At 39.6% G+C, this 144,179-nt stretch overlaps 6 protein-coding genes and 1 pseudogene across 6 annotated transcripts; all 7 read left to right on the forward strand.

The window, feature by feature from the left end:
• Nucleotides 1–2,586: 2,586 nt before the first annotated feature.
• Nucleotides 2,587–6,258, forward strand: LOC117298945. Its single transcript, XM_033782332.1, has 3 exons — nucleotides 2,587–2,751; nucleotides 4,397–4,596; nucleotides 5,067–6,258. The coding sequence occupies exons 1-3, from the start codon at nucleotides 2,695–2,697 to the stop codon at nucleotides 5,332–5,334; spliced, it is 525 nt and encodes a 174-aa protein (XP_033638223.1). The 5' UTR covers nucleotides 2,587–2,694; the 3' UTR covers nucleotides 5,335–6,258.
• Nucleotides 6,259–7,358: 1,100 nt separating this feature from the next.
• Nucleotides 7,359–10,042, forward strand: LOC117298272 (myb/SANT-like DNA-binding domain-containing protein 3). Its single transcript, XM_033781421.1, has 2 exons — nucleotides 7,359–8,131; nucleotides 8,983–10,042. The coding sequence occupies exons 1-2, from the start codon at nucleotides 7,537–7,539 to the stop codon at nucleotides 9,264–9,266; spliced, it is 879 nt and encodes a 292-aa protein (XP_033637312.1). The 5' UTR covers nucleotides 7,359–7,536; the 3' UTR covers nucleotides 9,267–10,042.
• Nucleotides 10,043–10,787: 745 nt separating this feature from the next.
• Nucleotides 10,788–16,363, forward strand: LOC117298923. The gene is made up of 4 exons (XM_033782305.1): nucleotides 10,788–11,130; nucleotides 13,057–13,167; nucleotides 14,326–14,646; nucleotides 15,337–16,363. Exons 2-4 carry the CDS (start codon nucleotides 13,069–13,071, stop codon nucleotides 15,943–15,945), a joined length of 1,029 nt encoding a protein of 342 aa, XP_033638196.1. The 5' UTR covers nucleotides 10,788–11,130; nucleotides 13,057–13,068; the 3' UTR covers nucleotides 15,946–16,363.
• Nucleotides 16,364–19,072: 2,709 nt separating this feature from the next.
• On the forward strand, nucleotides 19,073–23,526 carry LOC117298908. The gene is made up of 3 exons (XM_033782286.1): nucleotides 19,073–19,650; nucleotides 20,899–21,222; nucleotides 21,974–23,526. Exons 1-3 carry the CDS (start codon nucleotides 19,552–19,554, stop codon nucleotides 22,580–22,582), a joined length of 1,032 nt encoding a protein of 343 aa, XP_033638177.1. The 5' UTR covers nucleotides 19,073–19,551; the 3' UTR covers nucleotides 22,583–23,526.
• Nucleotides 23,527–25,891: 2,365 nt separating this feature from the next.
• LOC117298689 lies at nucleotides 25,892–45,006 on the forward strand. The gene is made up of 6 exons (XM_033782007.1): nucleotides 25,892–26,123; nucleotides 26,494–26,609; nucleotides 40,036–40,953; nucleotides 41,812–41,958; nucleotides 42,834–44,548; nucleotides 44,958–45,006. Exons 2-6 carry the CDS (start codon nucleotides 26,523–26,525, stop codon nucleotides 45,004–45,006), a joined length of 2,916 nt encoding a protein of 971 aa, XP_033637898.1. The 5' UTR covers nucleotides 25,892–26,123; nucleotides 26,494–26,522.
• Nucleotides 44,489–63,708, forward strand: LOC117298354. The gene is made up of 5 exons (XM_033781563.1): nucleotides 44,489–44,548; nucleotides 45,387–52,958; nucleotides 54,030–58,206; nucleotides 59,521–59,614; nucleotides 61,685–63,708. Exons 2-4 carry the CDS (start codon nucleotides 45,505–45,507, stop codon nucleotides 59,602–59,604), a joined length of 11,715 nt encoding a protein of 3,904 aa, XP_033637454.1. The 5' UTR covers nucleotides 44,489–44,548; nucleotides 45,387–45,504; the 3' UTR covers nucleotides 59,605–59,614; nucleotides 61,685–63,708.
• Nucleotides 63,709–95,083: 31,375 nt separating this feature from the next.
• Nucleotides 95,084–121,963, forward strand: LOC117298690 (annotated as a pseudogene).
• Nucleotides 121,964–144,179: the final 22,216 nt, after the last annotated feature.

Here is a 144,179-nt window from a genome sequence, read left to right on the forward strand (position 1 = left end):
AAATGTACGCTCCATTGGTGTACCCTCGCTCTTTGATCATCATCTTAGTACAGTTGTCATTGTTTTTAGGGCTAGGGTAAACTTATAAACATTGGTCCGTGGTGAAACCCCTCAGGACAATTAAAAAGCGTTTGGGCAGAAATGATTTTGTTCAGCCATTTTCAATTATAATTTTTTGTGTGCGACTGAAATTTATTTTGTTTCCCCAGTCAGTGAAAATGAGGAGGGGCGGGGGGGGGGGGGGGGTGGGGAGCCCGCTGTGCCCATCCCTAAATCTGCGTCCTTATCAAACCTGAGATTTTGTGCCGACATGAGGAAACATTAAAAGTGTTTGTTTTACATTTGGTGTTATTGTTTGACAACTTGAGGATTGCGTTTGAGAAAAACTGATGACAAAGCTAGTTGGCAACAACAACACGTTCGAGGTGGTTCTTTGTGGGATAAGGCAAGCCAACAGCAGCTGACCTGCCAAAAGTTTATAAGAAAAGTGACAGATGGAGATTCGTTTTTCTCACAACAATGAGAGACCCCTGCTATGGATTATGGACCCAGTCTTAAAGGCAGCGGACACTATTGGTAAAATTACTCAAAATAATTATCATCATAAAACCTTTCTTTATTACGAGTAATGGGGAGAGGTTGATAGTACAAACCATTGTGAGAAACAGCTCCCTCTGAAGTGACGTAGTTTTCGAGAAAGAAGTAATTTTCCACGAATTTGATTTCGAGACCTCAAGTTAAGAATTTGAGGTCTCGAAATCAAGCATCAGATCAGAAAACACATAACTTCGTATGACAAGGGTGTTTTTCTTTCATTATTATCTCGCAACTTCGACGACCGATAGAGCTCAAATTTTCACAGGTTTGTTATTTTATGCATATGTTGAGATAGGCCCTACACCAACTGTGAAGACTAGTCTTTGACAATTACCAATAGTGTCCACTGCCTTTAAAAGGGGATTTACACCAAGGCCAATAGGAGTTATCATAAAATAGGGTGATTGGCCCTCCTACCCTGGCGAAGAGCAAAGTGGAACCAGTTGGAACCAATGGAAACCGGATAGTGTATCCGGGTTTGCGTGCGTGTTTGTACTTTGAACGTCTGCTTAAAATTAAAGACGCCTCGCCCTGCAGTAGCTGAGATAATTTCGTTTTGAAAAGTGAGGGTGTGGTTAATAATAGATGACTTTAGTAGGCTTAGGAGGAATAAAGTTTTGTTTGTATGTATTTACAAACAAACCCAACAAGGATGTTTTTTTTGGGGGGTTATTTTAATGTTTTTTGTTTGTTATGCAAGTTCGCCCCAAACAAGGCTAAAAGCCATTCTATAGGTATGGGGCTACAAGAAGAAACTGATTTAAAATAAAAATAACCAAGGAGAGCTGGAGAATTGATATTTTAAAACAGTCCAGATTGTAGGATTGGGGAAACATCCACGAGGCAAGGAGTTCCAAAGAGATGCAGAAGGCTACGTGGAATAAAGGTTCTGGAATAACTCTTTGTTCCACACATCTCAAAAAACTAGTTTGGCAGTGGCTGCATCATCTTCATTTATAGGCTGTGTTCATCCAATGTAGCCCTCCTCCTCATGTAAATGTCATTCGTTTCTTGTTCTTGCAATTCTTGTCCATGTTGTCTCTGCATGTATACTATGATATCATCTCTCCATCTTCTTTTTCTCTCACCCCTGTTCCTTTCCATTGTCCTTGGTTGCCAGTCCATTATTCCTGATGTGTTGTCCATCCATCTCATTGACATTTCTTTTGGGCGCGGTGTGTGCCCTTCCCCATTTAGCTTGTTTTATTGCCCTCATGATGTCGGTTACTCCAGTTTTCAAAAAATGGTTGCACGTGCGTATCCGTGTGAACATTCAAATCGGGACCTGTGACAATGGTCCCGGTTGGCGGTGTAAGGTGATACCAAGTTCGAAAGTGTGTACGAAACTAATGGGAGCTATTGCCAACAAGTTTAAGCTACAAACAAAGGGGCAAAGGAGGTCCCTGATTGCAGGTATATTTACACACAAAGCTAATACATTAATGTCCGTATCAGTGGATACAATAGTGTTCAGAATTAACAGACAAAGAATGAGACAATAACAAGCAAAACCGTGACGGGGGTGGGTGGGGGGGGGGGGGTGTATCCCTCCTCCGAGAATTCCACTCGTCACCAGTAGAACGATTACGATTACTTTATGTTGCATGGGATTGAATATAGGGATGATCACTGTTGGGGTGGGGAAGGGGGGGGTGAGGGTAGTCGATTATTCAGTTTCCTTTTTTAAAATTTGAAAGATTTTTCAAAGAATAGACGTATCTACCTTTAGTAAAACCCAGATCAGGAAGGCAGACAGTTTACTGTGATTTTGGTGTGGCACGAACCCGGATATCATGATATCAAGGGTTAAGAAAACGACCCCCATGCGTTACAAACAGTATAGTGGTATATAACTTTATACTTATTTATTATAACTATTGGGTTTTTTTGTGGGAAAAAAAACTTCAGCACGCACTAAATTCAAAACAAATATTAAGCAAAACTAAAAAAAAATAATTCTTGAAAGCGTATATAAAGGAGCCCAGGGCCTCACTCAGCCACTGTTTTGACTGTGAGCTATCGCGCTTGAAACCGTTCTCAGTCATTGTCGTCAGAGAGATTTCCCTGATTTCATCGGTTGTTCGATCATCTTCTGCCATGGCTCTGCGCATACTTGCAATCTTGACGGTACTGACACTGGTGTTGACCAGCTGGGTGAGTATTTTTTAAGATAATTATTTTAGACCCAATGATTATGAAGCCCCACTTAAGCCTTCTGACTGGGGGGGGGGGAGGGTGCAGAGAATACACTGATTTGCGGCCGTGAAAAGATAGCAAGTTGCGGCCGTAAGAAGATAGCAAGTTGCGGCCGTAAGAAGATAGCAAGTTGCGGCCGTAAGAAGATAGTAAGTCGCGGCCGTAAAAAGAAGGTTATAGTTGCGGCCTTAAAAAAGTAGTAAGTTGTGGCCGTAAATAGATAAGTTGCGGCCAAGATACCAAGTTCGTTTTTTGGCATGAATGTTGACCTATGAACTTTAAGTTTATGTATGGAAAGCGGTTTTCATCTTTGTGTAGAACTTTGGTTTTGTTAAGAAACAGCAAAAAGGCCAGATCAGTGTTGCTTTTGCAGCAATGAATAGAAAACAATACTGTCGTTTTCACTTCGACGCGCCTGTACAGATCTATTGACAAATATCCCCGGTTTGTTGAATCAAGGTGCCCAGCGGAAAAATGGCTCAATTACCCTGTTTCCAGGTACACAGAGTATGTTGTCTCGGTACCAGAACGCTGCAAGCAATAAAATAAATGGCTCCAGAAAAAAGTGCCATTACTGTATATTTGCTGAATCACTTCTAGTTGTTTTCCCAAACATCGTTTACAGGCAGGGCTTACTCTCTCTTGCTGTATTCCAACATGATTAACTAAGGTGTTATGCTAATAATTATGTTGAGTAATTACCAATGCCTCTTAAAGTGTCTGTATACGTTTGGTTAACGGCTCTATAAATTAATGGTAATATAGGCCCTATTGCAGAAACTTTTCCGAAACTTTGAAGTACTGCGGTTATGGACAAAGATATCACTCGTTATCCCCTAAAATGTAAATGAGAATCGTTTCTGACAGTAACGCTTCTCAGATTTTATATCCCATTTAAAGATTATCTGCTTGGACCAAACGTTATCAATTAACTTAACTTAACTTTAACTTAAATGCATTTATAAAGCGCTTTAAATAACAAAAAAAGACGTTTTTTATGGCCATAATCACCTAATCCTAGGAACGTCTACCTAAACAATAGCAATGGCAAAAAACAAAAACAAATAAACTTTCGCGTCCATTTTGTTTGACATAGGTTTATACCTAGTTTGCACATATTGCCTTCATTGGTACTGTTGCATAACCGTGACGTCATATCTTGAGTCACACAAGAAATATATAGGGTACATTATAATTTATTGTTATTGATTATTTAGTGTACATTAGGGTAATTTATTTGCATCTAGGAAATGGGCATGATTTCTAATGGGAGACTGTTGATCGCTAGGTGGCAGCAGACTTACCAGGTGAAGTCACAGACAGACATAAAGAACCTAGGGCGAATTCGAAATCCATTGTTTTCGATAATGTGCACATGATAAAAACTACGTAAACATTCGAAATTTACCTGGCAAGTCTTCTGCCACCTAGCGTTCCAGTGTCTCCCATTACTATAATGCAGTGCGTCCGCTTGTAAATGCAGACACGAGCTAATGTGGTTTCATGCTTATACAAAACTACGGACAAAAAACAAAACAAAGAACGTTTTGTTTTCATTACTGAATCATTCCAATGCAATGCTTAATGGTATACTTTGACACAGGTTGGCACGGCAGAGGCGGTGTCAGGCACTACTATCGCCAACAAAGCAAAGGCCTACGCCAATGCAGGCAGGACTGATTGGACATTTGCTGCGGCTCACCCCGACGCTGGTGGGTTCTTCAGTGATGGGAGAAACACGAACAAATGCAACCTCTTTGTGGCAGATGTGCTTGAGGCGGTTGGGGCAACGGTCCCGCATAGGTAAGACCATTTCTTACAACAAAACCATAATAATCTTATAGGAATCTTTAAGTAATCAAAGAAGTTACGAAAAATCTATAAGCGTTTTATATAAATCCTGTAAGATTCTAAAGGTATTTTCCCTATACATAGGACTTTCCTGTAAGGGATGGAGGAATAAGTACAGGGATGAACATCTATGACCTAGCGCAGCCAACTGTAAAGACGTTTAACTTACCCTAAAAAATAATAATAGTGTAAAATACCCATTTACTTGTTCCCCTGTTAATGTAGAGGGCAGCAGACTTACCAGGTAAATCTCCGTTGTTCTTGGAAATGTTTGAGCATGCTCAGAACGGCATGAACAATGGAAGTTATCCTAGTAAGTCTGATGACCCCTAAGCGTTCAATAGTCTCCCATTTGGACACGGCTAACAAATTAATACTACCAGCCCGACTCATTTCTTGATTCCAACTCCTTATCTATTTAGAAACTGGGGTTTTTCTGGCCCTATCGGTGCAGGGGAGTGGGGCAGCTCATCTTCCTCTTACTTGACAAGCGCATCGTGCTGGGAGTATAGATCGAGTTCATGTACAGGCTGCGTCATCGGAGATGGAAGACACGTTGGGATTGTGACCGGATGGAGAGAAACAACCAGTGCCACAGATACCCAACTTGTGTCCAACGACTGGGGTTTTCGCGCATCTGGATCTGGAAGCAGTTCTTCTATAACTGCCTTTTGGAAATACGTTTGTTAAGCTCTCAGACCCACGAGGCGTTTTGCGGGGACCTAGTCATTATAACCTCCACTGCTATTCGCGAAAAAAAGTAAAACACGAAAAAGAAGAGGAGGAAAACAAAAAAGCTTTCATATAATTATAAATCTTCATGTGTGTCGTAGAATAATCGAAGCTAAAAGTGGGCGTAGTTTGTTGCAGAATATGTGGGGGGGGGGGGGGGGGCATTAACAGATGTTCAAAAAATGAGATCTTCGAAAATTATGTCATTTAGCATCATTACTAATTATATACTGAATATTGCGAGAACATCACATCCGGATATCCATTTACTCATTTCCTTCAGTCCGTCTGAATTGTGTAGTTCTTAATCTGACGCTCGCACAGAAGCAATGCAAAGGGATCCCGGGTCAAATTTGACTCGGATGCTGGGTTACCGGGGTGGGATGGGGTGGGGGGGGGGTCTGAAACATTTCTTGAGTCAGAATGACCATGAAACTATAATTAAGAAATGTAGATATCTTCTGTAGACAAAGTTTTTGGCCATGACTTCCTACTCGCTATAATTTACATTATACTGGTTGGGAACATAGGATTTCTTTAGTTTGTAATTAGTCTCCTTCAAATGATTTTACCTGCTAAATATAGAAATGTGAAGTTCACATGCTCTTTTCATTTAGCTCCTAAAGTTGTTACAACACTTATTAGAGTGTGGACATCACCTCACCGTAACTCACCGTCTTAGTTCAAGACGTCACTATCTCATACTCGTAACGGAACATGATAACCCGACAGAGGGCGCGACTTTCTTCTAGAATTCTTAACACGCCTTATGGTCAAGTTTTAATATGCCAATTGTATAATTGTAACGATGGTTGTTTTCTGTTAAAGATTTTTAAACAAGACAATAAATGTGTGTGCTGCTTTTGCAAGGTTGCTGATAAACAGTTTGTCGTTTTCACTTTTGTATTGAGTTATATCCCATCAAATGTCCGCCATTGTTATACTAGTATTTGTCTGCCATTTTTGACATGGCACATTAATTTGAATAGGGCACACCCAAGAATTAGGATCATGTAATTTACACATAATTTATTTGGATAGTCTCGAAGACCTCTAGAATAACAAATAAATCAATCAATATCCTCCCAAATGCTGCCTGGTCAAAATATCAGCCATCTTGAAAAATTTAGGACTGAACATGCAGTCCCACACCTTTAAATGCACCTTTAAAACTCCTTGGCTTTGGACCTATAAACTGTACAGCAAAATGAAGATCATTTTGCGAAATGGCCATACCTTATTATGCCCACCATCTTGTAATGAGCGGACACTATTTGGCAGCGAACACTTTTTGACATGGCGACACCGGTGAGTGCTCGTAACAACAAGAGAACCACATTCAGGCTTCAGCTTGAATTGATTTATTCTTCGACAGTAGACTTTGAAAAAAATGTTTAAAGACAGTGGACACTATTGGTAAGTGTCAAAGAGTATTCTTCACAGTTGGTGTGTCTCAACATAATATGCATAAAATAACAAACCTGTGAAAATTTGAGCTAAATCGGTCGTCGAAGTTGCGAGATAATAATGAAAGAAAAAACACCCTTGTCACATGAAGTTGTGTGCTTTTTGCCTTTGCTTTCTGATGCTTGATTTTGAGACCTCAAATTCTTAACTTGAGGTCTTTAAATCAAATGCATGAAAAATTACTTCTTTCTCGAAAACTACATCACTTCAGAGGGAGCTTTTTCTCACACTATTTTATACAACCAACCTCTCCCCATTACTCATAATTACGAAAGGTGTTATGATGATAATTATGAGTAATTACCAATAGTGTCCACTGCCTTTAAGCAATGTTTAGGGTTTAAGCATGCTTCAAAGAAAACTCAAATCAAAGATTGCTCACACACAAACGCTGGAGAATGGATAAAAATGCCACTATGCTTCTATACAGCAAGGACCAGAGTACAAGGCTGTGCTCGCACAAAGGTCACTAACCAGCGACTCACAATCACGATAAGGCCAGCTCACAAAAGGTCAAGCTCTATACAGCTCGGCGCCATTGTTAATCCGATCTCATCAGAGTTCGACATACCACACTGTCTCTATATGCTGGAGTGCATGCATGCATACATGTAATAGCATACACGCAGTGATAAAGGCAAGCGCTCTTTCCGGGTACTAGTAATAGTACCATACACATTGCTCTAGCTCTATATGCAATCATACACAACACACACAGCAAGGAACACAGCTCAAACATTCATGATGTCTACCAAGCGGCTGCATTTTTCAATTTTGGAACGCAATTTTTTACTTCGACTCCTCGAAGAAAACATAGACATCGTTGAGTCCAAGTGCAACGATGGAATTACGATGAGACGCAAGGACGAAACGTGGGCAAGGATTGTCTCAAGATTCAATGCCGAACCCAGCGTTGTGAAAAGGACACCGAGACAGCTGCGCAAATGCTGGACCAACATGAAAATGCGCGCAAAGAAGTCAGACGGTTCGTCAAGTCTACCGGGGTTGGTTGCGCGCCATACTCCACAGAAACATGAGACGAGGGAGGGACCTGTTTCTGTGCGCTTGCAACCGGACTCAGATCAGATGGGTGTGAAATATGATTCGGTCTTTAGCGGTAGTGGTGAAAGTGGTGCAGACAGTGCCAATGGTACAGATGTTAAGATGATCCCTGTGGAATGCTGGTCAGACAACGAAGTTGATGGCTCATACTCGGGGCTTGGAGGTGGGAGCGAAGATGAAGATGGAGATGAGGGAAGTTACCACCAGCAAGATGTAGAAGAACGAGGTTAGTGTTTGGAAACATTTGGGGTGGTTCGTTTATGATTTATGATAAAGTAACGCATAGTAGATAAACTGTACTCTGTTTCAGGCCTCGAAATGGCACGCAAAATACTAGCCGTTGTGCCCTGTGCTTGAAATTGCGCGGTGCCGGCCCTGTGCAAGGTTCATAATATACATTTAAATATTCCTCATAAAGTTTCCCCTACCACGCAGAGTGAAATTGCTGTACCCCTTCAAGAGCGAAGTTCAGGGCCTGCTGTTTTCTCTGGTTAATATAATAGAGCCTTGGCGTGTGAGAGGAGGTCCCCACCCGTATTGTGTAAGTCAATAGGTGACAACGACCGAAGAAAGGCACGATGAGACAATGTATGGTTATTATAAATATTATAATAAGGTGAATTATTGATATAATTGTACATAGATGCTGGATACAGCTCGTAGGTATTTGAGCGGCGAGTCTCTTGCACGCGGCATTGTTTATCTGTAAAATATAAATCTCAATTCAGCCTGAAACAGACCATGGAGTAAGAATTTCTTCCTCCATGAACAAACCAAAATCATTGAGGGAAACTCGAAGGAGTAGTCAAACCCCAGAGAGAAAGTTGGGGATATCTTCATGTGCACCATTATTCTGCATAATGGTCGAGGCATTGTGCAGAGAAAAGAGAACATTTTGCTTTCTTTGCAAAGTCAACCAGGCAGTATTTGCGATTGAGTTGTGGTTGCACCTTTCACTTCTTTCACAAAAATGGAGTTATAAGTCGAAAAGAACATGGTAAGCGGGAAATTTTGTATTGACTTTAAAGTTGTTAAAGCTGTTCTTGATTTACTCTTGTCTCCCCCCCTCCACCCCAGCAAGGGCAGATTTCCATACAAGTGAAACAGACTTTAGACATGAAACAGCCGCTGATTCCAACAACAGCCAATGGACAGGCATGGATTACACGCGCAATGAGCACGAGGCCAAGATGTCGCTGTTGACAATCCAGATGGAGACGGCTCATGAGCAGCGGGAGCTAGCCCGGGAGATGCGGGAACAGACGAGACAGAGACACCGTCTTGAGATGCAGGTACTGGAAGAGAAGAGGCGATACAGGAGGATGAAGATGAACAGGATGTCTTCTCAAGGAAAAAGCTAGCAAGGGGGACGGACCCAAATTCATAAAGCTGCAGAAAATACTGCTTGACAAAAAAATCAATTTCTTTGCTCAGCAAAACATGAGATGAGTAAGTTGACAACCTCATGCAGATAGGCGACAATAATAAACTGACATCGTAACACTGAGGCATGTGCTCGATTTCATGAAATTGAGAAACAAAAGATTACCAAATATCACCACGATGTTGCTCTATGGTCAAACTATAAAGAACACACGCTGTATGAACATCAAACTCTCGGTCAATGAGAAACTCTCTCTTCTATTGTAAAGTATTTTTGTTTTGTTTATCCTCCATATCAAACCATAGTCGGGGATCAAATGATTCACTTCATAATGATTGTAATGTATGACCGACAACATATAAAATGAGCGACATGTCGGATATGTAGATGGCGTAAATGAGTGTAAAGAACTACCTATTTCAAATTGCTTTTTCAACCAAAAGGACCTATATGAAAATGCACAAAATTGTCACTGGCCTGGCGTTTCGACCCTAGCAGAGTCATTGTCGAAAGGCGCCCGTGCATGCCGACGGCTAGAACAGGAACACGTTGATGCCATATCTTTCTCAGCTGCAAGGATGATTAGCCTCCAAAAGTTATTGTTTAATTATTAAAGTTCGCGATTTAAGTTCAGATCACACGAGACTTATAGTTGTTATACTCGGATCAGCCTTTTTTTGCAGTTTTGTTTAGAGTCATATACACGGTTTTGAAGAAATGTATTAAAGTCTTGTTTTTGTTTTTATAAACTTATCTTGTTTTACTGATTAGTGCGGAGTTATTTCCTAACCCAGCCCCTCCCCCGCCCCCAAATAGAAAAAAAATCACAACAACCGAAACCAAAACCTCAAAAGCCTTTGTTGTCGGTGTTTTTTGTGTGTAAAGATGGCGACTTCATTAGGTGAAACGTTCACAAATTAGTGTTGATTATGACTGTTCACTGTTCATTATTACTGATGAAGCCAAATCTCTGATGGTGTGTTGGAGAAACTTTCATGGGATGCAGTTCGATCTTTGGCAGATTGTCAATCATTCAAATTTTGTCAAACGCCCGGGCAGGCCTGTATGCTTCGTTTTTGAAAGGGCAAGGGCACCAAGGCATTTACTCTTTGGCAAAGGGCACCCTATGAGGAAATTGTAAATTTCTACTGGAGCATTTCAAGGGCCCCAAGGCAATGGCAAGGGGCAACGGAGGCAAAACGGACATTCCATACAAACGGGTTCACTAGGCTACAACTTTTAACTTGCAAACCGCATGGATGCACATGTAGGCCTGTGCTTTCATGCTTACCACATTATTTTTTGTGGTGTATCTGATGAAAATCATGAAGAGATTGGCCGAAGGGAATCAATGAGACGGATTCAGACCTAGTCGAGCTTTGGGGTATAATTTTTTTTAATAACGATCATGCGCACAGAGGGCGCTACAGCGTCCAACTGCATGTAGCGAAAACCCACTCTACCCACTGCTACATAATAGCATGTACATGTACACTGTATGACGGGTTCACTGTAAATACCCCATATCCATGTTCACACACACAACCATGTAGGCCTACATGTTATTGCGTACACACTGAAATACCCCAGAAAAGTAATAGAATTGACGGCGACTATTGCAAGCTATGGCGTACAATGTAAAGCAATCATGTATTTTAGCAGTGTTGGGCTGCCCAAATTGATGAGCGCGGTCTTGAACCAACGGTAAAGAAATGCACAATTGTTGGTTATTTTTTCGTGTACGTTGACCAACGTGTACTGGTTAGCTGTAAAGGGCTGTCAACTGTGGAAGGCATACATCGACAGGTACAATTGCGGCCACGGGAGTAGACATTGGACAAGTGAGTGCAGTATTCTTTTCAGTAGTGAATTTACGTTTTGTGGGGAATTCGAAAAGAAAAACAGAAAAAAGGTGCTGTGATGTCACTGAGGTTCCTTTCTGCATGCTTCCTTCCTCCATAATAATATACTCTATGCCATGTTGCCGGTATCAAACCAAACTTCCTGAGCAAAGTGTAAACATTCGATCGAAGCATGATGATCCACCAGATAGTTGCCATAGACTAAAGGCCTCAAACAAGTAATTACTAATATTACACACCTTGGCAGTCGAAATCGTATACATCATGATCTTGTATAGTGTACGGTTGTGTGTACAAAAATGGCATTCAATTTCGTGTACCGGCACTAATAAATGGCACACATTCTCGAATAGTAAATCCCCCACTGGGACATCTTTTGTTCTTTTTTTATCCCTTTTTGTCCTTGTCATTATGACATATTCCAACAGACTTTGTATACTTTTCTGTGGAACACCCCACTTTTTAGAATTTCCAACATGGAGTCCTTTTAGTTTCCAATTTGATATTGTCATTTTTGTCTCCTCTAATAGAAAATTAGCACAAGCACAACAAACAACCTTGCTGTTATAAGAGATGTTAAATTTGCATCGGGGATGCTTGGGTCATAATGTTCTATTGAGTGTCCCTTTATACCAAGCAACATTCCGCAAATTCAAGTGACTGACTGGTATCCTGCTAATTTCTGCCTAGAAAGACATTTTTAAAGCAATATTTTTTGCTTCAGCAGCTCTATTTCGCCACAGGGAAAATTTTCATAGATAGATATATAGATAGATACGTGTATTCAATGTTGGAATAATACAGAGTATTATTCCAAAATTGTTGGAATATGGTCATAATTCAATATGGTCAAAATTGTTGTAAAATAAAAAAGAGATTAAAAGGTGAAACTTAAAACAAAGGGCAACATCTAGGTCCGGGGAGAAGCAAGCACAGCTTTTGTACCCAAGCCTTTGAACAGACGAACCAAAACAAAACCCAGACAGACATTACAAAAATACAGGACAAAACTAACAGGTGTAAGACAGAAAACAAAGCTGTTACTTTTTCTACATACAAAAATTCCATCAGTATCTTAGTATTCATTAATAGAAAACGAGTGTTAAGCTTTTAAGCAGCTCTATGAAAAGCTTAAAGGCAGTGGACACTATTGGTAATTACTCAAAATAGTTATTGGCATAAAACCTTACTTGGTGACGAGTAATGGGGAGAGGTTGATAGTATAAAACATTGTGAGAAAAGGCTCCCTCTGAAGTGCCATAGTTTTTGAGAAAGAAGTAATTTTCCACGAATTTGATTTCGAGACCTCAGATTTAGAACTTGAGGTCTCGAAATCAACCATCTAAATGCACACAACTTCGTGTGACAAGGGTGTTTTTCTTTTGTTATTATCTCGCAAGTTCGATGACCGATTGAGCTCAAATTTTCACAGGTTTGTTATTTTATGCATATGTTGAGATACACCAAGTGAGAAGACTGGTCTTTGACATTTACCAATAGTGTCCACTGTCTTTAAAAGCACAACAAAATAGCAGACTACGTTGGGGAGCCGATGGATATTCTCTGTATCCTCATCAGTTTATAGCAGCGAATCGCTAAAGCATAATTTTCTGCCGAAGCAGCTCCATATTGGGCCCTGATGATACTAAAAGTTCTTGAAACATTACATAATTGGTAAGAAAAACTCGCCCAGGATCACAGATTTGCATAAAACTTAGAGATGATGACAGTTGAAAACACCCCTTGAAATGTTTTTGTCTGTAATGTTTTGGTAATGGATGAGAGAAAAAAAAAAAAAAAAAAAATCCCGTTTGTAGTTTATCGCTTAATGATCGGTTTTTCCCTATTTTCTCGTGACCCAGATCGACCTCAGAAACTTCTAATTCTGGAATTGTTCCTATATAGGTCACAAAAACAATGAAGTGCTGGAAGTGTGGCGTCCAGAAACTTTCGAAAGAGTTCCCGCCATGGACCATAATGGAGACGTGCCAACATGCGGCATTGCATTGCCTCAGGGTAAGACATATATTATCATTCAGACTTTAAGTGAATGCTCAAACTAGGCACTGAACAATTACACAATTTTTTTTACTTGGTAACAAGCAATGGAGAGCTGTTGATAGTATAAAACATTGTGAGAAACGGCTCCCTCAGCTCTGAAGTAATGTAGTTTTCATAAAAGAAGTAATTTTCAACGAATATGATTTCGAGACCTCAGAATTAGATTGAGATCCCGAAATCAATCATCTAAAAGCACACAACTTCGTGTGACAAGGGTGTTTTTTTCTTCCATTATTATCTCGCAACTTCGACGACTAGTTGAGTTGAAATTTTAATTCTTTTTTTTTTGTGCATATGTTGAAATACACAAAGTGAGAGGACTGGACTTAGACGATTACCAATAGTGTCCAGTGTCTTGAAAGTTAACGAAATGTTGATAACAAACTAGCCCCAGCCCCCGATCATAAAGGTCTAACAGTTTCGTCTTTCAAATTCCTATCGATACACGAACAACTATCAAAACAATGTCCATATCCAAGAAACTTTGTAGCCCACTTTGCGCCGTCCATTTTTACCCGTCCATTTTCGGAGGGGACGCAATGGTTATAACTTCGCAACTTGATATTGCTGGCAAAATTGCTGGCAACTCAAATCCAAATCCAAATCAACTGAATCGCTGGCAATCTCCAATAATATACACTTTTCTTTTGCAGTAGGATACGTTGTACACTTAAAAAAGAATTAATTAACCAAACAGTAACAGTCAGAATTTGGTAATGTGATATCTCCATAGAGATGGTCCAATTTTGACGGTGCCTTAAAGTCATGACACTTGGTATTTACTCAAAATAACTATTAGCATAAAACCTTACTTGGTAACAAGCAATGGAGAGCCGTTGATAGTATAAAACATTGCCAGAGAAACGGCAATAGAGTATGGAGGCATCATCTGGAAGCCGAGGCTTATGTAGGGATGCCTGGGGACAGACAATATACTGCCAAGAGAATTACCATACACATACAAAGGGAACAACCTTTCTCACTATGGTCACTATTAAAAGTGCTTCAAATGTCACTTGTCTTTTCTGCAATTATTTTTTACTAATACGGCTACCCACCACACAAAATAATATACTAGAATTTATTATACGTTGTTATTTTCTTCTTCTCCAGTGCGTGACGGCTCATGTCGAGCAACACGGCAATTGCTCCCAATGTGAAAGTCCAGTTGGTCTCGATTCAATTCGTCTTAAACACTGCCACAGTATGCTGGACGCTATGTTTCCTGAGTACAAGATCACTTACGAGCCCACTTTGGAAGCGGACACGGCTGGTGAGAAAGGCTACATCAGTCTGGCAATGCTGAATGGTGACAGCACGAGTGTTGAGCTGAACGCGGCCATGACGGTCTTCAAGTTGAGAGGGATCGTCAAGAAAGAACTTGGAGTGCCATTTGAGAATCAACAACTGATTTACAATGGAACGGAAATGAAGGTGTGTTGAACTGTTTCGTATTTTAAAGAAGGCACTGGACACTAATTACTCAAAATAATTTTAAGCATAAAATCTTACTAAGTAACGAGCAATGGAGAGCTGTTGATAGTTAAAAACATTGTGAGAAACGACTCCCTCTGAAGTAACGAAGTTTTTGAGAAGGAAGTAATTTCTCAGTAAAATATTTGAATTGATTTCGAGACCTCACGCGTGAGGTCTCGAAATCAACCATCTGAAAGCACACAACTTCTTGTGACAAGGATGTTTTTTTCTTTCATTATTATCCATTGTTCAACAATTGGGTACAACTCAAGTTCACAAGTTGCGGTAACTGAGCAAAGTCTTGATGAAACAAAATTATTCATCCCTTCTCTACGGTGAATGCTTGCTATATATTTGCCCACAGGCATGAGTAACCTTGAAAAGGAAGATGGATTACTTAGAAATGGCTTCTAGGCGCTGGTCATGGGGCGAAGTTCAATCAGGGGTCAACCATAGAGCAGGGAAAAACACATGGTGCAACCATAGGATAGTAGAAGTAGTAGAGCAAGAACCAATTTATTCTGTAGAAGTAACCGTAGAGCAAGGGCATAGATCTGTCCTTTGCAGGTTACGAAGTAACACACCAACGACCAGTTTTGTATCATTACTTTACGCATATTATTTCCCCCCATTCCATCTTTAACACAGGAATATACAGAAGATCAAGCCACAACAAACCTCGGCTACTACAAAGTCCCCCCTTCAGCAACCATCTACGTCAGACGTCTTCTGTACGCAGTTCAAAACAGCAACTTAAAGAAGGTAGTCTTCGATCTCAACTGGGGCTATCCAGCAGGGGGAAAAGACTTTCTGGACGCAACTGCGATCATCTTCAGCGGTACCGAGTTGGTAGACTATCTGGATTACAGAAAACTATCCCATGACTCAATGAGTCATTCCGGTGACGTCATGGACAACCACAGGAAAAAGGGGCACCATTTAATCACCGTCAATCTTCAGGAAGTTCCCGATGAGTTCACACACATCTTCTTCACATTGAGCTCGTATGAGTCACCCACCATCTCAAAGTTCCCAAACCCGAGTTTGAAGTTCTATGAGAAGGACCGGCCAGATGAGATGCTGTGTGAAGACACGGTGGAGAAAACCAATTTCTCGCAGGCGATCGTCATGTGCTGGATTTCCAGGGATAAGGGGAAGTGGTGTGTGTATAGTGCCGGGAAGGCGTCGGCAGGCAATTCGGAGGACTATGAGCCCCTTTATAAGACAATCTCGGACATTATTGCTAATGGACTGTAAATAGTAGGTGTGTGCATCTGAAACAACAACAATTACAAAATATGCAGTAACTGATCAATTTATCTTTCTCTTTGATGGTATTGGTTTATTATCGTATTTTTTGAATAGGTGTAGGGTTCGCCAAAGGACAACGGGTTGATCAAAAACGACTGCACTTGTGTACCATCTCGTGTTATCTTTTGGGGGTATTAGTTGTTTGAGTGGTGAATACGCACAAAATTTGATTATAAAAAAGGTTAACGAATTCATGGACTCTAAAATTTAGTTTTGCTGCGGTCGTACTTCGAAAAGCAAACCAAGCCTGCTGAGATGATGAACAATTTTATAATATGGAACTAGTTGAAGTAAATTTGTATTTATTTTATAAAATTTTACTTGATGTTTTTGGTTTATTTGTACTCTCTTAATGTAAAAGAGTGAAAAGGCACTCTTTGAAGAGCCATAATGAAGGACAACTCTTTTTCGAGTGGTCTTCCACTCTTTTAGATTGACGTTTGCATCTTTTTGAGTGACTTTTCACTCTGTCCTGGAGTGAAACCCCTCTAAAAGAGTGAAATAACCACCACTCTTTTTTAAGAGCCATATGAGGGACAGCTCGAAATGTAAAGAGTGGTGTTTTTCACTCTTTTACATTTAGAGAGTAGCCTGTTGACACGATTTCAATAGATTTTAACAGACGATTATTTAAAGCAAAGCTTGATAACTTCTTAAAGGCACTGGACACTATTGGTAATTACTCAAAATACATAGCTTAACATTTTCTTGGTAACGAGCACAGAGAGCTGATGTGGATAATGAAAACAGTGTGAGAAACGTCTCCCTCTGAAGTAACGTATTTTTTGGGAATGTAATTTCTCACTAAAACATTTGAATTTTATGAGAAAGACTTGACAGGCATGATGCCTTTCTCACACAAATTTGTACACCAATGATGTTTTTTCTTTCATGTTTTCTTGCAACTTCGATGACCAATTGAGCCCAAATGTTCACAGACTTGTTGTTTTACGCATTAATTGGGATACACTACGTGTGGGATATACTACATAAGGAACACTGGTCTTCGGTTATTACCAAACCTGGCCAGGGCTTAGCTGGCAAACCTGTAGAAGATTGAGACCAATCGGCCATCTGGGTCACGAAAGATGTAGTGTCAAGCCGATTACACGTTTTTGCACGACATCGATTTCTCATCAAAAATGACATTAACATACAGAAATATTTCAAGGGATGTTTTTTATCTATCGTCATCGTTAGACCGTGTAAGTTTTATGTAAATCTGTGATCTCATTTTTTTTCTAACAAGTTCGGTGACCGGTAGCAGTCTTGACAAAACAAGTGACAGTGATTAGTTACCGGGATACTTGAAACACTTACAGGGGGTCGATTTCACAAAGAGTTAGGACTAGTCCTAGGAGATATACAAATTGCATGGATAGTCCTAAGTTTGGACGAGTAACTGGTCCTAACTCGAGATCTAGAGACTAGACTAGTCCTAACTCTTTGTGAAATCCACAGGTCCTTAAGTTTTATTTTACAAAGAACAAAAATATGTCCTTTTGATTTGATAGTGTAAATGTTCAACGTTCTGGCTGGGAACCATAGTCCGTTGAATAGAGGGAGCCGTTTCTCACAATGTTTTATACTTACCATAGCACCAGCTTTCCATTGCTCGAGCGTTACTAAGTAAGTTTTTGAGCTAACAATTACTTTGAGTCATTCACAATAGTGTCCAATGGTTTATTTTAACACAAATCTGGGGCCAATTTCATAGAGCTGCTTAAGCAAAAAAAATGCTTAAGCACGAAAATAGCTTGCTTATTTTACACATGTTACTGGCAAAAATGTCATGCCATATACATTGCTTGTGATAGGTATTTAGTGGTTGTTTACTTAGCATAACAATTGAGTGGAGTCTTGGCCGGTAATCTGATTTTACTAAGCAAGGATTTTTTTGCTTAAGCAAAATTTTGCGCTTAAGCAGCTCTATGAAATTGGGCCCTGAGATTAATTCGAGTTAGTTCTTGCGATTATTATGATGTTGAACAAAAAATGGATTATTGTCAACTTTATATTCATTTTTGTGAAATGTGACTCGTGAAATGCACATATAACTTTATGCTGGGAATAATTAACCCCTTGATAGTTTCCAGTTGTTGTATGTAGAAATAGACTGAAATAAATTGAGTCAGGAATGCTATTGTGTATGATTGTTGTCCACTCGATTTAATACGATTTCGTGTATAACTTTACAGGGCAAAACAGTATACCAAAATGAGTGTAAAGCAATCGGAACGTATTGAAGAATGCATGTTCAGCTTTGCAATGATATATACCATCTGGATTGAAAAAAAGTTTCCTTACTTTTTGTGAGCAGTTTAATTGAAAGGGACTTTCCCATTGTAGGCAATCATGACCTCAAACCCCTGTAGAAAATGGCTGAACAACACTTTAAAGGTGATCAATACAAACTGTAACAATGGATAATGCAAATAATGCTGTTACGTAGTGCTGCACCTGGCTCGTAGTAAAAGCATAGGGCATGATAAAGGAAAGTCCAAAAAGAGATGTAGGATTTTCTGTGGTTGGGGATAATCTTGAATTAGAAATAATGATAAGTGACAAAAACTTGCTATATTCGAACAATCAGGCCCTAGTAGTATGTGGTGTGGTCAACAAGGGATATTCCGGTTACCACTAATGGGACCTTGAGGTCCTATAGCGTCAGGAATGTGTTTGGAGAATTTACAACTCAAAGAAAATGGGAGTGACATGTTAATTTACCATAGACCCTTTGTTGACATGTACACACGTACAAGACCTAACCTACAGTACAATGTATTGAGGGTCTAAATATATTTTTACAATCTTCAATATAATTTCAATAAAATTCATAAGCCTAACTGTATCTGAAATTATGTGAAAACGGATACCATGGCTATATCAATCTGTCAAAGAAAAAAACAAGTCAGTGGTTTTGCAGTAAAACTAAAATACCAGACAGGTTGACGACTGCGACAGCTAGACAGCTAGACAGCAAGTCAAAGGTCACAGCGACTGAATAGGCGTATAGCTGGCGTTTCCATGTAATGAAATGTACATGTACATACATTCACTCAAGGGGAAATACCCACCGTGAGCAACACCATCAGTGCATACAGTGAGAAATAGCAGGTAGTTTGCATATTACCATTATTGAACCATTATTTGCATATGAATAAACATTGACGTACAAGTCTGTGTCCACGGAGAATGTCTAATGTCATATTAAGTTCAAATCTGATATGAGCAAGATTTGGGATTTCCCAGTCAAGTATTTCCAGTCCTGGGAAAAACCACGGTTGCGAAATCACCATTGCAGTGTATGGACGGCCGCTTGTATCAAATCAGAGTGTCAACATGGCTGCCGACTAGGCATATTGGATATAATGTACACACAAATACCTGTATGTACATAATGCACGAGGTTTGTAAGTCTGTAACCATTTATATTATAGCGTTGCTCCACGGACATTTTCTAAGTGAGAATAACGGGATCGTGAGCTCAAGAACGTCTTGGACGAGGAAGAGTCGGGTTTTATCATCGAGGGATTCGTCGTTGATTTCACAATGAAGTGTCGTAATTGTGGCGTTCAGAAACTGTCAAATGAGTTCCCGCCATGGACCATTATGGAAGAATGCAAACATGCCCCTCTCCATTGTCTTAGGGTAAGTGTGTATTAGGTGTCACCTTGTTAATGTGATCATGAACATTTCAGCGCATTTTCTGAAGGACATTGACCATAGTTTATACCTCCATGGTTTAAGTTTAATTAATCAGTGTACAATTTTCTGTTCTCACGGTGGGTCACGCAGAAAGTGCATTAAGTTACGAAGTTTTCATCAAATAGTAACCTAGCTTTTCTGTATACAGGATGATATTTTATTGAGTTGTTGTAAAACATCAACATAACTTGGGTGGGGCTGAAATGTTCAGTCTACACTTCCTCCATGATCATTCTAATCAAAATAAATGAGATGACTCGATAAGAAGTGTCAAATGATTGATAAGATTTTAGAGTACTCATCACAATTTACGTGAGGGGCCAGGGGGCACTGGGTTTTCATGCTATGATGCAATATACCCGGTTTAGTAATATCAACGATGTAAACTACATTGTAATTAGAGATTGTCATGAAGGCTATAATGCTTTTGTTTTTTGTATATTTTTTATACTGCCTTTCTGGCATGCGAGATACTACATTGCTCATGTGGGAATTATATACTTTATTATAATTGCCATAAATAATATATTTAAAGTTCAATCATTTTAACAGCTGAACATGTTGAGATATGCTCCCCTCTTCATATCAAAGTTGATAAACAAAAACAGACAGTACACTTTCAATCAATGCAATGTTGTGGTTTTTATTATGTGTTCTTCAATTGAGATGTAGTACCACGGGATTAAGACTCTGTGACTTTTTTTTTTTAAACATGCGAGGTCACATGCATGGTCTATTCTGTCCACATGGACGGGGTGGGGGCATTCAGTGGTTTTAACCAGAGAATACCCCAACCCTGTTTAAAACACGGGGCAATAAACTGAGATCGTTGACCCGTGTTCCAAAAAGGATGTGGGCCAGAGGAATGTTAACAGGTTGTTTTTTTTGTAAATGTCAATAGTATCCTCATCTCGTTTTCTTTGTTTTATCTTACTGAGCTTTTGAAGGGACACGTGAAAAAGAAGGGACGTACGTGAAAAAGAAGCCATATTTTCATGTAGATTCAAGGTTGTTAACTGATATAATTATCTGTTTCTCTAAACTTATCTCTACATCAAAGGGGTAATTTCTCACAGTGTTTCATACTACAAACAGCAAATTGCCAAATAGGTTTTTGTGAAATTAGGCCTTTAACTTATTTAGTAATTACCAACAATATTTTATTTTTGGCCTAATTATTGTTCTTTCCAGTGCGTGGTTTCCCATGTGGAAGAACATGGCGAGTGTTCCCAGTGTGATGGCGAAGTGGGTCCAGATTCCATCCGTCTCAAGCGATGCCACAGCCAGCTTGAAGCCATGTTTCCAGAGTGCAAGCTGAACTACGTCCCCAAGGCGGAAGGAGCACCTACGCCCAGTGGGAAGGGCTTCATCAGCCTGGCCATGCTGAATGGTGACAGTGCAAGTGTACAGCTGAACTCGGCCATGACGGTGTCAACATTGAAAGCATACGTGAAAAGTAAACTTCAAGTTCCACTGGAGAATCAACAGCTCATTTATAATGGGACTGAAATTAAGGTAGGTACAATTTGTACATGGAAGAGCAAAACTGTGTGGTCATATGCAAATTAATGCACTGTTGTTATAGGCCTGTGTTGAACTAAAGAGAAGAAACGTCAAATTTGAGTAGAAAGTTGATTGGCACCTGGCCCATCTTTTTACAAGTGACTATAAAAGTATTATTTATCCGCAGATAAGATTATCTTCCATTAAGTTATATAATGTGTGAAATATTGGTGTCAAATAATTGTGAACAATTTTGTCATTATTAACTATTCGGCGATTTCTTTTCATGAGTTAACCAGGTGGTTCGAAACACATTAATGTTGTGATTGTGATATGATTTAAGTTGAATGTGCACATGTTTGTTTGGGTAAGTGTTCTGTTAAAGGCAGTGAACACTATTGGTGATTACTCAAATTAATTATCGGCATAAAACCTCATTTGGTAACGAGTTATGGGGAGAGGTTGATCGTATAAAACATTGTAAAACTCCCTCTGAAGTGACGTAGTTGGGTCTCGAAATCTAAGCATCTGAAAGCACACAACTTTGTGTGATAAGGTTATTTTTTTCTTTCATTATTATCTACCAACTTTGACGACCAACTGAGCTCAAATTTCCACAGGTTTCTTATTTTATGCATATGTTGAGACACACCAAGTGAGAAGACTGGTCTTTGACAACCACCAATAGTGTCCACTGTCTTTACCATATACATGTATTTTTAAAGTTTAGTAATTTGAATTTTGTATCTGTTTACATGGACAGGAGGTTACTGATACGAAAGCTACAGCAACACTGGGATATTATCAAGTTCAGCCGAATTCTACCATCCACGTGAGAAGACTCCTCTACTCGGCACCTAAAGACCTTGATAAAGTGGTTTTTGACCTTAACTGGGGTTATCCATATCATGGGCGTGATTATTTAGATGCAAGTGTTCTAATTTTTGAAGGGATCAAATATGTTGGCGTTCTTGACTATAACCACACCAGTTTCCCACCAGCCATGCAACATTCTGGAGATCTAATGGATGATTTCAACTGCACAGGTCACCATTTGATCAATGTAGATCTCCATAAAATTCCCGCAAATATCACCCATTTCTTCTTCACTCTGAGTGCTTGGAACTCCCCCACTGTGTCCAGTTACCCAAACCCCAGCCTACGGTTTTACAAACAGTCTGAGCCGGGCAAGATGCTGTGCGAGGACACTATAACCAAACTGAATTACTCTCAGGCCATCGTAATGGCGTGGATGACCAGACAAGGCGGCCACTGGTGTGTCTTTAGCGCTGGGAAGCCTTCAGCCGGTAACGCGAAAAACTATAGTTGCCTGGTGTCGACAATACAAGGCATTATTTCTAATGGACTGTAAACCGTGTAAAATAAATAAACAATGGATAGTCATACATTCCCACCCCAAACATATTGTCTGTTAACCTGATAAACCATGGGGCAATTAATCGTTCTCCTCTTGATCCCCTCTTTCTGTTGGTCAAACTATAGACCAGACCTCCTTCTGTTATATAGACTCCCTGATTTCAAACTGTAGATATAAAACAAAACAAAGGTGTATATAAAGATTATAAATTGTACTGTATGCAGAGATCATTGCCATTTTATTGGTGGAACACTTGTTGTTTGAACATGCGTCGGCCGCGATGCTCCAAATTTTATCTTGAGTCCTATATTGATAATTAAAGGACGATTGGTAGAGCCATAACCAAAAACATCTCTCTTCTGCTTGTTTGTCCAAACGAGGCACGGGTCGTATCACGGTAGACAAGGTTGGTGTGTATTTGGAGTCGTCCATTTTGTTTCGAATGGTTTTTGTTGTTTAATCTTCAAATCTTCAGACTTGTGATTTGGAAGAGATTCCCTTTCTATGTTGTACTTATTTGTTGTACTTAAAATAAAAATGGGAAGATCTTATATGTATGATTTATGTAAAACAAATATTGAAAGTATATAAAAGAATTTGTAATTCATAACAATTGAAAGTATTTCGTTCGTGCGTTGTCACAGAATATTTAAACCCCTTTGCGAAGTCTGTTCACTGTATGGGCTCGCCCCTTTGGAATCGATTAATTTAATAGTCTATTTTACCTCGCGATTGCATTAGGCAGAAGTGCATTCATGCATGCAATAATTAATTTGTTAAATAGTAATACCATAAAGTAAATTCAAAGTATGTTTCATTATTTACAAGGTTGGGGCATTCATTGCTTATCATTGCTACCAATCTAAGAGTGCACTGAGCCGTTTGAAATGGTTATTTGCCAATATCGTCGAGAATAAACCAGTTGCTCATTCTTTCAAGTTCATGCATTCTTGCCTCTTTGATTCATATCTAACCTCTGAGGCATGCGATACAAATTAGCATTATCACTACACATAAAGTGAAATTTAATGCTCGAAAATGTTTTGGTTAAATCGCGTCGGTTTTGTTTCCTACTTTCGGTAAACAGAGGCATGGGTTATAGATTGCTTGATGGACTCGTATACTATTTATTAGGGGGTAGAGATTGAAGACCATGCGTGGAGTAAATTTGTCGGATACTCTTAAAGGCAGTGGACACTTTTGGTAATTGTTAAAGACTAGCCTTCACAGTTGGTGTATCTCAACATATGCATAAAATAACAAACCTGTGAAAATTTGAGCTCAATCGGTCATCGAATTTGAGATATAATAATTAAAGAAAAAACACCCTTGTCACACGAAGTTGTGTGCGTTTAGATAAACTTCTAGTTCTAAACTTGAGGTCTCGAAATTAAATTCGTGGAAAATTACTTCTTTCTCGAAAAATATGACACGTCAGAGGGAGCCGTTTCTCACAATGTTTTATACCATCAACCCACCCCATTACTCGTCACCAAGAAAGGTTTTATGCTAATTAATAATTATGTTGAGTAATACCAATAGTGTCCACTGCCTTTAAATCAGATCAAAGTAAGGAAGATATCAAAATACCTAAAAAAAAACCGATGTATAATATATGTAAGAATAAAAATTATTAATGGTTGTTAGATATTTCTTTTGGTTGTTACATTTAAATATTTTGAAGTAATAAACATAGCATATTATGCACGGATCATAGTTACTTGCGTTGCGTGTCACCCTTTATTTTGTCATGTGAACTGCGCTCAAAAATGTATTATTGGAGTCCAATATGGATAAGTCGATCATCCCTCACAACGATTCTGCCTTTGATTGCTTTAGAGTGCGTCACATTAGGCCTATGTCTTGTTTTCACATGAAGGGCCCCCTCGCGAACGCAACGCGATAGACGCTCAGCAAACATTGTACTTTACCCGAAAGCAAACAATGTACTATTGATTGTTTTTACTATACTCGTGCTATGGTTCAAACTACGACTCCCTCCGTGATCCGGAGCGCCCTGGCTCCGCAATTGTGAAAATACAACGCACTCCACAAAAAACCTCGGGCGTCGTAGTTTTAAAGGAACATTACAGAAAAATTATGTAATACACCATTAACTGACAAATCTGTAGAAGTTTGGGATCGATCGGCCATCTGGGTCACGAAAATATAGAAAAATAGATCATAATATTAGCAGTCAATGATGCAACTGTTTAAAGCCATTGGACCCTTTCGGTAAACAGTGTTGTCCAAGGCCCACGCTTTGTGTACCACAACTTCTATATCAAATAACAAACCTGTGAAAATTTAGGCTCAATCGGTCATCGGAGTCGGAAAACCCCACCCTTGTTTCCGCGCGTTTCGTAGACTTGTGGACAAGTCGTTAAATCGGCCCACGCGCTGAGATAGTGCTCTCGCGAGATCACTGCTCTCGCGCGAACTGATGGCTCCCCGATTTCGACTCCTCGTTAATGAGGAGTCGAAATCGGGGAGCCATCAGTTCGCGCGAGAGCAGTGATCTCGCGAGAGCACTGTCTCAGCGCGTGGGGCCGATTTAACGACTTGTCCACAAGTCTACGCGTTTCGCCGTGTCATGACATGTGTTTAAAATAAATCCGTAATTCTCGTTAACGAGAATTTATATTGTTTTGCTGTTTTCTCAAAAAGTAAAGCATTTCATGGAATAATACTTAAAGTCTTTCACCATTGCCTTCTGTAAACCCTGTAAGTTATTTGTAAATCTGTGAACTTTTATTTTTTTTCTGAACCGAAAGGGTCCAATGGCTCACCGACCGATAAACTCAAAATGGGAAAGATGACATTTCTGAAGAAAAAAAAAACATTTTAAGGGATTTTTTCTACATCGTCATCATTAGACCGTGTAGTTTTATGTAAATCGGTGATCTTTACTCTTTTTGGCCTTACACATAATCTGTAATGTTCCTTTTAGGTGGGCAAAGTAACAATATTTTGAAAGCACGAGGAAGGAAATCAAAGTAGTTCACCCCCTATTTATATACACACCCACCCAAATCGCGTTTTTTTTGCCGCCCCAAATCTTCCAACGAGGTTTACCCGGAAAAACTGAACAGACTTTGCAGCAAACGTACATGTACATTTTTGATTGGTTCATTTCGCCCAGATACTGTTTATTAACTCGGTGGGTGGGGCCTGATGTGTGCCGCAACCCACGTGGCTCGACTCATGCAGCCAGCCGGGTGTATGCGTGGGATGGGGCGGGTAGAACGTCATAACGCTGAGGAGTTATCGCGCGCCCTGCACTGCAGTACATACAAGCTTCTGGTTGTGAGTAGTTTGTGCATGTTGTGAGCTAGCCTTCGATTGCTCGCCGTGGATCAGAGCAGAGCACAGGGCGAATTGAAGCCAACGTGGCCGGGCTACACTACCCAAATCATCGATTACTACCCAGCAGTGTGTCAGTGCTTCATGGTTTCAAGAACACTCTGGGATTCGGTCTTCAAATCCTGCCCAACACACTCTTGATCTAGCGAGTTGCCTCTTCAACATTCCAAAGGTAAATCATAGAGGTAGAAATATAGCTTCGTAAAGTTGTTGCAACTTCTTGCACCAGTAGTGCACTAGTGTTGTATTTCCGACAACCTAATTTCATAACGAACAAGGAAGCTCAAATAAATATCATTATCAGAGGACGTTTTGCTATGTTTTCAAAAGGTCGTAAAGTATTTACAATCAATGGCGTACGACGAGCTCGTTGACTGATTGTAATTCTAGTATCAATTCTATATCTCCATTTGACCATTCGACGTACCGTGGAGCTCCATGGACGTAGCGTAGTATTTCTCCATGATTTGATTTTAGTGTTGTTATTTACCGTCTTCGTCTTCAATTAACGTCATTTTTGTGTGTGTCAATTGCATGAACAGGACCGGTCGACCCTGTGTAATCGTTGATCATGGCATCGAACCGGGGCCAAAGCCAGGCCCAGGGCCCTGGCTCGGGCTCGACACACCCGGTGTCTCAAACCGCTTCAGAGAGAGGGGTAAGCTTACAACTTCGTTCTTTTATTAGTTATGACTATAGTTGTCTAAATATAAATGTCAACTACGGTAACTGGTTTCTTCACCATGGGTCGAATATTGACAGCTGTGGAATATTTGAACACTGACAGTGACTGTAGAACCTAGATTTTCCACTTATTCCGTTGGGATCAGAAAAGAGACACATTCAAACGGTTGATAGTAAGTGTAATAGAGATTGATACTTAATTTAGCCTAGTCTAGAATTTTAATTAAGTTGTAAAATAATCAAAACATGAAAGCGAAGTCGATCATTATTTATTAAGTTTGTTTTTCTCAATTTTTGTTGTAATTTGCCGTGTGCGCGTCCCATACTAGTCGATTGCTCATCGGGAAATTCCCCTAGCACGAAACTCCCAGCTTGTTACGTGATTCAAGTCTGAGGTCATAGTTATTTTGGTCTGCATTGACAAGAGGGCGCTGTTCCATGCATTATAACTCTGATCCTAAACCAAGATCACTGTTACTGGCTGAACCAAGTCTAAAAACACAGTCTAGAAACAAAGTCAAGTACTTGCGTTGCATCCGGAAGCTGTCATGGTTGATCCTTTGTGTTGACTATAATTTAAGTTTAAGAATATGTGCAGTGTTGGAGCAAGTAGGGGATTGCCTAATTTTTTTTAGAAGATAGTTGTTTTTTGATAGTTCAATTTTCATATATTATTAGGAACCTTGATTGATAAAAATACAATTCATAACTTGTAAATCATAATTATTTTTATATAAATAATGAGATGTTCAATATATAATTCATCGGTCGGTTTACAAACAATATTTAGAATGCACAAAACATGAGGCCTACTTTACTGCTAGTGTTCGAACTTATAAAAATAATCTTGGCAATACTTTCTATGGTTGACATCTAAATGCTAAAGATATGGCTGATGACAAAAGGAAATTGTGTCCTGAAATAAAAAAGAAATTACAGTTTTCAAAGCTCACCCCCCTAAAAACTATGATAATGGAATAGCGGCCCGAAAAAAAAATCTGTTTCCAAGAAAAGTTGTTTTTGCTGAAACATTTGTGGACAAAGTGGATTATTTTTTTTAGTATTTGTTTGTGAGGTATGCTGACATAATTGTTATAATAAGGAAATTTATCTATAAGGGGGAAATATCTGACAGACGTCCACATTTTACCAGCTACTGTGTACATAATGTGAGTTTGAAAGATACTGAAGAGGTCTTTGATGAATTTTTAAACACTTTTTGTCCACAAACAAATTTCCACACAAAATTAATTATTTTTGTTTCTCGATTATTTTTTCGAATGCGAAATCCAAGTTGTCCCATTGAATTGGAATCCCCCTTTTCCTCATTCAAAGTCCCTCATGACCATGTTAAGTTGCACTGTTTTCAAATTGCGCGAATTATTCCGTATCTATCGGCATATTGCGCACACTACTCCTTTCTATCGGCAAATTGCGCAAACTATTCATGCTCAATTAGATAAGCTAATTACACAAACCACAAACCATTCTAGGCCATGGGCCGAAAGGCAAAAAGTCCTCTAGAAATAGAAGAATGCTGCAGCCCCAGGGGTGAAGGGGAGATTTATGCATCAAAATGTAGGGAATGGTGCCCTCTCCAAGAAAAAACAATGTTCTCACAAAAATATTGGTTCGCAAGCGAGAAATCCAAGATGGCAGCTAAAATTCAAGATGGCGGCTATTTGTTTGTAGAAATGTATAAGAAACACTTTAAAATGAACAGCTATTATACAAAATGTTGTCCTGTTGCAAAACAATTTTTATCTGGAAGGATTTCACAAGAACATGGAAAGTGCCCGTTTACAAAATGGCTGCCATTTTTTAGTGAAATAGCACATTTTTTGCACATTTTGTTGAGTCAAATATAAAGTCGTTAGTTTTCCCCAACTGGCATACATGAACTGGTTTTATATACTTTGAAAAACCAGAAAACCAGAAACTGGGGGGGGGGGGGGGGGTAATGTACCCCCATTTAGCCCTGGCTAGCCAGGCCCACAAAATATCTCCAAAATTTCAAACATCACAATAATTACAAATGTACAAGTTTCCTGCAATATTATGAGGGGAAAAATATTTTGTGAATTGCATAATTTGTACAGTATGTACAGGTAAAATGTAGATCATGGAAGTGGCTCCAGGGTCTGTTTCCCCCCCCCCCCTCCCTGACAGAGACTTTTTAGAAGGAACCGCTGGCATCAATATGGAATATTGGATTAAAGTGACGTTTCACACTTTAATAATTAAGCTATTAAAGTCAAGGTCACATAGAACTCATGGCTGACAAGAAAGCAAACCTGAACTAGCGCCCTGACTAGCCCAGCACAATTATAAAGGGCAAGTCTATTCTCTATGCCACCTACTGTGTTTGGAAAAGAAGAGTGAAATCATACTTGAATAGGGAAGACAGTGTAGCCACAAAGACAGTTCTGTTTGTAATTTTCCCAAGACATGGGTGCATCAAACAACTTTGTTAGTGTATGTAAAGGCCTAATTAAGACAAACAGAAAAGGTAAAACCGTTACATACTCACAATGTTTCAGATATCAGTACAAGTTAAGGCACAATCATTGTAAAATAAAGAGCACTTTTATGGGACAGGCTATTGGAGAGAGGGAAGGGTGTGGGATAAGTGGTGGGGGGGGGGGAGAAAGGTGTGGTGAGGAACAGCATACGTCTTCCATGAAGTTTCCCATATGTATGGTATGCCTAGAAACATTCCAAGTAAGATGTTGTAGTTTTTCATAATGTGTGGAATGTCATATATCTGTAATAATAATTATGATTACGTAAAATTTAATGTCGGCATGTTATATGTTTGATGAGTGCAAGGTATAGTTTTTACACAACGCTTCGTTTATATGATTGGGTTAATGTCTCACCCCTTTCGCTTGAGTCTTGTTTTCTCTTTGTGTTTATTCAGCCAAGTATTGCTGTTCTTCCAACAATTTGATTAAGATTTGCAAGTTTTCTTTATCTAACTCCTTAAGCGAGTCTTTTTCTGTAGGGTCTGGCAATCTAGATCGTATTATTTGTTTGATGTCGTTTGAAGGCCAGCAGTGGTGGGGCTGGGAAGATTTTTTTAAGAAGCATTCCCTTCCAAGAGGTGCCAGTGTTTAGGAGAGCCCGTTTAAGGGTGGAATGCTGGATCTGTGCAAAGTATGGCAGGATGAAGACGAGTGGGGGATTAGACACAGTCTGTTGTTTGAAATTAGGTGAGGCAGCCAACATTGAATTCCGGTGGTCTTCATTTACTTTTGTGAAGCAGGTTAATTCTTCTGTGTTGTATCCACGTTCTGACAGTTCAGTCTTGAAGAAATTAATCTTCTCCTCAAAGTCTTTTGAGTGTGTACTTATACGTTTGTATATTGTCGTTTCACCCTTAATCACGCTGCCAAATACTGATTAAGGGTGTGGTGAATCTCGAGCAAGATATTGGAATGTGTCTGCTTCTTGTGCAGGGACTCGAGTATCCAGTTCCCCTTCTTTTTGAAAACGTTCTCCTTTGTAAAGGACGAGGTCTAAAAAGGTAACTTGTTCAGATATCTCCGAACTGAATTTCAATATTGGATGCAAGTTGTTTAACGTCCTAATGAAATCCTCGGCCCTGTTTCGGTTGCCATTGTAAATGATTAGAACATCATCTCTATATCTCGTGAAGGACACTATTTCGGGGTTGTTCGGGAGAATATTGTTTCTTTTTCGTATTTGAACAGAGTTATATCACATATTTCCGGACTGCATTCGCTACCCATTGCCACGCCTATCGTTTGTTTATAGAATGTGTTATTAAACTCAAAGACCGCTTGAACCATTGATAAGTTCCAAAAGACAAAATGCGTGTTTTTGTTTGTTTTGGTAGAGCGCGTATAGCCTTGGGTTTGCCCGTTCCAAAGCATCACAAACTGAGGTAATAGCCTCTTTCTGTGGGCAGTTTGTGTACGTTGAAACAATATCCAAGGTGATTAGGAGATAGTCTTGGTCTAGACCTATATAGGACTCTTTCTCTGTACACAGGAACAGAGTCCTAACTATTGAGGCCCGTTTCTGGGGCGGAACAATTTCACAGCTTCATAACTTAAATCTTGCCTGCAACAAGCCACTAATTTCAACAGATTCACATTCCATGGCGGCATACATTTTTCTGCGGTGGGTTTTGGTTCTCATATTTTCCTCACAAATCCGTCAAATAATGCAGCTTCCAACATTAACAAATTCCAGTTTCGATCGTTTTCTCACAGTGTTGTCTGTCGTGCGTACATTCGCGTGCAAGACGCATGATGCAAGCTTAGACGCATGAATTCTTGGTCACCGTATCTTGACTGCACAGAGTTAACAACACAATTCAAAATTTGCGCGTCGTGCGTCTTGCGTACACACGGCAGACTGTGAGAGTACAAACAAAAATTGGAATTCCTTAACGTTGGGAGCTGCATTATTTCATGAAAATGACGGATTTGTGAAGAATATATGATGATCAAAACCCACCGCAGAAAAACATATGCTGCCATGGAATGTGAATCTGTTGAAATTGGTGCTTTCTTGCAGGTAAGACTTGAGTAATGAAGCTGTGAAAATTTTCTGCCCCAGAAATGTACCCTGATGTCCAGGACGTCACTGTAGTACAAAACGAAAGTGTAAGGCCGCCAGGGCTAGTCTTGGTCCAATGTCAAAGTGTCAAGTCTTTGGAGAACCTGTGAAGGAAAAATCCATGTATTTTTAAATTTGTTGAGTTGGGGTCCCGCAACCACTGATAATCGGCCTATCGACAAACCGTGTTCCCGGAGGTTTTTCATGGATCTTCAGCAGTAGGTACAGGGTGGGTGTTTAAATCTGGTGGTTGTAGGGGGTCGAGAAACTTGAGTATTTCCTTGGATGTTATCCATTCTTTGAACAGATTAGTTACAGCCTGGTAGATCGCAGCTGTAATTACACATGTCAACCAACTTATTGTGCGGCCGGATAGTTGCCTAGTCCCCTCGTGTATATAGTCTGATTTATTGAGAACGCTAACACCCCTGCCTTTGTCAAATGGTTTTATGACAATTTTTGTTTTGTATGACGTCTGCTTTTAAAGGCAGTGGACACTATTGGTAATTACCCAAATTATTATTAGCATAAAACATTTCTTGGTGACGAGTAATGTGGAGAGGTTGATGGTATAAAACATTGTGAGAAACGGCTCCCTTTGAAGTGACATAGTTTTCAAGAAAGAAGTAATTTTCCAGGAATTTGATTTCGAGACCTCAGATTTAGAACTTGAGGTCTCGAAATCAACCATCTATACGCACACAACTTCGTGTGACAAGGGTGTTTTGTTCTTTCATAATTATTTCGCAAGTTCGATGGCCGATTGAGAGCTCAAATTTTCACAGGTTTGTTATGTTATGCATGTTGAGATATATATATCAACTGTGAAGGCTAGTCTTTGACAATTACTAATAGTGTCCACTGGCTTTAATAGTCGATTTATCGCACATTTTAATTTTTTCTTTTGGACATCTCCTCCAGTGTACCTTCAATGTACGATTCTAGGTATGTGTTAAAGGTAACTTGAAGATTCCGTATTGATGGCATACGGAAGGGGTGTATTAGGCTCTGCCTTTGTTTCCCCGCCATTAAAATGCATAGTCTCATTTTTCTGAAAAGCAGTCTCGAATGGCGTAGGATGGTAGACCGTTTGGGAATGAAGTTCAAACCACGCCGAAATACGATTAGCTCAATATCTGTAAAATGTGTGTCTGACAGATTTTTTGCCAAGTGCTGACTTTTTTTGCCTTTTGCTTAAGAATATCTAACCTGTCCTTTCTCTTATTGGTTTTGGATATGTTTCTGGAGAGGATAGATATAACATCTTCCTTCAACTGAAGCCCATACCCAAAACGTCTCCAGTAAAACGTTGGTAGCACTTTCATTTTCAATAGATTCTAAATGTATGTCAACATACCCGTACAAATGTTTCTTTTCTAGGTCAAATTTCATGGCAGCTTTCTTCTGTAAACCATCTTTACATGTACTTACACATTCAATAACTTTATTTCAAGAAGACTCTTTAAATGTTAACAGGTTCAAATTCATCATTTGTTACATGACAAACACCCATTGCAACCCCTACATTGCATGCATTGTCTGGCATTCGTGTTGTTACAAACAAACAAACAATCTCACCCTTTTTCCCATGGGTAGTGAGTTGATGTGTGCTAAAGTCCAAAAGCACCATTTTCGTGATATTTGGGAACAAGGTTGTAACTCCAATAATTTGCCTAAAAAAGGGGCTTAGAAAATCGCTTTTTTTAAAGAACCAAACCAAACTTTGAACTTGAACAGTGTTAATTATTTATTATGAATACCTTCTCTATGATATTGTGGCGGGACCGGGGGGTGGGGCCAAAAAGTCTGGTCTTGTTCGACGGGGACACCGGCCCCCCGGGTTAATTATCACACCCCAAAATATATTTATGAGCCCTGGTGCTCAGGTGAGCGGCTACCCAAACACAAGGGGGGAACTAATAACGAGCGGCGGCTAAAGCCTGCGGGCGGTTCGTTTGGTGGAGATGTACCCCCACCTAGACTTAGATTAACCTCAAATTATAAACGAGCAGTTAGGAAACCTCAAATAACCTCACGAGGATTCATAGGTTCCAAGGCACAATTAAATGGTTTATTTCAAGTACAATAATCAATAGATAATTCACAGGTTTATAATCACAACACAACCCAATAACCTCGCCTTATAATAATATCAGGCCCTTAGACAACGCAATCAATAAATGCACTAAACCTCATACACAAGTTATACACAATTGGGCCCATGTGACAGGTGAACCTCACACCGCATACAAGTTACACAATCTTCTCAAATACAGACTATGCCTCACACGGCGTAACTTCTAACCCACAAAGGCTAAGCAGGAGCAGGAGGGAAATTCCCCAGGAACCTTCCAGCGATAAACAGTGTGCCTCACCGAACCACATACAAGTCGTGAATTCCCCGGGCTACACTCAACCGTTTTCTCTACCCGAGATGCGGTTATTCGCCCTACACGACCTCAGTATTCGCAGTTCCAACGTAAGGAAACACAACACACGCTCCCGTTCCCAAAATCCCGGTACACAACTTATTAGTTACCTCGCTCTTCGATCTATACGGGCGGCGGTTCAATCCTTGATCCCTCGACAACACAGCAACACGTAACCTCAATCCCTAAATGCTAGACTAGCCCAAGAGCAACACGTGGAGAGATAAACTTCGAGATCAGATAACACAGCAAGCCGCAGAGAGAGAGAGAGCACGCCTCCAGCGCCGCCTGTTTTATAGCCAACGCGCAGACCCCACGCGATGCAGAAAGGCGCAGTAGACTGGCCACAGTCCACCCACTACACTCAACTTACACCCTGTTCCGCCACAATATTGTGACCTGAAACCTTCTTCACCCCTGACCCTGCAGCACAGAGATGCCAAGTCCAGAGGCCAGCTATGCGTGAGATTTTTCCACTCACCACCACTCCCACCCCCCCCCCCCGGAATTTGTTTTTGACGGTTTAAGAAGGAAAATGGTAGCGCCCGGACAAAACCGCATGTGGAGAACCCTGTAAACGTTACACATTTGTTGACCTTTCTTTACATAAGGACCTAAATTAGAATTGTTTTCTAGTCAATCTTTTACAAAGACAAATTCACACGTAGGCCTATGTGCCTTCTAAAAACAAACACCAACTAGACATTAAGTGTTTGTGAACAAACACGAAGCTGTTCCGTGATGTTTTGCTTGGATTATTTGCTTCATTGCCCAAGGAATCTATAACTGAAAAAAAAGTTTCAAAAAAGTATTGTAGCTCTTGATATTAGGTCACACTTCCCGGTTGACCCGCAAGTAAAGGTCAAAATGGGCCCACAGCTACCAAAGACTAATCTGCAATGCCAAGGAGTTTATAACTGAAAAAGTAAAATAAAAATCGGTTGTGCAGATCTTGATATATAGTCTCACTTCCAGTTGACCAAGAAGTAGAGGTCATTATGGGGTCACAGTTTTCCAAAGCTTATATTTATTGCCTAAGAGTCTATAACTGAAGTTTGAACATTGGCTTTGTACTTTTTGAGATATGGGCCCACTTCCGTTTGACCCGGAAGTAAAGGTCAACATTGGGTCAAAGTTGTTTTAAACTAATCTTGAATGCCCAAGGAGTCTATGACTGAAAAGTTTGATAATCGGTTGTGTAGTTCTTGATATGGTTCCACTTCCGGTTGACCCGGAAGTAGAGGTCAACTTGGGTTCACGGTTTTTCAAAGTTAATATTTTATGTTTAAGGAGTTTATAACTGAAAAGAGTTTGAAAATCTGCTGTATAGTTCTTGAGATATGGTCCCACTTCCGGTTGACCAGGAAGTAGGGGTCAATTTGAGGTCACGTTTTTTCAAAGTTAATTCTTTATGCTTGAGGAGTTTATAACTGAAAAGAAATTGAAAATCTGCTGTATAGTTCTTGAGATATTGTCCCACTTCCGGTTGACGCGGAAGTAGCTAGGTCAACTTGAGGTTACAGTTTTTCAAATTAATCTCCAAACCCCAAGGAGTCTTTAACAACAAACAGTTGAAAAGTCGGCCGTGAAGTTCTTGAGATATGATGCTGCAAAGATTTCCTAATTAATATGCAAATGAGGGTCACGTGGTTAATTAATACAAAATTTTAATATTTATGATAGGAATTAGGCTAAACAATTTATAAAGCTTCTATTTGATATTATTTTACGTGTTTAAAAACACATAATTGATTTGTAGGATACTCCTTTATTTTCCTACTCCTGCCGACAGGGGGCGCTCTTATGAGACATTTCAATGGCACAATTTCTGCACCGTAATGTCTGTAACTGACTATGTATTTGTATGTGTGTACGTCGCAGAGACCAAAACTGTCAAAAATGTCAAGCTATAATTTCCCCTATAGAACACGGCCCAGTTTTATGGCTCTGTCTGCTTCAACCAAACTCTGCCCATTTATTATACAACCACCATTCTCCGCTTACTGTGCAGGCGCTGAAATATCTGTGCAATTAGTTCAAAGCAAAGATTACATATGATAAGTTTCCCCGCGCACAAGCAAAAATATCCCTGCTAAGCTGTGAATGATGCTTTATGTAAGCGATAATATCCGCGCTTCTGATGTGTCAATTCTTTGCTTACGCAGTGAAGCAGAGTCAAATTGGACCAGTTTCACAAGATTTCCCCTCATGTACTAACAACACAACTGGTTCACCAAACAGGTAGTCGGGACAAATTTTGTAGTAGATGTGTGGACACGATTATAACGGAGTAGAGAAAAACAGTAGTCGCGACTCAAATAATAATTTGTAGTCGCGACTTTAACACTAAAGCACACTAGTCGCCCCTGCCTACTTTTGTCACAAGTAAAGCACGGTTTTTCCTGCGAATGCAAATCAAATTTTTAAGTCACTGTTTTCGCAGTGAAAGTTTCGCAGGAGTTGAGCACAATTAGTCAACTGTAGCAAATTTTTTGATGCGAATTGTTACGTGAAGAACACATTCCCTGCTAAGCTGTAAAATACGCTTAGCGTAAGCACAGTTCCCTGATTCTGTAAGCGCTGCGATTCTTTCCTTTAAAAGCCATTGGCCCAGGACCAAACTACATAATAGCTTTTTAAACACAAAAAGCAGCTTAACCATGCCTCATGTTCAAGTTGTGAATCCGGGTATTCTGTCAAATTTTTTACTCCTATGGCCGACCGTGTTAGTTCGCACAGTAAAAGGAAAACCACGCAATTTCGAGGCAAACTTGTGTGGATCATAGATTCTACTTTTAAAACTTCTTTCAGACCATATGCATTTTATAAAAAAAAACGATTACAAACGCTTTTTATAGACCAACTCGTTCGATCCAAGGCAACGTGTTGCAATTGCAATTTGACTAAACTTCCAAGCAATCATTCCAACCTTTATTACAATACAACAAACACATTCACACTCAATATTGAATTAATTATCCTTGAAGGGCTTGCATGCGTTTGGTAATTATACCCCCAAAATATTACCATCTTAGTTGTGGTGAGTTCAAGTCCACAGGTCAAATGTTAAGGTCAAAGGCTCAAGTTAGGACACTACCCAGGTAAAAATTCCAGTTGAACCTAGTTAACTGGGGTCAACTGGTTCAACTGGTTTCTGGCCATTTTCCATATTAAACCTACTGGTTTTAACTGTATTTAACTAGTTTATCAACTGGTTTTCAACTAGTTCCAGTTAAACACAGTTTAACTAGGTTCAACTGGAATTTTGACCTGGGTAGTGAGGCATGTTGTCAGTCTCCTCCCTCCATTTGTTCCTACCAAATTGATGGTTAGAGATGCTCAGGACTGTAATCTGAGCTTTTGCGTTTTCCTTTTTTTTTTGGGGGGGGGGGGGGATAAAAAATCAAGCAATATCTAAAAGCCGAGAAATAGACACCCTTTTTTTAGCACTTCTGATCTGTATCAATTCCCTTAATTTTACAAAAGTTTTTTCTGTGACATTATTAAAGATTGCGTTTCTCAAATTCAAGGGTTCAATTATCTATGACAATTGACTGGCAACACCTTGAAAATGGGAGAACACGCTGAGTTCTGGAATGATGTGAAACATATTTTATCCAGGAAAAGCTGGCACATTTGTTTCAATTTTTTTTATTAATTTTACAAACTAGACAAAATCGAACCTGCAATGGGGGAATTACCCACTCCCTTTTGAAACTTTTCTCCTTCCCATCTTATATTTTTCCTCCTTTTTGGCGAGCTGCAGAGCAGTGCGAGCCTATGTAACTGCGAGCCTATGTAATACCAATTTCCGCCGGCATCCGTCCGTCCGTCCGTCCAGCCGTCCAGCCTTTTTAAGTTTTTGAAAAGTTTTTGGTTTAAGTTTTAAGTCTTTGTGTTGAGTTGTTTTTGGTATACAAGCCAAAGTGAGATTGTTATACAATTGCCAGTCATTTTCAGTAATTTTCAGCTATGTTTTCAAATGATGTTGTAAGTTTTTGGAATAATTTAAATGTTAAAGTTTTTGGAATAACAAAAATGTTAAAGGTTTTTTTTCAGGCTCAAAAAATTGACATCTGGATTTAAAAGAAACAAACTCAAATTAAAAAGTTTTGAAATAATTTGTTAAAACAAAAATCAAACTATCTTTCACTGGTTCCAGTTGAATGAGCTGAAACAATGAAAAAACATAAATGATCATAACTCCTGATTGCAATGATGTACTACTGACTCATAAGTCAAACATTGCGTCTTGCATGTAGATTCATAAGAAAAGATTATACTCAGATACGAATAAAACAAGCAGACAAATTTTATTTTGATTGATTGCCACAGCCTCTGAAAACTGTTTTATTTCCAAAACAAAAATTGTGAAGGTTGCCGAAAAACTTATGGCTAGTCAGTCACACACATAAAATTAGCTTAGGGTACACATGACCCCACAATTGTTTGGCCAGTACCTGGCTTCTTCTGCCCACATAACACCCATCAAATTTGCCCAGTACCTGGATTCTTCTTCCCATGAACACGTGACCTCAACCATTACTGGGCACCACGCCCGAAGTAATTAATTGGCAAACAATTGCCACACCACAACAAATCTGGCCAACATGGCTTCTTCCAATGTACACGTGACACAACCATTAATGGGCACCACGCCCCTATTACTTATTTGGCACACAAATGTTATATTTGTTAACTGGTACCTGGCCAAACATTAATCTGCATGCCCACCTGACTCCAATCACGTGGGCACACAGTCAGAATGCACTAAAACAATAATTGAAACTAGTCATACCTTACACTATGAGGTTAACCCATCAATCAATTAACTAAGTTGTAAAATTCCACCTTGAGACATGAGGTCGGACTTAGCCCCTAGGGAACCTCAGAGCGCTAACACAACTTATTGTTACAATACTTTAACGTAATATGACGAATGGGCGTGTAAGTTCCTTGAACAAGGTGTACAAAGTGAAAGAAATAATTTGACAAAGTACATTTACTTGCAACTATAACCCCCAAAACAGAAACACTGTGTGAATCCCGTAAAAAACACCATACCGCAATGACAAGTTAAGATTACTGACAAGACCTTTAGGGTGGGAGTGGAGGGAAATTAATTAAATTGTGTGAGTATAAAACTCACACAGCCTCTTCACTTCGAAAGGCAGTGACAAAGTGACTTTGAAGTGAAAGCTATTCCCGCGTTAATTAGCGTGTCCCCAACAACGCAAGGTAAACAAAAACATTCATTGGCCAATGTTGTCCTATTAAACACCCTATTGGCTAATTGAAAACACACACAATATTTATGCACAGAGGACTGTAATTAAAAACCCAGTCATCCCAACATATTTGCCCGCGAACAAATTACCTAAGTTACTCAGTATTAGTGCACGGCACCTGGCCGTACATCCCTGCACACAAGGGAATTACCTCTTAAGCTTGTACAATTTTAAACGCACTTTGGCAGCACACGCACCTTGTGTAACTACACTTTCGCCCTGTGTATAAAGCATTTTATCCTTGAAAGAAAAAATGTGTAAAACTCAAAGAATTAACCACAGGTTTCAGTTGAATGAGCAAAAACAATGAAAAACATTAAATGGTCATAACTCCTTATTGCAATGATGTACTGACTTGAAACTGAAGTCACACATTGCTTCTTACATGTAGATTCATATGAAAAGATAAAACTCAATAATCACAGGTTTCAGTTGAATGAGCTAAAACAATGAAAAACATTAAATGGTATAACTCCTAATTGCGGTGTTGTACTGACTTGAAACTGAAGTCAAATATTGCTTCTAACAAGTAGATTCATATGAAAAGATAAAACTCAAGACTTAATCACTGGTTTAAGTTTTTTTATCTAAAACAATGAGACATTAAATAGACATGTGATCGTGTCTTTGATTATGCAGCAGTTACTGCAACAATATTACATTACGGAGCCCGCATGTCTGAAATCAGTACTGTACGGAACGCACTTAAACACTGTAACTACAAACAAGCTGAACAAAAAGCAATGGGTGTAATGTCACTTTTAACAATTGTATGCTGACAGTGTTTGTTTTGAACGTTGTATCCTCGAATCAAAATGACAAAGATCTACTTGGATGTTATGTTTTTCATTCGTACACAGTAAGAATTCTTCATTCGTTGGAAGATGGAATGTTCAACCCAACATGACTTCGCCTCATTGAAAAGAACATGTATTCAAATTTTTCAACTCATGAAAATATTTGCAACATTGCACTCGTATTAAAATTCATTATTTTTAGCACATATTGGTGAGGTTTGCAATAGTTTGCACTTTTTGCACTTTATTTAAAGAATAATATGACATTTTGACACTCTTTTTACTTACTGCTTCCACAGGTCAGGTTCTTACTCCATACTGGATTGATTCAACCGCTCCGAGTTGATTTTTGTTTTGACGGGGGTAGTTTTCCTATGGAAAAAGAGGGTTGTAACACCTGGTCATGTAAACATATGCCACCTCCGAAACTGTCATACTACTACAAATTCTGCACAAATTCACTTAACCCCAAAAAGTTTGAGCAGACTCCGCAGTTCCAGATGCTCCCATCTAGGCCACTTCATGTTCACCATGACATTCTGCTACCAAATCTCCCAACTTCCTACCTCCTTGGCCTTGTTTTTCATCTGCAAGACATTTATAACACAAAACAAACAAATGTCCAGACAAAAATAAATGAAATGTTGCATCTTCTTAGTCCATTTGGCAGAAAGGAACTGAAGGAACTAAAGGAGCTGCGAAAGTGCCTCCCATATTATGCAGATAAAATGAAAAACAGTGTTTTGTTGGTCTGGATTATTCAGTCCATTGAAAAGGCAACTTCACACAGTCAGTTGACAGTTTTGTCAGTTCTTGTTGCTTACCTAAACCCAAGATTGGACATTGTGCGTGTAATTGAAGACTCAAAACTCAGGAAACTCATAGGAAGTCTTTACAAAGCTGATAAGTACGACATGGGTGAAGAATCTGAAGATAAACTAAAATCACTTGTACCGGCCATACTGAAACGTATTGGAGAGTTCCACTGGCTCTATATGGTGCTTTACTGTTTTCCATTGTTTGATGAGAGCTACATTCTGCAGCAAAGAAAAAAGCTGTATGGCAAGGCACCTTGTTCACACTGTGTTTCAGCCACACTGCTCCCCCGTCTACAACAAGATAGGTTCAATCTAGCCACCAAGAAAATCATCGTTGAGATCGAAGAACTTCAGGAGAAAGAAAAGTCGAAGGATCAGCGATCTCCAAAACAAGGATTGGTAAAATATTTGTCATTCTATCTGAATTTTACTAAGAGTAATTATATTTTGGTATAAAGTTCAAATTTAAAGGCAGTGGACACTATTGGTAATTGTCAAAGACAAGTTTTCTCACTTTGTGTATCTCAACATATGCAAAAAATAACCAACCTGTGAAAATTTGAGCTCAATTGGTCGTCGAAGTTGAGAGATAATAATGAAAGAAAAAACACCCTTGTCACACGAAGTTGTGTGCATTTAGATGGTTGATTTTGAGACATAAAGTTCTAAACCTGCAGGTCTCGAAATCAAATTCGTGGAAAATTACTTCTTTCTCGAAAACTATGGCACTTCAGAGGGAGCCGTTTCTCACAATGTTTTATACAACCAATCTCTCCCCATTACTCGTTACCAAGTAACGTTTTATGCTAATGATTATTTTGAGTAGTTACCAGTAGTGTCCACTGCCTTTAAGCAAGATAGCGTTTTATGAACATCACCTGTTTTAATGAAGTAGAAAACATTCAGAATACAACAGAATTATCTAATGTAGACCTACAGTACATGTTTGGAAAATTGTTTCCAAAAAGTATCTTTATTGATTTAATTTGTTTCATGTACCAATTTTTTGTTGCAAAAAGAAATGCATCAATATGATAAAAGACAGTGTATTGTACTTTCAACTATCTTTCGACTGTGTTTGGAAAGCAAAATTTAAAACTTGAAGTTAAAAAAGCTATTCATATGTGCTGTGCAATGTAAATAACTAGTTGCTATCGATCAACCTATCAAAATCAAGGATTCAAAATTGCTTGCAGATACAGACACCCCATACTAATTTAAAATTTTACGAGTGCGCAATTGTGATTCTCTTTGCAGCTGAAAAATCAAACCAATGATCCATTGTCATCTGAAAACGACCTTGTGCATGATCCTTCGAGAGCCATGGAGGGGACAGCTGACAGTGCTCAAGATGAAGTTACACATCAAGAGACTCCCTGTACAGAAGAGAGTGCAGAAAATTGGGTAATTTTTTCTTCATTCACCAATTTTTTTCTTCACCTCTTAAGTGGAAGTGTCGTGGCCGAGCGGTTAAGAGCACCGAATTCAAACTCTGGTGTTTCTAATCAGCAGAGTGTGGGTTCGAATCCCCAGCCGTGACACTTGTTTCCTTAAGCAAGACACTTAACCATTGCTTCAACCTTCGCATGGGACGTAAAGCTGTTTGTTCCATGTGATGTGTAACACATGTAAAAGAATCCAGCGCACTTATTGAACAGAGAAGAGGTTCGCCCTGTGTTCCTGGCTGTGGCTGCTCATATGCACCGTAGCACTTTGTAAACCATTACAAGGTGCTACATAATTGGGCCTCAGAATTCATAACTTCAAAATGTAATTTACGTAATATTTATAATTGTTTACCTAGGCATACAAAAATTACAATAATGCTTATTGGTAAAATATCAAAAATTACAGCAAGAGCAAATACAACACAGATGAAGAAAGAGAACCAACTGGAGCCCAAACCGAAAGATTGCCTAAAAAAAAAAAATTCTAGAGGCTATCATCAGTTGGTCATACAGAGAACAAAAATAAACTTGAATCCGAGAAAGGTCTCGTGTATGAACTCGGGTATGTGGAAGCACACAATTGATTGCAAAAGGCCAAATGCAATGGCTAAATGAGCCCAACTTATCTCAGGTTTGTTATTGTATGCATTTATGTTGGGATACACCAAGTGAGGAAACTTGTCTTTGACAACTACCAACTGTGTATCCTGCCTTAAAGAAACACTTGCAAGTGATAAAAAAACTACTGTAAAGTGACACTCTCATAACTTTTCAAGCTTGATTTGTTAACTGTAGGAAATGTCAACCTATTCTCTTTATTTTTGTACACAGGTGTCCCATAGCTTCTGTATCCTTCTTGAGGCTGAAAACGTCAAAGAAATGCAGCTGGTTATCCAAGAAGAAGGTTCTGACGTGAGCGTTCACACACAGACATTTTTAATGACACAGAGCAAGGTCACTGAACCGTTTTTCAATAAAACCTGGTGGAAGGGCAAGATTGATATACACTTGCCAGAAAAGCCAAAATACACATACAAGTATATGAATATTCAAGAGGGTAGGTTTTGGAGATCAATTCCCACCACCGAGCAAGGCAACAGAACGATAGATTCAACTGTGCATGAGGATATATTCAACCACAACTTATCAGTAATACAGGAGATAATTGGACACACACATTATAAACTGGAGCTACGCATGTTAGTAAATAAGGAAAACTTAACACAACATCTTTTCAATGATGGCGCAAAAAAGCTTGACAAGTTGGCAATTGACATTCGAAACAAGAACTTCCTGAAGAATGTTCAGTCACACATTTTAAGCCTTATTGATAGTGTGGGTAACACAGATGCTCAGATTATCTTTCTTGCAAGTCTACTGGGCATTTTTACGTTTCATGCAATGCCAAGCTTGACAAAGGTAGCAACTACCATCCTTAAAGCTTTTCAAAACTGTAAAGATGCCATTCTTCCATCGCTAGAGAAGCAGCACAACAAAGTTGTATCAGGTTGCCTCATGGAAATAGTAAGAAGTTCCATACAAGTTCTCAAAGGAAGTTGGCTGCAGCTTGTCTTTTACACGTACCCTGCCTCGACTGCAACAGAGTTGTGTTCCTTGCGTCACAGATGGCCTCGTGTGCCTCAAACAGCTGAACTAGCAGGTAACGAAGAAGAATTCATGTCTGCCTGCTTCAAACACTTTGGTTGCAAGGAGGATGAAAGGCTTCTCAGTTTGGTGTTTCAGAGCATTGCAGATGTAAAGCTTCTCCTGCAAGTTCTGAAAAAACCGGAGCATGCTCATATCTTCCAGGATGACAATGGATACAGAAGCTGGGTGAAGGATGCACTCCAAAGACGCATGCAGTCGATGAAACCAGAAGATATCCATAGCATCTGGAAAGAGGTTGCTGAAACAGATGTTAGCAGAATGCATTTGCTTGGAAAAGAACTTGTCCTGGATTCACTCTCTCACAGTCGAGAGTGGTCAACCGATGCAAATATGTTTATGAGAAGTTTGCTTTATGGTACAGGCTTCTGGACAACATATCAAGATCATCAACTTTCAGACAGTCTTCTCAAGGTCTTGCACAAAATGCTGGAGCAGAAAGACACACAGGAGGGCATTGACTTAAATTTGGAAGTCGTTTCCATGCAGTGGATAACCAAATGGTTAAGTCTGGAAGACCTTCAGAGACTGACTGGAACCATGTTCGAGAAACAACTTCAAAGTGGATTGCAACCAGCACAAGTAGTGCAATGCATCTACACATTCCTAAGTACTGTGCACTCAATCCAGTGGTTTAGTGAGCTTTCAGATTTTGTTGAGCAGCTAGATGTAGTGACTTTGGGTTTTATTATGGAGAAAAAATATCAAGATCGACTTCTAGAAATAGTGTTCGGCCATCCCAAAAGAGCACAAATGACCCTGCCGGATTCAGGAATGAAGCTCATTGTGAAGCACTTGATCTCGAGTATCCAAAGCACAAGCTACATCTGTGACCTACTGAAACCGTATGCGCCCAAAGGAGTCATCGATCTGCACTCTCGGTAAGTTGGAAAGATTTGTTTGGTCATGACTAGGTGTAGAGACTGGTGCTGAGGAAGGCTTCATGGCTGTAAAAAGGTGCCCCCTGTTTTATATCTTGATCCGCCCCTTGTCATCGTAAACTTTAGTAACTTTGCAAAACAACCATCCAATATCCATAATATATAATAACTGCAATGATATGATTGGTTGGGGGTTCAAGGAAAACAGCGTGGCCAGATTTGGACTTAATTCTGTGACCTTCAGATTAGCTAATCAGGGTGTCGAGAAAAAAATATTGTCAAAATAAAGATACCCCTAACAAAGGGGCTTTGAAGCTCAGTTTGTAGAGTGCATGCACAGCTCTTCTTTTTCTCAGATCAACCAAAATTTATTAACATTTTTCCTAGTTTCCCTTGTGGTTTATTACAGGAATGAACAGGCAGCTTTGCCTGTTGGATCAAAAGTCATTTTCTCATAAAGCAATTACACAACTATTAAATCATTTGTTGAGTCTTGACTACCGTTTCTCAACAACGTCAATAATCGTGCTATGAAAATAGTCGCAATTACTGCAAAATTAGTTGCGACTATCTTTTTGGTGAACCAATTGCATCGCACACGACTATTCATGGCATCATGGTTACTTACAAAACACAATCAGACATCAGTGACTCAATCCTTCAATCCTTTCTGCTTGAATTTTACTATATTGTGCTTGCAGCAAACATTGCCACAATGCATCTTGAGAATTGGCGACTATTTGAGTTCTGACTAGTCGAGTGTTAAATTTCACTCGTCGCCCAGGCCTAACACTTATTTCGTGTTCTGAACACTTCATGAATTTTGTTTACTTGACAGAAATGCTGTTGATGTCCTCTTGTCGTTGGTTGAAACAAAGTATGGAGCCAAAGATGACATTTTCACAATCCTTGCAAGCAGCAGTTTCTGGCAACTCGTCTTCAAGGCAGAAGGGCAGATGGTCTCAGAACTGCACAACAACAAGGTATACAAGGCAGTGGAAACCAAACTGAGCTGTATCGAGCATGAGTTCTTAAACAAGAAAGTCACTGTTAGGTTGATCAACAAGCTTGAACAGTCGGGAGCTCGCGGTACCTTGGCACAACTTTGCAAGGTTGCAAATACGGGTGCCGACTTTGCAGAGAATAAGGATCAGACATTCAAAGAACCTCTGGAAATTCTTCAATTCCATCAACAAGTCCTTCACCAACTGGAAACATTCTTGGTTTTTTGCGGTAAGTTTACAACGATTCTGAGTGGAAAGGACCTGGAGATGATGAGAAAAGAACTTTCCACACGAAGGCAACATATTGATGTACACAGTCAAACATGTTTGATGAGTCTTGTTGATCCCGGATACTGGGGGTTCTTAACACCTCTCCTGGAAACTGCAAAAGACACTTTGAAGATATCAGATTCAACTGTGTTCTTTAACATTTGCAATTCTTGTGTTGAGAACATCCAAACAACACAGCTCGGCAGTGCCCCTCTTACAGCTCAAGATTCTTCCTCAGATAATGACTTGGAAGTAGATGTAGTATCTGATGCAGAGGATGAAGATCAGCTCGAAGACGAACCTGAATCGATGTCTCTGAAACTTGATGAGTTCTCTGAGTTAGTTTCATCAAAATGTCTGCCTGCGTATTATGAACTTCGTTCGGATATTGACGCAGGGTGTAAGACCATGACAGTTTGTAACATGAAAATCTTGTTTGATGGAGTTATCAAGACTGAGGTACTCAACCGAGAGCTTGAAATCATGCAGATTCATAAAAGTAACTCAAAACAATCATTGGACTACCTAAAGAGTTGGATTAACCTGGAAGATTTTGTGGAGTATTCAAAACAATTGCGGTCTCTGTTCAAGACGTTTGAAGTACCTGACCAGAAAGCTGGTGACCTTCTGACTAATGTTGAGCTCTTGCTCAATATCTTTGACTCTGACAATGATGAGAAGACGCTTCGAGAAGTTCATATGGCAGTAAAGTCAATTGAAGATGTGAAAAAGAAGTTTAATGATGAGGATTGGTGCACAATGCATGAGCTAGTTCACTCAAAAGACTTGATTCAGTTCCTGAAGCCAATCATTGACGATGACCTAAGAAATCTCACAGACGCAGTGGAGGAGAGGTCTGATTCTTTAGTCAACGAGTCCACTGTGTCAGATCTTATAGAAGTACAGCGGTACATGGGATCCTTTCTGAGAATTGAAGTCATAGACACACCGAAGAAGCTTATCGATGCCATAGCCAAGAGTAAACAACTAGAAATCAAGAATGTGTCTGAAAAGATCAGAACATGCAATGAACATTTCCATGCCCTGAAGAATCTGTACAACAACATTGCTCAGCGAGGAGAGATGACAAAGAAAATAATCAGAAATGCCCTTGACAAGGGCTCGTACGAATTCGTCTTGAGCAAAGATGGGGAGTTGTGCAAGGTGTCTATGAGCTACACAAGGGATGATGAAACCTCTGCCACATACGAGCAAGATGAGCTGAATGATTTACGAAGTCGAGCGCTTCTCATGGTGAACTCAAGAATGTCTTATCAGCCTGAAAGAAGAGAAGGGAGTAAAGATGATGGTCGTTTGTCAAAAAATCTTCAGGAATTTGTACAGTGCATAGATGAGGTGAATGAAATTGTTAAGCTCTGTTCTCGGCTTGCTAATTCTGGTCATTACCACTTCAGACAATTCCATGATAGTGTCAGAGATCTGGAGAGTCTCCTCTCACTGAAAGGCCGCTTGAAAAGAGAAGATTCCAACTGGAGGGTCATTCTGGAGGATGCAAGGGGCGAGTTCTACTTCTTGAATTTCTTCCATGCGAAACAACTATGGCTGCTAGATCAGTTCTTTAGAGGAGAAGTTGATGCCAGGAGGGAAGTTGTAAATCTCTTCCACTATGTCAACCCTGACATCTGTGTGGACATCAACTTGAGAAAGTGTTATGAATCACTAGATGACACTGAGGATTTGAGGATGCGTGTTTTCCAGATTGGTGCAGCTCTCCAGGAAGTCTTTTCAGGAGAGGTGTCGCAGGTTCGAGACATTGTGTGTCTGAAACCTCATCAAAAGGCAACTGTCGAAACAACTGTCCAACGTGGAACTGTGTTTGTAGCAGAGTTAGACCCAGACAGCACTAACTCTATTCCAGTGCTCATGACACTGCTAAGGAACACAACTGGAAAGTACCCCCAGCCAAATCATGTGCTTTTCTGCCATTCGGAAACCACATGGGAGGAGGTGTACCTTTTATTACAGAGGTGTCGCAAAGCATCTACAATGCCACAAAATGATCTGTATGCACTAATAAATGTTGAACAGCTGACAACAGAGATCCAATTTATGCTGGTAGATGAGGTGAGGAGAATTCAGGAAGAGGAATGTTCTTTCCTGTTGGCCATAATTTGTCGTGGGGGTTGTCATCACCACATTATTGATCAATTTTCTCCGCATTACACTCACAGAATACAAGGAATGACATCCAATGAAATGCAAGACTGTCTTGAGCAGGGTTGGCCAGATGTTGAAGTAATCACTTCTGAGGTTCCTGGGCTTGGAAAATCGGAGTACATATCTTGCAGAGCATCAGATAAGGGGAAAAGTTGTCATTTATTACCGATGGGAGGACCACAGACAAAGATTGATCTCGTCCGTCAGTTGTTGCAGAGGCCTCCATCAGAGTTTCAACTGCTTCACATTGACATAAGAACAACATCCGACCCAAGCTTGATCGATTCCTTCATTTTTGAGCTTTTGGTGGTTGGCATGGTGGTTGCAGGAACCTATTTGTGTGAGTTAAATGTGAGTGACATCTTGATTGAAATTGCAAACACTCAACAGAATAGCCTTAGCGACTCGCTCACAAACTGCTGTAACTTTAAAAGACGTCACATTGAATGGGACAACTATGAGAGTTTCCTGGTGAGTGAGGAGGTTAACAGCCCGGTGCAAGTTGTGTGCAGCTACTTAAAAGCAGTGAATGATGGATCACTTGATGCAAAGCAGATAACCTTTTCCAGTTCATCAAAGGGATCACTGCTCCCAGAGGATAAGTGCAGGCATCTCTTAAGAACCCACTTCTCTCCAACATCCAAGATGGCGTTTACTACTGTTAATATGTTCCTGAATGTATTAGCTACAGAGCTGAAGAAACTGTCAGCCTCTCATTACTTCACTGAAGACGCTCTGCGCGCTATGCTTGGGAAAGATGTACATTGTGTTCGATCGGACCTGTTCAAAGCACTTGATGCTGTCGCTCAAGAATTTTCATCTCGCTCTGTAGAGACCGGTGGTACACAGTCAACGACTGGTAGAGACGCAGCAGAAGCTTTGAATGAACATAATCAAGGTCCATCAGTTACTGCGAAGAAAATGGTGGCACGTGTGAAAGGCATGGTGCAGTGGGCAGACAGTAATCACCTCATGGTAGTCTTCAACCAGCAAGACACTCAAACATTGTCAACTCTCTATCGTCTCTTAAGTCAGGTCCCCAAAAGTGTAAAGAATCTGTTCGAACAGCAACTTGACAAAAAGCTACCCGACTACCAGGAAATGTTACAAGAACAACTTCAAACAGTCCTGGAGAAAATCTGTCGAAACACTAGAGATCCATTTCAAAGGAGCAAACTTGGCCATTTGGACAAAGGGTATGCACTGACTCCAGATAACTTAATGAAGATGGTCTTGATTCATATGAGGATTAAGTCTCGGATCCCAGTTGTCATCATGGGTGAGACTGGATGTGGGAAGACAACTCTGATTACGTATCTTGCACGTGTTTGCGAGGTACCTTTCTATGTACTCAATTTTCATGCAGGAATTGAAGTTGATACCATCATTGACTTCATCCATAGCAAGAAGAAAGAAGCCGAAGAAAATCTTGATGGCCAAATATGGTGCTTCCTTGATGAAATCAATACCTGTGATCACCTAGGACTTCTGAGTGAAGTTATTTGCCACCAAAGTTGTCGTGGGGAACCGTTGCCAATCAACCTTGTTTTTCTGGCAGCATGTAACCCATACTCATTGCGCCAGGGAGACATCCAGACTGCCGGATTAACCGATAAACTTGTCACTGATGAGCAGTCAAAGTTGGTGTACAGAGTAAACCCCCTGCCAGAGGCATTGATGGACTATGTGTGGGACTATGGTGCTCTGGATGCAAAAGATGAAAAAGCGTACACTGAGAGAATGATCAAGGGTAATATCAGTGATGATTTAGTGCCTCTTTTTGTGGAGCTTTTGATAATGTCACAGGAGTTCATAAAAAACACTATGAAGAACAATTACAGTGTAAGCCTGCGAGATGTCAATAGGTGCAAATATCTTGCCCGTTGGATGACTGGTATGCTGAAGGAAAAAAAGCTTGCCAAAGTCAAGCACCACAACAAGTGTGATCAAGAATATGAAATTAGGGCGATAGTTCTCGCCCTGGCACACTGCTACCATTCTCGGTTAACAACAGCTGATGACCGGAAAATGTACAGAGAGGAGATGTCCAAAATCTTCAAAGGGAAGAATTATACTGAATTTTCTGAAGGACACATTGAAGAGGTGATCAAAGGCGAACAACTTGACATTCTCAACCGAATGGAATTGGAGGAGGGAATTGCTAAAAATGAGGCACTGCGAGAGAACGTGTTCGTTGTCCTTATTTCTATTCTTAACAGGATCCCTGTGTTTCTGGTTGGGAAACCGGGATGCAGCAAGTCACTGTCAATGCAGCTCATTCGCAGTAATCTGAGAGGACCCGACTCAAAGGACAAATACTTCAAGAAACTACCTGCTGTCTATGTCGTCTCCTACCAGGGATCAGAATCGTCAACGTCAGAAGGAATCATCAAAGTCTTTGAGAAGGCAAAGCGCTACAAGGAGCACAATCCAGATATCATACCGGTCGTCCTCCTAGATGAGATAGGTCTGGCAGAGAACTCCTCCTTCAACCCGCTCAAGGTTCTTCACAGCTTGTTAGAGCCAAGCACAGGTGATTTTCCTGAGATGGCAGTTGTTGGGATATCAAACTGGGCACTGGATGCTGCAAAGATGAATCGAGCTGTACATCTATCCCGACCAGAACCAAATGAAGATGATCTGTTTGAAACAGCAAAGTCCATTCGAGATGAGAACGCAAAACGGAACGGAAGCAAGACTAACAGCAAACAGAAAGAAGAGAATAACTTGCTGCTGAAGAAACTAGCTGAGGCTTACCACTCTCACCATCAGTCCCAGGCACGTAAGAACTTCCATGGTTTAAGAGATTACTATTCACTTATCAAGAGTATCGCCTTGTCCTCATCACAACAAGACGCAGCCAATTCCTTGGAGATTGGTCTTCTTCGAAACTTTGGAGGAAATCAAAAAGCTATGACAGGTATAATGAACAACTTTATGGATACAATGGATGTTGACCAAAATCCTGATTCAAGACCAACGACCATTAAGCTGATAGAAGACAATCTGGAGGATAGGTTTGCCCGCCACCTGATGCTAATAACAAGTGGAGATTCTGCATTAAGCATCATTGAGGAAGTATTAAGTAAGATGAAGAAAAGGTACATATCCCTTCTTGGAAGTCGGTTTGATGATGACCTCTCTGAGGAATACAATTATCGTATCCTGAGTGAGATCATTCTTTGCATGGAAGAAGGTTACATCCTTGTGTTGCGAGACCTGGATAACGTGTACAGTAGTCTCTATGACATGCTGAATCAGAACTACACCATCGTTGGTAAGAAGCGGCATTGTCGTGTAGCTCTGGGTGCTTACAGTAATCCGATGTGTCAGGTTCATCAAGATTTCAGGTGCATTGTTGTTATAGACCAGCAGAATGTTGACTACTCTGATCCACCATTGTTGAACAGATTTGAGAAGCAAACACTCACATTCATGGATGTTGTGAATGATCAACAAAAGGCTGTCATTGCTTCACTGCGGAAGTGGGTTGAAGACATCTCAACAATTCCCAACATGCAGTTTACTCCAAAGCAAGCATTCTTGGGCTACCACAATGATACCCTCCCCTCAATCGTGTTTTCCCAATGTCGAGATGTAAAGCCCGAAGATATGGAAGTGGATCAAATTGTACATCTGTGTAAAAATGATCTTGTAAAAATTGCTCCACCCGATGCAGTTCTAAGGTCATCAAAGTCAAACCTTGCCGTGGATGAAGTAGTCAGCTTCCAGGACCAGTATCTCAAACTCCCAGTAAATGGTGGTTTAAGGCATTATTTGAGGTTGTTACTTTCCCATGAGGTGAAAGACATGGAACAGGCAGCACTTATTGATGAATCTCTGCATGACAACCCATTGAAGTTGATTGTGTATACCTTCAGCAGCATTCACACTGATCTTCGTTCTTGTCTGGCAGACATGCCAGACATGCCAAGTTTCCAGGTAGAGAAACTGAGCAAGTTCAAGTCAGAACGACAACTGAATGCGGCACTCCAACAATTCAATGACAGCAAGGATGAATTGTTTATCCTTCAATGTAAGACATCTCTAGATGCAAAGCATATGCTTCTTGCTAAATGCCTCATAGACCGGTGGATGGCCAAGTACAAGACGGACGAAATGTATGGAGGAGTCAAACATGCTTGCATAATTGTTCATGTAGAACGAGATCAAGAAGGGATGACATCAAGTTTTCCTTGGCAGTTTAACTTCCTGTGCGGCTGGCAACAAGTCACATTAGATGTACTGGAGGAACCAGATCTTCAGATTGAAGAAATCATTAAGATGTCAATAGAAGACATTTGTGCCAAGACACTTGATATTGGTAATGTCATTAAGGACAAACTACTTTGGTGTTTCTCATGTATCTTATATACTGATCAGTCTAAAGATGTCAAAGAAATTCTCGAGTTGATCAGACGAATCACCGAGTCTCCGCAGCTCATTGACTGTTTCCGCAGAACGGTTTTACAGGACATCCAGAAAGATGGAGTTGTTGATGAATCTGGAATTAACAAGGGAGCATGGCAGGTTTCTGTTGCATGTGAACATGAGTTGCTTGTTGAATGTTCTAGCTTCAACTATGCCCTTGTGGAGCACGTGAAACGCAAAATTGGACAGCCACTCTTCAAGATTGTGTTCTTTTTGGAGAGACACAATGCTTGGAACAGCTTCTTCAGTCAGGCTCAACAAAAAGGCGTTTGGAAAACAATGTTCTGTAATCCCTTGATCTTCGATGTTCGATCACACGCACTTCCTGACCCAAATGGGGTAGAATCTTGCCCAATACATAGAACACTTCCGCTGCTGGAATTTCCTTTCTTCAGCAAGCTGTATGACATCATTGAAGAACATCTGAAATGCTTGACGGCAGATGCAAGGGAAAAAATGATTGCAGAACATCCCTATATTGATGATGCCGAGATGGCTACAAAGTTGACACAAGTCTTACATGACAGGTAGGCCATTTTTCTTTGTGTAAAGCAAAAAGTATTCCTAACAAGGCAACCTCCTTTTCAGGGGTGATCGATTTAGTCGCACCTATTTTTCCTACTATGCCTTTCTCGATCATAACCCCTTGGAACTTGTTCATTAAAATGTGCTAGAAACTAGCACGAACGTCTTTCGTAATAAAGAATGTTTTTGTTTTTGCGAAAAAAAAACGTGTTTGTGCCATAAAAAATGCACACATGATGAACATGTTAGTATTTTAAAACTATCGCGCGCGCTCATTACATCTAATGCAAAACTAATTCTTGAGCCGATCAGCGTTGTTTCTCAGTACATACATCCCTTCCAGGGGTTACTGACAAGAGGTATCAATATGGTGCACTGTCCATGGTAGCGAGGCTGATTGGCACCATATAATTCAGATGGAAGAGCACAGCCGGCTTGTTAAAATGAGGATGCAATTTCAATTCCCACTCTAGTAATTTTGTTTTGTTCAACTCAATTTTGTACTTGAAATTTACCCAATGGAAGTTTGCAGGTAAAATTTGTTTAATTGGCAAGTAGTCGGAGTGGTTTACAGTAAAAACCACCAAAAAACGCTTCTTCAAAACAGTTTTAAACAGTGGATCAAACCTTGTAATTCTTAAAGGAACTTTACAGAATCGGTTTGTGCTAACTAAACAGTTGATGGCAGTGTAGCACTTTATGTAATCCACCATATATACATAAACTGACAAACCTGAAGTTTGAGATCGATCGGCCACCTTGGTCACGAGACAACAGTGGAAAACTAACTACACTTTTAGCACAACATCAACTAAAAGAATTGAATGCTCGCTGAGCGATGAACTCTAAACAGGAATTTATTTTTGTTCATATCTCATCGGATATGATATTTTTAGACAGAAATGTTTCAAGGGATGTTTTCTATTATCATCATTAGACTGTGTAAGTTTTATGTAAATCTGTGATCTCCTACGGGTTTTTCTCACCAATTCTGTAATGTTCCTTTAAGTCCAATCTTCTTTTTGTTTCCAATTTGCCTTGACTGTTTAAAGTAATTTTTCTTTTCTTTTCAGACTACCCGAAGCAATCAAGTATGATTTGGCACAGCATGTTGATGATGAGTTTATGGAAGAGCATCTTGACGTGTATCTGAACGATCTGTGTAATGTTTTCTCAGTTGACTGCGTGAGCCAAATGTCTCAAGAAGCTCGTGTTCATGCTACCAGGTTGCTTCTCAAATTGCAGGATTCTGCATTAGTGGAGGGTCTGTCAACAATCGAACAACTGTCTTATTGGCATATTTCTCTTAGAATGAAGTCTGACCTAGTGGCCGCCGAGCTTCAGCTTCTGCACATGTACCACGTGACAACAGGGAACGATTGTGTGCAGTTACTGGGAGTAATAACAGACTCCGTAGACAGTCAAGATGTGAAACCATGTTCTGATGATGAAAAGAGTATTGCCTCTACTGAGGATTTTTTGGATGCTAGTGAGGTTTTAGTGTCTGAACTTGAGGAAGATTTGGAACATGACCAAGTTTCAGAAGCCTCATCCTTTCTATCAGCTTTTGAAAGTCACTACAGTGACGGTTCAGTCACATCAGATGAAGCTGAAGGACGTCGAGACATCCCACTGAAGTTCACTCTAGTTTCTCACGTTTGCAAATCTCTACTGCCAACCGATGTTCTCTTGGAACGTTGCCAAAGTCAGAATATTTGGGTGAGACGCATCAACAATATTCTGTTGCTAGCAGCTAGCATTGAGGTGAGACCACAGGAGCTCCGTTACCTTCATCTTTGCAAAGACTTTGTCAACTTGCTTGCCGTGCCCAAAAATCTTCCAAATGACAAATTGGCTACACTTGGTGAGCTCATTGCTGACATTGATGACAACACTCTTGACTGTGAAAGGGTCTTGGAGTTTCTATCAGAGATCATACAGGAGGTTTCCAATAAAGAGGCTGAAGAATCCATGCAGCAACTGTTTCTGACGAAGTATTTTGGACGCTGTCTAGAATCCAACATTGACACCCCCTTGCTTAATGATATTTTGAGACTGCTTATCACTGGAAAAGGGGAACTCATTGAAGGCTCACGACTAGTCTTGTGCCCTGTCATTCTTGCTGAAATTGAGGGCAGAGAGCATCAGTCTGTTTATACAAAAGTCATCCATGAAGGTGTGAATCCTAACGACTTATCAGATAATCTGGTTACTTTAGACCAGTTGCTTTCGGAACTCCCGTCTGGAGAAAACCACCTATTTGCAGTTCTCTGTTGTGATTTGATTGAGGAGAATGGTTTTCATGACCTTACAGCTTTGCGATTGATGTCTGGTGGTTCTTCTTCACATGTGGTGACTGCAATGAAAGCATGTCGATTACTTGAAAAAGCAGATAAATGTTCTCTTCAACTTGTCTGTGGTTTGGCGTTCTTGAACAAGCTATTCCGTGTTTTCGCAGAGTACCTGATCGACAATGGTGACACATTTCCTGAGACGGATGAAGACTTTGAACTCCTGAAGCACATTCGTGATGTGGTGGGTTCCTTGAAAACGTGTAACAGAGATGTTAATGCCCAACTATGGATCCTGAGGTACCTATCACAGCAAGACAGCATTAATGATCTGCACAAACTGATGTCAAGTTTAAGCAGGAAAGTAGATTTCCTTAAAGGGATTAGTGTGACTGATATATGCTCCAGCTCTGGCATTGGCTTCAATCCTGTGAGCTACATGGACGTGGGAGGAGAGATTACCAAGGCCTTGGCAGATTTGCAGCTGAATAACAGAAGGGATGGCATGAAAGCTGTGATGGCCAGTCTGAAATCCACTCCAAAACAACGTGTTGCATTCATGGTTGTCCTTGCAGATTATTATTACTTTGCTGGTCAAACAAAAGATCTTTCGGACTCTAAAAAGTCTCAAACTAAATGGATTGTCAAGGAAATTGAGAAAGTAAGTCTTGACAAAACACCATGGTGGCAACTCCTGAAGGTTGTCTTAGGATTGTCTGATTTCAGGGGAAGAATGCTACTATCAAAGCAGTCCAAGGTCAGTGATGTGAGGCTAGCCTCTGTGCTGCTGCATATATCTGCAGTTGCTGTTGGTAATCATTCAGCAGGTCACCAAATGCGGAACTTCTTGCAGTTTCTCTGTCCATCTGAAGAACTAAAGGACTTGCATTTCCCTGGTGCAGCAACATCATCCTGGAAAGCAAATCAACAGGCAAGATCAGCCATTTGCAAATGTAGTCAACTGTTGGTACAGAGCCTGGAGCAGGATTCACATAGGGTGAAATGTCCAACTTGTGGCAGAAAGATCAACTGGCCAGTCTTGCTGGGATCTGATGATGAGGAAGAGTATCAAACCGCTAATGGATATAAGTATCCTCCAGTTGAATCCTGGGAAAACCTGGAACAAACGGGCAACATCTCCATCTTATCTAGATTCATCATCGACTTCTTGGTCCATGGATGTTTGTTCATTGCATCCCAACTATCCCCAGCAGAGTCCAATGGGCTTTATGTATGCACTGCTGCTAAGCTTGAGATGAGATTGACAAAGCTCTGGGATACAATGCCAGTGATTCTGAGGGCTGGTCGTCAAGACACATGTGTGCTTCTTCATTGTATCATTAAGGAAATCAGCCCGATGCTCACAGATACACAGTACACATTTGTTTCAGCTGCAGATCGGGACCAGCAGGAGATTGAGATAGACAAAGTAGTTCAAAAGATACTGTGGAATTCCACACATTTCAGGAAACAGTTTCTGCAAGATTCCTTTGAAGCGTTTGGTACACCAGTTGATAAATCAATGCAGCATCAACTACAGGAGTTGGACAGTATTGATGGAGACACATGCAAGCTGTTATCAAGATCCATGCGTCAAAAACGTCAGCCATCTCTTGAAGATCTCAAGGCATGCTTCTGTGATAGAAGCAAGAATGCAGAGCGCTTTCCTTTCCTTCATCTAGTCTTGTCACAATATAATGCCTTGAAGTACGTTTGTCATCTACCTGCTTTGCTTGATTGGAACAAACTAGTAAGTGCTCAACTTAGTCAGCAGCGCGAAAAACGCAGTTATGCCAATCGACCAGTCAGCTCTTTGATTGAGGTTTTTCCAAGTATGTCTGTTCCCTGGACAGCCTTCAGAGATGCAGCCAAAGAAGTTTGTGATGGATGGACTGAACTTACTGGTGAAACTACGAAGCCTGATTATATCACCAAGGACTCCGAGATCATAAAGTGCCTGATGCCAACAGGGAAAGAGCAGAACACCCTCAAGCAAATGATAAAGACTCTACAAGAAGTACAAAACAAATTCTTGACAAAGGCTCTTGAGATTGCTGTTACGAAAGAGTGTCCTGCAATTAGCTTTCTTATTAAAGAAAACCACATTGCTGCTCTCCAAACAAAGCCTCTCGATCAAGTAGGGAAGAAGGACATCATAACCAATCCCTGGAATGATCAGTGTCTTTGCTATCACGACATCAATACTGAGTACGGTCATGGCACAGAGGTCACATATCAGTTAAACCAGATTGAAATGGACGTAGCTTTAACCACTGTAGTTAATAAAATGGTCCTAACAGATGGCTGCGCATTGGAAGGCTTTATCTTTTCAGATGATCTCTATCACTCTTCGACAGCCATTCTTGAGGAAATGGCAGCAAAAGTCAAACAGGAAACCTTGCCAAAGGATATTGTAAATCTGGTCAATCAAGGTGACAGAAGAAAGCAGGGCACTTTCACAAACGACCTGCTTCAGCAGTTAGAAGTTCTCATGGGTTTAATTAAGAGAACAAGTGGTGAACCAGAGGCTACTTTACAAGACTACATCAGTAAATGGAGTGCCATCTTAACAATTGAGTCACCAGAACTGTTTGCATCCATCAAGTTGAAACACATAGTTTCTCTTTATCAGCAATTGGAGGTGCTGTTAGCAGCCGCTACTGTACAGACTTTAGGTGAAGAGTTTCAAACGAAGCTCCCTGTGAAATCTGAGCATGAGCTGGAGAGATGTTGCAGTGAAAGACCCGGCGATGCCCTCCTCCAGATCAGAGACATCCTGAAGAGGTTTGTTTTCCGCTACCTCAGGGCCCGGCATAGCTTTCAACCAGACTGCAAGAAGAGACTGCGTGACCTGTTGAAGGACATGAGTGGCCATGATCGTGTGATGCCCCTGCTCCACAAGGATCTACAACTGTGTCACATTGTGAAACTTTTGGAGTTCTTCGATAGAAAAATCAAGGTAAATACTAAGCAATTGAGGTTTGGGGACAATAGTTAATATCGATTTACCCTTTTTGGTGTTCAAATACCTTTACCAATATTACAAAAATGAAGTATATATTCCAAGTTCATGGCAGGCTCCAATATTTAAAGGGGTATGTTGCCTTTAAATTGTGCGTTCTGGTGCTAAAAAAGCATTTAGACTATTATGATCTACACAAATATCCCTTGAATTAACATGATGCACCAGTTTTTGTGTCACAAATTTGGTTCTCAAAAATGATGGACTGTGTTATTGATAAAGAAAACTCCACAAACTTATGGTCTGTGCTATCTCGGCTCAATCAATCGCAAAAACCATCTCTGCCCTCACATGTACCCATTCACCTCTAGGTGGAGAGAAGCAATGATAGTAACATGTCTTGCTCAGGGACACAAGTGTCGCAACCAGGATTCGAACCAACACTCTGCTGAACAGAAGCACCAGATCTCGAGTTCGGTGCTCTGTTAGCCACAACACCCTGTGTTAGCTTTCACGAAGTATAAGGAAAACCTGAATTTGTTTTTGTTTTAGTATTCGATTTGGTCATTATACTCTACTTTTAAACGTATTTCCAACCATGAATAGTCTGATAACAAATGTTGTTTAAAGGCAGCGGACACTATCGGTAATTGGTAATTACTCAAAACAATTATTATCATAAAACCTTTCTTGACTAAGAGTACTGGGGAGCTGTTGATTGTTTAAAACATTGTGAGAAACTGCTCCCTCTGAAGTGACATAGTTTTCGAGAAAGAAGTAATTTTCCATGAATTTGATTTCGAGACGTCAGATTTAGAAATTGAGGTCTTAAAATCAACTTTATGTGACCATGGTGTGACAAGTTTTTTTTTTTTTCTTGCATTAATTTCTCGCAACTTTGACAACCGATTGAGCTAAAATTGTACAGGTTTTTTTATTATGCATACGTTGAGATACACCACTAGTCTTTGACAATTACCAATAGTGTCCTGTGTCTTTAAAGCTCAAGGTACTCGATTCAAATTTAATGTGTCCCTTCAATTAGTTCCGAAAATTATTTGAAACTTCATGAAAAGACACTTAAATCTGAGTTGCTCGTGTCATAACGGCAGTCTAAAGATTTCATGTTCGTGTACATAAGCACAGAAATGAATTTTGATAATTTGGGAGACAAAACAGTGATCTACAATGCCTAAAATAATTGTTTTTGCGATGATCACCTACATATACTGTCAATCATAAGAGGTGCGACATTTAAAGCATGATGGCTTCAAAATGTTCACAATTTTTTATTTTTATAACAAATTTCAGCAAAAGGAAAAAGATAAGTCGTCAACCAAGATGAAGCGCAAAACCACGTCAAAGAGAGAATCACATGTGTTTGGTGCCTACTGAAGACACTAGGGTAAGTTTCTTGTGAATCGGAGATGTAAAGTCGTTGGACCTGTGTGTTGTGAAGCACAATGAAAGGCATTGGACACTATGGTAATTACTCTTGATAGTTGTTTGCATAAAAACTTTCCTTGGTATTAAGCAATGGACAGCTGTGTTGATAGTATGAAACATTGTGAGAAATGGCTCCCTCTGAAGTAACATAGTTTTGAGAAAGAAGTAATTTCTCACTTAAAGGCAGTGTACACTATTGGTTATTGTCAAAGACTAGCCTTCATAGATGGTGTATCTCAACATACGCATAAAATAACTAACCTGTGAAAATTTGAGCTCAATCTTCGATCAAAGTTGCAAGATAAGAATGAAAGAAAGAAAACACCCTAGTCACACGAAGTTGTGTGCGTTTAGATGGTTGATTTCGATACCTCAAGTTCTAAATCTGAGGTCTTGAAATCAAATTCGTTGAAAATGACTTCTTTCTCGAAAACTATGGCACTTCAGAGGGAGCCGTTTCTCACAATGTTTTTTACCATCAACCTCTCCCCATTACTCGTCACCGAGAAAGGTTTTATGCTAATAATTATTTTGAGTAACTACCAATAGTGTCCACTGCCTTTAAATATTTGAACTGAATTCGAGACCTCTTCAAGCAATTGAAAACACACAACTTGTGCGACAAGGGTGTTTTTTCTTACATTGCTCTCTAGCATGACCAATTGAGTTAAACTTTTCAAACAGTTTTTTTTTTTAATGCATATGTGACATACACCAAGTGAGAAAACTGCATGGTCTTTGACAATTACCAAAGGTGTCCAGCCAGTGCCTTGTAAAGAGCCCAGTTCAAAGGAAAGGGGCTCGCCCCGGTTTTCCTGGCTTGGCAGTGTATTGCACCATAGCACCTTTTAGACCAGTACAATGTGCTTTGTAAAAGGAGTAGGTCTCATAATTCAATCGCGTTCTACATACCTTGCAGGAAATAGTGTATGTTAAAGCGCCTTGAGCTGCACTGAGTGACGGATATGCGTGCTACACGTTTAATACTCTTTTTACCTTAACGAAGTAAATGATTTTGCCATTAAGTTGTTGCCCTGTTAAAGGAACACGTTGCCTTGGATCGGTCGAGTTGGTCTTTGAAAAGCGTTTGTAACCGTTTTTTTTTTATAAAAAATGCATATGGGTAGAAAGATGTTGTAAAAGTAGAATACAATGATCCACACAAACATGCCTCAAAATTGCACGGTTTTCCTTTTACCTCGTCGACTAACACAGTCGGCCATTTATGGGAGTCAAACTTTTGACTCCTATAAATGGCCGACCATGTTAGTTCGCACAGTAAAAAGAAAACCACGCAATTTCGAGGCAAACTTGTGTGGATCATTGTATTCTACTTTTAAAACATTTTTCCAACCATATGCATTTTATAACAAACGGTTACAAACGATTTTTATAGACCAACTCGTCCAATCCAAGGCAACGTGTTCCTTTAAGTGTCGGTTGCAAACAAACGCCATGTGCATTTAGTGACCCACCAGAAAAGGAAGTATGAAAACTGAATTGATGGGAGGATAACTAAATAATCTGTCCTGCTTAGGACCCATGTTCAACATTGGTTGTTGCCGAAGACCAATACATGCACCTCAAATGAACAAAATGTACATGAACAAAAAATCTGTGAAAAATTAGGGTCAATCGGTCACTTGAGTCACAAGAAAAAGTATTCTACAAATGTTACCAAAAAATATACCTTTGGCTTTTGAAATCGTTCCCTTGTTTTAGTTCTATATAAACGTACCTGTACACAGTAAATCTTAAATTCGATTTTTCAAAAGGCAGTCGCATTTTGAGATAATTCTAAGCAAATGTGTCCATGCAGAAAGACTAAATTCCTGATAAGAACACAATCTGAGAAGCTTTTCAGATTCCAGTTTTGGGGCATAAAGGAATATTTTTTTGTTTTACTCAAAATACTTTATACTATTAAACACTGATGAAGGCTATGAAGCTGGTGGAAGTTTCCCCCTTGTTGTTTGGTCTTAAAGCACTAACACATTGTTTGTCTTTTGCTCTCTTTTATTTCTGCCAGGTAAGGCTGCGAGACAGGAATAGCATGAATGATCTGCAGACAGCGTCCCACTCTCTTCGCCAACAGATGACCAGAGTGATGCAAGTCTACTGTCACAAAAACCATTTCCTCAAACTTCGAGCCTCTGTAAATATAAAGATCACTGATTGCAAATATAAATTCTCGTTTTAAACATTGTAGAGATAACTTGTTAAGTCTGATAAATACCACATTAGTTTTAAGGACCCTTCTTTACGTATATGTACACTGTAAATAGTTGATACACACTATACAAAGCCATCTTAGAAATATCATTTAAAAAAATGATTGATGGGCTCTTTGGTAAAGTGGATATAGTATAAGATGATGTGTTATTCTTTCATGTTGGACACATCAAATGACTCTGATAACATTATTTTTGTGTGAGCTTTGACCACACACTCAACCTATGTTTTGTTTCTGTGTAGTATAGATACTGTGCATTTGGATAAGTGCAGACCACCATTATGGTGTTTTGTTTATATTATGCACTTAGATGTTAAACATGTTTTTTGGATAAGCCCAGTTGCAAAAATGACCATTGATGCATCAATTTTCATTTAAATGTGTATCTGTCGGTGTGTTTACCAATGATCACTTCTGACTGGTATGACATTTTACTGACTTCTCTACTAACGAGACACTTTCAACTGCTGGCGAGTGATATAACTCGGCTGTATATATAAATGAAGTATTCAAGTGTTGACAGTTTTAGAAACACCCATAGTTTCTGTTAGGGGGAGGGGGGGGGGGGGTAGCATTATGTGCTTATTATAATTGTGTCATGAAATACCCAAAAGCTGAATTGGGTATGATTGAAGTTTTTGAGTAATGTAGTATTGATGTATATCAATGTGATGTTTATCTCTGTATATGTGCACATAATAACCACCATGTTTTTGTTTGTTTAATAGTATAGTGTTGCTTATTGGGACAACGAGGACCAATATGATTCTCTGTAGTTTTAGTTCTTGGAGAAACAAAAAGTGATAAAAGATATCATGTATTGAGTAAATCTATAGTTTATGTTGAGACAAACCATGACAGTAAGGGGTACTGTTTTCATATTCTCTGTAAATAATTGTTGGGGGCACACCCCATGAGCTGATAACTTAAAACACTTTGTTTCTCTATAATATACACAGAACGCTTCTTTATGACAAATTGAATATATCTATACAACAAATTGGAGTACCATAAATGATTTAGGACACGCACAAATTTTGAGGACTGAAGTGTCAATTTCAAATATTTGTTTCCCTCTTTTTTGTATGCATGTACTTGCCATGTGAATTTGGACACACAAAGTCGCCAGTTACCAGCAAGTTTTTTCTTTCTCACTATTTTTTAATAAGTGTTCGTGACACTAGATGATAACTGAGCATGATGAGTCATCAGTTAATTCAGAAATTAGTTCCCAAAACAATCGTTACTGCATTAGTTTGTTTGGGCACAGACAAGGTAACACAAATATGTATTGGGAATAACTAAGTGTTGGGATAATAAACATAATAATATCTTATAAATGCCTGAGTATTGACTCATTGTACATAGTATTAGTGTGTTGGGGAAACAACTGTTGTTAACTGCATTACAGTTACACACTTTATATCTTATTGTCTTGGTGAGGGGGCAAAGCCAAGTAATGATGACTGAAATTGCATTGTTTCACCAGGTGTATCAATTGTGTTACACATACACCAAGCTTTCATACCTTTTATTTGATACAAATGTAATTTTTGTTTAATTATATATAATTATTTGCTATAAGTGTGCTTGTACACACCCACGCAAAGATGACTTACATGAGTGTGTTTCCTGTTTGTAAATTTTTGACCTCTGTATCATAACTTGGAAAGATGATACCCTAACCGATAGTGATGTTATTGTTTTTCTTAAAGTATGCTTGGAAACCCAAGATATGATGTTTTTCTTCACTTGATAGTGGCTTGTTGGGACATACTAACACCTGATACTAGATAAAGTTTTTCTGTGTACCATTTAAACAATATACTCTAATTGCATTGGGGCACACCAAGTCATGAAGACTGTATCACCACACAATGACTTGTATAATATACATTGTACTGTGATAATATGTTGGGACACACACAAGCAGTGATGATTGAATGTCACACTTCTTTGGGTATTCTAGTAATTTTTGTAATTCAAAAAGTTATCTGGGAGGATTTTTACATATTATTAGATATATACTCGTAGTAATTGTTTTGGGACACACTAAGTTACTAAGTATCACCACATAATGATTTTGTATTATACTTTGATAATATGTTGGGACACACACAAATAATGATGACCGGACACTGTGAATCTCTCCAAATCACTCAACATAATCAAGAACAGTTTAAAAACTCATTTTCATGGAGAAGCTTTTTTTAAAGTTTATTTTCTTATTTTGTTGGTTTCTACTTTCATTGCTTATAGTTGTTCTTTTGTAGAGTAGTGCCATGAGCGCCGCTTGCGGCGGATACCGGCGCTTTATTAAGTGTACATTATTATAATTATTATTTCACATTTGTTTTTTGTTTCATACAGAAAGTTACTTGGACGGCTGTAATGTAATATACACTATGCTGTGAAGACTATCACTACGGTACTTAATTATCTGTTTATACTGTGATAATGTGTAGGGACACACGCAAGCATTACTGATTGGATGGCACACTTCTTTGTGTATGGGAGGAATGTGACATATAGCATGTATATAATACTCTAATTGCAAGAATTCGTTGGGACACATTCAAGCAGTGATGATTGGATGGCACCCTCATTGTTTGTTTGTAATATCAAAAGTTGCTTTTGAGATTTGTGAACATAATACTCTATAATTGTATTGGTACACTGTTATGAAGACTTTATCGCTACAGAATGTATTTGTATAACACTATGATAGTGTGTTTGAACAAAAACAAGAATTGTTGGTTGGATGACACACCTTTCGGTGTTTTTTTTTTTAATACTAAAGTTACTTGGGGCAATTGCAACTTTAAAGATGTATACTCATTTGTATTGGGTCACACTATGTTACAAAAACTGTTTCACTATCTATCGGGTACTGTGATAGTGTGTTGGGAAACGCAAGCTGTGATGCTTTGGTTAGGAACACACACAAGCAACTCTGAGGGCAGGATATGTTTGTTTATACTTCATAAGTGGGGGGGGGGGGGGGGGGTTGACGGGGGCGTTGGGGTTGTTGTTTGTCCCGTATGCATGATTAATACAACACAAATTACATTTATAATAGATGTTAAATTTGCGCCAGGGAGAAATGTTACTAATTTTTGGTGTTTAACCCTCATCGGTGTATGGGTAAAGACAAAAATTAATATTCAAATTGCAACGATGCATTTACTGAAATTGGATAAGAGTAGATAATGTTGACATGTGTTTAAGTAAAGAGTAGTTTTAATGAACCACGCAACACAGAAACTGTGCATTATTTGTGGTAAACAACGATGCATTTACTGAAATTGGGTACGAGTAGATAATGTTGTCATGTGTTAAAGTATAACTCAAATTACATTTATAATAGATGTTAAATTTGCTCCATGGATAAATAATAATAATTTTTGGTGTTTAACCCACATCGGTGTATGGGTAAAGACAAAAATTAATATTCAAATTGCAACGATGTATTTACTGAAATTGGATAAGAGTAGATAATGTTGACATGTGTTTAAGTAAAGAGTAGTTTTAATGAACCACGCAACACAGAAACTGTGCATTATTTGTGGTAAACCTTAAATGAATATAATGGGCTTATTATGTAAACACTAAGCTATAAATAGTTCATATTGTGTTCATTATTGTATGGCCACCAGTTGATTCACTGTTACTTCACTGTTTTTTTTTTTAGCAATGTTATAACTGCGACTATCAAAATGCTTTTTATAAATCTCATTGGGATTCGGGTACATGTAGTATGAGCAGTCATTGACGAGTTAAGGCGCCTGCAGGATGTTTGACATCAAGTTCTGTATATAAGAAAAAGTGTTCAATCTTAACGTAACAAGCTTAATTAATGAGAAAACAAAACAAAAAGCAAACAACAAAAAATCCTGAAAAATACAAAAAATATTGCTTAGTGAATGCACAACCAAACGTGGGATAAGATATAACTTCACTTGAATTAGATATGGTACAATATTTGTTGTAAAAGTCTACATGTTGTGACAATATAATGGAAGTAAAAACTGATGAAGAAGCAGGAGACGAACCTTGGCGTTCTTTTAATTGGAGTTGATTTAGTTAAATATTGTTTGGGAAAACCAATGTGGGATGAGCCTATTAAATCTGTTCATGTTCATGTGACATTTTCCTGCTTCCTTTATTTAATGTTATTGTGTTTGTATTCAGTTATTATGATTCTCAACCTTGAAGGCCCGGTCCCACTGCAGCGATAACGAGAACGATAACGATAACGACGCAAAGAGAACGCATTCCATTGGTTGAATATGGTTGAATGAGCGTGTGCGTATTCTGCGTGGAGTAATTCAACCAATAGAAAGTCCGTTCTCTTTGTGCCGTGATCGTTATCGTTTTCGTTATCGCTGCAGTGTGACTCGGCCTAAGACTGTTTGGCTTCTGCTGTCAACTTTAAGGCAATGGATACTTATTGGTAATTACTCACAATAATTGTTGGCATAAAAACTTACTTGGTAACGATCATTGAATAGTAGTTTTTGAGAAAGATGTAATTTCTCACTAAAATAATATTTGAATTGAATAACATACCTCAGCCGAGATCTTGAATTCAAGGCATCTGAAAGCACACAACTTGTGCGACGATGGTGTCTTTCTATAATTATCTATCGCAACTGAGTCCAAATTTTCACAGGTTTGTTCTGTATGCACATGTTGAGAAACACCAAGTAAGAAGGCTGATTTGACAGTATTATCAAAGGTGTCCTGTGCCCTTAAAGAAAGCACATCGACTTAAAAGCAGAAACATAGAGATACGCCGTAATTCTACGTGTCTGTACATCAGACGACTGAAATGAATAAGCTTTCCATAACTGTGTTTTGAATTTGTTTTGATTTGTCCGAGGTGATGTTCGTCAGCTCTGCACCCATACCACATCTGACCAATCAAAACATAGCTATGAGTAGCTTACGTCACTGCACGTTTATCCAATGAAATAATTTTATCAAATGAGATCACTGGTTCACAAAAGCAGGTACCTGCGGATAAAGACTGGGGTCACGGGCCAAGTTTATGTGGTACTCTAAGCGAGTCCGCTCGTCCCCAGCGCCTTGCTTTAACCAAAGGCGCTGGGATGGGCAAACGCATCATGCACTGTCATTGGTTTAATAATGCGCAGTCCCATCATGCATCACACCCACACTGCACCATTATTTCTATGCACTGTACGCATGACGTACTTCCTGAACAAGAATCTGTTCAAGCGATTAGCCCATCCCAGTGGTCCTGGATAGACTGGCCGCTGGGGCCGGGCGAACTGAGAGAGTGGGTAACTTTTGAGTTGACGCGACGCTAGAGGGCGTTTTTTGCGCTTGTTCACTTTGACCAAAATAATGGCATTGGTCTATCAGCACCCATGAGATGCCACTGCTGCCAATTGATGTGACTTGTCCCCCAAACAGAGCAGAGCAAAGTTGCTTACACAATTTAAAAGTTGTTAAGTTCAAACATGAGTTATGGGCAAATATAACACTATTGTTGAGTCAGGTTGTCGACCCACTTGAAATTGGCCATTTGCCCATATAATACTGCCGAGTGGAGATACAGTGACTATCATCAGGAATTTATTAAAACACATGAAGTGTGCACCATAACTAGTTGACAAAAAGCTCACTGTTACCAGACCTTTAAACATAGTATTGAGACCCAATACTGGGTCAATATTAGAGAGCTGCTTTAGGCTGGAAGTTTTGCTTGACAATTTTCTGCTTAGTGACAATGTGCATTAACAAAATAATGAGCACGAGCACGTTCTCCGATATTTTACAATATTAACAAGAACCTGTGAAATTCAAGTGCGCAGTGATACCGTAACTCGCCCGTTTACGCCTTAGAGACACTTGACACTATTGGTAGTCAAAGACCAGTCTTCTCACGTATCTCTACATCACACACACACAAAACTTGTGACAATTTGAACTCAATTGGTCGTCGAAGTTTCGAGATGATAATGGAAGAAAAAACACCCTTGTCACACGAAGTTGTGTACTTTCAGATGCTTGATTTCGGGACCTCAAAATCTAATTCTGAGGTCTCGAAATCAAATTCGTTGACAATTACTTCTTTCTCGCAAACAACGTTACTTCAGAGGGAGCCGTTTCTCAATGTTTTATACTGGGTGCGTTCGTTTAGCTTCCCTGGGTCTACTCCGCGGTGCTCACTCGGGTGAGCCCCTGGCAAGAGCTAAACGAGCGACCACTCACCGTCGTTTACCTGGGGCCAGCCCCCAAGTGACCCACTCCACAAGCAGGGCACTAGGGGATGACCTGGGTGAGCCCCTGGAATGACGTCAAAAGCTATTCGAACGCACCTGGGCAGACCGGGGATGACCCAGGGAAGCTAAACGAACGCACCAACTATCTACAGCTACCATTGCTTGTTACCTAGTAAGGTTTTATGCTAACAATCATTTTGAGTAATTACCAATAAAACACATCTGGTTGAAAACTGCTCATTATCATGAGTTCCCCAAGAGTTTTACAGCACAAGATTTTACTATGGTCCTCGCATGGAGAAACTCCCTTCTATGTAAGGTCACAAAATCAGTCTGCTTTTTAGTGGTTCAATGTTTTATAGGCCAATCTTTTTTTTAACCTTTGCATTTCAACAAAAAACAATTGTGTTGATGATCCGATGTGGATTCGCGTGTCTCACAACCGAAGGACATGTTTTCGTGCTGTAAGATTTGGGAACCTGTATCGACCACCATATAATGGAGTTTTGTTTGACAAAAACACCTACATACTTCTGGTACGTTAAAGGCAGTGGACACTATTGGTAATTACTCAGAATAATTGTTAGCGAGTAATTATTGTGACGAGTAATGGGGAGAAATTGATGGTATAAAACATTGTGAGAAACGACTCCCTCTGATGTGCCATAGTTTTCGAAAAAGAAGTAATTTTCCATGAATTTGATTTCGAGACCTTAGATTTAGAACTTGAGGTCTCGAAATCAACCATCTAAACGCACACAACTTCGTGTGACAAGGTTTTTTTCTTTCTTTCATTATTATCACGCAAGTTCGATGACCGATTGAGCTCAAATTTTCACAGGTTCGTTATTTTATGGACATGTTGAGATACAGCAACTGTGAAGGCTAGTCTTTGACAATTACCAATAGTGTCATAAATATGCCAAATTCGGTATTTCACCATACCTACTGACAAAAGATCGCACAAGCTCCGCAAGGAACAGCTGTAGCTCGCCTATTGTTGTATGTGTACGCTTGGGTACCATATCGGCCACCACATAGTTTGTTATATAATACAATTGTATATGAACGGTCAATGTCTGCACTGCGCCTATAGTCTGCACTGATCTATTGGAATGTTCAATGAGTTGCCGCAATGATCTTTGCTGTTCTGACCACACCCTTGAATGCACGTATGCCTTTAGATATTGGCGAACGCCATTACAAGCCTACTACACGCCATGTCTTCATGTTATCAACACATTCGCTATAGACTTTTCCGACTGAAGAGGGACGCTGTGCATTGGATACATGTATAGTTTTTAACAGTTTAAGGGCTCGCATTTCTATTTATCCCTGCATTATGAGAGATAGCCATGTTTGAAATATGCATACAGAAAGCTGGATTGTTCCGAACAAGGCAACATTTGGTTTGTGCCAACAAATCTGACGCTGATTTGGTAGCAGGACGCCAAAAGAACGCAATGGAAACGCAACACAACTGATTGGTGGTGATCCCGAATATGGGGAAGACATACACATATAGTCTCACATATCTGCAGAGCAGCAAAACACCGTCAATACCGAAGAGGAAGAGGTGTTGAACGACATAGATCGCCAGAAATGCCAGAGACGAGATTCCCGGTATCATAGGTATGACCCTACATCATCTTCCCGATCGCAACCTTTAATTACAAGGTGGGTCTACACACGCTATTTTATATCTACTTATCAGTTACGTCATTGCGGCAGGCACGCCTATAGTTTTATTGTACTGTCTACAGAAGTAATAAGGATAATTTTCCGTATAACTCCACCACCTTTTCGCTTATTCATGTTCAATTGAGGTATACTTGGATACTATATTATTTTATGTCTGATGAAAAAGTGTTGACGCCATACGGAAACATCCCCTCTCTCCAATCAAAATTACAAAATAAGTTCTTAACAAAAAACATTCAATTTGACATGCAGTATACATTTCAAAGGGCCAGCCTACATAAATACACGAACAGTTTAAACAAATGATGTTTAAAGGCACACCATAACCACTAAAAACTTTCTTGAAAAAGATCGTTTTGATATGAGATTTGAATGAATTTAGTGAGTGTATAGACCGATTACGCTGCCAATGTGATCACGTATCCTAGCTAGAATGGGTATATAAAAACAAGGTTACACAGTAAAGACATTGAAGACTCGTACCAATGGACCATAATCGGCTGTATTTTCGATAAATAACATTTCTAACTTTAACGAAGCCCTTTTTATAAAGTTGAATGTTGTACTGATTTAAGAGTCCCTGCCTGTAAGAATGTACTAAATTAGGGGGGGGGGGGGTGATTCATGGGTTCGCAGATCTTCTTCCAAAAAATTTGAGTGATACACCATCATACCAAACGAATAAATCAAAAATTTTAGTTTGCTGACGCTTTCGGTTTTGGAGTTACCAGTTATCAAAGTTTCGGCCTAAAAGCCCTCGAGAAACGAATAATACATTCCCTGTAAACACAAAAACGTGCGCCAAGGTCATCCCAAAAAAAGTAAAATTTTTGTTGAAACCTCCAGTTGGGCTTATAACAAAAGTAAAAAAAAAAATGGGATCTCGTTGGCGCGTCATGTTTACGCGCACCTGCTGAACCTTTGACGAACAGTGCCCTCGTGCCATTTTCAACGCCTCATAACCCAACGCGCCTATAGGATCCCATGAATTGAACAAGTTCAAATGAAAGAGCTTGCATCCCTAAAACAAATTTAAGTGCAAAGTGCGTGGGATCTCGTTTGCGCAGAGAGATAATAGAGGTCAAAGTTCAAATTTTACCAATATATTGCGTTTTCGCACCTCCGTAACTTTGCGCGCCAACATAAAAAAAACATGTTAATGACAACCGGGTGTTGGAACAGTTTTCATCTAATGACAAATGTAAAAAGAATCTTGGGATCTCTGCAACTTGCATGTCAAAAGAATTTTTGAAAATTTTCTAAAGTATTGTCATTCCACACATTTTGGCCTAAATATTGGCACAACATTCACTTTTTTCATCACTGTAAGTATCTGTGCCAACAAGATCCCATCAATGTTTTCTTGTATTTGGTTAAGTTGAGTGTTCCTTAACAGAATTCAATTGAAAATAATTGAGATCATGTTGGCCCACCAATCTAACAAAGGTCAAAGATCATATAAAACTACACTACTGCCTATTTTGGGCGATTTTGCGTCGTCTAGAAATCCACGCGCCAATATGATCCCATTAAGTTGTCTGCGTTTTATGATTATATAGATTCTCAGCAACACATAAAAAGCAAAAACCAAATGGGATTTGAGTGGCGCTAACAAATATTACAGATCAAAAGTTCACAATACATGACTATGCTTATGCATTGCTGTGGCAACCGAAAGTGAGAAATATCCCCCAATTTCAAAATGTTGGCAAACCATGAAGGGGATAGGTCTCCTCTTTTGGTCAAGAGATAGACTGGACTTGTTTTTACAAATGGTGTTAGTTTATTGTTGGTTGGTAACTGTTGCCAAGGTCAAAGGTTACAAAGAATATGGGTGTTTTTTATATTTTTTCTGTCAAGAGCCAACTTCAGAGCCTTTTCAAGATTTTATTTAATGAACAAGTTAGGGCTCTTACCTTTATGTTGGGGAAAACCACTTATAATATCTAGGCACATGTGTTTGTTCCAAATTAATTATAGAGCCCTTCTTCATTTGATAAAATGTTGACATGGCTTTGAAGTTGGCTCTCCACAGAAAATATTGGTGTTTTGTAATACATTTTCTGTCAAGAACCAACTTCGAAGCCCTGTCAACATTTTATCAAATATGGAAGGGCTCTATAATTAATTTGGGACAACCATATGTGTATATTGGTAAAATTTGAACTTTGACCTCTATTATCTCTCTGCTGCGCTAACGAGATCCCACGCACTTTGCACTTAAATTTGTTTTAGGGATGCAAGCTCTTTCATTTGAACTTGTTTCATTCATGGGATCTTATAGGCGCGCTGAGTTATGAGGCGTTGAAAATGGCACGAGGGCACTGTTCGTCAAAGGTTCAGGTGCGCGTAACATGATGCGCCAACGAGATCCCAATTTTTTTTTTTTTTTACTTTTGTTATAAACCCAACTGGAGGTTTCAAAAAATGTTTTACTTTTGTTGGGATGACCTTGGCGCACATTTTTGTGTTTACAGGGAATGTACTATTCGTTTCTCGAGGGCTTTTAGACCGAAACTTTGATAACTGGCAACTCCAAAACCGAAAGCGTCAGCATCTAAAATTTTGGAATTATTCGTTTGGTATGATGGTGTATCACTCTAATTTTTTAGAAGAAGATCTGAGAACCCATGAATCACCACTTGGTACACTCTTTCAGGCAGGGACTCTTAAATCACACTTCATACTGTTTGTCAGTATTGTACTACAAAAAGGGTTTCTTTTGAGAGTATGGTTAGACTACGTAACATACTATGGTTTGAGCGAGCTCACGCGCCGTGAATTTTCGCTCTTGCACGGCGTGAACTCGGGCTGTGTCATGTGAGACCAAGGAGCGCAATCGGTCTTTTTACGAATACTATAAGGTGGCAAACTATTCCTTAAAAAGGATGCATCTAAATAAATAATGGCAGTAATTAATCCCTTTAAAGGGACTGAACAATTTTGGTAATTCCTCAAAATAATTGTTAGCATAACAACTTACTTAGTAACGAGCAATGGAGATCTGTTGATAGTGTAATATTTGGTGAGAAACGGCTCCCTCTGAAGAAACGTAGTTTTTTGAGAAGGTAATTTTTTTCACTAAGTAGTTTGAATTGATTGCAACACCTCAGCTGAAGTCTCGAATTCAAGCATTTAAAAGCGGACAACTTTGTGTGACAAGGTTTTTTTTTGTTCCATCATTATCTCGCAAGTTCGACGACCAATGAGTTCAAAATTTCACAGGTTTATTATTTTATGCATGTATTGAGGTACACCAAGTAAGAAGGCTGGCCTTTGACAATTACCAAAGGTGTCTGACTAGTGGCTTTAAAGGAACACGTTGCCTTGGATTGGACGAGTTGATCTGTAAAAAGCGTTTCTACCATAAAAGTAGAATACAATGATCCACAACAAGTTTGCCTCGAAATTGCGAGGTTTGGCTTCTACTGTGCGAACCAACACGGTCGTCCATTTATGGGAGTCAAAATTTTGACTCCCATAAATGGCCGACCGTGTTAGTCGACGAGGCATGTTTGTGTGGATCATTGTGTTCTACTTTTTACACAACTTTTTACCCATGTGCATTTCATAACAAACGGTAACATACGCTTTTCAAAGACCAACTCGACTGATCCAAGGCAACGTGCTCCTTTAAGTAAATGTGAGCAGCATGTAAACATATTTAAAAACATGTATCAAATTTTTAATTCAATCCTAAACTTTTATAAATTAACGATGCATGGGTGACTTATGGCCTATTGGACCATATTTTGTTCTACCAAAAGTAGGTGAAAAGTGGCGAGCCGCAAGTTTTTAATGTAATTTTTTTCGGGAGGGGGTGGGGTCGGTGTACATATACGAATCTGCCAATGTATTAAGGCAGAGGACGCTATTGACAACTACTCAAAATAATTTTAGCACAAAACATGGTAACGAGTAATGGGGAGCATGAAACTGGGATCGAAATAACCCGTTGTAAATTTTGTTTTTCTTTCAGACAGCTCTGTGCACAAAACTCCCAGATATGAAGCTGTTGAGATCGTTTCTGGGCAAACCCGCTTACTTGTCCGTTTCGCTATCAAGGAGTGAGCAAGTTGACCTAAACCTTTGAAAATTTGATGCAGTGACGTGCCATGATGACTAAGGTACAAACTGCATCTCTCTAGCATTTTTTGTTCCAGAGTTATCCCAGAGCATTGCTGAAAGCTTTTATTTCTCTGGGCAAATTTTTTGAATGACAATTGTTATTGTTTCTACTCTTGACTGCGCCGTGTGTTTATACATTGTTTACACTCACAGTGTACGTCAATTTTGAAGGGGTGAATTTTCACTCCGTCGCGTCTGGCCCCGCCTTAAAAGTCGTCAGAGCATTAAGTTTTGTACGAGAGGAAAGCCCTTTTTCTATCACGAAGTGTGCAAGCCGCCCTAAACCTTTAAAAAATGGACGCACAAACATGCCATGAATGACTATTATTGTTGGTTGGAATCCTGACTGCGCCGTGTCTTTGTATACGTTGTATACACGCACAGTGTACGTCAATTTCTAATGGGTGCCTGCTCGCGCCGTCGCATCTGCCCCCGCCTTAAAAATCGTCAGAGCGTTAAGTTTTGTACGAGAGGAAAGCCCTTGAACATGGCAGTCTTGTGGTGGTAAAATTTTGAAGATTGAGCATGATACTGGGATCGAAATTATCCGTTGTACATTTTGTTTTTCTCACCGACAGCTCTGTGCACTAAACTCCCATAGTGGAGGTTGTTGAAATCGTTTCTGAGCAACCCCGCCTACTTGAGCTTGTTTTCTATCAAGAAGTGTGCAAGTCGCCCTGAACCTTAAAAAATGGACGCACGAACATGCCAGGATGAATAAGGTACAAACTGCATCTCTCTAGCATTTTTTGTTCGAGAGTTATTCCAGAGCGTTGCTGAAAGTTTTTAATTGTCCGGGCCTATTTTTTGAATGACTATCATTGTTGGTTGGAATCCTGACTGCGCCGTGTCTTTGTATACGTTGTATACACGCACAGTGTACGTCAATTTCTAATGGGTGCCTGCTCGCGCCGTCGCATCTGCCCCCGCCTTAAAAATCGTCAGAGCGTTAAGTTTTGTACGAGAGGAAAGCCCTTGAACATGGCAGTCTTGTGGTGGTAAAATTTTGAAGATTGAGCATGATACTGGGATCGAAATTATCCGTTGTACATTTTGTTTTTCTCACCGACAGCTCTGTGCACTAAACTCCCATAGTGGAGGTTGTTGAAATCGTTTCTGAGCAACCCCGCCTACTTGAGCTTTTTTTCTATCAAGAAGTGTGCAAGTCGCCCTGAACCTTAAAAAATGGACGCAGGAACATGCCAGGATGAATAAGGTACAAACTGCATCTCTCTAGCATTTTTTGTTCGAGAGTTATTGCAGAGCGTTGCTGAAAGTTTTTAATTGTCCGGGCCTATTTTTTGAATGACTATCATTGTTGGTTGGAATCCTGACTGCGCCGTGTCTTTGTATACGTTGTATACACGCACAGTCTATGTCAATTTCTGATGGGTGCCTGCTCGCGCCGTCGCATCTGGCCCCGCTTTAAAAATAGTCAGAGCATTAAGTTTTGTACGAGAGGAAAGCCCTTGAACATGGCAATCCTGTGGTGGTAAAATTATGAAGATTGAGCATGAAACTGGGATCGAAATTACCCGTTGTACAGTTTGTTTTTCTCTCCGACAGCTCTGTGCACAAAACTCCCATAGTGGAGGTTGTTGAAATTGTTTCTGAGCAACCCCGCCTACTTGAGCTTTTTTCTATCAAGAAGTGTGCAAGTCGCCCTAAACCTTTTAAAAATGGACGCAGGAACATGCCAGGATGACTAAGGTACAAACTGCATCTCCCTAGCATTTTTTGTTCCAGAGTTATTCCAGAGCGTTGCTGACAGTTTTTAATTATCCGGGCCTATTTTTTGAATGACTATTATTGTTGGTTGGAATCCTGACTGCGCCGTGTCTTTGTATACGTTGTATACACGCACAGTGTACGTCAATTTCTAATGGGTGCCTGCTCGCGCCGTCGCATCTGCCCCCACCTTAAAAATCGTCAGAGCGTTAAGTTTTGTACGAGAGGAAAGCCCTTGAACATGGCAGTCTTGTGGGGGTAAAATTTTGAAGATTGAGCATGATACTGGGATCGAAATTACCCGTTGTACATTTTGTTTTTCTATCCGACAGCTCTGTGCACAAAACTCCCATAGTGGAGGTTGTTGAAATCGTTTCTGAGCAACCCCGCCTACTTGAGCTTTTTTCTTTCAAGAAGTGTGCAAGTCGCCCTAAACCTTTAAAAAATGGACGCAGGAAGATGCCAGGATGACTAAGGTACAAACTGCATCTCCCTAGCATTTTTTGTTCCAGAGTTATTCCAGAGCGTTGCTGAAAGTTTTTAATTGTCCGGGCCTATTTGTTGAATGACCCCTTTATTGTTGGTTGGAATCCTGACTGCGCCGTGTCTTTGTATACGTTGTATACACGCACAGTCTATGTCAATTTCTAATGGGTGCCTGCTCGCGCCGTCGCATCTGGCCCCGCCTTAAAAATCGTCAGAGCATTAAGTTTTGTACGAGAGGAAAGCCCTTGAACATGGCAATCCTGTGGTGGTACAATTTTGACGATTGAGCATGATACTGGGATCGAAATTACCCGTTGTACATTTTGTTTTTCTCTCCGACAGCTCTGTGCACAAAACTCCCATAGCTGAGGTTGTTGAAATCGTTTCTGAGCAACCCCGCCTACTTGAGCTTTTTTCTTTCAAGAAGTGTGCAAGTCGCCCTAAACCTTTAAAAAATGGACGCAGGAACATGCCAGGATGACTAAGGTACAAACTGCATCTCCCTAGCATTTTTTGTTCCAGAGTTATTTCAGAGCGTTGCTGAAAGTTTTTAATTGTCCGGGCCTATTTTTTGAATGACCCCTTTACTGTTGGTTGGAATCCTGACTGCGCCGTGTCTTTGTATACGTTGTATACACGCACAGTCTACGTCAATTTCTAATGGGTGCCTGCTCGCGCCGTCGCATCTGGCCCCGCCTTAAAAATCGTCAGAGCATTAGGTTTTGTACGAGAGGAAAGCCCTTGAACATGGCAATCCTGTGGTGGTAAAATTTTGAAGATTGAGCATGATACTGGGATCGAAATTACCCGTTGTACATTTTGTTTTTCTCTCCGACAGCTCTGTGCACAAAACTCCCATAGCTGAGGTTGTTGAAATCGTTTCTGAGCAACCCCGCCTACTTGAGCTTTTTTCTATCAAGAAGTGTGCAAGTCGACCTAAACCTTTTAAAAATGGACGCAGGAACATGCCAGGATGACTAAGGTACAAACTGCATCTCCCTAGCATTTTTTGTTCCAGAGTTATTCCAGAGCGTTGCTGACAGTTTTTAATTATCCGGGCCTATTTTTTGAATGACTATTATTGTTGGTTGGAATACTGACTGCGCCGTGTCTTTGTATACGTTGTATACACGCACAGTGTACGTCAATTTCTAATGGGTGCCTGCTCGCGCCGTCGCATCTGCCCCCGCCTTAAAAATCGTCAGAGCGTTAAGTTTTGTACGAGAGGAAAGCCCTTGAACATGGCAGTCTTGTGGGGGTAAAATTTTGAAGATTGAGCATGATACTGGGATCGAAATTACCCGTTGTACATTTTGTTTTTCTATCCGACAGCTCTGTGCACAAAACTCCCATAGTGGAGGTTGTTGAAATCGTTTCTGAGCAACCCCGCCTACTTGAGCTTTTTTCTTTCAAGAAGTGTGCAAGTCGCCCTAAACCTTTAAAAAATGGACGCAGGAAGATGCCAGGATGACTAAGGTACAAACTGCATCTCCCTAGCATTTTTTGTTCCAGAGTTATTCCAGAGCGTTGCTGAAAGTTTTTAATTGTCCGGGCCTATTTGTTGAATGACCCCTTTATTGTTGGTTGGAATCCTGACTGCGCCGTGTCTTTGTATACGTTGTATACACGCACAGTCTATGTCAATTTCTAATGGGTGCCTGCTCGCGCCGTCGCATCTGGCCCCGCCTTAAAAATCGTCAGAGCATTAAGTTTTGTACGAGAGGAAAGCCCTTGAACATGGCAATCCTGTGGTGGTACAATTTTGAAGATTGAGCATGATACTGGGATCGAAATTACCCGTTGTACATTTTGTTTTTCTCTCCGACAGCTCTGTGCACAAAACTCCCATAGCTGAGGTTGTTGAAATCGTTTCTGAGCAACCCCGCCTACTTGAGCTTTTTTCTATCAAGAAGTGTGCAAGTCGCCCTAAACCTTTAAAAAATGGACGCAGGAACATGCCAGGATGACTAAGGTACAAACTGCATCTCCCTAGCATTTTTTGTTCCAGAGTTATTCCAGAGCGTTGCTGAAAGTTTTTAATTGTCCGGGCCTATTTTTTGAATGACCCCTTTACTGTTGGTTGGAATCCTGACTGCGCCGTGTCTTTGTATACGTTGTATACACGCACAGTCTACGTCAATTTCTAATGGGTGCCTGCTCGCGCCGTCGCATCTGGCCCCGCCTTAAAAATCGTCAGAGCATTAGGTTTTGTACGAGAGGAAAGCCCTTGAACATGGCAATCCTGTGGTGGTAAAATTTTGAAGATTGAGCATGATACTGGGATCGAAATTACCCGTTGTACATTTTGTTTTTCTCTCCGACAGCTCTGTGCACAAAACTCCCATAGCTGAGGTTGTTGAAATCGTTTCTGAGCAACCCCGCCTACTTGAGCTTTTTTCTATCAAGAAGTGTGCAAGTCGACGTAAACCTTTTAAAAATGGACGCAGGAACATGCCAGGATGACTAAGGTACAAACTGCATCTCCCTAGCATTTTTTGTTCCAGAGTTATTCCATTGCGTTGCTGAAAGTTTTTAATTGTCCGGGCCTATTTTTTGAATGACCCCTTTATTGTTGGTTGGAATCCTGACTGCACCGTGTCTTTGTATACGTTGTATACACGCACAGTCTACGTCAATTTCTAATGGGTGCCTGCTCGCGCCGTCGCATCTGGCCCCGCCTTAAAAATCGTCAGAGCATTAAGTTTTGTACGACAGGAATTCCCTTGAACATGGCAATCCTGTGGTGGTAAAATTTTGAAGATTGAGCATGATACTGGGATCGAAATTACCCGTTGTACATTTTGTTTTTCTCTCCGACAGCTCTGTGCACAAAACTCCCATAGCTGAGGTTGTTGAAATCGTTTCTGAGCAACCCCGCCTACTTGAGCTTTTTTCTTTCAAGAAGTGTGCACGTCGCCCTAAACCTTTAAAAAATGGACGCAGGAACATGCCAGGATGACTAAGGTACAAACTGCATCTCCCTAGCATTTTTTGTTCCAGAGTTATTCCAGAGCGTTGCTGAAAGTTTTTAATTGTCCGGGCCTATTTGTTGAATGACCCCTTTATTGTTGGTTGTAATCCTGACTGCACCGTGTCTTTGTATACGTTGTATACACGCACAGTCTACGTCAATTTCTAATGGGTGCCTGCTCGCGCCTTCGCATCTGGCCCCGCCTTAAAAATCGTCAGAGCATTAAGTTTTGTACGACAGGAAAGCCCTTGAACATGGCAATCCTGTGGTGGTAAAATTTTGAAGATTCAGCATGATACTGGGATCGAAATTACCCGGTGTACATTTTGTTTTTCTCTCCGACAGCTCTGTGCACAAAACTCCAATAGTGGAGGTTGTTGAAATCGTTTCTGAGCAACCCCGCCTACTTGAGTTTTTTCTATCAAGAAGTGTGCAAGTCGCCCTAAACCTTTAAAAAATGGACGCAGCAACATGCCAGGATGACTAAGGTACAAACTGCATCTCCCTAGCATTTTTTGTTCCAGAGTTATTCCAGAGCGTTGCTGAAAGTTTTTAATTGTCCGGGCCTATTTTTTGAATGACCCCTTTATTGGCAATCCTGTGGTGGTAAAATTTTGAAGATTGAGCATGATACTGGGATCGAAATTACCCGTTGTACATTTTGTTTTTCTCTCCGACAGCTCTGTGCACAAAACTCCCTTTAGTGAGCAAAAATGTGCTCAAAGCTAGGTGTTCAATTTTGAAAGTTCCTCGGCGGCCATTCGTAGGTCATATATGAATGTTAAACTCAGTATAAGAATTTGACATTAAGTAGCAACAAAACATGTTGTGCAATGTTTTTGCTGATCAACACCCCGAATGGAACGGGGATCCAGCCTCCGATCGCCCGGTAGTAGCACCTTCCGATAAGCCGCAAGAGCCCGGGGTTGACGCTCCGGATAACGGTATCTCAAACGACGCGTTCTTGGTGGATGAAGGGGAGATCGTCCCAACTGCTGATGCCGAGAATGGCGAGCCGGACATGGAAGGGAAATCTTGGGTGGCAAAGAAGAAAATCAACGTATAAAACATTGTTTGCGATTATTCTTGCCATAATAGCACTTCTTTTTATTAGTCTTCCTTTTAAGATTTGTTTCTCCAGTTACAAGTTTGTTGGGAGAAGGCGTTACATTTTTATAAAATGTTTGGGTCCATTTTAATAATAACACATTCCTATGTATGACTTTATTATAGTCTGTCCATAGGTCTAAACCTAAGCAGAAAATGATAACTTTGGCTCTGGTTTCGGTTCCAACTTAAATCTTGTCAGGGCTTATGAAGCCACTATGCAGACAACGCTGGTTTTAAGAAGCATATACTGTAAGTCAAAAGCCGTTTTTCGAAAAGACCCGCCGACTGTCAAAAGTAGATTGAGCCCTCTCCTAACAATTCAATGATTGTAGGCAATAGTATACAGGGTACCCGTCTTTGGTGATCTCATTGTTGGAAAGCATGACATGCCCCATATAGGGGCAGAGGGTACCCCCCCAGCCAATCCCCATTGTTCTCGATTTTACATAAGTACCCATCCCCCTCCCCCAATTCTCTAAAGAATTTCTGATTTTCCAAGCACACATTGAAGGCACGATAAATGGGCACCAATGCTGGACGTCGCCGTTGACTATAATTATGTACAATTTGTATTAATGTAATATGTGTTGTTTTAGTCCTCCACATTTGTAAACTGTTTTTTATAATTTTAAAGAAGTGAAGAGACACGGGCTGGCTGTCAGTTTTGAGAGTTACCGATTGCGTCACGTGACCTATAGTGGGTATTGGATGTAAACAAACACGGCGCACTGCAAATTCAGAACTAATTGGGGAGGGAAGTGTGTGCGTCTAAGTGAAAACCACGTCTAGAATTGTAGCGCGTCTTGCGAGAGAGATAGACCGAATTTGATTTTCTAAACTCAGTTTTATTCCCGTCTTCATTAAAACAAATTCTTTAAGTGAATCACAACAAATGTTGGAACACCCAGTTGAGATCAGATACCAGTCATACCAGTATGCGTGATAAATAATAACAACATACACTAATAAATAAATAAATAAATATACAAAGAAAATATATTTACGTTTTTTACCCATACACCTATGTGTGTAAGCACTGTTTACTCAGTACTTTCCCGAGTCCTGTGCAAAAAATTATAACAGCCATGTTACTCGGGTGGGCTTCGAACCCAGGACCCTTGCTATTCTAGAGCAGTGTCTTACCAACTAGACTACCGAGGGTGCCCGAACTACGTCAAGAAATTTAGTAATACAAATTATTTAATCTGGTGGAAAAATATAAAAGGTTACGCTCCGGAAGTGTCAGGCATTCAGGCGCCGGTTCAGTTAATGGCACACACTGGCCCCTCCCCATTGCCATATAGAACCCTTCAGGACTTGCATCCGACCCAGAGCACATCCCTCCCTGCCTCGAATCCTAGCCACTACGCGGGCCCTGTCCCTTTAGGGGAGAAAGCAAGGCAGATCCCAATCACACTGTCCCATCAGGGGCAGCAAAAAGCCTTGAATCTATATTAGAGACAGACGGTATTCGAACCCGGACCGGATGATCCGAGTTGCTGAGACAGTCCCAGCACCTTACGCACTGCGCTACAGTGTTGGTGCTTAAAAACTGGTGTTTTCATGGTCATAATCAATAGACCGATTGCGCTCCGTGCCTCACGTGACATAGTGGGTAAAATGTAAACAAACACGGCGTACTGCATATAAACATGCTATGTATATTAAGACGTCGGGTTTACTGTTGCCATTTTTGGCTCAATAAAGACTTAATTCTGGAAATCACTGAAGAATATTCCGGAGTTTGTCATAATATGAGACCTTACCTATGGCTTAACATTTAAAGAATATTTATTTTGGTACCCACACCGATGTGTGTCAGCAATGTATAGGCCTATACTCCCCGAGGTCTGTGAAAAAGCCTCAGGGAGCCATTTTGTCAGCCACTTTCTTGATGGTGAATCTGTGGACTCGGGTTAAATCGGGGGAGAGTACAAGGGGCGGTTGTCAAAAATGGTCGGTCGTCTGTGTCTCTCCGCATTCGTCATATTCGAGGGTGCCAACTTCATCGGTAGGCCTACATCGGCCACCTCTCGTTATCAGGCCACGTTCGTGCGAACTGCGAACTGCATCTGTTGACTGACGAATCCCGGTAGAGGAGATGTTATCTCCGCCGATAAGTGTGTTTGTTGTATTGTATTATCATTATTGCTTCATGGTATTATCCCAAGGTATTTCTATTATTGTTTCGCCCGCCTTCCCCTTTATTTATTTCAACCACTGCATTTTTGGTATTTACTTTGAATTGCTTAGGAATGTCTAGTATGCCTGGGTACCAACGTAGTGGGTGTTGGCTGCGTATTTTATGCTTGCAGCGAACACCTTAAGCTCATTTCTGTTCCTGATTCCGTTGTGTTCTGTTCGAGTTTATTTTAGTTCTACTCAGGTCTCAGACATGTCATTTTCCGTAGCCATCTCCCGTAAGTAACCTTATTCTGTTTACAACTGTGTTATTTCTAGCATTTACTTCCATTATGTATAAATATTCTCTATTTAAACCTTCACAGACAAAACTTTCCTTGATACACACGCGCGGGGCCTGCGTGCGATTGAGGGCGCAATTTATATTTTGCGAATTTACTGTTCGTGCGTGTGCCAGTGAGCCTCCATGGTAAACAAGAGAGAAAATAGTTAGGTGCCATAGGGACTCATTGGTCACGTAGTAGAATGCTTCTTTGAGCGCATCTGGCTCAGCGGTACTGAAAGGGTTAATATTGATCATACGATTCGGAATTGAATGTACAGACACAGATATCCATACAAATCACTCTAAAAACTCCTGGTCCGACTTGACCCGGATTCCGTTTCAAAATGATTCAGAAATGGGTCAAACTGACACATATTACAAGTATAAATCTCTTTGTAACCAGTTTCAGGGTCAGCCTGACACAGAAAACAGTCAGCCTGACCCAGAAATTTGTCTGGTCCTAATGGATCTAGAGCAGCACAATGTTTTTGCATTTTCGGGATTTACGCGATTCGTCCTGCACAGTTTTAATCCGCGTTCGATCACTTATGTTGCGCCGTATATTTTTATTAAGCTGTTTAATAGAGGTGGGTTGTAACGGCCCCTTTAAAATTCTTACTGTCCGTGATGAATATGATGTCTGTGGTGGTTATGTTTTTCAGTCTTCAATAATTGTTTTGGGTATCCGTGTCACATTGTTAGTCAATAATAATGGAAATGAAGTCCCTCATGGTCTCAACGAGAGCCATCCTATCGTCAGCAGTGAAACTATCACTGCGTTGCCTTTTATCAGCCATGGCTGTAGAGTATCGAAGTAACGACCTGCTGAAGATTTCTCTATACTGAGGCCTATCATATATGTTCATCATGTTGCGCAATCCTCTATCTACATTACAATGTATTTAACAATAGGAACCACGGTGAATAGGTTTAGACTGCCCTAGTTACACAAGGATAACTAAGCAATTATTTGAGATATTTCGTAAGACTTGTTTAATTCAGGTGTTTAGGAAGACGCGTGTAACTTGGATTTATCCACGTCTATATACTACACTAGTATAAAGATAAACGGCTTTCTAGTTACAGCCCATAATGTTTGTAAACGCCCTCATGCGCGGCAAAAATACGGGGCATTACATTTCGAAGTTGGAATAGGACGGTTTTCCGCGCAATTTTTTTTTTAAATCTTTTTTTTTGTCCTTCTCCTTTTTCAGAGATTTCGGGGTCGACGATGGACATTCAGTTTTCAATCACCAACATGAATACGAGTGATATTCAGGAGCAGAGTGATGAACAGCTGCTGAGGGATCAGCTTGTTGTTGAGGTGAAGACAACCTTGTTCTTCTGTCCGTTATTTTTCATATTTATAATCTTTTCCCTTGATTCGAAATATTTTTCATATTTATAATCTTTTCCCTTGATTCGAAATATTTTTCATATTTATAATCTTTTCCCTTGATTCGAATTAACTGTCGCATTTTACTCTGTCTATCACAGTAAGACGATTCAATTTTGTGGATTATTGACGGCTGTTTTTAAGCGCCTTACAGGTCAATGAAATGGAAATGAGAAAATGAAACAAATGACGTTTTCATGAAACCCCAGAATATGGGCTATACAAAAAGCATGTTATTATTATTATTCCCTTGAACAAAGCAAAACTGCTCATTTCTGATCGGAGACACCTTTAGAGAGAGGTCAACCATAGGGGATAATGCTACTTTTATTTTTTAGAACTATTTGTATATATGCCATTTGTTGGCAGGGTCTGGGAAGGCTTTGATGACGGTTTTTTGTTTACTTATGCCATACCCTTGACGGCCCCTGCCAACAAAGAGTTCTGTCCGATGATTTTAAATTAAAATAATAAATAAATACATACTTTTCCTAAACTGTTTATTTTGCAGATTGAACGCATGTATTCGGACTACAACAAATTAAAAGCTGCAACAGTTACGAGTTTACGGTAAGTGTTCACTTTGTTAGTAACAAGAGACTGACTTAAAGGCACTGGACACTTTGAGTAAATGTCAAAGACCAGTCTTCTACAAACCTGTGAAAATTTGGGTTCAATTGGTCATCGAAGTTGCAACAGAATAGTGAAAGAAAAACACACTTGCTGCAAAAGTTTTTTTGCTTTTTATATGCAAAGACTTCAGCCTGAAGTCTTTTATTATTTTTGTGAGAAATTACCTCTTTCTTTACTTCAGAGGGAGCCGTTTCTTACAATGTTTTAAACTATCAAAATCTCTCCAATGGTCGTTACTAAGTAAGTAATTTATGCTAACAATTATTTTGAGTAAATACCAATAGTGTTCAGTGCCTCTAAAAGTAACTGTGAACCAATAGGTGAAATATCTGTCATACTTTGGCATCTTTATCTCAACTTTCATTGGATTAAAACAGCCATCGAATAAATTATTTGGCTTTTACTGTACTCTTATTTCAGAAACGGCAGCATTATTATGGATGCCAAACTGGACTTTACTGAAGGGCTAACAATTATTTTGAGTAATAACTAATTGTGTTCAGTGCCTTTGAACGTTCTCGTACAGAATTGTGACAACCTCATCTCGTTCTTGAACGTTTAGGGCCTCAGTCAATTCCATTTTGGCATCCACAATAATGCTGCCTTGTCTGAAATTGGAATAGTGTCAAAACAAAATGAATTATATGATGGATGTTTTATTAAAAAGAAGGCCAAGATAAAGACGCAAAATTATGACAGATATTTCACCTATTTGGCTTTTAAAGACAGTGGACACTATTGGTAACTGTCAAAGACCAGTCTTTTCACCTGCTGTATCCCAACATTAGATAAAATAATAAACCTGTGAAAATTGAGCTCAATCGGTCGTCGAAGTTGCGAGATAATAATGAAAGAAAAAACACCCTTGTCACACCAACTTGTGTGCTTTCAGATGCTTGATCTCGAGACCTCGATTTCGAGACCAAATTCTAAAACTGCAATTGTAACAACTCCAATGGTCTAGAAACTAAGAAACAAACTTCATTCAATGTTTTTTTCTCAATATATTATTATTAAATGTCATAGTGCTGTAACTCGTTATTTCACTGACTTTGTAAGCGTTTCACTCACTTTATGAACTAATTAGTTGTACTGACTATAAATCTTCACAGGTATCACTCAGTTTCAAAAGTAAATCTTATTTACAAAAGGATTGCTTTTCAAGCTTTGTAACTTCATGACGTCAGTGACAATATAAAAAACGTGTAATAAATTTAGTTTGAAATTGCTTTTGAAATAACTTGTATATAACTTTGTGGAAACGAGGTTCAAGTTGGTTCCTGTTGATCAGAATACCGTGGCGTTTTAGATGCTGGACGAACCACCTTCTGCCGTTGGGGGCGTCGCTTGTCAGACCATGGAATCCTTCCTGCTGTCGAAATACATGAAGAATGGTGTGCCGCCCAAACCAAGTATGTTCGTCTTGTGACTGAAAGAGGGTTGAAAGAGTACACGGGGCAATCTTGAATGAGCAAAAATGTGCTAAAAACTAAGCGTACAAGTTTGAAAGTTCTTCGGCGGCCATTCATAGGTCATATAAGAATGTTAAACTCAGTATGAGAATTGGACATTAAGTAGCAACAAAAATGTTGTGCCATGTTTTTGCTGAGCAACACCCCGAATGGAACGGGGGTCCAGCCTCCGATCGCCCCGGTAGTAGCACCTTCCGATGAACCGCAAGAGCCCAGGGTTGACGCTCCGGACAATGGTATCTCAAACAAGACGTTCTTGGAGGATGAAGGGGAGATCGTCCCGACTGCTGATGCCGAGAATGGCGAGCCGGACATGGAAGGGAAATCTGGGGTGGCAATCAACGTATAAAACATTGTTTGCGATTATTCTTGCCATAATAGCACTTCTTTTTATTAGTCTTCCTTTTAAGATTGGTTTCTCCAGTTACAAGTTTGTTGGGAGAAGGCGTTACATTTTTATAAAATGTTTGGGTCCATTTTAATAATAACACCTTCCTATGTATGACTTTATTATAGTCTGTCCTTAAGATTATAGGTCTAGACCTAAGCAGAAACACGGTAACTGTGGCTCTGGCTTCGGTTCCAACTTAAATCTGGTCAGGGCTTATGAAGCCACTTTATGCTGACAACGCTGGTTTTAAAGGCATCTGCTGTAAGTCAGAGTGTGCAAAAGCCGTTTTCGAAAAGACCCGCCGACTGTCGAAAGTAGATTGAGCCCTCTCAATTCTATGGGTGCGTTCGTTTAGCTTCCCTGGGTCGACCCCGGTGTGTGGCGGTTTTTATTTCCAGGACGAACGTGTGCAGATAATTACCCACGTTCGTCCTGGAAAAAACACACCACACACCGGGGTCGACCCAGGGAAGCTAAACGAACGCACCCATTGATTGTAGGCAATAGTATACAGGGTACCCGTCCAAATGATCTCATTTATGGAAAGCATGACATGCCCCATATAGGGGCAGAGGGTACCCCCCCCCCAACCAATCCCCATTGTTCCCGATTTTACCAGCACACTATTGTCCTCTTTTTCATAAGTACCCACCCCCCCCTCCCCCAATTCTCTAAAGAATCCCTGATTTTCCAAGCACACATTGAAGACAAGATAAATGGGCATCAGTCGCCGTTGACTATAATTATGTACGATTGGTATTAATGTATTATGTGTTATTTTAGTCCTCAACTATTGTAAACTGCTTTTTAGAATTTTAAAGAAGTGAAGAGACACGAGGCTGGCTGTCAGTTTTTTGAGTTAACAATAGACCGATTGCGTCACCAGTCCTACTAGTATGCGTGATAAATAATAACAACATACAATAATAAATATATAAAGAAAATTAAATTTGTTTTTTACCCATACACCGATGTGTCTTAGCACTGTTTACTCAGTACTTTCTCCGAGTCCTGTGCAAAAAATTATAACAGCCATGTTACTCGGGTGGGCTTCGAACCCAGGACCCTTGCTGTTCTAGAGCAGTGTCTTACCAACTAGACTACCGAGGGTGCCCGAACTACGTCAAGAAATTTAGTAATACAAATTATTTAATCTGGTGGAAAAATATAAAAGGTTACGCTCCGGAAGTGTCAGGCATTCAGGCGCCGGTTCAGTTAATGGCACACACTGGCCCCTCCCCATTGCCATATAGAACCCTTCAGGACTTGCATCCGACCCAGAGCACATCCCCCCCTGCCTCGAACCCTAGCCACTACGCGGGCCCTGTCCCTTTAGGGGAGAAAGCAAGGCAGATCCCAATCACACTGTCCCATCAGGGGAAGCAAAAAGCCTTGAATCTATATTAGAGACAGACGGTATTCGAACCCGGACCGGATGATCTGAGTTGCTGAAACAGTCCCAGCACCTTACGCACTGCGCTACAGTGTTGGTGCTTAAAAACTGGTGTTTTCATGGTCATGATCAATAAGGCCGGTTTATAGTCGGTCGCGCGATGGTCGCGCGACGGAAGACTTGCGTGCAATCCTAAGACTGAGGCCTAAAAACCATGTCTTTTTATGATCGCGCGTCAAGATTTCCGACGTTGCGCTCCGTGCCTCACGTGACAGTAGTGGGTAAAATGTAAACAAACACGGCGTAATGCATGTGGCATATAAACGTGCTATAAGAAGACACGATTACTGTTGCCATTTTTGGCTCAATAGAGACTCAATTCTTGAAATCACTGAAGTATATTCCGGAGTTTGTCATATGAAACCTTACCAATGGCTAAACAAAGCCAGTGAGGGTAAACAAAGTTCCACCAAATAGGAAATTCCAAGAGAATCTTCACACGATGTCATGTGTTTGTGCACGGAAAGTGTGGTTTTACATGCCCTCATTCTAATGATTTTCCTGCCAATATTTTCAACAAAAAAACATAATTATGAAGCTGCAAATCCCTTTATTTTCACCCTCAAATATTTGATTGGAAGGGGTAGCTGTCAGCTATGAGTCGGACAACTTCGCGATCTCCCTTATCACAGCCCAACTTCACGCCGTGCACAACGCAAAATCCACTGCGCGTGAGGAGCTCGCTCAAACCCCAGTAAATTGACGTAATCTAACCCTACTCTCAACATAAACCTCTTTTGTAGTAGAATACTGGAAACATCAAACAGCAAATGTTATTTAAATCAATGTCACAATATTCAACTTTATAAAAAGGGCTCCGTTTTTAGTCAAAAGTGTTATTTATTGAAAATACAGCCAATATTGTGATCCATCGGTACGAGTCTTCACATGTCTTTACTGTGTAGCTGTGTTTTTCTATACCCACTATAGGGCACGTGATCACATGTAAACATTGGTAGCGCAATCGGTCTGTCTATATGTCATAGGCAAACACTACCGCCATCTTGGGAAAGTGAGGAGGCCTTAACTCGAGCCTCGCTTTGAAAATCACCATAGCATTAAGTTTAGTACGAGAGGAAAGCCCCTGAAAATGTCCTTCCATTGGTGCTAAGCTTGTTTAGATTGAGCAATGATTTCGGGTCAAATTTATCCGTCGAACTTTTGTTTTTCTCTGTGCACAAAAATCCCGTAGGAAGGCTTGTTGAGTTCGTTTCGGAGCAAGGCTGACTACTTGTCATTTTCGGTATCAAGAATTCCGGAAGCCGCCATAAAACTTTGAAATTCGTATTCAGGAACATGCCAGGATGATTCAGGTACAAATTCCGTCGTTCTAGCATTTTTGGTTCCAGAATGAATCAAGAGTATAGCTGAAGGTTTTCATAAGTCCGGGCTTTTTTTTGTCAATGAATATATTTTTGTTCTCCAATGTTCACCATATGCCGTGTGTATCATGCATTAAATGCCCTGAATTTTGGGGGTGTGTCGGTTCCACTCCCTTAACTCTAGCCTCGCTTTGAAAATCACCATAGCACTAAGTTTAGTACGAGAGGAAAGCCCTTGAAAATGTCCTTACATTGGTGCTAAGCTTGTTTAGATTGAGCAATGATTTGGGGTCAAATTTATCCGTCGAACTTTTGTTTTTCTCTGTGCACAAAAATCCCGTAGGAAGGCTTGTTGAGTTCGTTTCGGAGCACAGCTGCCGGTCCTGACAGTAAGAACCCTTCTTCAGGATCTACGGACTCTACAGTCACCTTAGTAGGATGGTTTCTAGCTGCTGTCTCCACCTTGCTCTTCCTCGCGTCACTCCTGTACATTATCTTGACGAAAAGAAGATCCAAAGCCAATCCTAATTCAACTCGTGTAGTTCAGTTAGCTCCAGATGAAGATGCAAATACGTAATGAGAAAATGGAAACCCTACTACACGGGCAAGTTGCTTCTACTTGCCATAAAGAAACCTCACCATCCAGCTACCAAGATCTGATCTTTCCGCTACAGTTAGTTTTAAGGTCTGCAAATTCTTTATCTTCGACTTTTAACAAGAGTTAAATAATATTTATCCAAGGAGAACGGCACCGAAATAAAATGAACAAGCGATGCGCTTCAAAACTGAAACTCATGTTGTTGTTTTTTCAATGGTAACCGATCCGACACTTTACGTTAAACTTTTCCGAATAATTGTCAATGAATGAAACATTTACTGGGATTGTTGTTAGAAAAGCGGTGTTTTTAAGAAAAAAATTAAATCGTATAAACCCCTCGACGTCGTTGGAAATCAAATATTATTTCCTTTGAGGTTCTTTTCTAGGGTAAGGACTTTATACTTCCGGATTAAAAGTTTGTTTTATTTGATAGTTGACCAATCTGACATGCAACATTTAACCGCAAAGTAACACGTTCTCTTATAACCAATTAGTATTTCTTATTTACATTCATCCGAGATACGCATACATCTTAAGATGGCCACGTGGATATGACGTCATCTCTTCACCTGCATGCATTACTCAATATTTATTAAAGAAATCACCACAAGGACAAATGACTATGTGATATACCTTTAAACGGACAATAAGCTATTAAATAAAAACAACTCATATACGCCGTTTAAGAAAGCAAATTAGAGCTCAAAAGAATAATCAGCTAAACACTTTTCTCATCATAATATTATTATTTGAATCCAGTCTGAGAACATCCGGGTCAGGATAAACCATGATTCCGTGTCACGTGGGGGGGTCTGACCCATTTCGCTTTCAGTTAGACCAGGAATCAGTGTCAAGTTACCCGGAATGGATCAAAAGGACGCAAATCCAAGTTAAAATCCATGGGATTTGACAGCAGATGTTCAACCTTACCTCCCCCCGGACTGGAATCCGGGTACGTTTAAGAGTGAAGTGCAGTAGTTATTTCAGTAAATCACATCGGTTGTTGGTCGTTTAAAATATCTTGATTTTCATTGTGTTAAAAATGTGTCGACGCAGTGCTAGACATAACACAAGCCTGCATTAGTTATCAATTAAACTAAAAGTAGAGTTTTCTTAAAGGCACTGGACACTATTGGTAATTGTCAAAGACCAGTCTTTTCACTTGGTGTATCTCAACATATGCATAAAACAACAACCCGTGAAAATTTGAGCTCGATTGTTCGTCGGAGTTGCGAGATGAAAGAAAAAACACCCGTGTCACACGAAGTCGTGTGCTTTTATGGTTGATTTCGAGACCTCAAATTCTAAACTTGAGGTCTCGAAATAAAATTCTTTGAAAATTACTTCTTTCTCGAAAACTACATCACTTGAGAGGAAGCCGTTTCCCACAATGTTTTATACTATCAACCTCTCCCCATTACTCGTTACCCTGGGAGGTTTTATGCAAATAATTATTTTGAGTAATTACCAATAGTGTCCACTGCCTTTAAAAACCTGTCTTGTATGAAACCATATGTGTAGTTTTAATAAAGTAAGATGATCTACACATAAAAACAGGCGATGTAAGTGTTTTGATTCTTTTAGGAAACAAAGAGGGGGAAAAAGAACTAATAGAGAAAAACAAACTGCAATATGAAGGGTTCAGTGCAGTTATATTACATTAAATCTGAACTTTCCCAGGGCAGGGGAGTTTACAAAACTCGTAGGGAACAAACAATCTGTGCAGTTCTAACAGTTATTCTAAGGGTAAAATCTGAACTTTCACCAGGGCAAGGGTGTTTACAAAACTCATAAGGAACAAACAATCTGTGCAGTTCTAACAGTAATTATAAGGGTAGAATCTGAACTTTCCCAGGGCAGGGGTGTATAGAAAACTCATAAGGAACAAACAATCTGTGCAGTTCTAACTAATTATAAGGGTAGAATCTGAACTTTCCCAGGGCAGGGGTGTTTACAAAACTCATAAGGAACTAACAATCTGTGCAGTTCTAACAGTTATTCTAAGGGTAGAATCTGAACTTTCCCAGGGCAGGGGTGTTTACAAAACTCATAAGGAACAACAATCTGTGCAGTTCTAACAGTTATAAGGGTAGAATCTGAACTTTCCCAGGGCAGGGGAGTTTACAAAACTCATAAGGAACAAACAATCTGTGCAGTTCTAACAGTAATTATAAGGGTAGAATCTGAACTTTCCCAGAGCAAGGGTGTTTACAAAAACTCATCATAAGGAACAAACAATATGTGCAGTTCTAGCAGTAATTATAAGGGTAGATTCTGAACTTTCCCAGGGCAGGGGTGTTTAGAAAACTCATAAGGAACAAACGTACAAAAAACACTTCCCGCTTGTCCTAGTTATATTACCAAAGACCTTTCTGTATTAAAATTAAGGCAGGAATTTGTTGACGTTGGTGCAAAAGAGGAAGAAAAATAGAGAAAATATTTGAGTTGTTGTGCCAAGAAAATAATCTTAACATAATCCTCAATGAGAAACGAGGAGAAAACGATTAGTCTTGGTTTTTAAGGCTGGTAGGTGATATTGATGCGCGTCTTGACTTGCAAAACACGTCTCAAGATCATTATTCAGTACAATTCAAACAAACTTGCTCAACCAAAATGGAGGCGGGGGTGGCGTGCACAGTTAATGTCCAAATTTTGTCTATAATTTCAAGGTTTAATACTTTGGGGGCGTTTTACATTCAACCTAATACAAGGAAGGAAGCGAAAGAAATACAAGAGAAAAACACAGAAAAGTCTGTTGGGAAAAAAACTTTCTGAAGTCATTTGCATGTTGTGGTTATATGAAGCTGGTTGTCATTTCCAAGTTTAGTTTGAAGTTGCCGAGTGAGTCGCTCATTCATACACGTATCAACAGATACAATGTTTCTGCTCATTCTTGTTATGACTTCGATATGGGGGTTGGGTGAGGCCTCACTTTTCCAGACTCACCCAGTTGACACCCTCGCCTTGAAAGGAAGTGATGTGACATTAAGCTGCACGCTCCAGAATGTATGGTGTAATGTAAAGAGCTCTTACCACATGTATTGGAAACTTAAAACAACAGTAGAATCCCCTACAAATATATTATATGATTTGACCAGTGTGTACAACAATAAAGAGAGGTACACGATCACGTTAAAAGGCTGTACATGGACTTTTCACATTACCAATCTACAGCCGATTGACGAGGGATTTTACAGCTGTTATCTTCAAATTACAGCCTGTAGTACAACTCGAAGATTCCAATGTGGCTAGACTGGTAGTTGGTCCGATCGGCACAACTGTCACACTGTCTCAGATTGAGGGAAAAGTGGATCAAAATGCCAAATTTCGTTGCCAAACGCGACCAATCATTGACTCCGGACTATATAACATACATTTGGTATATGAAATCAACGTACAATAATCACGATGGATCTTGGCATGAATTAATGGCAGAAGATCGTTTAACTGCGTTTCGTGATAACAATAAAACATTAACCATGCAGAGATTGACAATGAGAGACAACGGCACTGCAGTGAAATGTAAGGTGTTCAGCGGAGCCACGTCAGTTACTGGAAATACTACCAGTGGCGTGTTACTTCATGACGAAGTAACCACAGATGAGGTATCGACATCTCAAATGGCAGTGACCACTTCCCATCCACCTACCAGATACTCTGCAATCAGCAGCACCGAACCCGTACCGAGAGATCGACCGTACCGACAGTCTACAACATCTGCACCCGATACCCCATCCCCTCTACCGACCAAGAAGCAAGATCCCGATCCTGACAGTAAGAACCCTTCTTCAGGATCTACGGACTCTACGGTCATCTTAGTAGGGTGGCCACTAGCTGCTGTCGCCATCTTGCTCCTCATCGCGTCACTCCTGTACATTATCGTGACGAAAAGAAGATCCAAAGCCAATCCTAATTCAACCCGTGTAGTTCAAACAGCTCCAGATGAAGATGCAAATGCGTATGAGGAAATGGAAACCCAACTACACGGGCAAGCTGCTTCTACTGGCCATAAAGAAACCTCACCATCCAGCTACCAAGATCTTATATTCAAGTAGTCTATGACCCTTTTAAAAACCACGGCTTCGGCTTTTGATTCGGCTCGGGCTAGCTTGGCCCCGCGGTTGTTTGGACAATTGCGCATGCATTGCGTACACGCGCCAGGGTCTCAGACGAGAGCACGGAGCCTGAAGCCGAATCCAAAGCAGAAGCCGCGGTTTCGAAAAGGGCATGTGTTCTTTAAATGGACGTCATCTTTTGCACGTTTGAAGGAATAAATCGTTCAAGCAATTGTATAGTTTTAACGTCTGCAATTCCTATATCCTTGACTTTATCCAAGAGTTTGAAATAATATGTATTTATCCGGAGGATTGCGCTGATATAAAAATGTATAACCGATGAGCTTCAAAACTGAAATTTACTCAAGAAATCACCACAATACAAGGAAGGACAATTAATGACTAAAATTGGTGACAGTAATACTTATTTTTAATAGGACAATAAACCATTGAATACCATAACATTGGGATATCTAGCATTTTGTTGAAATTGTTTGTACATTGTAGTTCCCGCTGACTCAGCGCGTAGTTTCTAGTGTCTACCATCCTTTTATTACAATTTGTTCTAATGCAAGTTTACTCCACAAGACTTACTTTTTAATAAATAAATAGTAAACTGGCGGGATACAACCACGTGTTAATCTCTGAAAAGAGCCGGTTTGGTCACGACGTTTCGATACTACACACTGCTCGTCTTCAAAAGAATCAAGTTGTACGATCTTGTGTTATATAATTATAGGGTTTTCTAATTAACCTCAGAATATTATGATTTGACGTTTTAATGTAATACCGTAATCACCATTGTTTAATTAATCCCCCGTTAATAACTGCGCCATAATTGCTTTTTTGAGATTATTGTAGAATGGCTACTTCAGGGGGCTATAATTGTAATGATCGGCTGTTAACCCAAATTAAATGCCATCAGGGCAAAATTTCATAGGCATAACTTAATTATTGATTAAAGGCAGTGGACACCTTTGGTATTGTCAAAGACCAGCCCTCTCACATTGGCCGTCCAAGTTACGAGAGAATAATGGAAGAAAACGCCCGTGTTGCACAAGTTGTACGGTGCTTCCAGGTGCTTGATTTCGAGACCTCAATTCTAAAACTGAGGTCTCGAAATCAAATTCGTGGACAATTACTTCTTTCTCGAAAACTATGTCACTTCAGAGGGAGCCGTTTCTCACAATGTTTTATACTATCAACCTCTTCCTATTACTCATTAACAAGTAAGGTTTTATGATAATAATTATTTTGAGTAATTACCAATAGTGTCCACTGCCTTTAATACTTTGAAGTTCACTGCTGTAAGAAGAAATACCAGTCACAAATTGTACTTTTTAATTTGGCGGGTAACCTTATTCTGGTAAGCTGCTTAACTATTATTTTTTTCTGCTGGAGCAGATCGATGAAATTGGGATCAGGGCGCATAAAGAGCCAATAATTAATTTACACGACGGCTCTTGGAGTATAGCGCCCTCTATTGTCGGTAACAGAAAACCGTGGTTTAGCTTAAAAGATGGCGGCGTCCTTAAACCGAATTTGATTGCCAACAACAACCTACTGAGTACTGTACATTCACATTGGACTGCAGCAATAGCCACATTATCTGAAATTGTGGTTTATCTACAGATACGTTCCCCTGTAGACCACACCTCAGTGGAAACATGAACTCAGGCAAGTAAATAGATTAGAAGTGAATTATTCCTCGTAAGAACTCTTTGAAAGTTTGAATTAATTGTCACGATCAATTGTTTGTTGTCATGTGGTCATGACATAATGGCATGATTGATGATGGTTGTTGAATTGAAATTTGAACACTGTTGAATGGAATTTACTTTATTTTTCCTCCACTTCAAGTTCACACTTCCATCCACCAGATCAAAATAAATTAATTTCTTTCTAAAGTCATCAATCAATCAATACAACACAGACCCAGTGTAACTGGGGCGCTGTATTCCTTTTTAGAAATTTTGACATTATCGTAATATCGGTCATTGTACGTGTCTTTGTACTATTGTTTGTAGGCCTAAGCCTACTATTCGGATAACTTTCCGTATGGCGCCACCACTTTTTCACTCATTTTTACAAAAAGGGATATCTTATTATTGAGGTAAATTAGATACTATTAATATTTCATATCGAATGAAAAAGTGGTGGCGCCATACGGAAACCTTTCCGCCTATTTTTCCGCCTTTTTCGAAATTAATGTTAAAATTTCGAAAAAGGAATCAGTGCCCCAGTTAACACATCCGTTTCCCTGCCACCATTTTTCATGCAGAAAATTGTAATTTTTGACGATGTTTTTTAATTTCACTCAACAAAAAGGAAATACAAGCATTATGAATGTATATTGAGTAGGTTGGGGAAAGCTTTAGTTGTACAGTACACAGGAAACTTCAGTTCTGGCTGGCTAACGGTCATAAAACTTTCACTCATCAACGCTGATTTGAAAAAGTATAGCGTTAAGAAGGCCCTAAATAATTATGTGACCCCTACATAAGGCTCACAGGGGAGCCTTATAGTTTCTAGAAGTAGGCCTACATTATCTCATTGAGGTAGGCCTAATTAGACTTGATATTATTTCATATTGAATGAAAAAGTGGTGGCGTGTGATACAGAAACTTTTCCCTATACAATCATCTAGGCCTACAAGTCAACTCTTCTACCCTTTCTACTAAACACAGACTCAGAACACGGTCCATCATGAAGTTTTTCACTGATCAAATTGAGATACAAAAAACCTAAAGTTTATTCTGGCTTTTAAATAAAGAATTATAAACAAAATTAAGGAACATTGAAAAAGTTACCAATACGATCGAGTGACTCAATCGCTCAACGTTTTGTGTAACTTTAAAATATGTAGACCATGGATATATCCAAGTAGGAACCTTCAGCTTTTCAGTTTCAGGAGGTGAAATAATTTTTTAATGGAAAACCAACTTTTTATGCTGAGATGCTACCCAAGTTATTTTGAAACACCCCCAAAAAAGTTCACACTAAAACAGAAATTAATATATTCTAGGCATTGCATGGCAAGCCGAGGTATCAATTTATGTTTGGTTTGCGTTAACACCATGTGTGTGTATCTACTTGCCAGGTAGAGTTTGTTCTTAGAGAACTGTCTTTCTGTATACATACTACTATCGCGGAGTAGAATTATTATTATCATTATTATAATTAGTATTTATTCGACCAAGATACAAGACAATAACGTTCACAAAGGTACAGTATACTACTACAAAACAAGTAAACAGAATCAGGAAAACTAACAAATACAATAACATGAATAAATCAAAAAGTCAACAACACAAAAAACCAAAAGAAGAACAACACAACAACACAAAAAACAAAGAACATCTCCAGACATATTATTAAAAGACAAAAAATATGACAAAACAACATGATCAGACAAAAACAGGAACCAATAAACAACATAACCAACTTAAGCCGGCCAGCATAGACATAAGTGTACCAAAACACTGTGACCCGAAGGCCTGTCTATCCAAATTGGATTGTTCAGGCGCCTTGTCGTTTCTCTGTCCTGCTTTTTAACTATACCCGGGCGGAAGATAGGAAATTGGCAGGGACTACGTGTACTTTAGCTTACAGGAGCGTTATTAACTGCGCTACCGCGGAGTCAGTTCTTAAATCGGTCTCAACATTTGGACTACCTTGCTCTAGTCATCGTCAGGAGACTGGAGTTAATAATTTGACATTAATCAATGTGATCACTTTCTTCTTTTGCAGCTTGTGGGTTTGAAAGCAGAGTTATTCCGGAAACAAGAGGCACTCGGCAAAGAACGACTTCAAGAGAACTCTACTACAGTCAAGGCTAAACCTGTTCCTAAGGTAGGCTGGACCTGGGATGAACTGAAATGAGACTCTGTCTGAAAAGGTGGTTATTTACCATGTTCACCTATGTTTGACACCCCCATGGAAGTGTCGTGGCCAAGCGGTAAAGAGCACTGAATTCAAACTTTGTTGTTTCTGATCAGCAGAGTGTGGGTTTGAATCCCTAGCCGTGACACTTGTGTTCTTAAGCAAGACACTTCACCATTGCTTCGTCCTTCGAAAGGGGCGTAAAGCTGTTGGTCCCATGTGTTGTGTAACGCATGTAAAAGAACCAATTGCACTTGTCGCACTTTTTTATCGCAAATAGTATGAGTAAAACCTGAGTCACAAAAATAATCTTCGTCTCAGTGAGACGAAAATTATTTCAGCATGTAAAAACGTATTAAAAACCAGTTATGATAAAAATGCAATTTTGCTGTAAAAAGTATTAAAATACTCTTTACGGCAAAAACTGAGACGAAACATTATTTTTTTGTGGCATTGTTTTACTCATTTCTCTAAAACTGCAGAACCTCAGCAAGTTAGTAATTATTTTAAGGAAATCTTTCTACTATCATTATCTTCAAACAGTGTATGTAAGTTAATCTAAATCTGTGGACTTCGTGTTTTGTGTTACAAAAAGTACCCAGACCCTTTAAGCAATCAAACTCAAGTTAAAGGCAGTGGACACTATTGGTAATTACTCAAAATAACTACTAGCGTAAAACCTCTCTTGGTGACGAGTAATGGGGAGAGGTTGATGGTATAAAACATTGTGAGAAATGGCTCCCTCTGAAATGCCATAGTTTTCGAGAAAGAAGTAATTTTTCCACGAATTTGATTTCGAGACCTCAAGTTTAGAACTTGAGGTCTCAAAATCAACTATCTAAACGCACACAACTTTGTGTGACAAGGGTGTTTTTTCTTTCATTATTATCTCGCAACTTCGACGACCGATTGATATCAAATTTTCACAGGTTTGTTATTTTATGCATGTTGAGATACACCAACTGTGAAGGCTAGTTTTTGACAATTGCCAATAGTGTCCACTGTCTTTAACATTTCAAGTTCCAATCAAAATTATTCAAAACTTTACCCTGTCAGTTTCCTTGTGGCTATTGGTCTTTTTTTTTTTTTTTTTTTTTTTTACAGAAAGCATGTATCTGGACCAAGAAGAATGACGAAGTTCAGTCCCGAGCTGAGATGGATAAAGTCCTTACAGCAGAAGAAGAAAATGCATTGGATAAATCAAGGTAAATAATGTAAGATGCATGTTTCATTCCCTAAAAAAGTTTTGAAGGTAGTGCATTTTGCTCCACCAGCCATGCTCCTAGTGGATGATCCTTACAGACTTTGAAGGGGGTAACCCTGTTTCAGCCCTAGGAGTAGGTGGCTCCTAGTGGATGACACCCATGCCTACATCCTTACAGACTGTGAAGAGGGTAACCCTGTTTCAGCCCTAGGAGTAGGTGGCTTCTAGTGGATGATACCCATGCCTACATCCTTAGGGACTGTGAAGGGGTAACCCTATTTCAGCCCTAGGAGTAGCAGGCATGAGAATCTTCCGGTTTAAACCGGAATTCTGGTTTTTTTCCTTTCAAAATTGTGGTCTCCGAGTTCGATGTGAATTTGCTATAAAATTCGGGGGGTAGGTTTTTGGGGGTATACATTTGGATTTCTCTAATCCCTCTTCTCTAGTCAGACAATGTAAGTTTACCTTTGTAATTGTTATTATCGCGGATCCCCACACATCGTTCATGAAATACCGGCACCTAAACAATAAATTGCCGTCCAGCAGATGGCCCAATTTACGGCTTGTTGTCGTCCTGGCATCGCGCATGCATGCAGCAGCAGCGACAGATGTATAAACTTGCCTCATTCCTTGCTTCGTTTATAGTGGTACGGTTCAATAATGTTTGCGTGTAATGCGCTTGCTGCTGCAGCAAAGATAACACGTGTGGAGACTTTTGAAAGTCTACTGAAAAAACAATGCACGTGTTTGCATCATAGTGTACTGTGTACTGTGTACTGTGTACTGTGTACTGTGTACGTGCAGGTTTGCATACGAACCAATGAGCGGCGCGGCACGAATCTGAGATCGCCGGCAGGCCATGGTAAACTGGTACCTGTTATTGCCTCACAACCAGCAAAAGATATATTGGAAACCAGCGAGCACACTGTACGTCCGGATGACGCGCTTTCTTCAATGGTTCTATTTCTATGTTGGGGTCTAACCTCAACCTCGTTCCAGTTATACCCTATGCTGAATAACAACCTCTTTCACAAAAACACATCGCTCTCGCCAAATATATAGGCCTATTATATATTTTAAAATGTGCGTCGCCGACGGATCGTTAAAATCACAAACATTTAATTGCACAAGAATTTCTTTTACACAACCGAATTTTAAATCAAGAACCTATAAACATGGTTGTTGGTGAGAAAAAAAGCATTTTCAAGGGCAGAAATAAGGGATAAGATCGTCAAAAAAATAAAAATATTATTACTATTATTTTTTTCCCCTTTCTTTTTCCGGAATTGTAACAAAATCGCAGGCGAACCAAAAATTTGTTGAACTGTTTGAGCTTTACATTCCTTATTTTCCCTTAAACCTATTATTAAAAAAAAAAAAAAGGAAAAATCACACAAAAGTAGCTCACTTCTACCTGTAAAATAGGTGTCAGAAATTCATCAGAGACCACCACAGAGCTTCTAAAATACCCAGAGCTCCCAGGGCCCTTAAGCGGGCCCTGGACCCCGGCCGTAAGGGACTTCGCGCTGCGCGCTTGTATTTTGTGCTTTGCACACAAAAATAATGGAATATTGACATTTCCAATCAACTGAATTTTTTCCTGTTTTTTTATCATCACCCATTCTCATGCCTGGAGTAGGTGGCTCCTAGTGGATGACAGCCATGCCTACATCCTTAGGGACTGTGAAGGGGGTAACCCTGTTTCAGCCCTAGGAGTAGATGGCTCCTAGTGGATGATACCCATGCCTACATCCTTACAGACTGTGAAGGGGGTAAGTCTGTTTCAGCCCTAGGAGTAGGTGGCTCCTAGTGGATGATACCCATGCCTACATCCTTAGGGACTGTGAAGGGGTAACCCTGTTTCAATCCCAGGAGTAGGTGGCTTCTAGTGGATGATACCCATGCCTACATCCTTAGGGACTGTGAAGGGGGTAACCCTGTTTCAGCCCTAGGAGTAGGTGGCTCCTAGTGGATGATACCCATGCCTACATCCTTAGGGACTGTGAAGGGGTAACCCTGTTTCAATCCCAGGAGTAGGTGGCTTCTAGTGGATGATACCCATGCCTACATCCTTAGGGACTGTGAAGGGGTAACCCTGTTTCAATCCCAGGAGTAGGTGGCTTCTAGTGGATGATACCCATGCCTACATCCTTAGGGACTGTGAAGGGGTAACCCTGTTTCAGCCCTAGGAGTAGGTGGCTTTTAGTGGATGATACCCATGCCTACATCCTTAGGGACTGTGAAGGGGGTAACCCTGTTTCAGCCCTAGGAGTAGGTGGCTCCTAGTGGATGACACCCATGCCTACATCCTTAGGGACTGTGAAGGGGGTAACCCTGTTTCAGCCTCAGGAGTAGGTGGCTCCTAGTGGATGATACCCATGCCTACATCCTTACGGACTGTGAAGGGGGTAACCCTGTTTCAGCCCTATGAGTAGGTGGCTCCTAGTGGATGATACCCATGCCTACATCCTTAGGGACTGTGAAGGGGTAACCCTGTTTCAATCCCAGGAGTAGGTGGCTTCTAGTGATTGATACCCATGCCTACATCCTTAGGGATTGTGAAGGGGTAACCCTGTTACAGCCCTAGGAGCTGGTGGCTTCTAGTGGATGATGCCCATGCCTACATCCTTAGGGACTGTGAAGGGGGTAACCCTGTTTCAGCCTCAGGAGTAGGTGGCTCCTAGTGGATGATACCCATGCCTACATCCTTACGGACTGTGAAGGGGGTAACCCTGTGTCAGCCCTAAGAGTAGGTGGCTTTTAGTGGATGATACCCATGCCTACATCCTTAGGGACTGTGAAGGGGGTAACCCTGTGTCAGCCCTAGGAGTAGGTGGCTTCTAGTGGATGATGCCCATGCCTACATCCTTAGGGACTGTGAAGGGGGTAACCCTGTGTCAGCCCTAAGAGTAGGTGGCTTTTAGTGGATGATACCCATGCCTACATCCTTAGGGACTGTGAAGGGGGTAACCCTGTTACAGCCCTAGGAGCTGGTGGCTTTTAGTGGATGATACCCATGCCTACATCCTTAGGGACTGTGAAGGGGGTAACCCTGTTTCAGCCCTAAGAGTAGGTGGCTTTTAGTGGATTATACCCATGCCTACATCCTTAGGGACTGTGAAGGGGTAACCCTGTTTCAATCCCAGGAGTAGGTGGCTTCTAGTGGATGATACCCATGCCTACATCCTTAGGGACTGTGAAGGGGGTAACCCTGTTTCAGCCCTAGGAGTAGGTGGCTTTTAGTGGATGATGCCCATGCCTACATCCTTAGGGACTGTGAAGGGGGTAACCTTGCCTTAATCGAACATCGAACACATGTGGAAGTACATGCAAGTCCTAGTCGTGAGTTTGTACGTTTCGAAAAAAAGTTTTTTTTTGCATTTTTTCCGGCAATGCCGACCAGGTGTATTGCTGCTAAATGCAGTAAAACAACTTTAGATGGGGTCAGTTTGCAAAGTGGTCGGTCCATTGTCTTTTTTCAGCACTGTGCAGCGAACACTTCGAACCGTCGTGCTTCGAATCCGGAAAACAATACACCACACATTTGACATGAAAAGAAAAAGTATTCTGAAACATGACACCATCCCAACAATTTTTCTTGCTAGTGGGACGTCGAAGAAGGTACCTGAAAGACGTGATGAACTTAAAGGAGCATTTGCCTGATGAGAAAACAATTTGGGTAATGTTTCAACTTTGAGGGCATGTTTTTAGCTTACACCAATCGTCAAGCGCCAAGCTATCTTGTGTTGGCACTGCATGCCATTGTCCGTGCAGGGTAGTCCGAGTGGACCGTCCGCACAGCAGCCATAGTGCGTGCAGACATGGTTCGTGACCATAGTTCTGTACGTATGCATCATACCGATCAGGTACCCAGTATACGAGGCCAGACTACACATTTTCTCTTCAACTATCGTGCCTCGATTGACGTCATGGACAGCGCCCTCTCGGGTCGGGCCTAACTCTTAAATTTATAAATAAAAAGAAAACACATTTTTTGGAACCTTAGTTAACTATTTATTCATATTCTACTCATCAAAACACACATTTTGATTGTTGACAAAAGCTTTATTTTGAAAAAATATCACTTCCAGGTGACTTTAAGAAAAGTTTGTTTTAACTATAATATATTCCAGGTTTTGCATCGGAGATAAATAATATAATTTGTTTACACCGATGTGTATGAAAGCACTGTATACTCAGTACTTTCCCGAGTTATACATGTGTCTGCTCTAGCAATGCAAAGGTCATGGGTTCAAATCCCACCTGAGTGATTTGCCTGTGATAGTTCTGATAAAACAGTGAGTATACAATGCCCAACACACATCTGTGTTAAAGACTCTGGACACTATCGGGTATTGTCAAAGACTAGTCTTCACATTTGGTGTATCTCAACATATGCATAAAGTAACAAACCTGTAAAAATTTGAGCTCAATCGGTCGTTGAAGTTGCGGGATATTAATGAAAGAAAATACACCCTTGTCGCACCATGGTCACACGAAGTTGTGTGCTTTGAGATGCATGATTTCGAGACGTCCAATTCTAAATCTGAGGTCTCAAAATCAATATCGTGGAAAATTACTTCTTTCTCCAAAACTGCGTCACTTCAGAGGGACCTGTTTCTCACAATATTTTATACTATCAACCTCTCCCCATTACTCGTAATCAAGAAAGGTTTTATGATAATAATTATTTTGAGTAATTACCAAACTGCCTTTAAAGGAACGTTACAGAAATGGTAAGAAACAAAAATCGTGAAGATCACAGATTTACATAAAACTTACACAGTCTAATGATGATGATAGTAGAAAACATCCCTTGAAATATTTCTGCCTGAAATGTCATATTTGATGAGAAATAAATATTCTAACTTCGCGTTTGGAGTTTATCGCTCAGTGAGGGTTTTATTCATTTAATTTTGGCATCGATGCAATGTAAAATTTGTATTCGGTTTTTCACTATTCTCTCGTGACCCAGATGGCCGATCGATCTCAAACTTCTACAGGTTTGTCAGTTTATGTATTGATGGTGGATTACATAAAGTGCTTACACTGCCAGCAACTGTTCTGTTAGCAAAAACCAATTCTGTAATGTTCCTTCCCAAAAGAAGTAAATACCAGGTAACGATAGTATGTTTTAGTGTTTCAAGACTTGATTTTTTTGTTGTGTTTTCAGGGCAGCCTTAGAGGCCAAGTTAAAGCTCTAGGAGGAGATGTCAAAAGGAGCCATTCTGACAGCAGGTAAAGAGTTGTGCCCTTACGCTTATTTTCCTAAAGGGTTAAACAGAACCTGTGACTGTTTTTTTTAATCATCAACTTTCTCTACTGATTCCAAGCAGACCTACACATGTATGAGCCCATCTTTAAAGGAACACGTTGCCTTGGATCAGGCCAATTGGCCATTTATGGGAATCAAATTTTTGACTCCCTTAATTAGGTTGCTGACCGTGTTTTAGTCCACGGCATACAAGGAAAACACTTTCGAGGCATGTTTGTGTGGATCATTATATTCAACTTTTAAAATATCTTTCTAATCATATGCATTTCATCGTCCGATCCAAGGTCAACGTTTTCCTTTAAAGCCATTGGACCCGTTCGGTAAACAGTATTGCCCAAAGCCCACACTTCGTGTATCACAACTTTTATATCAAATAACAAACCTGTGAAAATTTAGGCTCAATCGGTCATCGGAGTCGGGAGAAATAACGGGAAAACCCACCCTTGTATCCGCGCGTTTCGCCGTGTCATGACATGTGTTTAAAATAAATCCGTAATTCTCGCTATCGAGAATTGATATTGTTTTAACTTTTTTCTCAAAAAGTAAAGCATTTCATGGAATAATATTTCAAGAGAAGTCTAATACCACTACCTTCTGTAAACCCTGTAAGTTATTTGTAAATCTGTGAACTTTTTTTTTTCCTGTACTGAAAGGGTCCAATGGCTTTAAAGGATTTGGGTACCTTTTCAAAATGTCCATAGATTTACATTAAACTTACAGGGTTTGAAGAGAATAAGAGTGGAAAGCTTCCCTTCAAATAGTACTTACTGAGGTGCTGTAGTTTTTGAGAAATTAGTAAAACAATGTCATGAAAATACGTTTGTAAATGATTTAAATAATTTTCGTCTCATGAGACGAAAATTATTTTCATGACATTGTTTTACTCATTTCTCAAAAACTACAGCACCTCAGCACGTAATATTTTCAGGGAAGCTTTATACTATCATCATCTTCAAACTGTATAAGTTTAGTGTAAATCTGTGGACATTGTGTTTTTTGTCCTACAAAAGTTACATATAGTCTAGACCAGATTTTAAAAAAAACAACTTCGAGCGGCATTTTTGAGTAAAAGTTGGTAACATACCTGATTTAACTAATTTGGGGGTGCTGAATTCGAAAATGATGGATACCAAACCTAATTTTTAGTCCTTCACCCTGAAACATCAAGTTTAAAACAATACAGAAAACCTAGGAGACGCAGACTTCTCATGTGAAAAATAGTCAGGTTCTGCTGTGGTTCCACATTGATGTTGTCAGGATACTATACAGGGCAGGTACCCAGGTGCAGGTCAGGTATCCGTAACAAGCTTTTGGGTGTACTGGATAGATCTTCAATCAAATTGCACATTCAGAGGGACCAAAAGGTGCTTTTAATGTCATTTTGAAAGTATTTGAGTTCGTGTTTTTTTTAATAAAGAGTTATTTATTATTTGAACAGTCCACACATATAGACTCCTACTTTATTTTTGTATGTCAGCTTTTTTTTTTTCAGAATTGTTCAAGATACTTAGAATGCGAAAAGCAAGTGTTTCAGTTTGATGTCACTTAATATTATGTCCAATAAACAACCCAATGTATATAAATTATAAACAAATGTTTTGTAGTATTTGGGCTCCCATCCCTGTCCTTACAGAGACATTTCTATAAAAGAAAGTACAGAATTAATAGTACACAACACATTGCAATTCGATTGAATAGTGACTTGCTAAAAAACACAAATCATCATGCAGATGGACTAGCATTCAGGAAACTGATAAACAAACATATAATTTTACATGTTAATTTCCTTTGGGGAGATACAGTTACATGACATTACAAAAATGTCGACGCATCAAAGCATTCCATTCAAGCTGATATTTCCCAAAATCCAATAGTGTTTTTCCTAAAATTAACCTGATTTTATGTTCTAGCTGACCGTCCTAGCTGACACACAAAAATAATGTAGGAGTCTATACTTGTGGATTGAGCGGTAATAATGAATAAAGAGATATTTGATTTTTCCTTGTTCTTCACAGCCAGCTGAAAAGAGAGGGGTGGATTGTTTTATCAATGGAGGGGATACATACATGTATGTTGTTGTCCTTTTTTCGGAATCTTACTATCGTCTTCTTGTGTGCAATTTGTCCGTGTGTGTACAAACGCGACTAACAATGCGTTATACTGCCAACAAACAAACAAACTGGAATTTATTTTTTCAATTGTTAGCCTACAACAGTTAGATTGGTTCGTCAACTGGAGAATACTTTCTAAAACGGGGGAGGATTGTAATCGAAAAATGAGTTACTTTAAAATCCTCTAAAATCAAATTTTTTGACTGGTAAGATAATTTCAAGCCATGAGTGTGAAGACTAAAAGCTAACCTATTCAAAAACAGGGAGCACTGAAAAGTTGATATACAATACAATTTTCTGTATCATTGTTGAGTCTAGACTACACCTGGTAGGCCTACATGTTTAAGTAGTGTAGGCCTACATAACAAGAGAAAATAATCAACGGTTTGTGCTTTTAACAACAGAGAAATTATGTTCAACTGATAAATAACTCTTTATTAGAAAAAACACGAACTCAAATACTTTCAAATGACATTGAAAGCGCCTGTTGGTCCCTCTGAAAGTGCAATTTGGTTGTAGATCTATCCAGTACAATCAAAAGTTTGTTACGGATACCTGACCTGCACCCGGTTACCTGCCCTGTATAGTATCCTGACAACATCAATGTGGAACCACAGCAGAACCTGACTATTTTTCACGTGAAAAGTCCGTCATCTGCTAGGTTTTCTGTATTGTTTTAAATTTGATTTTTCAGGGTGAAGGACTAAAATTAGCCTAGGTAGCCACCATTTTCGGATTCAGCACCCCCAAATTAGTTAAATCAGGTATGTTACCAACTTTTACTCAAAAATGACGCTCACTTCCTTAACTAGGGCCCTTTTGGAAATCTGGTCTAGACTAATAGACCCTTTAAAGGATTAAAAACAGAGCACTGTAACCCAGTCTTTACTTATTTTGGTTTACACCAGCGGGACTTGAACCTGTGACCTCTGAATTAACTTCCCGTCTTGGTTCAGGGCAAGCTTTTGTATAGCAACCTCCAGTTGAGCAAACTCCTGTACCATTGTGCCATGCACTCTCATTGAATGTTGGGCCATTCGGGACTGAAATTTTTGCCAAAGGACACTAAAAATGGAAACAAGGTCGTCGGAATGGGTTTTTTTTTACTTGGTGTTTATCTTGGTGTCTGGAGCCTTAACAATTGTTTTGTCCAGAGGATTTTTGTAAAATTAGTAAATACAAAACTAAGTATCATGATTTTTTTTCTTTTTTCAAATCGGTTGTATTTGCGCTTATTGACTCGCAATTCCAGAGTATCGACCCGAACCCTGCATCTCTTACTAACTATGCAAACACTTGCCCTGAAACATTTGATGTAGCAACTGTCTCAATTGTCATAGAACTTTCAATTTAAGAAAACACCTTGTGGCTAAGCATGTCATTGTACCAGACATTGTTTAAATCTAACTTTCAAATGGCTGATCACTAATACTGAAGTCATCTTGTCACATTCCGTCTTACCAAGGGGACGATGTTGCAGATCACTTCCTGGTGGACTATGAGAAGAAGGCCATCAGTGACATGAAGGAGAAGAGAAGACTCGAGGAGGAGGAAGAGGAGGCAGCAAGGGCAGGGCCAGAGTATGAGATGGGGGCTACGGATGTACCTGGCCCAGTCGACCCTCAAGACCAATGGTAAGGAAATTCATCTAGAGGGGGAGGTGGAAAGAGGAGGCAGCAAGGGCGGGGTCAGAGTATGAGATGGGACCACGGATGTACCTGGCCCTGTCGACCCTCAAGACCAATGGTAAGGAAATTCATCTAGGGGGGGGGGGGGGGGGAAGAAGAGGCAGCAAGGGAGGGGCCAGAGTATGAGATGGGGGCCACGGATGTACCTGGCCCTGTCAACCCTCTAGACCAATGGTAAGGAAGTCATTCAGGGAGGGGGAGGGGGAAAACAGGAGGCAGAAAGGGCGGGGCTGGAGTATGAGATGGGAGCCACGGATGTACCTGGCCCTGTCGACCCTCTAGACCAATGGTAAGGAAGTCATCCAGGGAGGGGGAGGGGGAAAACATAAGGCAGAAAGGGCGGGGCTGGAGTATGAGATGGGGGCCTCAGATGTACCTGGCCCTGTCGACCCTCTAGACCAATGGTAAGGAAGTCATCCAGGGAGGGGGAGGGGGAAAACAGGAGGCAGAAAGGGCGGGGCTGGAGTATGAGATGGGGGCCTCAGATGTACCTGGCCCTGTCGACCCTCTAGACCAATGGTAAGGAAGTCATCCAGGGAGGGGGAGGGGGAAAACAGGAGGCAGAAAGGGCGGGGCTGGAGTATGAGATGGGGGCCTCAGATGTACCTGGCCCTGTCGACCCTCTAGACCAATGGCAAGGAAGTCATCCAGGGAGGGGGAGGGGGAAAACAGGAGGCAGCAAGGGCGGGGCCGGAGAATGAGATGGGGGCCTCAGATGTACCTGGCCCTGTCGACCCTCTAGACCAATGGTAAGGAAATCATTCGAGGGGAAAATCGAGCTAAAAATCCCATCTCATTTGCTGCTTTTTTTTTCTTTGTAGAAAATGTTAAGGTGCTTTGTCCACTTAAAGGCAGTATTAGTACTTTCGGCAATCCTCTTGGTATATCTCTAAGTAAGTATTTCATAACCATGTTTTTAAGACCAATGTCAAATCCGTCCACGTTTAGTGTTTAGTGTGGATGGTGACAGCACATTTGTCTACATTGGGTAATTAAATTGTCAAAGACAAGTATTCTCAGTTGGTGTATCCCAACATATGAATCAAATACAAATCTGTGAAAACTTTTAAAACAATCAAAGTAGCGAGAGAGTAATTAAAGAAAAAACACCATTGTTGCCCAAATTTGTGTGCTTTTAGAAGCCTGAGAAAGGCTTCAGGCCTGAATGTCTTTAATTACTTGGGTGAAAAGTTGCCCCTTTCTCAAAAACTATGTTACTTCAAAGGGAGCTGTTTCTTGCAATGTTTTATACTATCAAATCAACAGCTCTCCATTGCTAGTTATTAAGTAAGTGAAATGCTAACAATTGCTTTGAGTAACTACCATGGTGTTCAGTGGATTTTAAAGTCATACTTTCCTTGTTTTCTCTTCTTCTTTGACAGTTGAACATTCAAGGTTGGAAATATTTGTTTTAAAAACTTTGTGACATGTGGAAGCCAGCTGGTCGTAAACACTGGTCATTATCAACCATTCATAAATACCCCAGACAGTTTCTCTACTCCTATTGGTGGAGAGTGCGTCACGTGGGGGTGTTTAAACGGTTGATAAAGACACAGCTGAAGCTGTTTAAGACTGGCTGGCTTCCGCGTGTCGGGCGCGCGCGCGCAAGATTATCACGCGGAACGCAAATCATAGCTATACAGCGAGTAATATATGTTAGCGCGCGCGTAATCTTTTTATAAGCGCGCGCGTACACACAACCCACGCGCATCAAACAGATTCTTCACAAAGTTTTTGAAAAAAATATTTCAAACCTCAAATTTTCAATTGTCAAAGTGTCTATAATTGTATTTTGTTTAAAGTTTTTAACAAAAGGGCATTTATGAATGGGAATAAAAGAATAGTGACTTTAAGAACTCGTCGCTACACTTTTATTCTCTTATTTAAACACCCCGCACGTGACGCGCTCTCCACCAATAGGAGTAGAGAAACTGTTCGGAGTATTTATGAATCTACATTTAAAGTCTGTACTTTCCTTGTTTTTCTCTTCTTCTCAGAATGGATTTTGTGGACACCTTAGAACAATCCAGACACTGTATGAAGAAAGATCTTCCTGAGCTCATCAACATTGATAAACGTCTTAATCCTCAGGCATTTAGGTAAGTCCAGATTATCACCGGATATAAATGATTGGTCTCTGCGCTCGCTATTTGATTCATAGTTTGTAAAAGCACACAATTTGTGCAACATTTTGGTATAGGAGGCCGAAAAAAATACAACTCCAAAGAAGTCACTCATACAGAGTGAACTTGGTCAACTATTCTACATTCTGGTAATGAAATAAGTAGTAATAGTAATAATGAAAACTTATAAAGCGCACAAATCCATCCTCATGGCGCTAAAAAAGTTACCCTTAAAAAGTGACTAGCACTGTGACCCTGAAGGTAGCTGTGTAGATAAGATGATGAAGAAATTTCAGTTTTAGCTGTTGGAGGAAAACCCAAACAGTTTATGTGTACAGTTCAGATTTATCCAAGTTCATGGTCTGGGTCTTGGTGTCAGACATTGGGGTCATGGTCTTGGTTCTGGAGGGACAGTCTTCGTCTTGGCCTCACAGAGGAGGTCTTGGTCTTGGTCTCCCCCTAGGAGGTTAGGTCTTTGTCTTGTCTCAGTCTTGGAGGGAAGGTCTCGGTTTTAAAGAGATGGCCTTGGTTTAAATGTTAGGAGGGAGGTCTCTTGGTCTCGAACTTGAACATGAGTTCTTGGACTTGGTCTCAATTTCTTGGTCTTGGTCACGATCTCAGTGCGGAGGTCTTGGTCTTGATTTTAAGCTACAAGGGAAGGTCTTGTTTTTTGTCTCGATCTTGGAGGGGAAGTCTTTGACTTGGTCTTGAGGTCTTGGTCTTGATCTCAGACGGAAGATCTTGGCCTTGGTTTCGATCTTGGAGGTTAGGTTTTGGTCTTGGTCTCACAGAGAAGGTATCTGTCTTTGTATCAATCTTGGAGAGGAGTTCTTTGTCTCAATCTTCTTGTGGGATGAGTATTGCTAGTCTCAACATTTCATCTAGCCTGCTCTAGTCATCATCAGCACTCACACCACCCTTTAAAGGAACACGTTGCCTTGGATCGGTCGAGTTGGTCTTTGAAAAGCGTTTATAACCGTTTGTTATAAAATGCATGGTTAGAAAGATCTTTTAAAAGTAGAATATAATGATCCACACAAGTATCACTCGAAATTGCGTGGTTTTCCTTTACCTTGTCGTCAAACACGGTCGGTCATTTATGGGAGTCAAATTTTTGACTCCCATAAATGGCCCGCAAAGTAAAAGGAAAACCACGCAATTTCGAGGCAAATTTGTGTGGATCATTGTATTCTACTTTTAAAACATCTTTCTAACCATACGCATTTTATAACAAACGGTTATAAACGCTTTTCAAAGACCAACTCGACCGATCCAAGGCAACGTGTTCCTTTAACTTGACCTGTCTTTGTTTGCATAACTTAGGGAGAAGGAAGACAAAGAGAAATCTATGAAGCAAGAATCACTTCCAGATTTTCGCTCTTGTGATAATAATATCTGTTGGCATGTGGCCTTAAAGGATTTGGGTACTTTTTGTATCAAACACAAAACACAATGTTCACAGATTTACATCAAACTGACACTGTTTGAAGCTAATGACAGTAGCAAGCTTCCCTTAAAATATTACTGACTGAGGTGCTATAGTTTTTGAGAAATTAGTAAAACAATGTCATGAAAAAACGTTTTTACATTCTAAAATAATTTTCGTCTCATGATCACTGAGACAAAAATTATTTTCATGACATTGTGTTACTCATTTCTCAAAAACTGCAGCACCTCAGCAAGTAATATTTTCAGGGTAGCTTTCTACTATCATTATCTGTAAATTTTGTGTAAATCTGTAGACATTGTGTTTTTATCCTACAAAAAGTACATAGACCCTTTAAAGGATTGGGAAAGAGGAGACTGTTAAATCAGCCATGATGGGAAGCATACTGCCCTCTGGTGGCGGATGGGGATGAGATAATAAGCTTCACTTTAATACCTGTTTTTGTTTTGCATATCTTAGTGACATGCATCGGAAGATGATGAGGAAGAAATGGGAGGCTGAGGAGGAAGAAATGAGGAGCCGAGGTCCTGGGCCTCTTCACTACCATAACCTCAAGTTTGATGGTAAGGTGTAAGATAGGGTTCTTAAAGGCACTGGACACCTTTGGTAATTGTTAAAGACCAGTCTTCTCACTTGTTGTATCTCAACATAATGCATAAAATAACAAACCTGTGAAAATTTGAGCTCAAAACGTCGTCGAAGTTGCCAGATAAGAATGAAAGAAAAAACGCCTTTGTCGCATAAGTTGTGTGCTTTCAGATGCTTGATTTCGAGACCTCAAATTCTAAATCTTAGGTCTCGAAATGAAATTTCTCGAAAACTACTCAACTTCAGAGGGAGCCGTTTCTCACAATGTTGTATACTATCAACCTTTACCCATTTCTCTTTACCAAGTGAGGTTTTATGCTAATAATTATTTTGAGTAATTATCAATAGTGTTTTAAACACCCTTTAAATGCCCCAGGCGGCCCTCATGCCTTCCTTTTGTTACGCAACACCAGGCGGTTTCTCTGACTCCACTCACACCTGTGTACTCACTGCATGCACTCCCTCTCTCATTTATATTTTTAGGACTCACTCCTGGATGAGGCAGTAGGTTAAAGCCATTGGACCCTTTCGGTACAGATAAAAAAATTAAAGTTCACAGATTTTCAAATAACTGACAGGGTTTACAGAAGGTAGTGGTGAAAGACTTCTCTTGAAATATTATTCCATGAAATGCTTTACTTTTTCACTTGAGAAAACAGTAAAACAGTATCAATTCTCGATAACGAGAATTACTGATTTATTTTAAACACATGTCGTGACACAGCGAAACAGGCGGATACAAGGGTGGGTTTTCTCTTTATTTTCTCCCGACTCCGATGACCGATTGAGCCTAAATTTTCACAGGGTTTGTTATTTGATATCAAAGTGGTGATACACGAAGTGTGGCCCTTGGACAATACTGTTTACCAAAAGGGTCCAATGGCTTTCAAGGCAGTGTACACTATTGGTAATTACTCAAAATAATTATTGGCATCAAACCTTTCTTGGTGACGAGTAATAGGGAGAGGTTGATGGTATAAATCATTGTGAGAAACGTCTCCCTCTGAAGAGCCATAGTTTTCGAGAAAGAAGTAATTTTCCACGAATTTGATTTTGAGACCTCATATTTAGAACTTGAGGTCTCAACCATCATATGTTGAGGTTCACCATCTGTGGAGGCTAGTCTTTGACAATTACAGTACCAATAGTGTCCACTGCCTTTAACCATCACCAGAATGTGTGTGTAATGAGTGCCACATAGCGACTCTTATCGGTTAGAGAGGACAATTCAATTCAGCACTTACATTACTTTATTGGGACTCTTGGTGCTGTGGTGTACTGGGCCTAATTTCATAGAGCTGCTAAGCACAAAAATTTGCTTAGCATGAAATTTCTTCCTTTATAAAAAACAGGATCACCAACCAAATTTCCACATGATTTTCAGGAAAAGCAAACAACAGCTGAATACCAATGGAAATTTGGTTGGTAATCCTGTTTTTATCAAGGAAAAAATTTCATGCTAAGCAAATTTGTGTGCTTATAGCAGCTCTATGAAATTTGGCCCTGTTTGGCAGAGAATCGGGCAAGTCGGGCTATGGTTTTCCTTTAAAGCTAACACGGTCGGCCATTTTGTGGAGTGAAGAGTTCCGTGTTAGTTCACAACGTACATGTATAAGGAAAATCGCAATTTTAGTGTTAAAGAAAGAGAAACAATTTGTGTATTTTGTTTTCCGTCTTAAAGACTCTGGACACCATTCGCAATTGTCAAAGACCAGTCTTCTCACTTGGTGTATCTCAACATATGCATAAAATAACAAACCTGTGTAAATTTGAGCTCAATAGGTTGTCAAAGTTGCCAGATAATAATGACAGAAAAAATGCTTTTGTCGCATAAGTTGTGTGCTTTCAGATGCTTGATTTCGAGACCTCAAATTCTAAATCTGAGGTCTCGATTATCAAATTCGTTGAAAGTTACTTCTTTCTCGAAAACTACTTTACTTCAGAGGGAGCCGTTTCTCGCAGTGTTTTATACTATCAACCTCTACCCATTACTCTTTACCAAGTAAGGATTTATGCTAATAGTTATTTTGAGTAGGTCTCAAGGGTTGGGAACGGTAGGAATATTTCAATTTGACAAAGACCACTCTATTGGGCGCCTGCCCGTATTCACTCATGTAGGATTCCTTTTTTACTTGAGCATAATGATTCAGTCTAGTCAGTAGATCGTTCTTGTGGTTTAAGGGTCTATGTAACTTTTGTAGGACAAAAAACACAATGTCCACAGATTTACACTAAACTTACACAGTTTGAAGATAATGATAGTAGAAAGCTCCCATGAAAATATTACGTGCTGAGGTGCTGTAGTTTTTGGGAAATGAGTAAAACAATGTCACGAAAATTATTTGAATTATTTACAAACGTATTTTCATGACATTGTTTGACTCATTTCTCAAAAACTACAGCACCTCAGTAAGTAATATTTGAAGGGGTAAGGTTTCCACTATTATTATCTTCAAAATCTTCAATACCCAAATCTTTTAATGGGTTGCGATCATGTGCCCACGGGAATGTTATTTCGGAACACGCAAGATTTGTTGTGTTTTTTTTGTATTGCCCGGGTTTCCCAAGATAATTTTAAACAACATGTTTCAGCATATTCTAAAAAATATTACCATAGGTTAGCTCAATAAATTTTTGAGACGGTGAACAAAAGCCACATTTTCTCAATAGATAAAAATAAGTCTCGAGGTACATTTCTTGAGAACAGTCAATTTCTCTACTGGGTTAGATAGAAATCAGTGTTTCATTATGACAAAACAAATTAAAAAATACAAACTTGTTCTGCAAAGTGATCACTGAAAGGTGGTTAAAGGGAAGGTACACGTTTGGTAATTACTCAAAACAAATATTAACTTAAAAACTGACTTGGTGATGAGCATTGGAGAGCTGTTGATAGTGTGAAACATTGTGGGAAACAACTCCCTCTGAAGTAGCGTAGTTTTTTGAGAAAGAGGTAATTTCTCACTAAAATATTAAAAGACTTCTAGCTAGAAGTCTTTTATTCCCATCTGAAAGCACACAAATTCGTCCAATAAGGGTGTTGTTTCTTTCATCATTTTCTCGCAACTTCGTTGACCGATTGAGCCCAAATTTTCACAAGCTTGTTATTTTATGCTTTTGTTGGGATACACCAAGTGAGAAGACTGTTCTTTGACAATTACCAAATGTGTACCTTCCCTTTAAAGGCAGTGGACACTGTTGGAATTGTTGATTGTATAAAACATTATGAGAAACGGCTCCCTCTGAAGTAACGTAGTTTTTGAGAATTTTTTTTTCCATGAGTTTGATTTCGAGACCTCATATTAGATTTTGAGGTCTCAAAATCAAGCATCTGAAAGAACCCAATTTTGTGTGACAAGGGTGTTTTCTGTCGTTATTATCTTGCAACTTCGATGACCAATTGAGCTCAAATTTTAACATGTTTGTTATTTCATGCATATGTTGAGATACACTCAGTGAGAAGACTGGTCTTTGACAAACACCAAAAGTGTCCAGAGTCTTTAATGCCAGTTTTGTTTCTGTTCAGAGGTGAGAGAGATGGGTGTCGGCTGCTTTGACTTCTCAAAGGATGAGGGAGAGAGACAGAGTCAGATGGAGATGTTGAGTCATCTTAGAGACGAGGTAAGAAGATAACATGATTTTTGTGTTGATTAAGAGCAGTGGACACTATTGGTAATTGTCAAAGACTAGCCTTCACAGTTGGTGTATCTCAACATATACATAAAATAACAAACCTGTGAAAATTTGAGCTCAATCGGTCATCGAACTTGCGAGATATGAATGAAAGAAAAAAACACCCTTGTCCCACGAAGTTGTGTGCGTTTAGATGGTTGATTTCGAGACCTCCCTCAAGTTCTAAATCTGAGGTCTCAAAATCAAATTTGTGGAAAATTACTTCTTTCTCGGACACTATGGCTCTTCAGAGGGTGCCGTTTCTCACAATGTTTTATACCATCAACCTCTCCCTATTACTTGTCACCAAGAAAGGTTTTATGCTAACAATTATGTTGAGTAATTACCAATAGTGTCCACTGCCTTTAAAGACCAGCATTCTCACTTGGTGTATCCCAACATTTGCATACAATAACAAACCTGTGAAAATTTGGGCTCAGTTGGTCTTCGAAGTTACAAGAAAATAATGAAAGAAAAAACACTCTTGTTGCAAAACTTTGTGTGCTTTCAGTTGCATAACCTCTTTCTCAAAAACTACGTTACTTCAGAGGAAAACTATGGGAAAACAGTTGAGGAGATGTTTTCTTTGCAAACTTACTAGTTTGTACGGTACTTTAGCACTTGGATAAGCATAGCCTGAACATCTGATGCCACACTTCGTGGCTCGCAAATTACACCAGAGACCGGCATCAAAAACTGGTGTGTGTTTTGACTTTTGTACTCTATTAATTTCACATAGAGATACGCAGTCAAATTCCATTGCGGACTTGACAGTAGTGTACTGTTTGGGCATAATGGGTGCACGTTTATCCAATATCATTGTATCCAATGGAATCACTGGATCTAGCGGCATGGACCTGAAAGACAGACCCCCAGTCTAGGATAGGCATCACAACCAGCCCTCAACCCACAACCCGCATAATAATAATAATAATAACCCGTTTTTATATATCGCTTCTCACACCCGGAGGGCGTCCCAAAGCGCTTCACATTATTACCATGGTCACTGGGCCTTAAATCACTCCTTAAACCATCTCAGCTCCCTGGTGGGGAGTATGCAGCCTGTGCAACATCAATATGCGCTACTCGGCTAAATCAATCACAAGAACCATCTCTGCCCTCATAGGTCCCCATTTACCCCTGGGTGGAGAGAAGCAATTGTAGTTAAGTGTCTTGCTCAGGGACACAAGTGTCACGACCGGGATTCGACCCACACTCTGCTGAACAGAAGCATCAGAGCTCTTATCCGCTCGGCCATGACACCCATACATGTATATCAAAACCCATAACCCACCTCGACAACCCAACAACCTACAGCAACAAAATACCAAAGTACAACTCACTACCAACACCTCAGAACCCACAACCCTTCTCTTGCAACTTCGATGAGTAATTGAGTCCAAACATTCACAGACTTGTTATTTTATGCATATGTTGGGATACACCAAGTGAGAAGACGGGTCTTTGACAATTACCAATAGTGTCCAGTACCATGGTTAGTTTTGCGATAGCACCATGTTTAAATAAGGGAATCAATGTGTGGTGAAGAGGTTTCCAACTAGTGGTTTAATCCCAACGAGGCTTGGTTCTTGATAATTTTACCGAGACGAAGTCGAGGTAAATTATAGAGAACCAGACCTCGGCAGGTTTAAACCACTAGTTGAAAACCTATTCAACACACTTTGATTCCCATTCATAAATACCTTTTCGGTCAAAACATCATCACTTTTTTGTCAAAAAGTAAAATAAATGCAAAAATTATAATTTTTAATAGATTTCTTTCAACACAACACCCCTCTAGCTATGAAATGGTAAAGCCCTCCGCCCCCCTCGGGTAAACAACTCTTTATAAGGGAATGTTGTGCGCGTAGCGCGTATCGCGTGATGTAGCACATCTGTTTCAGCCATTGTTCTCTACCAATAGGAGTGAAGACACTGTCTTATAAGAACAGGTGCAAGGTCGCGTGTCACGCCCATGAATTAACACTTTTTACCGGTCATAAACAAAGGTTTATACACACCCACGTGACGCGCTCTCCACCAATAGGAATAGCAAAACTGTCTGAGGTATTTATGAATCTCTTTTTGAGTAGAGTTGGTCCTGAGAAGAACCGTTGGTTGACAACTCCACGATTGTCAACCACCAGTTCTTTTCAAAACTACTACTCTCAGTGAGATTTACACAAGCCTCCCCTCATGGAATAAAAATTGTGATGCGATCTAAACCCATCACAAGGTGATGAAAGTATTCATTTCTGAGTTAATTTATATACATGAAATTTAAGGGGACACTCCACTCTTTTCGTATCTACCTCTACCTCCATGGTAGGACCAAGGGTGGATTTCACAAAGAGTTAAGACTTGTCTTATCTCGAGTTAGGACGAGTTACTCGTCAGTTTTTATATCTTCTAGGACTATATAGTCCTAAGTTAGGAATAGTCCTAACCCTTTGTGAAATTGACCCAGTTGGCCTTGGTTTGAGAAATCAAGCTTTAAAGTTCCAAATGCACATTGATACAGATGTTTTTCAAGAATACAGTTGGAATATCGTTTTGTGCGATCGTTTCTTTTTTCAGACGCTTGGTCAGATTACCAAGAGTGACCACCTTAAAGCGAAACGCAAAGCGGCCCTCAAGTGAAGCAGCGTAACCGAGCCAAGGGGGAGATAGTTGAGGAGGAGGGCGATAAGGAACATCAGGAGGAGGAGGAAGATGCGAGGATGAAGGAGGAGTCAGAGTCAGCGAGACGGAGACAGAAGGAGGAGGATGAGAAGAGATTAGCAGAGAGGCTGAGCAAGACGGCGCCGGCGAGACCTTGGGATATTGGAAAAGGTAGGGTACCCTTCTTCATCTTCTTGTTCTTTTTTAGGGCGTTTGTGTCGTTTTCTTGATGCGGAAGGCTCTAGCAAAGTATTAGACTCGAAGTACATTAAAGCCATGTTCCCATTGGACTTTTCCTTCAGCTGTCACGTGGAAATTTACCGTGACTGGCTTTTGCGTAATTCTACAGTGCGTTCCCACCTAGACTTATATTCCGCAGCGTTTGCAAAGTTTTTTTACAGCGTGGTCGCGGTAGGTTTACAGCAAGGAGCTGTTCCCGTTGCACTTTCTAGATAAGTTACAGTGGCTGTGCGGAAGTCTTCTGCGCCCTCTTTCCGCTTGTTAGTTTTACATCACAGTTGCGGTAAATTGACAGGGTCAGTTTACCATGCGTCCCCTTGGATTGTATTGTCATTCTACAGAGAAGTTGCGGTACTTAAACCAAAAACAGTCCATTTGGGAACACGTTTTTGTAAACATACATCAATTTTTCGCTATCTTTGTGAGGACTTTCCTTTGTCCCTCTATGTAAACATACATCAATTTTTCGCTATCTTTGTGAGGACTTTCCTTTGTCCCTCTAACTAAACACTCTCCATAAGAGCATGAGAAAATGTGAGGATGTAAAAATACAAAGGAGTCCAGTGCGAGGACAGCATTGCTCGTTTTGAGTTCCTTTGTTCTACTGTCCCCTCTCTTCCGATGAAACCATGTCATCGAATTCAATGAATTCAAACTCTGTTGTTTCTGATCAGCACAGTGTGGGTTCGAATCCCCAGCCGTGACACTTGTGTCCTTAAGCAAGACACTTAACCATTGCTTCGTCCTTCGGATGGGACGTAAAGCCGTTGGTCCCATGTGTTGTGTAACGCATGTAAAAGAACCTAGTGCACTTATCGAAAAGAGAAGGGGTTCGCCCCGATGTTCCTGGCTGTGGTTGCTTAATGCGCCGTAGCACCTTGTAAACCCTTATAAGGTGCTAACTAATTGGGTCTCAACATTCATCACTGCAATAGCCTATCTTTCTGAAAGTTTGTATATACTCAGCGCCTTGAGTACCTCGTTAGGTAGATACGTGCGCTATATAAGACTTCGATATTATTATTATTACTATTATGTATTGTATGTTGATAAACCTTGTAAACATGGTAAAAGAAGAACATGCACTAAACCTTGTGGAGAGTTAGGATTTCAGAGTCTTGTTGTGATTAAAGGGGCTGTTTCATGATCAAAGCAGATCTGTGGCTGTACATAGTATCATGAACTCTCACCTGCATGTTTGCGTGTACTCGCCTTAGATATGATACCGAGGGAGGGCACATGTGTGACCTGTCACAACAAAATGAGCTAAAAGTCGGAATTTAAAATAAATTAGCTATTCACATTTCTGAATTCTGCAGATCAAGAGCTTTCCAATGGTATACAACACTTGGGGTAACAATAATCCTCCAAGTCGACAGAGCTTGTGGAAACAAGAGAGTTCTCACTTATCTAATGAGAAAGATTTGACTTTGACCGTCTGTAATGGGAAATGGCACAATGCGACTTATAGCTCATTTCGTTGTGACAGGTCACATATATGTACAGTAATTCATGAATCCGTTTAAAGCTACAGGCCTGTTGAGTATAACACAGCCCCTTGGAACCTAACCTTCCTAAAACCTTCTACATCCTCTTTGCTGAAATAAACGATTCAGAAGGACTTTACACCGCAATAACAATATTGTACCAGGGCTGTGTTTTGAGAACGTTGCATGGAGGGACGTCTCGTCTTCTTGGTCACGTTGCATGCTGAACCAAATTGTTAGTCCAAATGTAGCACATATCAATGCGCAGAACAATCTGGCACCGCGTGTGCGCACATGTTTTTGTTTTTAAAGGCAGTGGACACTATTGGCAATTACTCAAAATAATTACTATCATAAAACCTCACTTGATTACGAGTAATGGGGAGAGGTTGATAGTATAAAACATTGTGAGAAACAGCTCCCTCTGAAGTGACGTAGTTTTTGAGAAAGAAGTAATTTTCCGCGAGTTTGATTTCGGGACCTCAGATTTAGAATTTGCGGTCTCGAAATCAAGCATCTGAAAGCACACAACTTCGTGTGACCATGGTGCGACAAGGGTGTGTTTTTCTCTCATTAATATCTCGCAACTTTGATGATAGATTGAGCTGAAATTTTCTTTTCTTTGAGCTGCGGTTTGTTATTTTATGCATTATAATGTTGAGATACACCAACTGTGAAGACTAGTCTTTGACAGTTATCAATAGTGTCCAGTGTCTTTAAAATGGCTGCAAAGTACTAGTATATATAGGTTTGCGGTAACACCATGTGTGTATCTGCTTGCCGGTTAGAGTTTGTTCTTAGAGAACTGTCTTGCTTAATTCTACTTCCGTGGAGTAGATTGATCGCGAGACTTCTCAGTTCAATCTGGCACCGTGTGTGCACACATGTTTTTGTTTTTAGCAAAATGGCTTCATAAGTACCCGCAACACAAATCAGGTATCAGTTGCAATCGCCAAAACGCACCCCTGATGTCAACTGAAGATATTGAAGACTTTTTTAAACTTTTATAATCAGGTAGCTGTCATTTAAAACTAACAATTTGTTTACAATTCTTATTTATAAACAGAAGAGTCGCAATGGGACAGGGTACATGAAGAGCGCCCTCAAGAGTTTGCTCCTCCACAGCAGTACAACTGGATGATGCCATCGATGAGACAAACTGCAAAGAAGAAGAGCAAGTTTGCGTCCACAGAAAGTTGCGACGACACGCTTAACACGCCAAAACAGCCGCAGGAGTTCGCTCCTCCTAGTAATTCTGCAAAGTGGAACATGAGACAGGGTTTGTCTGCAAGTACTTCGTTAGAGGCCAAGAAATCTAAGGATCAAGGCAGCAGGCTGGGGAATCGAACCAAGAACCGCAAAGAACTGGAGAAGATTTCTGCCGTGGAGGTAGCCTGATCGTCTGACGTCATTCTTCAAGGCTCGTGAATAACACCAGAGAGCGGCCAAAAACTGGCGTGTAGTTGACCTCTGACCTCTGTCGTTTCACATATAGATACGCAGTCAAATTACATTGCGGACTTGAGAGCAGTGACTATTTGGACATTATGTCACTGCATGTGCATTGTATCCAATGGGAATCACTGGATCTAGCGGCACAACCTGTCTTTATCCTTGCGGATAAAGACAGGGGCCCAGTCTACTGTGGAGGGATCGAAGCTAAGGTAGTTAGTGCGGACTCTATAGCACAAGCTTTGTTTTTCTTCTGTAGTAAGGCAAAGAAGTAGGACTCAATAGAGGCCACAATTTGACAATATTTGATTAAAGGAAAACACTTGTCGAAAAGTAAGACTGAATTTTCAGGTTGTATTATTAAAACCTCAGAAATTTACAAAGGGTTCCCCCATGGCAGATTCTTTTCCAAAGTGTAAGTCTATGTTTATTGAGGGCAAAAATTGACAAAATCTCAAACATATTTATCAATTTTGGGCTAAAAATTGAAGGAAAACAAATCACAAGGGGTCATAAGTCCAGTTGTTTTATCAAATTTTAGCCCAACATTAAAAAAACCGACAAGGGGTAAAGTCCTGTTGTTTTATCTTGATAACTTAGCCTTGTAAACTTTTCGCACGAAAAAACCCATGAGGCTATAGCCGTGTGAACTTTGCGCTCGAAATAAAATCACAAGACTATAGCCTTGTAAATTTTTCGCTCTAAAAAAATCATAAGGCCTTGTAATCTTTTCGCTCAAAAAAAAAAATAACAAGGCTATATATATATAGCCTTGCAAAAAAAAGCAGAGTCTTTCTCGAAGGCTAAATTACTATAATTCGGCCACTAAAAAAAATAAGTAAAAAAAACATAACGTGGAAGAATGTTGTGATTGTTGTTATTATTTTGTCTATTATTGTTACGCAATAAACCAGTCGGGCGTGACCGGTGGCTGGGCAGCATCCTGCGGCCTGGCCATGCGGCAGTCCGTTGCCCACCAGTCTTCGTCGTTGTGGTATAATTCTTAGCTCTCGTGTCGACCAGTCCAACGGGACTCTAAAAAAATCATAAGGCTATAGCTTTGTTAACTTTTCGCTCGAAAAAAATCATAAGGCCTTGTGAACTTTTTGCTCGAAAAAATCATGAGTCTTTAAACTTTTTGCTTTAAAGGCAGTGGACACTATTGGTAATCACTCAAAATAATTATTAGCATAAAACCTTTCTTGGTGACAAGTAATGGGGAGAGGTTGATGGTAAAAAACATTGTGAGAAACGGCTCCCTATGAAGTGCCATAGTTTTCGAGAAAGAAGTTATTTTCCACGAATTTGATTTTGAGACCTCAAGTTTAGAACTGGAAGTCTCGAAATCAACCATCTAAATGCACACAACTTCGTGACAAGGGTGTTTTTTTCTTTCATTATTATCTCGCGACTTCGACGACCGATTGAGCTCAAATTTTCACAGGTTTGTTATTTTATGCATACGTTGAGACACACCAACTGTGAAGGCTAGTCTTTGACAATTACCAATAGTGTCCAGTGCCTTTAAAAAAATCATAAGGCCTTTTCGCTCCAATGTGTACTTTTCGCTCGAAAAAAATCATTGTGAACTTTTCGCTCAAACAAAATCATAAGGCCTTGTGATCTTAGCACTCGACAAAATTCATAAGGCCTTGTGAACTTTTCGCTTGAAAAAAATCACAAGGCCTTTTAACTTTTTGCTCAACAAATATCATTAGGCCTTGTGAACTTTTCGCTCTAAAAAAATCACATGGCTAAAGCCTTGTAAACTTAACCTTGTGAACTTTTTGCTCCAAAAAATCCTAAGGCCTTGTGAACTTTTCGCTCTAAAAAAAAAAATCACGGGTTAAACCCTTGTAAACTTAGCTCCAAAAAAATCATATAGCCTTTTAACTTTTTGCTCAAAAAAAAATCACAAGGCTTGTGAACTTTCCGCTCAAAAAAATCATAAGGCTTAATGATAAAAATGCTGGACTTTACCCCTTATATTTTTTAAAGTTTCACCCCAACTTTCAAGTAAAAATAAAAAATAACAACTTCCTAATTATTGCTTCAAATATTATTATTGGTTTCTGTTTCATAACAAAGGCTTCAGAAAAGCCTTACTGCATCATAAAGAGCACAACATTGCACCTGAAAAAAAATAGGCAAAAGTTGAGAAAAGTGCTGGCCTCGCCCCCTATGATTCTTTCAAATTTCAGCCAATGAAATAATGCCGTTCGTACTACATCACGCGCATGCACATCGGGCAAGGCATGCTGGGAAAAAATGTTACCTCGTCCCCAGCGCCTTGCTTTAGACTGGCCGCTGGGTATGGGGCCGAGAGAAGGACAAAATTGTGCGCCGAGATCGATCACCCTGGGAACGAGGTTGATGAACCCCTTTACTCCCCGCGGCCATTTTCTTTCTGAGCGCGGGCATCGTGTGTTCCACGTGTGTGGAGAAAAAACATATTTTCTGCAACTATTTACATCGAAAACCGACATCAAAACTCAACAACTTCCACGATGAGAACTGCACGGATGTTGATAGAATCTTCTTAATCAGGTAAATGATTCATGTGTTAATGCAAAAGAGGAAATTTGATGGGTTTTCTAAGACAAGATTGTCTTGGCAATATGTAACAGTAAAATCATTGTCAGCTTATGATACCCAAGACAAATTCGAAGAAACATAGATTGTGTTAAAATGTTTATTAAACCACTGAATTCTCGCTCAATACAAGTGAGGAAAATGTAGTTAGGGACGGATAGACCCACATCGATTTTGCTGATGAATTCTGACGCTTTACACTATACGTTTTTTGTTTCACTTTCTTCAACTCCTTCAATGCAAGTTTTAAGACTAAAAGAGTAAAATCACAGGGTGCACATATTTGTCTTCAAATTGTTTTCGTGTGTGTTGGGAATTAGATTTGACGACATGAAGTACTGTACATGTCTAGCCCTGGCAGGACGTCAGTCAGTGCCACTGTAAAAAATTTCGCATTGGTACGGGACCTTTATACCCTGGACTCCGTCGCGTTGCCTGCATCGGATGAGTCCAATCTGGGCTATGTACATGTCAAGTGTACGTGGAGACAATTTAAAGGCCCCTGAACATGCTGTCCTGAAGTAATTTTCCCAATGCCTTATGCTTTCTATATCCCCTCATTTGTATGAACACTAATTTACATCTATACTCTAAATATAATTTTGTTCTTTTTCAGAGTTCGTGGAATCTGATGTTTTCCTTTCATCAAGTGTATGCTGCCTCTCCCTGCATCTTAGCAGTCTTTACAGCCACAACAGCAGTCACTGAGGTACAAAGCCTCAACCATTCTGTAAGGCAACCAAAATGTATCATTTTCTATTACTAGCTGTAGTGCCAGAATAATTTACACATTTGCCAATCTTTCTTCTCTCATACTTTTTTTTCTCCTAAGACCCAAATTATTTAGGACTTCTTTTTTTGTGGGGCCTCCGAAGAATCAGTTAAATTTCTATTACAAACTTTCATTTAGGTCAGCCCCCAAGGATTTTGAGAGAAAAAAATTAGTTTGATAATAAAGCATTCTATTAAATAGCAGTACAGTTTATCTGATACATCGTAGTTACTCCAAAAACTAATTACCATGAAAACGTTAGAGCACTGGTCATATTACAAAAATGTTGTTGGAAAAACACCCTTTAAACTAAAATATAGTTTTAGGGAAAGTGGTAATTTTTTTTCACACCCAAAAGTTTGAATCTGAGGAAGGCTTCAGGCATAAAGCTTTTCTCATGCATCTAAAAGCACACAATTTCATGCATGGAATATTGGGTTTTCTTTCATAATTTGTTTTCAACTCTGATGACCATTTTAACCATTTCGTTTGTTATTCATGCATTTATTGAGGCACACCAAGTGAGGAGACTGTTGTTTGATAATACCAAAACTATCCCAATCCTAAATTATTTTCTAAAAGTTATTTTTAATTAATTCATCAACACCAAGAAGGCATCAGAGTTATAAGCTATTCATAGAACCAATAATTGTCAAAATATTAGGATTCATCAGAAAATAATAAGCAAACCAGACGAGATTGTTTATTTGAATTTTCAAGACTTTATTTGAACAAACTTTAAATGTCTTCCAAAGAAAGAAAACAATAACACTCAATTAGTGCATCCACACTGTTAGACATTACCCCCACCCACCCCAACCTCAAGAACTTGATTATGACTATGTTGTATGTTATGTTTCCTTAATGTTTTAATTAAAACAAATTTTGTTTTTGTGGGTGCTTTTGCACTCCTACTGCTTCCTTACTATTCATTTTGATAGTTGCTTAAATTGATGGTTGGAAATTATGCCAGTTGATGTATTATTACTGTTTGAAAACCTCATTTTTGTAGTGCACTTGTCAAGTGCCACAATTCAAAAATTGTATTTGTAAAATCAAATACAGCTTTCATTTCATACTATTTTTTATTAAAATTATTGAAAATGTGTAGTTTCAAAATTCAACTTAAACTCCAAAATATCCGAGAAGAAATATCAGCTGGCAAATGACAACCATAGCTAAGAAATATAAATGATCAACCAAGGAAGAAATGTAACCTGTTTTATCCAAAAGGAGTCTACATGGCTAACAAAAAGACTAGTTTCATGAATTAACTTTTTGGTTTCTGCAAACTTGCAAAATATTTTTTGTGTGCTTTTTCTTCACCTTACAAGCACTCAGAATATTTACAGAATCAAAGCGTTTTTTGTTTCTTTTCAAACAAATCTAATTAAATATGACTCCTTTATCGTTTACAGGTTGCATTTCTTACTTATAAAGAAGGTACAACATTGGTATTCATATACTGCATATAGAGTGCACAAATTTTGACACACAAAAACGTTATCTCAAACTTGCAGCGTTTTCATAACACATTTCTTTGTTTATTGTTTAACTCAATACAGTTTTTACATCAAGTGGACATTTAGATGAATGTTTACTTGCATGCTTACTAAATTCCTGCAATAAATTTATATGTTCCATTCACAATAGCGTAACTACCAATGTTGTATCTTCTGTAAAGGCCGCATCTTATAGCTTGTTCTGTGACTTTATAATCTCAATCTTGGAAAGTTTTTGAAGTCCACAAAGGGACACAGAGAGTCGAAAATTACTAAGTGTTTTTGTCAAAAAATGACCAAGTCCAAAAAAAGACTAAGTACAAACATTGAATATGAGTTTCTGTTCAAAAAATGTCTAAGTACAAACATTGAATATGAGTTTCTGTTCAAAAAATGTCTAAGTAGAAACAATGGCTAGTTTTTTGGTCGAAAAAATGACCTAAGTCCACAATAGGACACAGAAAGTCAATAATTACCAAGTGTTTTTGTCCAAAAAATGACTAAGTCCAAAAAAAGACTAAGTACAAACATTGACTATGAGTTTCTGCTCAAAAAAATTACTAAGTACAAACAATGGCTAGTTTTTTGGTCAAAAAAATGACTTAGTCCACAATGGGACTCCATTTTATTGTTATTTAAAGTCACAACAAGCTATAAGACGATACCTTAAATAAGGGGCTGTATTCCATTTTGATGTACCTAGCTATATAATCTAATGGTAATTTGAATTTGACGTCTTGTATAAGTGTCATGTGCAAATTTCTAGTTGATTACATTGTTGGTGTACATTACTTTGGGATACAGTCTCTTCTGCACCCCTATAGGGGGTGCACTTGGTTGATCAATATTTTAATAATAGGGGGGGTAGGGCCAAAGTTTTTACGCAGTTAATTTCGAACCGTACAACGGCACGAGAAATATTTTTGGCTGACTTAGTCTATATAAAAAAAGGCGTTTTTTGAGGGATTTTTTTGACTTTTTTAAGCACCACTGAACTGTAGAAGCAGCAGAATTGCGCAAACGTGTGTGCCAGTCGGTGTGGCCAACTACTATCTAAAAAGTGAAGCGACTTAATGATCTAAGTATTAATGGAAGGAAAGCATTTTATTAAGTTAAATCAAGTTAATGTTTCATTGATAGTCTGTTTTACCAATGTCCTGCCTTACATGATTGACAAACTAAAAAGATTGTTTTAAGCCCGAAGCCAAAAACAAACTTAAGATTTTTTTTTTCAAAGTCCAAAACACAAGTCGGAAAGGATTCTGTTGCCCGTTAAAATGTTTAATGAATCTGTATCAAGTGTACCATCGGACGTCTCCCCCTGTTCGGGCAAACACGTCGCTAAGTTCTTGGAGTAAAGTTTCAAGTTTGAATTTTGGTTGAAGTGTAAAAGGACGCTCCCACTCCGTCACCGATTGAGTCCTGTACCATCAGAATAACGAAGACTTCAACCCAGATGATGATGCGCTGATCAGAGAAACAAGATTCCAACATGGCGGCTGAACTTGAAAAATGTTGTGAATTTTTGTGACAAGCACAACAAAACAGAACAGCATACTCAGGAATGTATTGGTTTCACTTGCATTAGAAGTACTACAATTTTTCATAAATTTGTTTCAAATCAATCATAAGTTTTGGATTTGTTAAAACATTGCAACATTTTAACAGTGTGTGTGATTACACGTTCAAATGAAGTCAAATTTCAAAGTCAAAAATGAGGTTATACACAAACATCAGATTTGCATCTTCATTGCATTGAGTATCATTACAGGAGATATTGTAGATGACATTGGGTTTATGGAGGATAACTAGACTGAGAAAAAAACAACTAACCTATCTCTAAACAAATTCTAAACTCCTAAGTACAACAAAGTTTCAAATCCTACGGAACTACAAATTGCTAATGAAGTCCCAATAAAGTATTGAACATCTAGGATCAACAACTACTCCTACTGATTAACTTCATGTAAGCCTGCAAACCAACAACTGCATGCTAGTGATTTTCGCACCAATTTTAAATTACAATGTTTTTGCGTAAAAATGAGTCCGACGTCGATGTCGGAAAATTAAGGTTTTATCAGTGACGATAAGATCCTAAGTACAACAAAGTTTCGAATCCTACGGAACTACAAATTGCTGATGAAGTCCCAATAAAGTATTGAACATCTAGGATCAACAACTACTCCTACTGATTAACTTCATGTAAATCTGCAAACCAACCACTGCATACTAATGATTTCGTACCAATCATAAACTACAATGTTTTTGCATAAAAATGAGTCTGACGTCGATGTCGGAAAATTAAGGTTTTATCAGTGACGATAAGATCGCTGATAACTTGGTGTATTTTCCATCTAGAAAGACACCTGTGATTCTGCAAACAGTGCATGACTAAAGTAACAAAGTGACGTCTTATTTAGATTACCTATTCCTGCTGTGTCTTTTTGGCATAATATTCATAACAAAATCAGAAACAACCAAATTGAGAAATAACTAATTTAGTTATTTGTTTAATAATTCTACACTAATACTGGACTAGTGTTTATGCTTCGTATAACTACCTAGCCATGTGACAAATTACTATGTTTGTTCCGAGGTTTAACTGAATAAGTCTACACTAATACGCTAATAAACACCTAGTTTGATCCATTGTACACTTCGCTGTTGTACATGTTGAGACGTTCTCATGTTAACCATAAAAGAATTAAAATTATTGATGGACATCGCACAAAATTTGTCTCGTTTCAAAGAGATCGAAAAAATAAAATAAAATACAATTGTTGTACTGACAAAAAACTAGTAGGTTGCATTTGTTCCCAACAGTTCTACGGGTTACATATCTTAAACTTGCCAACTCTTTTTAGAACCTGTCAAAGTATTAATGACCAAGTGTCTTTGTCACCTTAACAGCCTAAATAACTAGAGAAACAAGATTCAAACATTGCGGCTGAACAAATGTTATGAGTGTTTGTAAACCGCCTGAGTGTCATCACCATATTCAGCTGGAAAAGGGTTAACCAGTTGTAAAAACTGTTTTCAATTATCAATAATTAATACCCTGAAGGATTGAAAACACCTACTGCAGCTAAATTACTATGTTTATGAAAAATGTATACAAATCATGCACACCACAGTGGCAGTATTTGTTAAAAAAGCAATGTCTATTGGTCAACATCATTTTGTAAATCATTTCCTCAACTGATTGTCGTTAACATACCTACTGTAGAATCTGTCATAAAGCTGACCACTCAAAACCTACAATGGACAACCTAGTTAATTGGTCACTGAAATAGACCAATAGTTAACGTCATAGACTGAATATTGTCAACCAGTTCAACAGGGGTTTTAACTAAATCTAAAATCTTAACACTATTCTAACTGACGAAGGAGTATACATACAACCTACTGTGGCTGAGAATTGAACCGGTTACAATTACCTAATGCACAACGGCATCTATCTAAGCGACGATGTTTCTTCTATAAAGGACCCTGTTAACTTCCTACACAATCCCAATGTCATCTTTGATATCTCCTTTTGATACAGTCAAAACTTCTTAACACAAGTGAAACCAATGTAAAAGCCTGAGTACCTGATTGAAATGTGAATAGCCATGTTCAGAATCTCGTTTCTCCGACCCTCGCACCAACATCTGGGTAGAAGTCTCCGTCATCCGTCAAGTTCAGAGGCTCCCTCAGATCAGAAGAGGATGTCCAGTGTAGAGAAGTTGCTCAAAAAGTAGACCCGTTTACACAGGAACAGTATAGAGAGACGGGTACCAACTTAGGATAACAAAATGATCAGGTAAAAAATGTGCCAAAAAGTGCAATGGTCCTCAGTCCTTGACACTTTTGATACAGGCCCCCAAAGACTCCAACAGGCAACCAAATCCTTTCTTTCTTAGGTTTCGTTTTTTTGTCGGAGATCGAGAAGTTGAAATAGTTTGTCAATTATGTAAGGTAGGACACCGGTAAGACAAGACTACCAGCGCCACATTAACAAGATTTCACTTAATAAAATGCTTACCCAACCATTAACTCTTGGATCATTAGGTCGTCACACTTTCCAGATAGTAGTTAGCCACACCGACCGGCACACACGTTTGCACAACTCTGCTGCTTCTACAGTTCAGTGGTGCTTTCTACAGCATTTAATGAATGGTAACCAATTAATTTACTACATAATTTTTCAAATTATAAAAACAGCCAAGTACAACATTTACAATCCTTGAGTTGAAATAAAGTTATCTCTGAGATTAGATTTTTGTTGTATCAGCTGATGCAAAAAAAAACTCAATAAAATTTAGAACTGTTAACTATTACTGTCGCAGCAATGCAAAGAAGAAAAAAAAAACGTTTTCAAATGAAGTTTGTGACTGTTTCGTAAAAAATATTGTTCTTTTTAATTTTGAATTTGGACAGGTGTAAATCACACTCGTCCAAACATGTCATGCCTAAAATGAATAAATTTGGTTAAATTGATGACGTACTCGTATTTCATTTTGAGTTTGGACAGGTGTGCATCACACTTATCCAAACATGTTGTGCCAAAAAGGAATAAATTTAGTTAAAATGATGGCGTACTTGTATGTCATGAAGATTGGTCCCAAGAATACAACTTTAGGATGTGTTCCGCTTGCATTAATTGTATTGAGTGCAAGTTGTACTTGGCTTCACAATCATCAAAGTATCAATATAGGACCAGAGACACTCCCACAATTTGAGTCACAAGCAAATTTTACAGAAAACAAAAATTTCTGTAAAATTTGCTAAGATATTCCAACTCTGGGAAAAATCTAGAAAAGAAGAGTTTTTAAAGTGAGCAAAGTTTTAAAAGTAGTAGTGGGAAAAAAATTTGCCAAGAGAGTAAAAAAAAATAATAAGAATTTAGTATTTTGGGAAGTAAAGTCGTGCGTTCTATATAAAAAATGTACGCATTTTGTATATAAAGTAATGTGAACTCATTTTGTGGGAATGTCTCAATAAAGATAATTTATGTAAAATACACAAATATTTTGCAGTTGTGACCCAAATTACCAAAAAGGACAAATCTTCTCGCATTGTCGTATTTCTTGTCCCAAAATTAAGTTTAAAGCCAAAATTAAGAATAGCTTTGACAGTAATTTATTTTACGTGTGTGGCCAACACAAAGAATGATAAGCGAAATATTTCACGTAATGATTTGTCTTCTTCTTTTTGTGAAGTTGGATCACAAATGCAGTCAAATGCACAATCATGAATAAATCCAGGCCTAATACTTCACGGAGGCAACGAAGGCGATAGCCTCGATGCCCCTGGTCATTGCCTTGGTGCCCTTGAAATGATCCAGTACAGATTTACAATTTCCTCATAGGGTGCGTTTTACCAAGGAGAAAATGCTCTGGTGCCCTTGCCTTTTCAAATATTAGTAACTCAAAAAAGAAGCATACAGGCCTGTTGGTCTATAGAAACAATTCACAACACATGATTCAAGATTTATCATTGTGTTATTGCAACAAATACCCCAGGTGGGAAGGAGGGGGGCACAGGTAATATGGCAAGTGGCCATTTCTGACATACAGCCGCAAAGGTTTACAGTAATCTTACCCCACAGAGGAAGGGTCAGTGGTCACACGGCAGGTGGATTTATAGAAAGTACCAATCATTTCCCCCAGGTAGGAAGGGAAAAAGGTCATGTATGTACATATGAACCTCAACATTTAGTTTGCTATGACCCAATCCCTAGCAGAAAGGGATGAAAGTCACGTGTGGTGGTAGTGGTACAACAGTAAGCCACTAATATAAAACGTTACTAAGTTTGCTGTGACCCAATCCCTAGCAGAAAGGGATGAAAGTCATGTGTGATGGTAGTGGTACAACAGTAAGCCACTAATATAAAACGTTACTAAGTTTGCTGTGACCCAATCCCTAGCAGAAAGGGATGAAAGTCATGTGTGATGGTAGTGGTACAACAGTAAGCCACTAATATAAAACGTTACTAAGTTTGCTGTGACCCAATCCCTAGCAGAAAGGGATGAAAGTCATGTGTGATGGTAGTGGTACAACTAATATAAAACCACTAATATAACAACTAATATAAAGCCACTAATATAAAACGTTACTAAGTTTGCTGTGACCCAATCCCTAGCAGAAAGGGATGAAAGTCATGTGTGATGGTAGTGGTACAACAGTAAGCCACTAATGTAAAACGTTACTAAGTTTGCTGTGACCCAATCCCTTGCAGAAAGGGATGAAAGTCATGTGTGATGGTTAAGTTTGCTGTGACCCAATCCCTTGCAGAAAGGGATGAAAGTCATGTGTGATGGTTAAGTTTGCTGTGACCCAATCCCTAGCAGAAAGGGATGAAAGTCACGTGTGATGGTAGTGGTACAACAGTAAGCCACTGATGTAAAACGTTACTAAGTTTGCTGTGACCCAATCCCTTGCAGAAAGGAATGAAAGTCATGCACCATGGTAGTGGTACAACAGTAAGCCACTGCTAGAGAACACGTTGATAGGTTCCTAGTTTGCTATGACGCAAACCCCTACCAGAAAAGGACAGCTCAGTCATTTAAACAGGGCAAGTGCACCAAGGTGGTTTTTCTTGGTAAAGGGCACCTCTATGGAATAATTGCAAGAACATTTCAAGGGGCACCCAGGCAATGACCAGTGGCAACGTTGCCTCCGTAATGCATCAGGCGTGTCGTAGTAACAGTATCGAGGATGACATTTGTGCAATGACCAACTCTCAGGAGAAAGGGAGTTTTAGTCTTGTCATGACCCATAAGTTACTAAGTATGCCATAATCCTAACCAGAGCTAGAAGGCTTTTATCATAAAAGGTGTGCACTCAAGTTTCTTGTTCATTCTTTCAATCGATTAACCCACCCCAGGGGTTAGGGGAGGATCGATCAAAACAACAATTGATGATGGTAAACAATTCAATTTCAGATACTCATTTTTGAAACAAGCTATAAAGCACGAGTTATCGCAAACTAATGTAAGCAACACTGACAGTTTAAAAACACCTTTACCACAGTTCGGCCATTTTGTCTGGTTCCCGTGTACCGATCAAAACCTGCTCGAAACGCTCAAAGTTTAACAAAAAGGAACCAGACTTAATTTTGTTGTCAAGCCTCATTTTGTTTCTTGAGACAATCCTGATGGCACTGTCAGTGATAAAGGATCCTTATCTTATTTAAGTACCCATACTGGGATGGATGCTCGGCCTCCTCATCAGTAACACATCTCTCTGGCATTAGGTGGTGGTCGTCGTTGGTGATTTCATCTCCTTGTTACAGTGCGCTCTTGCCTCGAGTTCCTCTCAGTGTAGACCGATCCGAAGATGTTGATTCTCTTCAGGAGTACTCAATCTCTTGATGCCTGTAAATAAAAAATAAAAAAATAAAAAAATTACTTTTACATAAAAAATTAACCTTTGACCCTAACCATCTTGGGGTCGATTTCACAAATGGTTAGAAAGATGAAATAAAACAGTGAAAGTTTCAGCAAAGTAGGTTAATTGGTTCTACTTGCTGAGAAAACAGAAAGAAGCAAACCCTGTCACAGTAGCGATGAATTCAGCCGAGGTAAAGAATTCGATACATCAACAAATTATGTTTGCATTTTTTCCCAAACATTAAAAAGAAAAAATTGCCAAGGGTTTCCATACGAACACGAACCCTTTGTCACTGTTTTTTGCTCCTCTGTTTTCACAGGAAAAATATAAAACCTCTGAAATAAAACGAACCTATTTGTATATCAAAATATTTGGAGGGGTTTACGTTATTTTTCAAAATTTTAATGTCAACTTTCAATTTGAAGTAGCGCAATTTTCAATCAAACACAGTTAACAAATCGGCCAGGGGTTTCCTTACGGGTGGCGAACCCTTTGTCACTGAATTTTTGCTCTTCTGTTTTCAGAGCTCAAAATATAAAACCAAATAGTAGGGGGCTTGTTTTTCAAAACTTACAAATCACCTTATATGAAGTGGCGCATTTTTCAATGAATAAACCAGTCAAAAAATCGGCCTCCTCATCAGTAAGACATCTTTGTGGCATCAGGTCGTCATCGTTGTCCTCGTCGCCGGTTGTGATTTCATCTCCTTGTTCCAGTGAGCTCTTGTCTTGAGATCTATAAGTGTAGACTGATCCGAAGATGTTGATTCTCTTCAGGAGTACTCAATCTCTTGATGCCTGTAAATATAAAAAAATATATAAACAAATTACTTTTACATATAAAATTGAACCTTTGATCCTAACCATCCTGGGGTCGATTTCACAAATAGTTAGAAAGATGAAATAAAACAGTGAAAGTTTCAGCAAAATAGGTTAATTGGTTCTACTTGCTTAGAAAACAAAAAAAGCAAAACCCTGTCACAGTAGCGATGAATCCATCCAAGGTAAAGATTTTGATACATCAACAAACTATGTTTGCTTTTTCTCCAAACATTTAAAAATAATTGGCCAGGGATTTCCTTACAGACTGTCACCGATTTTTGCTCTGTTTTCACAGGTAAAATATAAAACCTCTCAAATAAAACGAACCTATTTGAATATCAAAATATTTGGAGGGGTTTCCTGTTATTTTTCAAAATTTACCAAATGTCAACTTTCAATTTCAGGCATGAGAATGGGTGGTGATAAAAAAACAGGAAAAAAATTCAGTTGAGCGGAAATGTCAATATTCCATCATTTTTGTGTGCGAAGCACACAACACGAGCGCGCAGCGCGAAGTCCCCTCTGGCCAGGGTCCAGGGCCCGCTTAAGGGCCCTGGGAGCTCTGGGTATTTTAGAAGCTCTGTGGTGGTCTCTGATGCATTTCTGACACCTATTTTTCCAGGTAGAAGTGAGCTACTTTTGTGTGATTTGTCCTTTTTTTATTTTAATAATAGGTTTAAGGGAAAATAAGGAATGTAAAGCTCAAACAATTCAAACAATTTTGGGTTCGCCTGTGATTTTGTAACAATTCCGGAAAAATAAAGGAAAAAATTAAAAATAATAGTAATAATATTTTAATTTTTCTGACGATCTTATCCCTTATTTCTGCCCTTGAAAATGCTTTTTTTCTCACCAACAACCATTTTTATAGGTTCTTGATTTGAAATGCGGTTGTGTAAAAGAAATTCTTTTGCAATTAAATGTTTGTGATTTCAACGATCCGTCGGCGATGCACATTTTAAATTATATATAGGCCTATATATCTGGCGAGAGCGATGTGTTTTTGTGAAAGAGGTTGTTATTCAGCATAGGGTACAACTGGAACGAGGTTGAGATTAGACCCCAACATAGAAATAGAACCAATGAAGGAAGCACGTCGTCCGGACGTACAGTGTGTTCGCTGGTTCCCAATATATCTTTCGCTGGTTGTGAGGCAATAACAGGTACCAGTTTTCCATGGCCTGCCGGCGATCTCAGATTCGTGCCGCGCCGCTCATTGGTTCGTGTACAAACCTGCACGTACACAGTACACAGTACACAGTACACATGGGGTGCAAACACGTGCATTGTTTTTTCAGTAGACTTTCAAAAGTCTCCACATGTGTTATCTTTGCTGCAGCAGCAAGCGCATTACACGCAAACATTATTGAACCGTACCACTATAAACGAAGCAAGGAATGAGGCAAGTTTATACATCTGTCGCTGCTGCTGCATGCATGCGCAATGCCAGGAAGACCACAAGCCGTAAACTGAGCCAGTTGCTGGACGGCAATTTATTGTTTAGTTTTTAGGTGCGTTTTTTTTCATGAACGCCGTACGTGTGTGGATCCGCGATAATAACAATTACAAAGGTAAACTGACATTGTCTGACTAGAGAAGAGGGATTAGAGAAATCCAAATGTATACCCCCAAAAACCTACCCCCTGAATTTTATAGCAAATTCACATCGAACTCGGAGACCACAATTTTGAAAGGAAAAAAAACAGAATTCTGGTTTAAACCGGAAGTTTCTCATGCCTGCAATTTTCAATCAAACACAGTTAAAAAATCGGCCAGGGGTTTCCTTACGGGTGGCAAACCCTTTGTCACTGAATTTTTGCTCTTCTGTTTTCAGAGTTCAAAATATAAAACCAAATAGTAGGGGGCTTGTTTTTCAAAACTTATAAATAACCTTATATGAAGTGGCGCATTTTTCAATGAATAAACCAGTCAAAAAATCGGCCTCCTCATCAGTAAGCCATTTCTGTGGCATCAAGTCATCATCATTGTCGTCGTCGCCGGTGGTGATTTCGTGTCCTTGTTCCAGTGAGCTCTTGTCTTGAGATCTTTAAGTGTAGACTGATCCGAAGATGTTGATTCTCTTCAGGAGTACTCAATCTCTGGATGCATGTAAATATAAAAAAAATTACTGATACATTAAAAAATTAACCTTTGACCCTAACCAACCTGGGGTCGATTTCACAAATGGTTAGAAAGATGAAATAAAACAGTGAAAGTTTCAGCAAAATAGGTTTATTGGTTCTACTTGCTTAGAAAACAGAAAGAAGTTAACCCTGTCACAGTAGCGATGAATCCATCCAAGGTAAAGATTTTGATACATCACCAAACTATGTTTGCTTTTTTCCCAAACATTTAAAAATAATTGGCCAGGGATTTCCTTACAAACTGTCACTGATTTTTGCTCTCTTTATTCACAGGTAAAATATAAAACCTCTGAAATAAAACGAACCTATTTGTATATCAAAATATTTGGAGGGGTTTCCTGTTATTTTTCAAAATTTACCAAATGTCAACTTTCAATTTGAAGTGTTGCAATTTTCAATCAAACACAGTTAAAAATTTGGCCAGGGGTTTCCTTACGGGTGGCGAACCCTTTGTCACTGAATTTTTGCTCTTCTGTTTTCAGAGTTCAAAATATAAAAATATTCAAATATTTGGGGGCTTGTTTTTCAAAACTTTTAAATTACCTTTTATGCAGTGGTGCATTTTTCAATGAATAAACACCCAAAAAATTGCCTCCTCATCAGTAAGACATCTCTCTGGCATCGGGTCGTCGTCGTCGGTGGTGATTTCATCTCCTTGTTCCAGTGAGCTCTTGCCTTGAGTTCCTCTCAGTGTAGACTGATCCGAAGATGTTGATTCTCTTCAGGTGTCCTCAATCTCTTGATGCCTGTAAATAAAAAAAAATTAAAAAATTAAATTACTTAACCATCCTGGGGTCGATTTCACAAAGAGTTAGGACTGGTCCTAACTTTAGGCTAGTCCTAAGTTAGACGAGTAACTTGTCCTAACAAGATAAGACTAGTCATAACTCTTTGTAAAGTTCACCGCAGATCCTTCGCAAGATCCAATTGCATGTTTTGTTGGTTTCTGTTTTGCTGATGGATGCACTTGTAACCATATTGTGCTTTAATAATAACAATATTAAAAATTATAATAATCAACGTATTTATAATGCGCCTTTTCCAAAGGATACAAAGCGCCAAATATTTTTACTGCAAGGTGAGTGGGACGAAGATTTTGAAATTATGAGACCTAATCCTTAGCACACCATGTAATGGTTTACATGGTGCTACGGCGCATACAGCAGCCACAGCCAGGAACACCAGGGCGAACCCCTTCTCTTTTTCGATAAGTGCATGCACTGCGTTCTTTTAAATGGGACCTACGGCTTTACGTCCAATCCGAAGGGCGAAGCAATGGTTAAGTGTCTTGCTTAAGGACACAAGTGTCATGGCTGGCGATTCGAACCCACACTCTGCTGATCAGAAACACCAAAGTTTGAACTTGATGCTCTTAAAGGGACACGTTGGCTTCGGGTTGCGCTTTATTGGGCGTTTTTGGGCTATGACAAGCGTTTGATGTAAAATGATTACGGTTGGAAAGATGTTAAAAAAGTAGAATATAATGATCTACACAAACATGCCTTAGAAATGCTTCGCTTTTGCTAACTTTCTCGAAACAAAACGCTCCGCCATTTATGGGGGTCAAGATTTTGACTCCCATAAATGGCCGCCAAATTCACTAGTCTTATTTCCAGTCGCAGCCTTTGAACTATACGACTGAGCAATTATTAACCATTTTACGAACCCCATTTGTATCTATCTCTTCCTCCATGGTTACCAACAACAAAAAACAGTTCATCAACAAAAATAAAAGGGCCTACGTTGAATTAACTTTTTATAAATCTATCTAAGCAGCAAGTTCAGCCCACGTCCCGGGGCCGAGCGGCTGCCGTCCAGCGGGCCATCATCCCCCGCGGCCAGACCTCCCCAGACGCACTGAACTCCCCGTTCTTGCTCGTACGATGTAGGATTTTAGCGGGGCCAGTCTAGTAATGCGAATACTTTGTACACAAAAGAATGTCTAGTACCCGTTTTACTAATACTAATAGTGCATGTGATTCTGTAGTCGTGTGTCTCTTTTTGCCTCGGGCCTTTGCAGCAAAAAGACGAGATTATTTAATACCAACTAGCGAGTGGAGTTGGAACAAAACTACAGCTAGAGAATTCATCCTCTCATAAAACATCTGCTCAGACATGTCGGAGAGGCGTTTACCGTGTTTACCGCGTAAGTATAGTATGCAATTGCGAGTCACATATACCCCACAGTTCGTTTTTAGATACAAAATTACAGGGACTTTACTTCTCTGTCCTTTCTCTATGCTGTTTGCATGTACATGTAGAGTCACAGGGCAACAGGACAGTGGTGTCTATCTAATACTAGTCCATCGCCATAGGATAGATGTCACTTGTCTTATTTGCCAACATGATCCTTTCTTCGGGGTATACATTCATTGTTTTATAAAATAATGTTTATGTCTATTATGGGGATGTAATTCCTTGACCTTGGTCTTGGACGGTACTATTTGAGGTAGCTCCTGTTTACATTGCTCAGAATCATTTGACAGCAAAATTTACGGTGCGATGCATCTGAACAGGGAGCACATACTGCAAATGGTAGTTGGCAAGGAAAGCTAAAATAAAGTAAATACTCTTGTCCACAAAAATGAAGCTTCCATAGGCCCTTTTCGAAACCACGGCTTCGGCTTTGGATTCGGCTTCAGACTCCGTCCTCTTGTCTGAATCCCTACGCAAAGCACGCTCAGTATTGTCCAAACATCTGCGGGGCCAAGCTAGCCCGAGCTGAATCCAAAGCCAAAGCCGTGGTTTCAAAAAGGGCCATAGTCTAGAAGAACTCTTTTCAAAAATTACAAAACAAAATCAGAAACGGGGAAAAATTTTATTATTTTGTAACATTTTTGTATTGATACTTGATTGCCAGGTCACAGTGAAAGTTGGGTGGTGATGTGATTATTGAAGCCGGTATGGACAAGAAAGAGTACACGTACATCAAAGAAGTTTTCCAAGCACGGTTAGATGACAACCAGCTTCTTCGCAGGACAGGAAAATTCTGCTAATTAGGCCTGGGCGACCAGTGAAAATTACTAATCAACTAGTCGCACCTCCATCCAATAGTTGCGACTACGACACTAGTCGCGACAAATTTTTAATTATCACGATGCACTGTGGCAATGTGTGCCGCAAGCACAATATAGTCCAATTCAAGCGGAAAAGATTGAAGATTTGTGTCACTGATGTCTGACTGTGTTCTGTAAGTAAATTATGTTGTCACGAATAGTAATGAGCGACTAAATTGGTTCACCCAACAGGTAGACACAATTTTTTTTTTACTATTTTTGTAGCACGTTTAACCGGATAGTTGAAAACAATAGTCGCGACTCGACTAAGGATTCAATAGTTGGAGTCCAACACTAGTCGCCCAGGCTTACCGCTAATGGTGCAAGGATGGCTTCTCCCCGCAGCCGCCATCCCCCCCCCCCCAACACCACCACCACTACTACCAACAGAAGAACTTGTAGCAAAACACAAATCCAGATTTTCCACTTCTTAAATTTAATTTCCACAATTTGGCTACAAAAATGTCTGTACAGGTGTGCATAAGACATAAGGTCAGTGCATTATTAGCATTATTGGCAAGTTCTAGAGTTTGTATGTAATCAAATAGAATCTTTGTCACAAATTTATAGGAACTTTATAAAACAATATGGTCAATTTATTGAGACATGTTTTTACAATTCACAGCAGTACACGATGTATTTGCAAACATTAATTAAATTTGTCCTTGTCAAAGAACACTATAGTCCCATGCAGTATCCTTAGTAATAGTTGGTGTATCTCCTCAATATTTATGCATAAAATAATAAACCTGTGACAATTTGGGCTAAATTTGGCAATAAAAGCTGCAAGAAACAGTGAAAGAAAAACACCATTGCAGTATAGAAACAAGTCCTTTGACATGCCTCTCATCATGTAGACTTTATCAAGTGAGTTTTATGATCACAAATTAGTAATTACCAACATCTAAGGTATAAAGTCCCTTTAGAGAGACCAATGCCTTAAATCGAGTGATTTGGTTGTAAAATGCATTGTATGGTTAGAAAGGATGTTTTAAAAGTAGAATAGAATGATCAACACAAGTATGACTTGAAATTGGGTGGTTTTCCTTTAAAACTTTTACTTATTCGAACTTACATGGTCTGCTAGTCAACAATATGACTAGTTCTAAAACATCATTCTGACCATGCATTTCATAACAGGCATGTGGTTTGAAATCAAAATATACTTGCAAGGGTTAAGGTTAAAAAATTGAAATGGCACCGTGGTTATCAAACTTGTTGCATCTATGATCCATGTCTCTTTATGAATACAGAATAAAGATATTTCAGATAAATTAATTTGAATACAGATTGTTTACGTTTTTGCATTTTGTTGTTCTAGTGTGTTTTTTGTTACAAAATATGGAAATCTCAAATAATACAATAAATATGATTGTATAAACAATTGGCCATGTACTTCAAATTAAACTTAATCATATGTCGTTGTGATGAAAACAAACTCTGCTCACATCACATGCAATGATTTGTTGACATAAGTAATGTGCAAAACAAATAATAATAATAAGTTTAAGTATTGTCATGTGTTAATTTAGGAATAAGAATCTACTTGTTGACAACAGGAAATATTGCCATTTGTTAAACCTGTTTTGCTTAAATCATGTGTAAATGAAAGTTGAAACTATCTGGAAATATACCCCTGATTTTACAAACACAGTAACCAGGTAGTGTTACTCTATTTCCAGTACCATTCTGACACAACACATGTTGTCTGTGAAGGCTGGCTGGGTGGCAAAGTCATTTGTTGTGTACATCATGCTGCCCTGGTGTACATGTCATTCCTGTGATGTCGTGCCAACTCTAATGGTGGTCCAGAACAAGGTGCCTCAAGATCTTTTCAAATATAAACACAAACATTTTTGAAACAATTAACAAAATAAAAATTGGTTATTTGTACATGTATATGGAATATAAAACCCATGCACTTGATGTTGATTCATTAAAGTGACATTTTAGCAAATACTACCTCCCTGCAGCCGATTTGACAAAACTTTACGCAACTGCGTGAGTCCACTTGCGCAATTTTAATGGCGCAAGTTGCTCCATAAACGTTGCACAAGTGGACTTACGCAGTTGCGTAAAGTTTCGTGAAATCAGCTGCTGGTCAAAGACATGATGTTATTAGGATGTGGCTGTTCAGTGTGAAGTATTTTGGTAATGCAACGTTGGCGAAGGAGGCTGTTTACATGTAACTACAATGAATGAAAGCTTAAATTTGTGTTTCCTTATTAAATGTTTGTTTACACATTTACTTTGTTTCCTTTTTTTTGGGGGGGGGGGAGGACAGATCAAAATATCATGTAACAAAACTGGACTGCTTTGACAGTACATGTGTATATTGTTATACATGCACATGCCATTGACAGTGTGAAATAATCAGTCTCTTACTGCCAAGTTTGAGAAGCATTCATCCGGCCTTTGTTTGCAGCATGACCTGTCCTGTTGTGTTGGCATCTCCCTACAGTTGGTACAAACCCACCAGCTTGGCAAGAGCTTTGCGGAGGTGGATGATGTGGACTTGGAGGTGCCGGGTTTGATGAGGTCTCCAAGATGTTTAGGCCAAGTCCTGGCATCTGCTCACATAGTACCTTCAACAAGAAATTGAAAACCATTGATATAACTTATTATATTAGTTCTCGAAAATTTTATTTTTTATTGTTTGAAAGGTCACACTTCTTTGAAAGAATTCGGGTTGACTTGGGTACGAGTTGACTTGGGTACAATATTTTGGGTAAACTGTTAAAAATATACAAAAAACATTTCATAAATCTGTACTATTTTTAAAATGTACTTCTACAATTTTTACAAAAGCCCTCCCCTTCCCAGCCAGATAAACGACTCTTTTAATTGTAGCATCAAAGTAAATTAGGGTAAATTATGCGAAGTCATTAGTACGCTGGGCACTCGATTCAAATCCCCACCCCCATCTATGCACCAAGTGAATAGATCTACAAAATTACATGTAAACTAGTCATAGCACATGTACATTATGTACTCTCACAACTCAGTGCTGCGGCTGTCTCATGGCTGTGAATTTACGTGTCATGTCCACAATAATAACTAACAATAACATTGCATTGGGTATAAACATTCACGGTCCGTTCTCTCTCTCTCGTCGGCTAGTCCATGTCCCACTACATTATTCTTACCCTGATTGGCGAGGTGTCCTTTCCTTCTTTTTGGACGTGTCTTCAATCATCTCTTTGCGTAGAGCAATGAGCTGAATCTGTGTTTTTCGGCGATCCATTTTGACAGCAAAATGGTGTGTTTACATTTCAGTCACACAACGTCGTATGGTAGAGAACGGTATGTTACCTCGTGTTCTTCTGGTAGGTTTACCAGGCTATTGGCTACGGCGCCAGCCTAACTGCTGTGCATCGCGCATAAACGGACGATCGTTTTGACGGCTTGAAAAACGTATATATTTCGCGGGCCATGTTTTGGGGTCAGAGGTCAGTGTTTGTTTTTTTTAATTACCGTTCACTAATTACGACACATTAAATGTGTTTTATTGCAAGAACAACTCTTAATAAGTATAAGGAACACCCTCAAACGTGAAATTTTGTGAAATCTGAAGGCAACGTGTTCCTTTAACCACTCGGCCATGACACTTCCGACAACGATTTACACACATGTCATATGAACAGTGAATTTCTGCTTGTACCAATACGCATGTAGCACTGAAATCCGTCATTCAGTGACGCTCGTGGCTCTTCAACAATGTTACCCCTTATCACTGGACCATTTATTTCATTCATCAAACCAACTCAGAAATTGCCTGTGCAGCCAAATATGTAGTGATAAATAAATCACAAGAATCATCTCTGCCCTCACAGGTACCTACTAACCCCTGCACAATCTATGGAAACTGTATGATAAACCTAAAAGGATCTACAAGCCTGAAGCCCGGTTCATACTTCCTGCAAATGCGAACAAGTTTTGTTGTCACAAACTCGCAATGAATCACTCGCAACAGTTGAACTGTGTTCAACCTCTTTGAAACATTCGTTAACTAAACAGGGCTAGCTGGGTCGCCAAAAT

This window comes from Asterias rubens, chromosome 13 (assembly GCF_902459465.1).
Source record: "Asterias rubens chromosome 13, eAstRub1.3, whole genome shotgun sequence".
Classification (NCBI taxonomy): domain Eukaryota; kingdom Metazoa; phylum Echinodermata; class Asteroidea; order Forcipulatida; family Asteriidae; genus Asterias; species Asterias rubens.

What these genes read in the sequence shown, in the direction of transcription:
- LOC117298945 (XM_033782332.1), top strand. Translation starts at nt 2,695, where the DNA reads ATGGCTCTGCGCATACTTGCAATCTTGACGGTACTGACACTGGTGTTG. An exon ending in CACTGGTGTTGACCAGCTGG is followed by an intron (nt 2,752 to 4,396) that starts GTGAGTATTTTT and finishes ACTTTGACACAG; the next exon opens with GTTGGCACGGCAGAGGCGGT. An exon ending in GGGGCAACGGTCCCGCATAG is followed by an intron (nt 4,597 to 5,066) that starts GTAAGACCATTT and finishes TTATCTATTTAG; the next exon opens with AAACTGGGGTTTTTCTGGCC.
- LOC117298272 (XM_033781421.1), top strand. Translation starts at nt 7,537, where the DNA reads ATGCAATCATACACAACACACACAGCAAGGAACACAGCTCAAACATTC. An exon ending in GCAAGATGTAGAAGAACGAG is followed by an intron (nt 8,132 to 8,982) that starts GTTAGTGTTTGG and finishes CCTCCACCCCAG; the next exon opens with CAAGGGCAGATTTCCATACA.
- LOC117298923 (XM_033782305.1), top strand. Translation starts at nt 13,069, where the DNA reads ATGAAGTGCTGGAAGTGTGGCGTCCAGAAACTTTCGAAAGAGTTCCCG. An exon ending in CGGCATTGCATTGCCTCAGG is followed by an intron (nt 13,168 to 14,325) that starts GTAAGACATATA and finishes CTTCTTCTCCAG; the next exon opens with TGCGTGACGGCTCATGTCGA. An exon ending in ACAATGGAACGGAAATGAAG is followed by an intron (nt 14,647 to 15,336) that starts GTGTGTTGAACT and finishes TCTTTAACACAG; the next exon opens with GAATATACAGAAGATCAAGC.
- LOC117298908 (XM_033782286.1), top strand. Translation starts at nt 19,552, where the DNA reads ATGAAGTGTCGTAATTGTGGCGTTCAGAAACTGTCAAATGAGTTCCCG. An exon ending in CCCCTCTCCATTGTCTTAGG is followed by an intron (nt 19,651 to 20,898) that starts GTAAGTGTGTAT and finishes TGTTCTTTCCAG; the next exon opens with TGCGTGGTTTCCCATGTGGA. An exon ending in ATAATGGGACTGAAATTAAG is followed by an intron (nt 21,223 to 21,973) that starts GTAGGTACAATT and finishes TTACATGGACAG; the next exon opens with GAGGTTACTGATACGAAAGC.
- LOC117298689 (XM_033782007.1), top strand. Translation starts at nt 26,523, where the DNA reads ATGGCATCGAACCGGGGCCAAAGCCAGGCCCAGGGCCCTGGCTCGGGC. An exon ending in AAACCGCTTCAGAGAGAGGG is followed by an intron (nt 26,610 to 40,035) that starts GTAAGCTTACAA and finishes CTGCTTCCACAG; the next exon opens with GTCAGGTTCTTACTCCATAC. An exon ending in GATCTCCAAAACAAGGATTG is followed by an intron (nt 40,954 to 41,811) that starts GTAAAATATTTG and finishes TTCTCTTTGCAG; the next exon opens with CTGAAAAATCAAACCAATGA.
- LOC117298354 (XM_033781563.1), top strand. Translation starts at nt 45,505, where the DNA reads ATGGTCTCAGAACTGCACAACAACAAGGTATACAAGGCAGTGGAAACC. An exon ending in ACACAAGTCTTACATGACAG is followed by an intron (nt 52,959 to 54,029) that starts GTAGGCCATTTT and finishes TTTTCTTTTCAG; the next exon opens with ACTACCCGAAGCAATCAAGT. An exon ending in TCTTCGATAGAAAAATCAAG is followed by an intron (nt 58,207 to 59,520) that starts GTAAATACTAAG and finishes AACAAATTTCAG; the next exon opens with CAAAAGGAAAAAGATAAGTC.